Source organism: Chrysoperla carnea, chromosome 5, assembly GCF_905475395.1.
Source record: "Chrysoperla carnea chromosome 5, inChrCarn1.1, whole genome shotgun sequence".
Taxonomy (NCBI): Eukaryota; Metazoa; Arthropoda; class Insecta; order Neuroptera; family Chrysopidae; genus Chrysoperla; species Chrysoperla carnea.
Window position 1 is genome coordinate 48,408,691 of NC_058341.1, and position 144,179 is coordinate 48,552,869.

At 28.6% G+C, this 144,179-nt stretch overlaps 10 protein-coding genes across 11 annotated transcripts; 7 read left to right on the forward strand and 3 right to left on the reverse strand.

The window, feature by feature from the left end:
* Positions 1 to 6,399: 6,399 nt before the first annotated feature.
* LOC123300924 lies at positions 6,400 to 48,075 on the forward strand. 2 transcript variants are annotated; one of them, XM_044883604.1, is made up of 4 exons: positions 6,441 to 6,470; positions 6,542 to 6,621; positions 37,325 to 37,519; positions 37,897 to 38,301. In XM_044883604.1, the coding sequence occupies exons 2-4, from the start codon at positions 6,558 to 6,560 to the stop codon at positions 38,121 to 38,123; spliced, it is 486 nt and encodes a 161-aa protein (XP_044739539.1). In that variant the 5' UTR covers positions 6,441 to 6,470; positions 6,542 to 6,557; the 3' UTR covers positions 38,124 to 38,301. The 2 variants fall into 2 exon arrangements, with proteins under 2 accessions (XP_044739540.1, XP_044739539.1); XM_044883605.1 differs by lacking the exons at positions 37,325 to 37,519; positions 37,897 to 38,301 and adding exons at positions 45,179 to 45,331; positions 46,586 to 48,075 and having other exon boundaries at positions 6,400 to 6,621.
* Positions 48,076 to 50,474: 2,399 nt separating this feature from the next.
* On the forward strand, positions 50,475 to 53,715 carry LOC123300926 (protein quiver-like). Its single transcript, XM_044883607.1, has 3 exons — positions 50,475 to 50,632; positions 52,395 to 52,565; positions 53,458 to 53,715. The coding sequence occupies exons 1-3, from the start codon at positions 50,569 to 50,571 to the stop codon at positions 53,691 to 53,693; spliced, it is 471 nt and encodes a 156-aa protein (XP_044739542.1). The 5' UTR covers positions 50,475 to 50,568; the 3' UTR covers positions 53,694 to 53,715.
* A 1,332-nt stretch (positions 53,716 to 55,047) lies between these two features.
* LOC123300923 lies at positions 55,048 to 56,208 on the forward strand. Its single transcript, XM_044883603.1, has 2 exons — positions 55,048 to 55,186; positions 55,546 to 56,208. Exons 1-2 carry the CDS (start codon positions 55,087 to 55,089, stop codon positions 55,932 to 55,934), a joined length of 489 nt encoding a protein of 162 aa, XP_044739538.1. The 5' UTR covers positions 55,048 to 55,086; the 3' UTR covers positions 55,935 to 56,208.
* Positions 56,209 to 57,007: 799 nt separating this feature from the next.
* Positions 57,008 to 58,112, forward strand: LOC123300925. The gene is made up of 3 exons (XM_044883606.1): positions 57,008 to 57,184; positions 57,258 to 57,446; positions 57,508 to 58,112. The coding sequence occupies exons 1-3, from the start codon at positions 57,112 to 57,114 to the stop codon at positions 57,726 to 57,728; spliced, it is 483 nt and encodes a 160-aa protein (XP_044739541.1). The 5' UTR covers positions 57,008 to 57,111; the 3' UTR covers positions 57,729 to 58,112.
* A 3,471-nt stretch (positions 58,113 to 61,583) lies between these two features.
* On the forward strand, positions 61,584 to 66,478 carry LOC123301213 (transmembrane protease serine 9). The gene is made up of 3 exons (XM_044883947.1): positions 61,584 to 61,666; positions 61,851 to 62,660; positions 65,704 to 66,478. Exons 1-3 carry the CDS (start codon positions 61,612 to 61,614, stop codon positions 66,459 to 66,461), a joined length of 1,623 nt encoding a protein of 540 aa, XP_044739882.1. The 5' UTR covers positions 61,584 to 61,611; the 3' UTR covers positions 66,462 to 66,478.
* A 3,001-nt stretch (positions 66,479 to 69,479) lies between these two features.
* LOC123300921 (trypsin alpha-3-like) lies at positions 69,480 to 70,479 on the reverse strand. The gene is made up of 2 exons (XM_044883600.1): positions 70,371 to 70,479; positions 69,480 to 70,285 (listed from the first exon to the last, which is right to left on the reverse strand). The coding sequence occupies exons 1-2, from the start codon at positions 70,429 to 70,431 to the stop codon at positions 69,516 to 69,518; spliced, it is 831 nt and encodes a 276-aa protein (XP_044739535.1). The 5' UTR covers positions 70,432 to 70,479; the 3' UTR covers positions 69,480 to 69,515.
* Positions 70,480 to 73,245: 2,766 nt separating this feature from the next.
* On the forward strand, positions 73,246 to 78,209 carry LOC123300922 (trypsin alpha-3-like). Its single transcript, XM_044883602.1, has 5 exons — positions 73,246 to 73,320; positions 74,835 to 74,929; positions 76,443 to 76,799; positions 77,733 to 77,882; positions 77,943 to 78,209. Exons 1-5 carry the CDS (start codon positions 73,257 to 73,259, stop codon positions 78,084 to 78,086), a joined length of 810 nt encoding a protein of 269 aa, XP_044739537.1. The 5' UTR covers positions 73,246 to 73,256; the 3' UTR covers positions 78,087 to 78,209.
* Positions 78,210 to 115,810: 37,601 nt separating this feature from the next.
* Positions 115,811 to 116,741, reverse strand: LOC123300930 (larval cuticle protein LCP-17-like). Its single transcript, XM_044883610.1, has 3 exons — positions 116,659 to 116,741; positions 116,157 to 116,390; positions 115,811 to 116,094 (listed from the first exon to the last, which is right to left on the reverse strand). Exons 1-3 carry the CDS (start codon positions 116,668 to 116,670, stop codon positions 115,954 to 115,956), a joined length of 387 nt encoding a protein of 128 aa, XP_044739545.1. The 5' UTR covers positions 116,671 to 116,741; the 3' UTR covers positions 115,811 to 115,953.
* A 3,445-nt stretch (positions 116,742 to 120,186) lies between these two features.
* LOC123300931 (larval cuticle protein LCP-17-like) lies at positions 120,187 to 121,174 on the reverse strand. Its single transcript, XM_044883611.1, has 3 exons — positions 121,089 to 121,174; positions 120,576 to 120,809; positions 120,187 to 120,513 (listed from the first exon to the last, which is right to left on the reverse strand). Exons 1-3 carry the CDS (start codon positions 121,098 to 121,100, stop codon positions 120,373 to 120,375), a joined length of 387 nt encoding a protein of 128 aa, XP_044739546.1. The 5' UTR covers positions 121,101 to 121,174; the 3' UTR covers positions 120,187 to 120,372.
* Positions 121,175 to 130,313: 9,139 nt separating this feature from the next.
* On the forward strand, positions 130,314 to 131,644 carry LOC123300932 (larval cuticle protein LCP-17-like). The gene is made up of 3 exons (XM_044883613.1): positions 130,314 to 130,400; positions 130,526 to 130,753; positions 131,406 to 131,644. The coding sequence occupies exons 1-3, from the start codon at positions 130,389 to 130,391 to the stop codon at positions 131,544 to 131,546; spliced, it is 381 nt and encodes a 126-aa protein (XP_044739548.1). The 5' UTR covers positions 130,314 to 130,388; the 3' UTR covers positions 131,547 to 131,644.
* The last annotated feature ends 12,535 nt before the right edge of the window (positions 131,645 to 144,179 follow it).

Below are 144,179 nucleotides of genomic sequence, written 5' to 3' on the forward strand. Positions count from 1 at the left end.
AAGGTCATAAATACACAAACTCATTAAGATAATTTTTTTCATTATGTCAAAAAAAAAATGGACTAATTAATGTGATTAAGTAGTAATTAATTATTTTTAGCGATAAATTTATTTTTCGAAGTACATAAATATGTTTGTAATTTTGAAATGGCAACAATTTTCTTGCATAGTTGTAAAGCTTTTATAAACTTTTTTTGGATAAAAAAGGAAGAACTTTTATTGAATGTAGTATTTACTGATTGTTTATTATAAATATTTATTTTTATAGGCAACTGTTTCGGCACAAATATTATTTATTGTGTATAGAAATGTAGAACATCTGAATTTTTTTGATAACTTTGTATGAAAGATGTGAGATGTGTACAAAAGAAGTCTTATTGTTTGCAAAATATCTTCATTCGTCTTTATCTTCAAGTTTATATCTGGTATTACTTTCTCCTTTATGCTCCTTTGTATCCCTTCTTCAAGCAGGAAAACTTAGATTGCTGGGACATATAGATATATTAAATAACGATAGAGTTGTTTTAGGATAGTAATAATAGTTTTGAACTCTAGACCCAAGGTAGGTTGTTTTATATGACTTGTATAAACGATGAACCCGGAATTACTGTGTTTTTATTTATTTATTACTTTAACGGATAATCATTGAACGCAAATTGTGAATTTTAAAATTAATTTGGTAGTTGTGATTTTTATTAAATTCACGGTTGTTAAAGGCACTCATATGTCCTTGGTACCTTTTAGCATTGCCCCCATGACCCTAGAGTAAATAATTTACTGTCAAAAATAATAAAACCAGATAAGTTATTTACTTATAATTTTAAGAATTTTATATCACCTTATAAATGATTTTTTGTTATCATTTTTAGTGAGATAATTGTTTCTATGTAGTTATGCATTTTCACCATAGAGATAATACAGATAGAGAACGCCAGGGGTCTGCTAGCCTGTAAGTGGATGCGATGTTCGTAGCGAGAGAGGAGACTGCCAGTGAATTCCCCAGTGTCCTTGCAATAATCATGTGTATATATATACTTATTATACACGATAGTCATAATATTACGTATAAGTATATGTATTAGACAAGGACACAGGAGAACTCACTGGTAGTCTTCTCTCTTGCTACGCATATCGTATATTTCGGCCCCTGGCGTGCTCTAAATATTCATATCTCTATGATTTTCACAAGTACGCTGCGTTCTTTAAATTATAACATGTGAAAACTATAATCAAGCCATAATTGCATGAGATGTTAAAAAAACATACTTTTTACGTGGATACGTCTATCTTTTCGTTTGTAATAGGCATCGAATATTATACATAGGGAACGCCATGGCCCAAAATTTGCTGTCTAATGAATGAAGGAGAAAAATGCCACTTAGTTTCAATGTGCCCTTGTCTAATCTATATGTCATTGGCTAAATATTGTTTACATTACACAAAATCTCTATGCATCATATGATTATGACATATGACTATGACAAGGGCATATAGGAACTAACTGGCAGTTTTCTCTCTCATTCATCATATCGCTTCCACTTCCAGGCTAGCTAGCATATCTCTCGCGTTATCTATGTGTAGATCTGATTGTAATTCAATGGTAATAGGAGTCATTGAACATGAGCTTATGCACTAACGCCGTCTGTTGATGAGCAAGTGAACGAAATCGGCAAGTATGAGATCTACTATATCAACAATTTTTTTAAATATTTTATTTTTCTTGTTTGAACTATTATGTAAACTACGGCCTCCTATTGGTTTTTCAATTTTCCGAGTTTCCTCTATACTCAGCCGTATCCACGTAAAACTTACGGATGTAACCAAGATACAGCCAACCAGGTTTTTTTATTCCAAAAAATTTTCAAACGTAATGTAGGTAACTTAGAAAATAAAATACAGGAAACAAATTTATTTAATTTGATAATTAAAAAAAAAGTAAACATCAATGAATAAAATGTTTTAAAAAATTTACAAAATTATGAATTTAAATTAAATGTAAAAAATTTATTTCATGATGCTAACAATTAATTATGAACAGTTTTAAAAATAAAATAATAATAATTTTTATTAATTAAAATTACGTAAACCTATCCATACGACAAATAATATACCTGATACGTTTTCTGAAATGAATGTAGGACGTTAAAGTCCGTCTTCTTCATTCATAATTATTAAATACTGGATATAACGCGAACCGCGGACGATGCGATGTGTTGTGTGTATGTTTTTTTTCTATTTTAAGGTTAATTTATATAATGACCTAATGTGTCACAGATGGTACTGACCTTATAAAACGCCCTCATCTTATTATTAAATGGTAGTACGTACACACATTTAAAAAAAATTATTTTATATCGAGATACTAGCAAATTATAAAATATATTTTCTAATTTTAAAAAAGTATATAGAATGTCTCATAATCCTCGTAAAAGTTATGTTTTTCGATCCGTTGAACTAACCGCATTACCCAGAAAAATTTTTGCGCAACTAAGGTTGAAGCCACACTTTTTAGTCCCGGCGAAACCCGCTATTGAGCATGATTATTTTTCGCATGGAAAATTTTGCAGGATCCCGTTTTAAACTTGCTTCTGAACGCAAAAGTGCAGGTTGCCGGTGGTAACCCGGTATGATATTGTTTAAACAAATTTTTTTAAACTAATAAATAATTCATATAATTGGGATCAAAATTAACAAAAAATGTTCTTAGGCATCTTTCTCTACGTTGGCAACTTTGATGAGGAGGATTTGCTTATTAATATTAATAATATCTCATGTTTGGAGATAATTTTCTAGAGGTGCATGATAACCATTTTTCGGTATCCATAGTAAAAGAAAATAGTCGCTTGTTTTGACCAACTCAAGTGTAGATGCAGATGCACCCCCTGAATGTAATCCTGGTGGCGCCCATGAATTATTTCCCCGTCGTTAGATGCTTCTTATTTTTTAATTTTTGAAATGATACTTTTGTATTTTTATGCTTTTGAACAAATGAAATATTTGCATAAAAAAGTTGGAAGATATCCGCGGTGTCGACACTACCAAAAGTGATTTCTTTTAAATTTATTTAAAACTTGGATAAATTTTTAATCTCAAAGTCTATTTGGGAAGCTTGGTGTGCTTGAAAACGACTTAAATTTAAGAATATTCGGGATACAAATGGGGAGAGATGTGATTCAAACGTCGCTTCTTAAATTTGGAGGGGCTGTAGAGATGAGAAAAATTATGAAAACGCACTGAAAACTGTTTTTCCTTCATAAAAAAATTCTGTAAACATCCCGAATTTAATATCATTTGAACTAATGGGGACCGCTGGAGATGCTAAAAAACTGGGGAGTTGGAAATATTTCTTAAATTAAGCTATAATTTATGTATTTATGCATGTATCCCTTTTTTAAAGAAACATATTTTTGAAACACACAGTATTTATTCAATTCAAAAAATAATGTATAAAATTATTGATTGGCGATAATGGAAGTTAAAATAAAATAGGGTAGAATTTAGAAAATAATGCATTAACTCCTTTACTACAGTGTGAGAAAGTTTTCGAATTAGAAGCCATAAATTAATTAATAACTTTAATTCTTTACGGTCTGGTCAACCAGCCTGTTGTTAAATTCGTTTAGTTATATGAAACTTAAGATTAAAAATGAAACTAATATTTATTAATTTTAATTGAAGTAATCAAATTATTGTCTGTACAATTTTTAGATAAAAGTAAAAAGCTTAGCTTATAATAATTTTTATAAAAAATTTAAATATTATAAAATATGTTAGTAACAGACTGGTATGGTTTATCTTCGAACCACAGAATTCGAATATTTTCCAGAATCGTTCGTTAATGTTTTATTTTCAAAAATCATATGAGTTTTGGTTTATTTTTCGAATATAGGTCCGTCCATTTAAAAAGTCTTGTATACAAAGTAAAAAAATATTAATTTAAAAAAATTTAAATTCATTTTCCATCCTTTTACAGTGCCCAACAAAATTTTTCTTTGAAAAATCGACAATTTTTTTTTTTTTTTTTTTTTTTTTAAATTTCGAAATTAAAAAGTTATTTTTTTCCGCCTTGATACTACTTTTACCCTTGGAATGGTTGGGAAATTTTCCGTTCTGTGGGAATTTTTTTTATCTTATAGGCCAATTCCGACTGTAATGGCGATTTTACTTATCATAACAATTTCAAATAAAAATATTTTCTTGTGTACATACTTTTTAGAGCGTGATTTTGTGTAGTCGTCGGGGTTGAAGTTTTTGAACTTTATTTTATACATATTATAATTTCCAAGAAATCAGTAAGTCCATGAGTGGTTAATGATAGCGTTCTGATAATATTAAATGGCAGGCGTATTTAATTGAAAAATTTTTATATTTTAGCCAATAAATTACGTGGATTTAGTCGACAGTAAAATTTCGAAAAAAACAACATAATTTAAACAATAATTACTGTTACGCTTGAATAAGTACAATAATTAATATAATAATAAAAATAATATTATTCTTAAGGTTATTTAAATAAAATAAATATTTATTTTTAGATGTCTTTAAAAACCTATATAAATTTTTTTTAATTGCACATGAAAAAAAGGTGGGACATGTTAAGAATTTCACACCAGATAAAAAATATTTAGATTTTTTGGTTGCTACTTAGTACTTATTAAGAAAAATGTAAATAAAAAATTTGCACTTAATTTAGGTTTGGGTCCGTTAGGCCTGGGCCTACGGCGGCAACATTTGAGGGATTCCAAAATTTAAAAAGTTGCTTAAATGCAAACATTAAGTCAATATTTATAGTTGTTGAAATAGTTATCAAATCCCATTGATATAATTAAATTGATATAATTTCTCACCATTTCATCCCTCGGTGTACAAAGCAACAGGGCGTTATACAAATTTTCGAGCATTGGATTCCAAAACTAGAAAGTGTAAGGTTTCTAACGAGCACGATCATATTTTAGATAACGGCTTTTTTTTTATAAAACAGGTGAAAAAACGCCTAAAATATGGAAAAATTCTATTTTTTGACATGTTATAAATCGAAAATTGGGGAGAGTGGTAAACATTTTTAAGAAACAGTAATCAAGGGCTTGAAAAAAGGCAGTTTCAGTTTTCCAATGATATGAAACAAAATTTCAGTGCGATGATTATTTCTGATGATACAGGATATTCAGTCAAGAAATGCCAATTTTATTTAGAAAGTAAATCGAGTAATCTTAACATTTCTTTTTGTAAATTAATTTAAAAAAATTTAGTATGCTTCTAAATTTTATATAAAATTTAAGGATTACATTTCTTCCCCTTTCAACCTTCCGTATTTCATGATTTGCATAATCCAAAGACGTCAGTCTTTCATAATTCATTACCTAAATCATTAGCAGAAGGCTAAATTTGTACAAATATTAATTTATAATCCCTATATCCCTATATATATATATATATATATATATGTATTATAAATGAGAAAGTAAGGATGATTGTTTGTTTGTTATGCTTTCACGCCAAAACTAGCGAATAGATTTGAATGAAACTGTACAGCAATATAGCTCATATATCAGAAAAACACATGAGCTATAATTTATAAAGATAAAAAGTTATGGAAGGGGAATAAGTGAAATCAAGAGAGTTGGAGGTTATAAAACGGTGGTTTTTACTTTTAAGCCCAGTGAATCGGGCGGGTATCAAGCTAATACTAATATAAAATTTGTTGTAAAACGAATGAACGATAAGTTTTTTTTTGCAACGACTGTCTCAGAGAGAACATCGCCTGCAGAAAGGCGCATAATTCGCGTCCTAATGAGCAACCATAGTCAATGGATTAATTTTTTCATATTTTATCGTTCACAGTTTATTTACACAAAAAGCGGTTTAATAGAAAAAGAAAATTGAATACTTTTCAATCACATGCTTCGATTTGTATTAAGATTAGATAACGAAAATCACTGCATACACACATGAACCATCATCAAAGTGGTCCAATACATATTTGACCATATTTTTTCATTAATTATTGGCTTGTGGTTTACCAAATTTATTTATTTTAAAAATTAGTAACAACAATTAAGTATAACAATACTAAGTATTGATCAAACATAAAAAAAAAATCAAAGAAACCTCCACACACAAAATATTGGGGAATAAAAATTAACACCCATGATTTATCCAAACAAGAATATCCTTGAAATCCAATCAACCGAATTCTTAATTAAATAACAACAACCTGTCAAAATTCATGAAAAATTTTTATACAAATGTTTATGAAAAACAAGTTTATAATAATAAAAATGGTGTCCGACTATCGCGCGCGTCTTTAATAAACGTGGCGCGCATAAAAACAAAACGAATTATAGTCTGAGCGCGCGATGGTAGTAGTGGGAGAACTTTATATTAATTTTAAACTTTACTAACAAAAATAATAACACATGTTTGAAATCATATTTCTATCGTGTTGATCACCATTGAGTTCGCAGTGTAATTTTGCTGTAATTGTTACAAATTTAATTTTTGATTAAAACTTTTTGTTAATTTTGTTATTTTTTTATTTAAATTTTTATATAAATAAAATGGCTAATGTACATGTTTGTGTTGTTGTGGCTGTGATCACATTATTTTCATTTATTCAAATTGGTAAGTTTTGTTGATTTATTTTTGAATTACCCGCGTAACAGTTTTTTGATTGTTTGGAAACGAATAAGTTATTTTTATTTACAATTGTTTTTATTCAGACAAATGAAGTGCTATGTTTTGAACTTTAGAATTTATAATAGACCAAACGCTGCCCAAAAGATCCGTATGCAAATCGTACGTCGTTTTTTTTTGGGTCGCAGATTACGAATATTTTGGTGTTCGCTTTAGCCAAGGTTCATATTTTGATCATTTGAAGCCAAAATGGGCCGGGTTTTTTGGACAGCGTCCATATTATATTTCCTTCTTCATTTAAACTCATTAAACGTTTACCAGAACAATTAAATATAAAGAATCTTTTTTATTTAGTGATTTTTTTAACGGTTTCATTAGTGTTATTTTTTAATAAGGGGATGCTTTTTTAATATTTATCGGGAAAATTTTAATTTTCACAAACTAAATTAAATAAAACTATAGAAAAATAATTAAATAAATTTAACAATCAAACTGTAACATAAAAACAATTGAAAACACCCAATTGACTGAGTTAATTGTTGAAATAACTTGTATAGTGTTGAATGTCAGTGCTTGTATTATTTTTAAACAGTAAACGTAGAAAATTTTTAAAAACCATCACAATTATGTCGATTTTTTGATTGCCATTTGCTGTAGTATTTTCTCTCTGGTATAGTATTGTTTCGTTTTTCGAGAATCTTTCAGAAGACTTTCAGAAGTACTACTTGAAACTACTTGCTAATTTTAAGGTCCCTTTCTTTTATAATTTTGGAGAAAATGTGCACCTGTTTTGTCCTAATTTGCATTCTCACGGATTAACAATGGTATTTACGAAAAAATGTTTCAAACAAAATTTGTTTATTTTTTTATAAGGAACATTTTACATTTAACTTTTTGTTCTATCTCTAACGGTTTACAAGATGGACCTACAGACCCAAGGCCCAATAGACCTATGTTGCTCATTTACGAACTAAAATTCACTTTATGCGTCTTAAGACGTTAAGTTCTACAGACCCAAATTGTTGCTCATTTATGAACTCGACTCCGCTTTTTACGTCTTAAGCAGGTTTAAAAAAATTTGAGTTTGATATCGCTTTTCGTTTTTGAGTTAGCGTGTATACGGGCGGAGATAGGAACAAACGGAAATGCACTAATTAGGTGATTCTATGAACAAACGTATACAAAAATTTTGTTCGTATCATCAATATTTCTAAGCGTTACAAATTTGGGACTAAAATTAGTATACTTGATCGATGAACAATTTAATAATTTTTTTGACTAATGATTTAAAGTTAGTTATGATTAAAAAGTTTAAAAATTAAAATTTAATGTTTTCGAGAACATTAATCGCCTTATTAATCTATAATTATGATATTTAACCTTCATTAAAGTTATTAATTTTACATTCTTAATTAAAAGCTGTGTGAAGCTTCACTGATTTTTCTTTAAACGAAGGTTAAAATGAGATTGTTAAAGTTGATGGGTATAAAGAGTAAATTTTTTTGAATGATTTGCAACAAGTAAAAAATTTATATGGGTGTAATTCAATATTATTGAGCAAAAGCGTTATTTTGAAAACCAGCTTTTTTTTTTTTTTTTTAACAATTGCAAAAATAAGTTTATGAATTAAAAAGAAAAATTTCAACTTCCCTACTACCCAAATTTTTATTTTCGGTGAATAGAAAAAGATTGTGCTATTTTCTCATAAAGTTTGTAAACGTTCTATTCAAATTATTTTATAGATATTATCTCATCAAAAAATGGGTGGGAAAATAAAAGTTGTGGTAATTTTTGAATTATCGCCAAAACATTTAATTTCAAAATATTTTTTTACTCATTTTAATGACAATTGTTACTGCGATGATCTCATTTTTATTTGTTAATGAGAAAATTAATAACCGTGCAAAATTTTATCTATAAAACCTTAAAGAAAATTTATTACAAAAATATTGAAAATATAAACTTTTATGAACAGATAATTAAAATTAGAAGTTTTGAAAATTTTCTTTACCAAATTTTTTATTATCCTATCGTTTCTTCGTGTATCTGTTTATCGTTAAAACCATTTTTTGATGGCAGAGATCTTAAAATCGCTGGACTTTTATAATTCGGATGACAATTCAATATTATGATTAAAAAATAACAGAAATTTGGTGAAAGCATTGAAAACTTAATTAGTTTTTTTTCTTTAAATAACTTCCATCATAATTTGTTAAATTAAATATTTAAATTAAAATCTTTTTCAAAACATAACGTCCAAAGTTTAAAGTTAAAAAGCGTGGGATGCTTGATATCTATAAGGTAAACGTGGTATAAAATTAAAAGTAAATTTTACATTTTACTCTCAGATGTCGTTTTTTAAATGCAGTTAAGTATTTGTTTTGATTTTAATAATGTTTATATAACTTTGTTAAAATTTACATGCTGATAACAAACAACTTTTGTATGTATTTTTATTTTTTTATTGTTATTTTGTTGCTGCACATCAGAAAACTATTAGACCATGTAATAAAACCGGATGTGTAGATTTTAAATATAAGGTTTCGCATTTAATTCATTCACAAAAGCGTTTGTTGTTTATTTACTTTTTACGCCAGATCTAATCAAACGCTAGTATGATGATTTTTTATACTTAGTTCACGAAACTGACTTTGTGCTATTATGCGAAAATCAATTCGATCTTGTATAATTTTTGTCATATTTTGTATTAGTTAAAATGATTTCGATTTTTATTAGTGTGCGTAAATTTTTTGCTTTAATTCTATTTCAAATGGCCACAAAATTTATTCAGGGATAAATAAAGACGAACTAATCTGGGCATTGTAACGACCCTAGGTTTAATAAAAATAAAATCAAATACTTACCTCGCTGTATTATTCTTTTTTAAATTTTATCTTGCATTATATTAGATTATATTTGCAGGAAAAATAATTTATGTTAACGCTAGCATGTGAATGGATCTGTTATATATTTTTTGTGTATATTATCATGATAAAAATCGAAATTATTATATTACGCATTAAAAAAAAAGCAATGGATGGATAAATTACGTAACCGAAAAAAACAGTTAAATTTTATTACGCGTTACTGAATATATAATTAGCAAACCAGCGAGGGAAAATATTTTGGTTAAAATATCTATTGTTTTAATGTTTTATGATCGATTGTATGGAAATTTTTGGAGAATTATTTTAAAAGTGAAAAAATTATATAATAATCATTTAAATTTTATCTCTCTGCTGGAATTTTAGATCCGCTCAATGACGGATTTTGCCGGATCTAAGGAGTTTGCAAATTATGAAATAATTTGACAAGGAGCCCCTTCGATTCTTCGAAGACCCTTACATCTCATCATTGACTAAATCTCGTGATTTATACAAGGTTTCTATTCACACCTGATTTTAATCTTGATATTACAAGTAATTTATCTAATTATTAGATCAACAAAGATCATACTCTATTATTGTATACTTATTATTGTAATTATTAACATGTAACAATAATAACTAAGACTCTATGTATGCTAAATAGAATTATGTATGCATATTTTTAAATTAGCAATTTTATTTCCATGCATATTAAATGCAGTAAACAATCATAAATAAATTTTATAATAATTATTAACATTCTATAAACACAATCTTATTTATTTATAAAAATATAATATTCATATGATTATTATAACCATATTTTTTAAACAAATACAAGGTAAAGAATGAAATATTTATTATTGTAGTACATTTTAATAAGGTAGGGTTCTCTGGGGTACTATGTGGGTGGGATTATTAAAGTACTACGTAAAATACTTGCTTATAGTGTATGATCAATTATTATATAAATCGATTGATTTTTTCATTACCATGTGGGCAGAATGTAGTTTCTTAACTAAATTAAACGGCGATGTAATACTTGAGTGATGCCATGACACCGGGTTCTGTGATAGTAAGGTGTCAAAAGGAAGTTTACATCGCCAGGAGTTAGGAAGTTTGCAAACTTTTTAAATTTCGGTGCCTGTTAAATGTTTCTAAGACCTTACAAGGCTAAGCCTAAATATGCCAATGGGTTCGAGACTTACCGGCGATAAGAGCTATTGGCAAACTAAATCATATTTGATGTCTATTATACAAATATAAAGTCTATTAAGATAACTTTGGTGTCCATTTTCTCCAAAAGTTTTTAGGTAGCTTCCACTAGTGAGTCTTATGACAATTTTTTTGAATTTTTTCAAATAGCGGCTGGCGATGTAATTCTGCTTTATTGGTGTGTTGCGTGGACCCTTAATGGGAGCGCGAAACTATGTTTTGCAAGCAAAAAAAAAAAGTGTGCTACCTGTGTAATATGTGAAAATATTGCTTCCAAAACGTAGTTTCACACTCCGCTATAAGAGGTCCAAATAACATACCAAAAAAGCAGCTTTACATCGCGTTTTGCGATTTTAGTTGTTTTTTACTGGCGAATTATGGTATAATTTTTAAAAAAAGGTACAAAGTGAGTCAAATTTAAAGATATCGAAAAAATTTAAACCATTTTCTTACTTTTAACGATAAGAAAATCAATACTTTAGACAACTGGAAACCTCCTAATTTCGACTAAGTCATTGTATTACAGAATTTAAATTCTGATAAAACTTGCTAGGACCTTTCTTGGTTTTGCGTTAAAACGAATTTGTTTTTCGCAATTTTTTGGGAAAAAATCCTTAAATACAGTCTTGGCTTTTCACAATTTTGTTTAAAGCTAATTTGGATTAAGCGAAAACAATGTCTTTAAATACAAATCGAATTTCGCTTGAAATTCAGCAGCAATTCCTAGAATTTCAATTAATTTTCACCTAAAATAGCTTGAAAATGCTATATACATATGAGAACCAGCCACATCTTGCATTGTGCACAATTTAGTATTCACTCGATAATAAATTTTTTTCTTATAGGTTAATTCTTAAAAAACATTGTAATAATTCTCCACTTATAGTTGTAAAAGTAATTGTAAAATACAACTCATATCCATCCATCTCTCTCTATGTTTATAAACAAGAAATTTTATATGTAATAAAATGTAAAATGTTTTAGTGAACGATATACAATTACTAGTATAAGTGTATAATGGATAATCTATTTTCAAATGTGTTAAAATCAAATAATATCGTTTATGTTTAGTGATTGTATACACTTTCTCTTTTCGTATACTGTTACTTACGTATCCAGGTCATTACATATAGAAAGTTCATTTCCCTCTTTTAAAGGTGCGTATTTTTTTTTTTAAATGCGTGCAACAACTACGATTGAAGAATCAACAAACGGTTTTATTATTATGTCTTATGGCATTGAGTATAATATATGTATAGGAATATTGCAGCAAAAAATACAAGATGGACATCTTTTAGATTTGGTGTTCTTGTGAAGAAGGATATACACATCTTTCTATAGTGGGTCATCGTAGGATATTCAGGGCCCGTGGTTTACTAAAAACACAACGGTAGATGGGTAATCGGAAAAACTAGACCCGGAAAAAAACCTAAAATTGTATAGACCCGTAATATTGTTGTAATAACGAGTTAGTGAGGTTGAGTTTGTCGACTATAGAGGAGTTGGTTGGGTTCTGAAGTTAGTCCTTGCGTTAAAAATTGGGAAATTTGTTCAGCCTATTTTTACCTTAATCCGAACACGACCACCTTTTGCAATTCGTCACGATATTTAAATGAGATAATTGAATATAATAATGCAAACATCTATTTTTCCTGATGGCTGAAATAATGGTTTTTCCTAGCTGAAATAATGGTTTTTCTGGTCCCATTTAGCTTCATAAAGAACAACTTTTGTGGCTTGAATTTTATGTGGCTCGATAGCTTAGCAACACTCTTGCAAGTCACAAAAGCTCTCCCCTTAGTTAAACTTGACCGAGTAGACGACCATACTTGAAGTTAGAGGATTAAAAAAAATTTGCTATGCAACGACGATTAGAATCCTACATTATGGCGTATCTGTCACTGGCGTATATTAATGAAAAGCCAGAAAAAGCCAGAGTATCTGGCTCTAGCGTATATTAATCAAAGCCAGAAAATTCAATTTTCCTCTGGTCCAGGGTCGTAATATACAACTTCAAATATTCGAAACAAAGATATATCCGTTGTCCGACATCTTAAAAATGATGTGTTGGACTAAGAACGTCTTGCTGTGTTGAGGGCAAAATTATGACAAAATAATAGTCTCCGGGTACCTATGCAAATTCTTGTAGCGGAAAAGTTTTTACAGACACCTTGACAATGGGTTCTAATATAGTTCCCTGGATCTAGACCTCTATTTTTGTAAGAGTCTCGATACTGGCGATTTCATTTTTTACAAAAATAGTAAATTAAAGAAAAAAAAGGAATTTATTAAAAAAATTTTTTTTAATAAATTCTGATTATCGTTGTGGCCAAGTGTAGACAATAATAATAATAACGACTTTTTTGATTTTGTACTATCCAAAAGTTCAATGACTTTAGAAGTAAGATTAATATTTTTTCTAACACTATTTTATCACTCTTAGAAATTATCATACTTGTTTGCAAATTTTGTGAATAACAAACAAACCAATAAAAAAATACTTCTTTCATATTTGGTTGGGCTTGGTGAAACATTATTTGAATTTAAATTCAATTATTCTGCTGTTTACGTGATCGGATCGATCGTGATGGTCTAATCTGTACAATACCGGTTTTATTTTGGTTATAAGAATTTATTATGCAACATTTTTTGTTTGTTAAAGATTACAAAATATTGTAATATAAAATGCCGTTACCTATAAAGAATCAAACAATCTTTCTACTTTTGAAAAAGAGAGAAGTTTAGTTCAGCTTAGAATTTCTTTTTTGAAAAAAAAGAAATCTTTTTTTCATAGCGTATAACACAATAATTAGTAGGTATCACTTATAAGATGGATAATTTATAGACAAAAAGCTAAAACATCGCAGCATGTTTCTCCTCTTATTGTATTGTCTATAACGTACTGCCCGGGCAATTTTCAAAACTTACATTTATCGTTTTAACATAGTATATTACTACAAGAGCAGAAAGTTTGAGAGTCCTGTACTTATTGCACACAGTTCAGGGCTCTCAAACTTTCTGTCTGTGTGATGTATACTATTTTCTTTATTTTCGGCTTAAAGTACGTGCTTGCTGCTTCTGTTGTAAGACCTAAAGCTCCACATTTATGCATTGGTACCAACAAAGCAGTAATGCGTGATTTGGTACCAGCAAGTACGTATATTCGGCCGTGGATAAAGAAAAATACTTTTTTGTACACTAAGGTATTATTTTCATTCATCCACGTTTCAAAAGTTCCAAATATTCAAGAACATTTTTGATGTTTTCTTTGCTACTACTTCCTGATGTTTTTGTAAAGTTACCGAGCTAGGTAACACTGTTTCTTGGCGAGAATATAGTTCATTATCGAGATTGTGTTAATACTGTAAATAATTATTTAACTAACTAACTTATTTATATTCTTATATGGATAACAACTTATTTATTTGCTTAGATTTAGATACATGTGACGAATTGAATTGAAGTTTAAAGTTATTAATATAGCCAATACTAGGGGCGCTAAATTTAAATTTAATCTACCTTATCGACTGAAAAAATAAATGTGCGCCAAAATAAACAATTTTTTTCAAAATCCGTTGTCAATAGGAAAACCGGAGAAGTTTCGTGAGTTCGGGACCGCGGAATAGTCTCTTGGTTGCCCTAATGTAGTTTCGGTCATGGTAACGAGAAGACTTTTGTTGTGTTTCTTAAAAACGTTTTCATAAACATCTCATACTGCTTAGCGTGCTTAGAACTTTGCGACTTGAGTCTGATTTGAGATCATACTTATCAGAAGCCATATTTACAGAAATTTTGATATACTTTTTACCTATAAAACTGTGGGATCCTTAACAATCTCAAACAAAATCTTGAAAACCATGGTTTGGGCAGTGTTTTTTATTGTAATGTTCATAGAATATTATGAAAAATCGATTTTTTGTGCTTTTGCTTTATGAGATACAAATTTTAACCAATTTTAATATATCAATTGTTATTCTACTATATATTCAGAAGTAGATAAACTCACAAAGAAAGAAAGAAATTAATGATTATGTGTTCAATTGTAAATTTCTTGTCTAGTGTACTCAAAAATAGCTAGTTATACAAACGGGACTTTGTAGTCGTATAACCGTAAAATCAGGAAGGATACTATAACCACCTACATTATGTACAAACATGTGTATATTTTTATTATACTTTCCCTGTAATAAAGGAAGATATAAAATGCAAAAGGAAGTTCTGTTAAAAGGTATTTTAAATGGATGTTAATTGAGTTTAGGTAAATAAACAAACACATTTTATAAGTAACGTGTATCTATCTGTCTATCTATCTATCAACGTTATAAAATAATAAATTAAAATGTATCAAGTCGTGAACACAGTCAATTTACTTTAAATATATGTGACGCTGACGCCTAATAACTATTACATTCGTAAGAGAAAGTACTTTCTATCGTAAAGGTAAACAACAAAATAACAACAATACCTAATGGTCTAAATACAAAATATATATTTTATTTTAAAAATAAATATAAGTAAAAACATTTAAGACTGTCCTATACACATTTTTGATTGTAACGTGAAACTTTTAAAGAATTCTCTTAAATATTCATTGATGAAAAAAAAAAATTAAAAAGAAAAGTGCTTTTCCAGATGAGAATAATTATAGTTATAATTGAATTTCAAGTATTGAGATTATAACCTTTACTCTATCGATTTGAAATTTGGATATGTTATAGGTATTCACATTCTACCTGCCCTGGTTACTTTTATATTTAGAAAATCCCGTTAATTTCTCCAATTTTTATTGTTTACACTCAGGTTCTTTTTCTTACTCCACTGTTTCTGAATGTGAACAATGAAGAAAAATTTACATGCTTTTCGAAAAATAAAAGTAACCAGGGCAGGTAGAAAATGAATACCTATAACATATCCCAATTTCAAAAGGGTATAGTCGCAATACTTGAAATTCTATTGTAACTTTAACTATTCTCGTCTGGAAAACCACTTTTCTTTATAAATTTATTTCCTAACAATATAAGAGGATTCTTAAAAAAATTATGTTTCTTGGCAATCAAAGAATAATTTCACGCCAATCAAAAACGTGTATAGTACTTATTGTACTAAAAAGTAAATAATAATTTTCCTTATAAGTAAAATAACTATTTTCACTCACATACATGACTATTTGTGAAAGCTGGATGCACTCATTTATCTCAAATTATCAAGGATAATTTGGAGTGCCTCAAGCTTTTATAAATAGTCATGTGTGAGTGACTAATAAGAAACATTATTTTCTTATTTAAATTTTTAATTTTAATCTAAAAAACGTATGTCTATCAATTGTGGTGAAAGCGATGGGAAAATCGTGTTACACTTATCATAAACGTGCTTTATTACGAGAACCAAACGTAAGAGCCAAATGTGGAAAGTATGGAAGTGGTTAAAATATTGATTACAAAATTCCAGGACATTCATACATACAAGTGAAGTTAAATAAAAGTTTTTTAAAATCGAATCAAATTATATTTCAATAAAATAGTTTATTCTTGCGATGCTGTCGCGTAAGAATGTACCTACCTATGTAGCAGTACTTAGTAACAGTAGTAACCGGGCAGAAAATTGAAAATCAGTGGAACATAATTCTGGGGCAATAATTCTACTTCAGGTACATTCTAGAAGATTTGTACTTGGAAAACCTTGGAAGAAATCACTAAAATCAACTTAAATTAAATTTTCCACACAACCAATTATTTTCCAATTATTTTGTCACGCATTTTATAAATGTTTATTGAGATAAAATTACTGGTTTCAATTTATTAAAAGTTCCATGGACAACGGATATGTTACCATTTTTTTTTTGCTTGCTATTGAGGTTTTGCTATTTATATAATTAAATTATTCGCATTTTTTTTAATTATTTCTACATATTAATTTAAATCAACTCATAACAGATCTAGTTTCATAATATGTATTACTGATTGATTCGATAAAGTAATTAAAATATCTATGTTTAAATATTATGATTTTTGTTGTATAATTAATTTATGTTATATCCACCATATCCTAAGGCTTCGCCTGTGTTAAATTACAAATTTTTTATTTTGCATTTCTTTAATTTCTCGTTTTTTAAAATACAACCCATTTTATTTGCTTTTTTATATTTAGTGATCTAATTTGAGCATCAACGTTCGGGTAGATTGTAAATTAAACGGTAAACGGTGCCTGATAATATACATCTTTTTATAAAAGCAAGTTTATAAAAGATAAAAATGTTACTCATTATAAAATGTAACATATAATATTACATGTAGTTGTATACATCAAAGAAGCAATACTGATATTGTGTGTTGTATAGAAAAAAAATTTACGAGATCAGAAAGCAAAGTTTATCTATTTTACAGCTTTGTAAATTTCGAATTTTCTCGGGTACCCTGAGTATCCCGGGCATCAGTGCTAAGCAACCCTAAAAACTTCCGAGTAACGAGTTTGGAACGATTATATAAGGAATTTCCTGATAATTCCAGGGTACGACTGGGATACCGTTTACTTGGGGTACCAGGTATCTCGTTGGCAAGTTTGGAATCATTTTCATAACTATTAACTGATTTGTGAATTTAGTATATTAACGGTTTATTTAAAATGTAATTATAAAATGCATATTATTTATGCAAATTGCATATTTTTAATTTCTTATAAATCAATATAGGTCACAAAAATTCCTGGTGCTCTAACGAATTGAATGCTGAAAACTGCATTGAAGTCCGACTTACTGTTCAAATTTTTCGAACTTTGATCGTTTTTAGTGTTTCGTTTCAGCGACTAAACGAGATGGTTGCCAATCTGTATAGTCTCCATGGTAATCACATGTTATGACGTCACCACGTACTATTTTTCAGCCTTTCTATGTGTACATTTAAATTCTTCATATTTTCGTTGTTTTTGATGTTATCCCAAAATTGATTTGACCCAAGGTATTGGTTTGGTAATGAACGTCAATTGAGGCAATACCAAATTTTAGGACATAGGCCTATTGTATAGGCCTATTATATACCTATAGACAAGAGTACGGTAAATGATATAATACTGGAACAAAGTGTAGAGTGGAAATATTTCCGGTTCATCGTCTTACTTTTGCTTTAGTTTTAACACCAGTTTTGTAATACTTGGTGCTAAAAGTAAATAATTTGATAAATAAAAAGAAACTTATATTACTTTGTGTAAACTACAATATACCTAATAAAAGTTAATGATGTATTTTATCAGGTGCAGGTATCTAATTACACACAAATATTGCATGTAGGTACGAAGAACGTACGATGTCTACGTATTTAATACTAACAAAAAGTCCCCTTTGTATTTTCCTTAACACGCAACAGGAAAAGGGGGGATTGAAAACTAATACTTATACTAAGGTAGTTTATTGATTTTGTTTCATAATAGTGATTCTTTGTTTTTTAAATATTATGCAATAATGATTTAAATTAGGATTTAATTGGGGAATTTAATACGATTTAATTCTTTAGTAATTAATATTGTGGACAAACAATGTATAGGGTAAGGTGTTTTTTATCACGCGGTTTTTTTTTCGCTAAGTTTTATGTGAAAGCCCAGATATGTTTTCATTCAAGTTTTCATTGCTAGTGAAAGTATTCAAATATTGAATATGGAATCAATGTTGATTACGATTTTTCACGTCATGTATGTTACGTGAGATACCCAGCCACACATACAGTGATGTTTTCGAAAAAATGTTTCAAACAAAAGTTGTTTATTTTTTTATAAAGAACATTTCTTAAATTTAAACTTCTGTTCTATCTCTAACGGCTTACAAGATGGATCCTACGGATACAAGACTCAATTGACCTATGTTGCTCATTTACGACTTCACTTTCTGCATCCTGAGCACGCTGTAAAAATTACAACTTGATATATTTTTTTGTTTTTGAACATTCGTGTTGTCAGCGGACAGACAGACAAACAGATAGACAGACAACTGAAAATGGACTAATTAGGCGATTTTATGAAATTGAGAAATACTTTTTACATGGGATACCAGAATTTTAGAAAGAATAAACAAAATACTGCAATTAGCTAAACATCTCATTATGTAAGTTTGTACACGAGCGAGCGAAATTGCAGGTAAAATACTGTGTAATAATAAATTATAATTTAAATTAAACTAAATACTGGTTAAAAAATTGCTGATTTAAAAAAAAAGTATTTAATAATAAAAAAAAGCTTATTATTAAAATATTGAATTCCATGATTTTGCTATTAATTTCTTTAAGAAATCATTGACCTCTTATACATATAGATCTATAACTACAGTGGAAGTGAATGTTAGGAAATTGCCGCCCTTCAAATTCTGCCGCAATAGGCCCGGGCCTCACGGGCCTAGGCCTCAATCCATCACTGTGCCTAGATTAATATTTTTGTTTTATAAATGCGTATTTCGACTAAAATGTACTCATCATTAGTACGAATTAGCTATTCGTAATTATTATTGTCGACTTTTTCAAATTTGAGATGAAAAATTGATCTAAACATTTGGCGTATTCGAAATATCAGTTGTAAAAATATATGTTCAAGTAAATCTTTTCTTGGTTCGAGAAAATTTTTAAGCAGTCTATGCCAAATAATTATTTTCTATTGAATTAAATATTGAGATCATTACAAGCATTGATTTGTTATTAGAACATTAACAGTAAATGCATTTAACTCAATTCAGTAATTTATTTTTACAGTGTACCTATCTCAAAGGATGTAAAATAAAATCTGATGAACGTGCCTCTTGTTTTTTCTGCCTCAGAAGAGGCTGAAAAGTATAATGGAAATTTATTAGTTTTTCACGTTGCTAACAAATCGAAAAAATGGTTTACCATTTTTCCAAAGAGGTACGATTTTGTCAGCTCTGCTATGTTTACAGAATGAATTGATATGATAAAATCTAAAATAAGAAAATGATAGGTAAAAGTTGCAGGTGCGAAACATAGAAATTTTAGTTTTAGAATTTTTTGCCAGTCATATGTAAGGCAGTGAATGGATACCATTTAACACACTTACGTATTAGAATGACTTTAATTGGTAGTAATAAAATATATATTAGGCGCCTCTAAGGTAGAAGCAAGAAAATGAGGCACCTAAACGGGTCACTATCTTACGATCTGCCAAAAGTGAGACATCCAAATATGTCAATATCATACGGTCAAATCTTTGAATAAATTATGTAACAATAAAAATAAAATTCAATAAAATATAATTTATATGAATTAATGAATTTAATTAGTATTATAAAATGATTAATACATTTATTTATTTCTTATTATATTTATGTGAGTCATAATTAATTTATTTTTAAGAAAATAAATAAATAGTTTTCCATTAAAAGAGTCTTTTTTATAAAATATGCTTAGTTTAAGCTTCTTACCGTGTATAATGTGATTTTTGTCTAAGTCGTCAAACGAAGAGGATTGGGAGGGTCCAAATATCCGATTTATATTCCCGCTAAATGGATCTAACTTCGTAATTTTCAGGATTCTGCATCATTTTTCGCCTTCACGAATCCAACATATTTATTTTCTTATTTTTGTAAATTTTTATATTCAAATTTTTACAACAATAAATTGTAGTTCTACACCTGATAAAGACCTTGAAATCACCTGTTTGAATAAATAAGCTACTTGAGATTTTACAAGTAACCTTTAAAACAAAAGACGATACTATCATTGGGATCAAACCCAATGTGATTTGCCATTTGCCTGAAATAATCTTAAAAAAAAAATTAAAGATATCTCATAAAAAAAATTTGGACACTCTTAATGGAAAATCCTTTACATAGAGAATTAATTATAAGCACATTAAATACTTTTTAATGAATATTTTTCCTTTACAATTATTAAAACGTAATATTAAATGTAATCTCAATTATTTATATCCTTTTTGTATTGATTCAAATGTCATATTGTAAAAGTATTGTTTTGAAAATACCTTGGAAAATTTATTTTATAAACAAAGTTTCTCATGATTTCTTAACATAGAAAGTCTATAATTTTAAAATTAAACAATAATATTATAGGTACCATATTAATAATCCAGCAGTTATAAGCTAAAATAATCGCACATTTCAAACCTGCAACATTTTTTTGAATCGGTTTTCGAAGCATCAAATACAATAACCTTATTTAATTTAAGCTTTAAGCATAAAGTAGTGTCGGATAAAATAATTTTTACATCGCTTATAGAATTACCTTCTCAATAATGCCTTAGATGAATATTCATCAAATTTAATCTTGCTATGCAATGAAAAGTTTTCAACTCCCGTGAAAGAGAAATCCACAGCTATTAGAATTTTCGTAGTGGAGAAATTAGTAAATAAGGTCTTGACAACTGCATATCAAATTTTCAGCCCGTCCTACAAGTTTCACTTTATAAAAATTATTTGTGTATCATTAATTTTTATCCAAAATACTTTTTCTTACATAAATGATTTCTAGTTTTTTTGTGCATGTACAAAATTTTTCGCTAGAATAAATAATTTTAATAAATCTAAATTTCACTTTTGTTCTTGCAAAGTATAACAAAAATAAATAAATTAAAAAAAACAAAATTAATGTTTATACACAATTAAAGAATTATATTGAGTTTAATAAATAAATAAATAATATATATGTTCATTAAATTAGGTGTATACAATTTTAGTGGAGACATATCATCCAAGCACAGCCAGACACCTGTTTGTTTAATAATAGTTTATTTATATCATAAATTAATTTTATTACTTAAATAAAAAAGAATTAATTAGGAAAATTAATTTTGAAAAAAATTACGAAATCATTTATGTAAAAATGCATTCTTAAATTTTAATACAAGTTATTAAAACATACAAAAAATTGTGAAATCGTAGTTAAAATTTTGACTCTTTTTGTTTTGTGCAATAAACAGTGACGGATTTTTTAAACTATTCCAAATTAAAACTTAGTTGTATTTTGCCTTGTCTCGGAAAATCAAAGAACAATGATCATGTACTTCAAATGGCTTAATAATTTTTCTTAGACAATTACAACTACATGAAACGTCCTGATAAAAGCAGATTTAATCAAAACAATGCTCACAATGGCGTTTCAGATAAAAATTGTTGCCTTAATTCTAAAAACAATAGAATTTGTGGTGTTATATTGTGATAGAATCTAGAACTGGAAATTTTTTTTCCGAATGGGCACATCATTTTTGGCGTGGCTGTTTTTTGGAATCGATAATGTTGATTTTTCACAATTTTCTGATTCTTTAAAATAATTTTAGTTATACCCACATAAACAAATTTTTTCATCTTTAAACATTCACTTTTACACAATTAACATAAATTCGATCTGAGTGACTAACTACTTTTCTATTAATGACTAATAATGGTTGATATAATATAATTATGGTGGAAGCGATGAATATATTCTTGTTTTTTAACAACCCGATATGTTTAATTCATTTATTTGCGCTCCCACCATTTTGAAATTAGTACATTCCTTTGAAAACAACCATGCTGTAAAACAGATATGTGTTTAGGTTTTGGATCACGATTAAAGCTTGTTTGAGAATTAAAATTCAATTGTTCTTACATTGCTAGATCACTGTTTTGAAATTATTGGATTAATTCTGTCTTTGATTAAGCAGTCTCAATATTTTCTATACCAGGCCTTTCTTTACTGTTGTGAAGGTTATGTGTCCTCTCTTAGTCTGCCTAATATTCTGGAAATTATGGATAAGGAATTGGCGATCCACATTAAGTCTTGATCTTGGTATTGCTGCACACCTATACCCCGATTATTTTAGAAATATTTTAATTAATTCGATTTTATATTTTTGCTAAATATAAGCTATTTTAAAGCAGAATTGAAAGACCGAACAAGTTAAATTGAACTGTAAGCTTTAAAAACGTACTTTGTAGTCAAGGTTGGCCTCTCTGAAATAACCTGGGTATAGTCTTGGACTTGGTCTTGCTGAACATCTATTCTTGGCCTTGGTGTGTAGAGTCAATCATTTAGCATTATTTATGACGTAAAAATAAAAGAGAAAAACAAGTGAAATTTCAGCTTGAGATCCCTTTTCGTTTTTAAGTTATCGTGTTGACAGACAGACAGACAGATGGACAATCGGAAATGGACTAATTAGGTGATTTTATGAACATATACCAAAATTTTGTTCGTATCATCAATATTTTTTACCGTTACAAACTTGGGACTCAACTAAGTATACCTTGATATATTTCATTTATACATGGTATAAAAATTGTTCTTTAATGGTTAATTATACAAAAAATGATTGATTAAGAGTACAAGAAAACAATAGGTATCATTATTTTTAATACAAAATTTATTATTCTGCCTAATACATGAGAAAGTTATTTACATATGTGCAAAAAATAATCCCAGATAAATATAATGCTAATGGTAATCAATTATTTCTTTTTGAAAGAACTTTTTAAACACAACATTATAAAATCATTTCGATAAATACAAGTAATGCTATTGTTTCAATAACATATTTAAGTTATTTTATTATTCAATTTTATCATGTGATAAGAAAGAATCTGACTAAGAAAATGTATAATTAGTATTATTTTTTTATGTACAAACTTATACAATATTTGTTATTATATATGGATTACATAACCTTGAAATGTTTAGCAATTATTGAGGTTATGGATTGTGGAAATTATTCCTTACGTCATATGATTTCACGTCACTGTATCAATGATTTTTGTGGGTATATAGTTTTTCCATTTCTTAAATGATATTATTATGTTAACAAATTTCGATGTACTATAGGTAAAGTTTAGGCTAGGCACAATAGTTTTAAGATGCAAAGTGTTTATTGTAAATTAACGATAAGAATAAATTATTTTAAACTTGCACTTCACGTCCCATCACTATAAAAATGATTAGCACTATTATTGACAGAACACTATTAGATATTAACCAGTTAGTCAGTAAGATAGTGACTGATTTGATTGTTTCGCTTCTGGTTTGGAAAAATATTTTAATGTTGACAAGAATCGGGAGAAACTTCCTTGTAATATCACTTGATATTTTGCAGACCATAATGCAACATAACATATACTTTTCTTATAAAACGCAGAAAATGGCCATGTTTCTTCAAAATCAGATCTTTACTCGTATTTAAATTATTGTCATTTGCAACCCTTATTCCATCATTTTGCAATATTAGATTCTATGATAGAATTCATTAGGTAAACATTAGTTAAGCTGATGGGCTGTTCCAAAAAATGTAAAATGTTGTTTTCTAAATATTTCCTCTGTAACATTTGCCATTTCTAGTCAATTACGAATTTTAGGTGCAAATTATCCAAAATTGGTAGCATCAATATTGTTTTTATTTTAGCGTAAATTATTATTTTATGGAATCCCAACCCAACAGTTGATATAAATAGGTTCCAGATAAAAATGCTTAACGCGGATTTCTTACAAGAAAGACTCAAAAAAATTCAGTAAAATCATAACTAAAACAATTTTTCTTGTTGAATCTCAAAATATAATTTTTAAAAAGTTTCTATTATTTAAACAGAAACAAATTAAATTACGTATAAAAAAATTATATGAAATAAATTTCATTCTATTTCATATAGAGAAATAAATTTCATGATATTATTGGGGGGCATTATTTTACAAATATAAATAAAATTATGCTTACACAGATTAAAAATAATTACGTCATTTAGAAATATTTTTATAGAAATTTTAATAATACAAAATTAACAAGCAATAGGATGATTTAAATTGAATAATACTGATGAGTTCAGCTTTATCTATTCAAAAAATCAAAATCAGGCTTATTTAGGATAATTAGTTTATAATGTGAGAATTCATTTGCATTAGCACTTTTAAAAATTTTTCTTATACATATTATTTCAATGACTAGTATTTTGTTCTAAAATACGTAAAATAAATATGGCCTTTTAAGATCTGAGTCATTCTAAAAATTAGTTATTTAGTAATTGAAGTCTTCGCTTTTTTATAATATTCAAAGAAATTTTTTCTGCGATATTGAAGTTGAAGAGACGGCGGACACAACGAAATATAGAAGAATTTATAGCTTTAAATCATCTCTTATTTAACTAATACGAATGCTTATTTCGAGAAATCCGAGTACTGTAAAACTATTGAACCCCTCTGAAAAAGTGAAAATATAACGAAAAGTAAGTACTCTTCTTACGACATCATTTTAATTCGACATTCATTCAGAAAGAAGAATAATTTAATTTTCTAATCGTAACACCGGTGGTGAGTTTCGGATAGTGTTTAACTACTATTACATCAATTAATTTTCTTGGGTATTTTTCACGAAACTCTTAGTCATTAAATGACTAAGATGCTAATTAAATAACAATTTAATGTCATCTATTTGATCTTTTTGTCATTGAAAAATATTAGTAAAATTCTATCCAATGATTTTTTTAGTTCTAATTTTTGCAATAGATTTGAAAAGTGTTTATAGGCCATTTAATTATTGATATACTATACTCACAAATAATGAAAGAAAATTAAATTTTAAAAATTCTCAAAAAAAATCTGTATTCAAAGCTAAGGTGTTAATTTGTTTAATTAAATAAATTAAGCTCATTATTTAATGATTAAGTGTCAATATTGAATAATTTTTATTTAAAGATTGCCTATACTGCGATGACACAAACACAGTATGAGGAAGTTATGCCTAAAATTAGATTTGTCATATCCCATAAATAATTTTACATATAGATTAAAAATATAGGATATTAAAAATTTTAAATATAGGTTTTGTATGTTTTGATGTTTAACAGGTTCGTTTGCATGTACCACGACTTTATTTATTTAATTTTTACTGTTAACGTAGTTCCAGCATGGTATTTGCAGTTTCTATGTTAAAGCAATGGTACAATTTTTTTTTCGACAGAATTTAACGAAAAATTAAATTTAAGAATTTAATAATGCTTACTATTAATTCCCAAAGTTTCAGAAATTTTGACCGTTTAAAATGGGAAATAATTATGCCAACGTCCCAATTTCGATCAATTTACGTCAAAATTAATATCTCGAAAGTGAAAATTAATTTCTAAATTTTTTTTTTAGAATTTTATTGTATAAACATTTTTTTCTACTTTTTCTTCAATATATAATAATATCATAAAAAATAGTTGGAGAGACCGGACATTTTACATGCTTTAAATGGGACATGACTCTCAAAATCGCGAACTTTGTCTTTAAATATCTCGCGATCTAAACGGTCAAAAATTATGAAATTTAAGGAATTCATAAATAAAGCTATTATAAACCCGAGAAAAAAAATTCGGCCAAATCTGTCGAAAAGTGATTTCATGCTGGTACTACCTTAAAAAGAAAAAACATTAAATTTATTGAACAAATGAAAGAAGAATCTGTCGACCAAATGAGCAAAAACGAATGAAATCTTTTGACCGAAAGTTTCAAACAGATTTAATATAATTTTTAATAGCTATTTGATAAATAGCTATTTGCCCACTTTGTGCACCAAAACTTTTCATATTATCTTTACCATAAAATAGTAGTAAAAAGTGTGCTCAACTCGTACAGCAACTCGTCGCACTTGAGGTACAGAACTTAGAAGCAATCACTTCTTTCGTACTACTAATTGCTGGTTGCGCAATATAGTATAATGTTTAACCTGATAGAAAACAGAATCTAGTTTTAAAATGCTTCCACCATGTTTCTATTAGTATTTTTATGTCATAAAATTATATTGTCATTGGTTTGATATTTGCTGTGATTCAGTTCTCAATATTTTTACCGAAAAAACAGAAAGGTAAGAAAGCTAGTTATCGAAAACATGGTAAAATGCTGACCATAAATGCCAGTAAAAAAAATCTCAATTTATCGAGTATTTCTCAAAATTCGATATTATAATCTATAATTTTTGTACCTCCTAGAGACCCCAAGGCTTTTTTTGTTTATGATATACCGGATCAAAAAACTTTCAAGGGCTTTTTTTTCTAGTTAGAATTTAATCTGATTATCTTTATATTTTCCGAATGCGGCAATGAACTCATATAAAAAATGGATAAGATATTTTCCTTATTTCAGCAATATAGTTTTGATAAAACTTAATCGAACGTATTTCAAAGAGACATTTTTATCATGTGGCAATTGGAAACATAAAGTATGTCAAATTCCTATATTTATCTAGTAACCTAATTTTATTAGAAAAGAAAAATATTGAAAATTCACACTTTGAATAATAAAATAGACGTGCTGCAGGTGTAGGTATTAGAAGAAGATTCACGAATTTATTATAATAGTTTAGAATGACATCACTTTATTTTTAGTATTAATCATACAATAACAATCGTACTCACCTTGGATATTTAAACTTGAATAATTATTGTTGATGTTTTTAAGTAAATAAATTTCCATAATATTTCTCAAATAAGTCAAGATTGCAATAAATATTTTCGTTCATTTTATATTTACATAAAATGTTTTTAAACATAAAATGAAAGGAAAACTTAAAAATGATTGTTATCTTCCTAAAAAAGTATGTATCTTCGTAACTATTTTTTGAGTAATTAATTATTTTATATTTTTCTTTTTACAAAAAAAAAATTTTTACATTTTGTTCTATCTCCAACGGTAGACTTGTAGTACGGTATTTATTACAAGATGGGTCCTACGGACCCAAGACTAAATTTACCCATGTTGCTCATTAACGAATTCAACCTCACTAATTACGTCCTGAATACGCTGTAAAAATTTCAGCTTGACAGACACCCTGGCAGACGAACGCAAACCGAAAATGAAATTTATGAACATCTAAAACAAAATTTTGTTCGTAGCATCAATATTTTTATGCGTTACGATTTTGTTTATGATTTTGAGATTTAACGACAAGTTTTAGAGGCATCCGCTTAAGAATCCGCATGTGCATTGATCCCCTCTCGACGAACTCATTTATTGCTTGTCATGTGTCACAATAACTCTGAAACAAGATTTTATTGAATTCGGAGACAAATTTCTCTATTTTTTTGCAATTTTCTCAATATTTGTTTCAGAATTTGGTGGAAATTGATAGATTTGGCGTAATTTTCATCGAAAAAAACATAAAAATCGGGTTAATTTAACGATTAAGAGATGTATTTTTTGACACATAACTTAAGTATTTTATTAGAATAGTTTTTATTGCGGAGCCATTTTTAAGAAATGTCGAAAAATACTCAAATAAGCTTGACAGCTTTCAATTTGGATAAAAAATGAACTTTATCTCAAAAAGTCTTAATGACTAAGTCTAGAACCTACTTAAATCGAGTATCCAATGCTCTTACACCTAAAAAATTTTGATTTATATAAAAAAAATCGTGTGATTAAATAAATCATCTATTTTTTTTCTGTAACCTTCTCGCCTTGAGATAAGAGAATTATAAACACAATTTTACCTTGATTTGATTTACAAAAAAACCACATACAGATTAATAGTGCTTGTTACAATATGCCATAGACTATAAAGTACAATTAAATTAACTCATTTGTCATACTCTGCATGTATCTATCTGGGCGAGGCGCGGTTATAGTTTATACTATCATTAAAAACCGCACACGCCGTGATTACTGAAAAAAATTAATTAATAAAAAATTGTTTCGTAGTTTTTATTTTATTTTTTTAATACGTGCTATTTTCAAAATTTTTCTTTTGTAAGTAATTTGCGGTGTGACAACTTTTTTCCTAATAATATAAATTACTTTGTGATAACGAAAATTCATTTCTAGAATTTTAAAATAAAATATGACGTTAAGTTTCAATTTTTATAATAATGAAAATGAATTAAGTTTTTTCTCGGGCATTATTATTTTTTCTACTTAAAATCTTCGTGTTTCTAGTTTTAATAAGTCATGCAAGAAATTGATATAACTTTCTACAATTAAATGCCACTTAATCACTATTTAAAAAAGAACGAGAGGTGTCGTGGGACAACCGGTAGGAACTATATTCCTTTCGTACCTTGTTGTATTATAAATGCAGTACTTACTGTTTTTATTTACCTACATCTATTTTTCTGAAAATTGAAGGTATTAATTTTATAAGTCAAATACTTGTTTGATTCTTTAAAGCATTTAACTTTAAAGCTACTTTTAGTTTTTGCTATATGTAATAATTGTAATATTAGTTAAAAAAAGGCATACTTCTGATTTAGTAGTCAACCCAATATGTGCGTACATCACATTTAGTTTGATCAGGAAGTTTATTAGGACATAACATAAAAATTTCATCGTACTTACTTTGAATTATCTCTGTTAGCTTTGACTACTCAATTTTTCGCAACTCAATTTTTTTAAATGATAAAACATAAAATTTTGACAAAAAATACAAATTGACTGTTTCAAAAATATAAGTTAGTTTCCTAGGTAACCTATATGACGGTTTTTTGTTGCACTTTTTTGGTTTTACCTGCCAACCAGCAAACAAATCAGAACGATACCATGCGATAAGGAACATTGTTCCAATAGTTCCAATAATTGAATATTAAAGGACTGAGGAATATTAAATTAAAATTAATTTATTTTAGAAAGTAATTGTAAGTTTTAAATTGTGACTTATGCGCGCCATCCTATATTTAAAATTGTTAATAGCAGAAAATTTTGATTACAAATATAATAAACTTTGATATCGATTATTTAATCATTTTCCAAAAACCATTAAATTGCAAAAATTTTATACATGTTTACCATTTCAAAAATGCATTTATTACAAAAATTGCAATTATAATATTATTAAAATTAAAATAAATTCAAAAAATTTTTAATTAAGATATTTTAAAATTATCCTTCCTGACTATACATTAACAATTAAACAAGTTTTGCAAAATTTATAAAAACCAAAAATAACTCGTTTCTTAAGTGTTGTAAATTAAAGTTATTTTTATTTTGGAAACACTGGGAAATAATATTTTTTAAATTAACAAAACAGACATTCCAAAATCGTAACTCTCCAGCGCTTCTACATCTAAATTATTATTCTTCCTCCCATACAAATAGGAAAAAATTTCATTTTGGTAATCTGACCATACATACCTAAGAACTAAAGCAACCATTTTAAAAATGAGTCTATCGAAAGATTTATTTTTAGTTCCTATGTTTTCTTCTGGTCTAAACTTGTGGTACATCATGGTTTGGCGAGTTTATCTTACTATTACTAAACATATAGTGGAGGTTTTCATATGTTGTGGGCTATTCTCATTTTTGGGGTAAAATTGACCCTAAAATATATAGTTAAATCATTTTCGAAATATCTGCTGAAAAAGATTATATTTCAGAATCTATTCACCCAATCGTTAAATGAAATAAATTCATGGATATCCAGGTATCAAATTGTAAGTAGGATAATTCTTACCAGATATCAGATAATTCTTATCTAACTTTTTCTATATTAATTTTTGGTTGTATTATTTTGGTTGTGTTACCTTTATGTTATCCTTTAATTATTAATTCCTTATAAGCATATGTCATTAAAGGTCTTCTGCTATGGGCAGGCGTGAATCTAGAACTAAATTTTGGTCTGAATCAAAAATTCAAGACAGCTTTTTAGTGGAAACTGAAAAACATAGGTCTTCGTAAACCTACCTGGGACCCTTTGCCAAAAATTTGCTTTCATCCACCACCTTTTCTTTAAAATGTATACATTTTTTATATCTGTGACCGCTTTGTTATATGCCATTATTATTATACCATTATAGATTATCTATAATGTATCTATGTATCTTATAAATTATCTATAGAGTATCTATAATGACTATCCTAAAAATCATCATGTAAATGAGAATGAACGCTTTTCTGAGATAACAACAAAGCTATTTTCATTTTTAATTACCGTAATAGAGAGGCGAGTTAACTATAATTTGTTGTTTACCAATTTTTACCTTGTTCTAGAAAATTATATTTTCTTCATTAAAAAATAACATTAACAATAACGAAAAATTTAGTTTTGGGGGATTTATAGTCAAAATTAGAATATTTTTAGTATTAGGTATATCATTTTTATTAATATTATGAATATTATTTATAATATTTCTTACAAAATAGAAATATTTGCTCAAAGTAAAAATAACTTTATTACAAAATCATGTTATTTAAAACCAGTTTTTCAATTACGTAATCATCCATTATGTATTTTATTTAACAACTATAGGTACTACTTAAAATGCTTCAAATTTCCTTATAAAAAAAACTCATGTTACGTCTGTGTACAAGAAATACCTATAATAAACATTTTTTATACCATGTAAATATGAAATATATAGCAAGGTATATGTTTTGTCCCAAGTTTGTAACACAAAAAATATAGGTGCTCATAAAATCATCTAATTAGTCCATTTCCGGTTGTCTGTCCGTCTGCCTGTCCGTAATCACGATAACTCAAAAACGAAAAGTGATATCAAGCTGAAATTTTTATAGCGTGCCATAGGACCCATCTTGTAAATCGTTAGAGATAGATCAAAAGTTTAATTGTAAAAAATATTTTTATAGCAAAATAAACAACTTTTGTTTAAAACACTTTTTCGTACACATGTAATATAATTTTCTGGAACTGTTTTCTCGTGAGGGCGCAAATTATATAGTTTGTATTATATGTGAATATCAGTTATGTACGTGTGGGTATGAAAGAGAGGCTATGTTTCTTACTTACACGACGTAAAAAAACAAATTATTACGTAATCAACACTCTCTATACTTGGTATTTCATCAATTAACTCAATCAATTGTTTGTTTTCACTTGTTTTACATTATTTCCAGCAGATTTTATAGTTTTCATCCTTTTTTTAAGTATCACCCTATAAATATCCTACTTTTGTGTCTTTGTTAGAAGATGAAATTTAATCCATATTTACTTTTTAATTATTTTTATTCTTCATGATTTCGATAAATCAATATTTACCATCGCTACAATGCATAAGAAGCTTCGCTTCTGACAGTGAAATATATCATGATGAAAATTTCTCTAAGATAAAATCTACGACCATGCAAAATTTTCATTCCTCCTGATCATTTGTGATTTTGAATATATCGGGTAGAGAGAAGAATGAGAATGTGAATTGGCGTACAAATATAGAGGTATTTGTTTACAATAATCAGTAAAAATAAAAAAAAAATTTTTAAAGTAATAATTAAAATTATAACAACGAAACACATGTAATAATTGTTAAATTATTTTTTGAAAAATTACTACATACTTGTTTTTTCAATGTCATTGTGAAAATTAAGATGGGAGGCAAGAACTTACTTCCAAAACAATAGACTGGAAATGAATACCTTGAACGTAGTTTTACAATGCAAGTTCGTTATTTATTTTTTCAGTAGTTTACAGGGCGTGTTTCAAATCATTAGGATACCATAACATTGGAATTAGTAAATATATGTTCGGTCATAGAACTTGGTATTTGTCTTTTGAAGAGTATGCCTAATTTTTTAATACACACTCTATACATATTATATACATTTAATTCTGATATCATTCAAATGATGATCTCATCCGTGAAGACTTTTAATAAACTACCTCACCAATATTGTTTACAAACATAAAATTGTTACCTAATATTATTTATAAACAGTGGTTTTGTAATAGGAAAAAAATTAGGTTGTGATTTTATTTTTTTTTTTTGCATCATACATCCACACATCTTCGGTGACTTATATACCTAATTTTAATATTACAAGGAGTGCCAGATAAAATTATCTTACGATTGTTTCTGTTTGTAAAAGGTGTTCGTAGCCCTTCTAAAATTTTATTAAAAATTATTCAATACAGTTACTTCCATCTAGGAGTACTACTATGTACGTAACATGCATATAATATAATTGATAAATAAGAACATTGCATGTGTTAAATGGAGGCAAATAGCTTGGGATGTCATAAAATACAATATTAAATATGTTAAAATTTCACGAGTTTTTAACACGCTTTTATTAGCTACATACGTATGTTAGTATGTATGTATGTTAGTATGTAGCGGAAACATTAAGCATGATTTTGAACCCCTTCAAAACGTCTTATTTAACTCGTTATTTGAAATACTTATCAAGGGCCGGTGATAATACAATAATTTAATAAGTTTATTTGATTATCCTGATAATGATTTTCAGGATTCAGGATTTTCATATCTGAAAATATATACATTTACTTGCGCTCCCACCATATTTATACTGAATTTTTGATAAATAAGTAATAGTCTAAAAAACTAAAAAACACAAAATAAATAATAATTTCAAAAAACTAAAAAACACGCTTTTGTAACCAGCTGAAATAAAGGTAGAAAATAATTTCTTTCAATTAAAAAAAAATCATTTAATCGTAAAAAAGCGTGGAATGCTTTTTAAGATATTTTATAATGACTTTACTTGTACCAATAGTATTTATTTAGTTTATATTATATGTCTGATGCTTCAATGTTTTATAGTTGATTTTCCCGATAAATCACATGCAAAATGAAAACCAATTTCTGTTTTTTTGACAAGTTGTAGGTCAAAAAACAGTTTATTCATTACCTCCCTGCTTTTTTTTTATCTTGAGTTATATCAACTGGTATTTCAACTACTAAGTATAACTCTTCAATAAGCAATAAGTCTCTATAAAAATTGATTTCTGATTTTAAATTAACTATCTTACAAGCTTACATTGATAATAATTTTACAAATAATTTTCCAAAAAAAATCTCGCAGGAAACAATTAATTTTAATTGCAAACATATTATTTAAGTGAAAACATAATTTTATTATCATTTCATGTTCAATTTTTTAAATAAATAATATTTTCCATACAAATGCCACACGTATTTTATGCACTAATACTAATCAAGTTTAACCTTGAATGAATTTCCCAGCAACAAAACTAATTTTTCTCAATATCAATAAAAAATTCATAAAACATTTTGAATCTTGCATGTTATTCCAAAAATCATAGAAATTATTATAAATTGCATGAATAATTCACGCACAAACTTCTCATATTTAATGCACCACAAATTCATGTAGTGGAGAGTCGTTAGATTTTTACCTCGGAATCAAGGGATAGTCAATGAATCTTTATAAAAACTGTTGGACTGCATTGTTTAAGGCTTACTTAAAGAAGTTAAAAACAAAAATTTGTGCGATCTCGCCCAGGGGGGACACCTTTTTTTGGGGATAGAAAAGTTTATGTTAAAAATGACAACGAGAATCTAGAGAAGGATGAATTAATTCTAAGCAAAAAAAGTCATCTAAGTATATTTCGAAAGTCAATACTTTCCGAGCTATTGGCGATTGAATTTTGGAGTATTTAACGTGAAATAACTGTAAAATTTTGAAGTTTTTTTCAGAAAGTGCATAGTACACTTTTTATAGCAATAAGAAAAAAACCATGAAAATAGAAATAGTTTCAAGTCATTTGCATAAAAATTTACGGAGTTATAATGAAAATAATAAAGTTACAGAAGAAAGTTTTGAGGGTAAAAATGTAGGTTTTTTAGCAAAATTTTTAAAACTTTTTTCTTTAATTTTTTTTTTTTCGAGTCATTTAACGATAAAGGATTTTTTTTGTATTTAAATTGCAATAATTAAAAAAAATTTATATTCGAAACTGCTAGAACTTTTTGAACATGTTGCCAGTACCTAAATAAGGTAAATTTAAAAGCGGCAAGTATTAATTTTAGTTCCCGTGATCAATTCATCAGTTTTTGTGCTGAATATAATATTAAATGATAGGTACGAAAAACTTTGTTTTCATTATAACTCCGTCAATTTTCAAGCAAATGATTTGAAACTTTTTCCATTTTCATGGTTTTTTTAGTACTTTAAAAAGTGAACTATGTACTTTCTGAAAAAAACTTCAAATTTATCAGTTATTTGACGTTAAATACTCTGAATTTCAAGCATTGACTTTTCGAAATATACTTAAATGACTTTTTTTGCTTAGAATTCATCCTTCTATCGATTCCCGTTTTCATTTTTAGCAGAAACTTTTCCATCTCCAAGAAGGGGTGTCCCCCACTGGTTCAGATCGTACAAATTTTTGTTTATAACTTCTTTAAATAAACTTTAAACAATGCAATCGAACAGTTTTTATAAAGATTCATTGACTATCCCTGGATTCCGAGCTTTTAACATATTTATACCTTACGGATCTCTGTTAATGCATGACTAGCGTCAAATATTTATGAAATTTTTTTAATTTACAAACAGTTTTTTCGATGAAAATGTGTTTTCCATATTTTAGTAGCAAAATTAAACGTGTGATTTTTTAAAGTTAGGTAAGTAAATTCATTAACAATTTTTCTCTGTGAAAATAGATAGATTTTTCTTTTCATTTTTTCATATCACACATAGAAAAAAAAATACATTTTCAATTTATTATAATCATCATTTTTCTCCGCATGATATTTTCTATAGTAAAAAACTAATATAATTTTTAGTCATAAAGCCTTGAAAATCTTTTGCAATGAAAATTCAAACAATTGAATATAATAATGATATTTTTCACGGTATAGTAATTATTGAATTTGTCATATTATTCTTGTCTGTCCTCCGGAAAAAATTTTTTTCCATAGTGAAACCAAATAAATGATATTTTTAATTAAAGCATATAGTTTTTACTTAATTAACTCAATTAATTAATGTGTAATCTATATTATGTCATTAATAATTCTCTTAGATAAACATACGTTTCAAAAAATGAACTAAGTCTATGGTTTGAATTGCTAAGAATGTAATCGACAGTTATTCGAGTCAATTTGAAAATGAAATCTCGCTTGTAGTGGCAATTTTTTCCTTTACATCATTCATGAGCTTTCTGAAACTTTCCATAATTTTTCATAAAATTTCAATAATTATTTCAAGAATAGTTCTCGGCTTATTAATAAAATTTTGTACAAAATAAGCGTTCGGCAAAGATATCCATTAAGGATCAACAAATTCTTTGAAGTACGATAACAGCAAAATTGCAACTTTTTGTCTTGAAAATTCACACCCGATTCCTTATTCTTTGTTCAGAAAATTCAACCAACACATTATAATCTGGACAATATGCGCCGTTAAATGAATCCAAATGTGGTTCCATTCAATTTAAAAATAAAAATTAATGATTTTGACTTGTTCGATTTGTCATTTATTTCAATTTGCAATAAAATATTCAAGAAATTCGAATCGGAAAACCAGAATATTTTAATCTTAGTTACTTCAAATTTACACGAATTGGGTGAGAAAAGGAGGAACTACGAATTGGACGGTTTTAAATACGATCAAACTATAGGCTTTTTAAACGGTATCATTTCTTCAAAAAGTTGTTTGATCAATTTTATAGAATTATGTCTTGATAATTTTCATAAAACAGTTTTCGAATAATAATAAGACGCCATTAGGTACTTTTGCTGTTTTATTTGGTTATTCTAAGTGCTGGCATTTCTGAAATATTAAAAAAAAAATTTAATAGTGATTCCTTAGAATAAATTTGTAATTATTGTAGTTTCCTTGGAACTTCAAATTTGAAAATAAGGATTCTAAAAATTTTTCATGTCCGTTTCATGTCTATCGCTTATTCACAAGATTCCGTCTAGGTATTAGTATATATAGTAAAAAGAATATTAAATACATTTTCAATAATCCATATCAACAATTTCCAACAAGTATAAAGAATTAATTTACCAGATTCCACTTTCCATTTATAATAATAATTATAGCAGAAATTGGATAAAAATTTGTGCTTCTTTTCTTTCAATTTTTAAGTTAATTCATTTCAATAATAAAACTTTCTTATTCTGTTAAGAAATTATGAATTCGGAATATTTTAACTTGAGAAATTATTACTGCAATAGTTAAAACCATATTTCTTTTAAATTACCAAGATTTTTTATTTCTAATTTATATCATACCAGCTTGATACTCGCCCGCTTCGCTGAGTTTAAGAGTAAAGACTGGTAAAGACCACCGCATTATGGCCTTCCCCTCCCTTGCTCTCACTTATCCCCCTTCCATAACATTCGAAATAGGGGTAGGAATTGTCTTACACAAGTAAAATATATGTATAGTTAAAATAGTTTAAAGGTAAAATAGTTACAATTCATTGAGTATATCAGAACAGGTGGCCATGAATTGTATTTTTACCATTTTTATATTTTTACCGTTACCATTTCTACAGAAATCTTTATGTTTATGGCTCAAAATGATGCTCATAGATAGCGCAGTGAAATGTCAGACTATAACTCATATAGATCAGCTATAGCTCATGTGTTACTCTAAATTATGAGCAATATTATTGTAGAGTTTAAATCAAATTCTGTAGTTTTTTGTGCGAAAGCGTCACAAAAAAACAAACAACCTTACTTTCTTTCACATTTATAATATAAAGGGAAAAGATTACGATACCAATGAAACTTCACAATCACACCACATGAATCACATTCTTCGAGAACTTATTTATCCGGGAATGTAATCGCATTCTTAATAAAATTGCGGTTATTATTATCAATTAATATTTTCGCAATTTATTTTTCATTTCACATGACTGAAAATACCGCACTTTTTCACTTTTATTATACAAAATTAAAGTCAAATTATTCAAATAATTTTCAATGATTTTTTATTTATTTTCAGGGGCTGGAATTCGTTGTTATATTTGCCAGTCAAATTTGGACAGACATTGTGATGATCCTTTTAATGCAAGTTTTACAACGCGTAGTAATTGGGGTGAAACACCATACTTCCTAACCCAAGACTGTTCATCATTAACTACACCTACAACGTTCTCATCGTCCATGAAAGCTGTATGCCGTAAACAAGTCCAAATCAGTAAGTGAACCATTCTTTAAGACCAAGGACAAACTAGCGTTAAAACTATCGATCGTTCTTCTTAACAACTATATTTACGCTCGTGTCTCCTTGGCCTAACATATGTTCAAGCAAGGTTCTTAAATGTATGGGATATAGTAAGGTCGATCTTTATATGTGTTCCTTATTTCGTCAGAGTGTCTAAAGTTCCGAAAATAGAAAAATAAATAGAATCCGACGATCTTGTTTAATGAAAATTACGAATTAGTCGCAATCATATTTGAAATCGCCATATTTAGTCAAAACACAAAATATTATATCGACACGACCTTACTATATTCAATTTTTCTAAGGCCTTGAATTTGAGATTAAAAATTTAACAAAATTTTCTTTTCCAGTTTATGACAAACGTACTGTAGCAAGATCTTGCTCATGGCAACATGTTGATGAACCTGTAGGAAAATGTCCACAAGCTCCTGTAGCCAGCCACATTAAAGTTGAATTTTGTGAAACCTGTGATCATGACGGATGTAATTCTGCCCCTGGATCAATTGATATTAATGTAGCAACACAAATATTCTCACTAGTACCAGCCATTTTTGCTGTAAAATGGGCCTTATTTTGAGTTACCGAATATTTTTCGTCCCCCTTTTTTTTTTTTAAATTAACAATCGTAGATTTTTACTTTTTAAGTTTTAATTTTTATTTTTGGTGAAGGATGAAATGCCTTTTCGGCATCTTATCATTTTAGTTAAAAAAAATTGTACAAAAAAAAATGACATCACAATTACAAATTTTAATGGAGGAATTGAATCTCAGCAAAAAATAATAAATCGAAAATTTCCGATAAAAATCGAACAAATTCTGTGTATATTTTTTAAATAAAAACTTTAGTGTAAATTATAATAATTAATAATTAGTTTTAAAAATGTGAAAATGTAATTTTTAATTGAAAATCCAAGTCACATCAGGTATCCGTCCAAAAATCTGCAATAATTTTAAACACAAAAATTATTTTTTCTCAAGTAGCTCTCTCTTTCTTTTCTAATTTCTTTCTTGATACCTTAATGTGTACACAATAATTAGGGCTGCCAACCATAGATTTCCATCAAATACGAATAGTTCTACACATAAAGAAATTGCGAAATAAAATATTTAAACAAAAGATTTTAATGTAATATTTGAAGATTATATATTTTAAGTTCCACTATTAATTTTTGTTCACAGTTGGCAACCCTAGTAATAAATAGCTAATTGTTTTATTATCATGCTTTGAATGGGCATAGCCGAAATTTCAAATAAATAATTTCCATGGCATACCAAAAAAAAAACCTTGGGAAATCTTTGACTTAGGATGATAAAGCAAAAGCTGTACTTTGATAAATATACAGGTGTACCAGTATTTTTAACCGTATATATATACCCTTTCCAAAAAAAAAAAATCCAATTTTGAAATAAAAATTTGATCATATAAAATAAATATTAAACTCTTTCTAAAGATTTTTAAAGCCGTGGTTGATTTTTTCTCATTAATTTTTTCATAAGAATTACGGCTTCTATATGGTGCACCTACTATATTTTTCAAAAAAAATTTGTATTATATTTATTAAAGAATAATTGTATATCTCTCTAACTATGACTCATTTTCCGATACGTGAATCTCAAAAGCGTAATTTTTCTTCAAGTAGAAATTATATTAATAAGTGCTATTTATAAAACATGGTTTTAAAATTTATTTTTTTGTAAATATTTACGGCATAATTTTTTTTCTTTTATTTTTGAAAAATGTTATAATTTAATAAAAAAAAATTTAAATAAAAATTATTTTGTTATTAAATTTAATTGTTTTTATTTCAACCCACATCAAAACATTTTATTAAATAAATTATTTACTTTGAGTACAGAGTTAATCTAGTTCCCTTGTTATATGGGGGATAGATACTTTTATCAAATCGGGGATGCAGGTTTTTTTATAAGGATTTAAAAATATTGATATTATAATTTTAATAATTTACATAATAAAATTTACTACGCTCAATCAAATATTTAAAATAATAAATACAAATTAAATTAATGTTTAAAATTCCCCTTGCGTTCAAGAATAAAATTACTATTTGTATAGTCAAAATACTCAAATATTTTTATTTTAAAAAGCTATTCTTTTTAATTTTAAAAAGCTGTTATATTGTTGGTGTCCCAAAAGTAGGAAAATGTCGAAAACAATCATCATCAAGTTAAAGTGAACGTGATTTTTATATTTGATGGGAAATAAGATTTTGACCCCCAGAAGTGAAATTCAAAATCAATGATACTAAAGACTAAATATCTTGGAATAGGTCAATCATACGTTCTAGATCTAATTTTCGTAATTTTTGTTTTAAAATCCTGATAGTTATATTTGGCATTTAATATAAAGAGGCAAAGGTATAGACCAAAATAATGGAAAAATTAAAAATGAGAATTTTGTCATGAAAATCGAAATATGAGTATAAAAAAATGATCATCAAGTTTTTCTAATAATTCGATATCGCTAACGCTAAGCAAAATATTATGCATCGATTCTATTTGCCAATTTGTAGTAGGCTGAGTTTATAGTTCAGATTCCTGTTATCATAAATCCATTACCCTATGATAGTGCAAAATTAAAATCGATATTCCTATGAATAACGAAAATATGGGGGTGTCATCATCTTAAAAGCGGCACACTGTATATTTATTCAAATCTGCAAAAAATGAACGAAATTCTAGAAAATTTTAATAATTACGGTATATTGCATTAGAAATAAAATGTATCAGTTTTTCACCATTTTTTATGGAATGGCATATCTCAAAGGAAACAATTTTCCCGCGTTTGCGTTTCCTACAGTATAGTTCTGTCATTGTTATTCTGATATAGGCTTATGGAACAGTTTTTACAGTGAAAACTGTTTTTCTTTTTTCATACAAAATAAAGTATGACCTTTTTTCAAAAAATTAGCTTCTTGTAAATAACAAATTAGCGCTTGGAAATTTTTATATTTTAGTTGAATGTTAAAAAATATTTATAAAAAACGTTCAAAAAATTTTATAACAACACATATTTATTTTTACCCACACATTCATATAAATGTGTATCTCTAACACAAACATTTCTTTTTGCTTACATTACCTACCAAGATTCATTTCCGATAACTTCGTATAATTTCTCTCACAGATGGCGAAACTATAGTTCACACTATACCTTAAGTATGATTACCAAAAATGTTAAGGATACACATTAGAAATAAGCTAAATCCACCACTGGGTTATCTGAATTTAGGATACTTAATCGCAATGCGGCCTTGTAGAAAATGTCACTAAAATTATAGTGCCATCATATAAACAAATAAATAAAAAATTTTAAATCAAGGCTTTTGTAGAAAAAAAAAAAATTAAATTATTATTCCAAAAAAAATTAACATAAATTAGTCACTTCATTTAAAATAATAGATAATAATCGTACAGGTAAGTAATATCTACAAATAAACAAAATGAGGGCAAATTAAAACTGATTATATAATTTAATTTATTCAACTGATACTTAATAACTATAATAATTACATAAAAAATATATTAAATTTTTAAAATAAAGTAAGAATATTAATCATTTTTATTAGACGATATTTAATACATTTTATGTGACCATCTATCATTAAATGAGATGGACATTTAACCAAAATGACCTTTCAGTCATCGTGCATCATGTAACTCAGTTTTAACTATAATAGTGTAGGGTGTCACTCAGTGTTACAGATAAACTCTCAGGGGCTATAGATAGACACATTTATATGGAAGCATTTTTAAGGTGATTGTAAACCAACAGTATTGTAAAAAAAAATTTGGTTTATTGCAAGGTACATACATATAAACCAAATACATGCTTTGTAGTCAAATAATGTATTATTTGTAGCTTTACAATACCACGCAACTACAAAAATATATTATATATAAAAATACATAGTACACATAGTATACATAATGTGATATGATTTATATGCGCTCCCACCATTTAATGAAATTTCATTTTTTTGGTACGGAGCCCTCAAAAACAGTTGTACTGGACCAAATTGTAAATCTAAACCATTCTCGAATCTCCACGAACACACACAAAAAATTTCATCAAAATCGGTCCAGCCGTCTAGGAGGAGTTCAATTACATACACACGCACACAAGAAATATATATATTAAGATTGTGTGTAAGTACTGCTTATAAACTAATATAGATATCTCTCTTCAATCATCAATACTCTAACTATAGTCGTCTCTGATCATCAAATGATGGATCTTCGATGAACTCATAATTAAATTAAAATTTTGGTTTTATATTATCGATAACCTTCTTTTTTTATGGTATTATTAACTACAAGATTTTCTAAATATTTTAGATAGTTGTTTATCAAACTCTACTATTTTTTTATATAGAAATATCCAATTGAAAGGATAAGCTATATGATTCATCTTTTTTTCAGCCAACTTTGAACGATAAATGGAAATCCCTAGTATTATTCAATCCTTGCGTATCTCCTTAAGAACTGGATTTTTTCAAAATTAGTTTAATGTTTAGAAATTTAAGATTGTTGGCGTAGGTAATATATATGTAGTCTAGGTAGAAAAATTTTTCATTTTACGATTAACATTTTTTTTCTTATAACAATCCCTCGAAAGTACACAAAAAGTATCGAAAATTTCCAAAGATTCCGAAATTTTTTTTGGTTACACCTTTACTCTCTTGATGAGAGAAATTCTCACAATTCCTGAAGAATTCCTGAAACTGAAAATATAAGTTCCTCGGAAATTGTGAGAATTTTTCTCGTCACGAGCGTAAAGGTATATGCCAAAAATATTAACATTGCAAATTTTCGTTTACTTTCGTGTATCTACACGTTTACTTTCGTTAGTTCAATATTAGTCGAACTCAGTTTTAAAAAAACTTGTGATAGAAGCATAATGAAATTAGTTAACATGAATTTAATTATTTTGATTATTCCACTGCTCTAATATTTTCACTCTCAAACATCATTTAATAATCACGTAATCAAAGTTAAAGAATATTTAACGCATGAGAAAATCTCTCACCACGCGACTAAAGATAACCCAACGGTTGACACGAGTGCTGACGGGTTATAATTTTCTGTTTCGTGCACTAATTTTATACCATGTATATATGAAATATATCATAGATGATACGAAAAGTTTGTAGGTATAGGTGTTCATAGAAACTTCTAATTTGTCCATTTTCGGTTGTCTGTCCGTCCATCCGTCTGTCAATACGATAACTCAAAAACGAAAAAAGATATGAAGCTGAAACTTTTACAGCATACTCAGGACGTAAAAAGTGAGGTAGAGTTCGTAAATGAGCAACATTGGTCCATTGGGTCTTGGGTCCGTAGGACCCATCTTGTAAGCCGTTAGAGATAGAACAAAAGTTTAAATGTAAAAAATGTTCCTTATAAAAAAATAATAAATTTTGTTTGAAACATTTTTATTTGTAAACATCACTGTTTACCCGCGAGAGCGCAAATTGTATAGTATGTATTATGTGGGAATATCAGTTATGTATGTGTGACATGTAAGTATGTGTTATGTGATAAAGTAATCAACACTGTCTGTAAATGATATTTCAACAATTAACTCCGTCAATTGTTTGTTTTCACTTGTTTTTAATCGATTTATTACATGTTTCTTTAAAATGTCCTCTCTTTACTTTTGTAGAATATGTGTAATTATTCTGAATCATCTTTAAGTAAAAATAATATGAAGTACGGTTAAATTTGGTCGACATTATCAATTAAAATAATTATGAATGAAGTTTATTTTTTTTATTATATCTTTTTATTTATTTAGAAATTTAATCATCTTTGCGTATGTCATACTTAATTTAAACTCTAAACTCATTCATTCTACTGTATTGTTATTGTAAATACTTAAGTCTCGAGTAAGAAAAAACTCGTTTTGAGGAAATGAAATTATAGAGTAACTAACAACGATTCAATTTAATTCAGTTAAATTTTCTCTGTATTTACATAATTATTTGTGGTAATAATTTATGATAAATAAAATTTAATTAAAATATTTGTTTGTTAATAATTTATTATTTTATGAGTCATATACTCTTAGCAAGAGTTGGGAGTGTATGCTCAGTGCAAAGGTTCACCTTTACTCCGTATATTTCCTTGGATTTATAGTAGAACAGGCGCTGGATGGGGCTGAGTGTGCAAAATATGAGTCCCGCATTTTGTCAATTGATTCTTGTTCAGAAAAGCTTATAGATTAATATTCTGGATCTTGCCAGAAACCCTATTGGTCCAATTTTTGTATACCCCCCCCCCCACCAAAAAAACAGTTAAATGACATTTTTTTGAATCTAGTCAAAGTTACTCTTGATTCTATAGGTTATTTAACGTCAAAAAGGCTCTTTGTGATTTTTTTCGTAAACTTCTTCGTTTTCGAGCGATCAACAGTTTAATGTTTGGAAAAAAAGGCCATTTTAAAAGCTGAACTAACTGTTTCTTTGGAGGAGGGGGGTATACAAAAATTGGACCAATATGGTTTCTGGCAAGATTCACAATATTAATATATAAGCTTTTCTGATCAAGAATCAATTGACAAAATGTGGTACTCATATTTTGCACACTCAACCCCATCCAGAACCTGTTCTATATAGGTGTTTTGCTCAGTGCATGCAAAGGTTCTCCTTCACTCTTATATTTTCTTGGATTTATTTATAAGTGTTTTGCAACTATAAGAAAGATGTTTGGAAGAAGAAACAAAAGTACCTAGAATTTTTTTATCAAAATTACTAATTCTAAGCATCAGACTATGAATATCGAATAAATGTTTTCTGTTGTTATTTTTTGTTTAGATATGCTTGTTTTAAGAATATACGAGCACCAAGACAAAATTTTCAATAAAAAGCTTGATTTTTTAATATGAAGTTGGACTAGATCTAAATCAATTCTGAAAATTATTGGGGGAAAACTCTGAAACTTTCCCGATTATTTAAATAAACAAATGACTTCAAAAGTAGGCATATTTAACATTGGTTTTATAGTAAAACGGTAGATGGATGATATGTTTTCATAGATTTCTCCAAAATTAATCAGTAGAAATATAAAAAAAAAAATTATTTTGAAAACCCTAATAATTTATTGAAAACAAAAAGAAAACATTTGTGCCCGACTAATTAAGGATGTATGAGCACGGTAGTGGGGACACAAATTTAAAAAAATATATATTTTCAATTTTGATGGTGAATTATAACTTGACAATATAAGACGAAAAGTAAGATATCTGAAGTAATTTTCAAAATATCGATAATTAAAAATTTTGTTTAATTATTTAGCTTTAGAAAACCAAGGTAGATATCGAAAAATTGTATTCTTATTTTTCGTATACATTCATAAAGTTATAACAAAATTCATCAACAAATTTGAAAATAAGGTACAAATCAACCCTAAATCAAAAATTGCAGTGCTCTCGTACTACCTTAACCGATATTTAAGATAGAATTATCAAAATTCACAAATTTATTAATTTTAACACATGAAATAATTTTGTCCAGTTTATTTATGTTATTTTAATTTTATCATTCATTTTCAAATTTCATTTTTCTATGGAAACTAATTTTTGTAAACTATATTTGTGTTTGTTTTATTTTACAGGAGATGCCATTAGATGTTTCATTTGTCAATCCGATAGAGACGACAATTGTAATGATCCCTTCAACAAAGGCAACGCCATATTGTTAGATTGCACATTGAAATATCCGTCAACACCATTTCAACCAAACTCCTGCATGAAAACTATCGAATACAGTAAGTTAAAAAATGGACTAAGTCCATGTCATTTAGTACATCCTTTTAGTAAAGGGTTTTCATAGAAAAAAAGAACTTTCTTTCGTCAAAATTGTAAAAAACGGGAGGTGAGAAACATACAACCACAAAATATGTTTCGATCTAAAAGAAAATATTTTTTTGAAAATTTACAAAATTAAAAATGATTTACAATCGATTCAAACTTGGGACCCCTTGAGTAATTTTCAAAATTCAAATTTGTTCCTGATTTTCATTCCTGTCAAGAGATTTTTCCGATAGGTATTTAATAAACAGGGCTGGATTTAGCCTTAGTATCACCCCTAGGAAAAGCGAAAAAAGCCGCTCCATTACTACGCACAAATTAGATGTAATGAGTACATTTTCCAAACTTTAATTTAGCTATAACATGAAATCCTGGCATTTTCATGACTTGTGACTATGGAAACTTTTCTTTAGAATGATTGAAACTATCATTTCCCAAAATTTGAAAAATTTTGATCGAAATGCAAATTACCGGTTAGGCTTTTTTAACTTTTAAATAAACTTCTGCAGTATCAATAAGTCAGAAGGTAAATTTTATTCTATCATTTTTTCAGTGCAATACGCGTGGAAGTACACAAATTAGGTAATGAAAACTCGAGGTCTAAGAAATAAAAATTTCTTAAACGTTTAGATCGTTACGAATTTCTTTATTTTCCAAATTTCCAAATTCATTGATAGCCGAGAATATTTCCTGAATCTTTTCATATATTAAACATCTTTTTCGCAATTGAGAATGCAGATTGTCAAGAATAACATTGAAATTATTAACTCTGAAATGGTCCCGACCTGACAATCGAACATCTCCAACTCGTGATTCATCAGCGTGCAATTTTTCCGTACTTATACTGGAAATAGTCGTCTTATATTTTTGTAATTCGGAAATTTACAAATAACTTTTAATTTGAAGATGTTTTCAACACGATTACACTGTTCAAAGCATCTTCGATAACGCAGAGAAATTTTTTTTCTCATTCTTCTCATGCGTGCTCCAAAATTGGAAAAATATATATTATTAAAATAAATATTAAGTAGACGAATCAGGCTCCACGAATCGGCTCCACTTCCATTTAAATAGTTCATATGTTACTTTTTAGAAACCTAACAAAATATATGAATTCCATCTGAATTGAACGACGGATAGCGGAATATTAAAATTCGCCAATTTACAACCATAACAAAAATTTTTATAACTTTTACAACTTTCTTTTCCAGATCAAAATTCTGGTGTTCGTCATATTGTACGCTCATGTGGATATCAAAGTTCATTAGTGGCTCCTGGAAAATGCGAGCAACCGTTACATAGTAATACGATCAAAACTGAATTTTGTGAATTATGTAATACAGATGGGTGTAATTCAGCGCCATCACTTTTATCCAAAAATATTTTTGTACATTTATTAGCATTTTCATTTGCTGCAATTGTTGGCAATTATATTTTATTTTAGTGTAATTAATTAAGTATTAATTATTATTAATATAATTAGTATTTTATTGTTTTATATTTTAACGTGAAAAAAGTGCAACCAGAATGTACAATTTATTAGTCAGGTATTCATTTAATATTAATATAACAAAAATATGAAATTTTAAAATTATACGAGGTGGTACAAATATATAAATGTTGTGTAACATTTATACAGAAATATCTTCGATGCATATACCTTTTTTAAATAATTTTTGTAGTGAAATAATGAATAGACAAAATAGGTATTCTGTAATTAGTTTGCGTGACATTTGCTGTTTTTATAAGACTTGTTTTAAAAAATAAATATTATCCTCTAATCAAACCTTTAACGATTGCTGCAGCATTACCATCACAAATTTGTACAAATTTATGCCCATAAATAAAGAAAATCGTGAAAAATCTGAAAATCTACTTAAGATGTCGAGATATATTAAACTTTCTTTGTAGTATTTCAGTGATAAATTTAGGCCATATTTAATGATAACTTGACCGCATGAAGAAAATAATATTTGAAAAAGCCAAAATGCGTTGGTGCGGCTGTCATTTCGCAAACAACTTTATGTCAAGGAAGTTATGCTATGGAGACGTGAGAAAAAACATTCGGAAATAACCACCGATATCCATACCACCGCTGAATCGTTATATTAATACTTCAGAATTTCATATACAAATAATTCGAATGTTTTAGTAAAGTAATGCCATCTTTAATTTGATTTGACTCAGCCTACGCCCTTGGGTAATAAACCGTTTAAATATTCGAATTTAAGCCTTATTAACAAATGGGAATCTAAGCTTTAAATATTACGCTGGAGACATTTCCCAAGTTATAATCTTCGATGTGACAGTTAATTGCCCGCGCCTATTTTTCGATGGTCTCCTCAATACTAAACCCGTCACTAGCCCACTAAACAACAAATTAGCCATTTTATTGCTATCATGTCACCGTAATTCATTTTGATTAGTTTGAAGCAAATATGCTGCCTGAATATATTGGGTGACTCTAAACGCTGATACATTAGCACAAAAATATTTAGTTACATAACTTTTATAAATGATTGTACAACTCGTGTTATTTTTTTAATGAAATATAATAAAAATGTACTTAAAAGAAATGTTAAAACGTATTTTTGTTAAAAAGACATTATATTTTTCGTTAATTCAAAGTTGATATTCGTATTATACTTATAGAATGTTTTTATGTTTTATGTTTAAATAATCAAAAATAAATATAACAAATCCATCTTTATTTTAAAATAATAAAAAATCAAAAGCCAACATTGTTTCAAATTTTATTTATTTACAAATATTTATACAATGTTTTCAGTGTGTATGACCGGAAGAAAATATATTTAATGTTCTATTTACTGATTATTTATTTAATAAAGTTGTATTATTGAAATTTAATGTTTCTATTTTTAATATTTTATAAATTTTAAAGACATCCTCTCATTTGTAGGATTTACGCTTAAGCAAGGGAGGCAATAGCATTTAGAGACATTTAGCGACGAATTGGACAAGCAGTAAGATTTAGATGCAAAAAAATTTTACAAAATTTGGTTCGAAAAGATTTTGTTTAGAGCGGGTCAACCGTAGCCAGTTGATCGATATTTATACTAAAGCTGCCTTCGTCTATTTATCTCGTACTTTGCGTTAAGTGAAGCTAGAAGTACGGATGATGTGAGTACTATTACTTACCACTCGAATGTATAGTAGACAAGTCGCCAGAGTTTAACATTTTTCTGCGGGATTTTTTTTTCTTTCTGCACGATTTTCCGTGCAATGACAAACAGCTTATTAATACCCCTACTACGACAAGTAAATTTGGCTCAATTGGGGTGACAAGCTTAAGTGCGATAAGCTATTTGCTCTACATAAAACAATGCTAGAAGAGAGCACCTACTCATTCTGCATGAGTAAAGTATAGGTAAATTCTATTTATTTCCCTTAAGCCAAACATCTACAAATGCAGAAAATATATTCGCTGATCAGAAATTCAGGACGCAACAGGTTGAAGAATAATTGAAAATGATTGTACCGGTGGACGACAAACAACTTTGTCCTGGACAATTTGTCACATTATATTAAATTAGCTTCCAAAACAAAGACATAAAAATCCATTAAAAAAAAAAAACTTTTAACAAAAAAAAAACCGACTTCAAAAAAAAAAAAATTCCAAAACAAATTAATATGCACTAAAAAGTAAAAAAATAACGATAATATAATGTATATAAAATTATTGTTATTTTCGGAGTCGGTGTCAGTCAAGCTAAATGTAGCAAACTGTTCTGTCAGAGTTGTTTCCTTGGCATAGTTTTTCTTTTGAAGGCAGTTTTCTTTTTGATAATTTTTTTTTTTATTGTGTGATTTTTAGTGAATCTGAAATACATGAAGTAATTTGTCACTAAAAAAAGAATCATCGAAATCGGTTGGCGTGATATTGAGTTATTCATTCTCTTGTCGTGCATACTTAATACAAATTTCAGACTTTTATGGTTTTCTCATGGATGTCAGAACTGGACCAAAATGAAATGGACTACACGGGAAGCACCAGGTTTCAAATAGATAAAGAATCATCAAAATCGGTTCACCCAGTCGAAAGTTTTGAGGTAACACACATAAAAAAATACAGTCGAATTGATAGCCGCATCCTTTTTGTTTGAAGTGGGTTGAAAAGATAATTGTCTTTAATTTTGTTCAAACCTAGGGCTAAGGATTAATTAGAAATTGGCTAAATTCTGGGAATGAATGAAGAGTAAAATACAATACTTTGGTTTACATACCTCATAAATTAAAAGATGTATGCAAACTACATTACAATTAAGTGAATTAGTTGACTATATATAGGCACTTTTCGATTTTTCAATCATTGAAAAATATATTTAATTGTCAAATTTAGTCAGCAAACTTTGTAAGAATCCTTCAGGAGATGATTTCTAAACTATTTATCAATTTTTAGATAAGTAAATGTTAATTAGAAGTGTTAAATTTTTAAATTAACATTAATTAAAATAATTCTATATCATTTAAAAATAATGTAAGTCTTTTTTGGACGTAAACCATTAAGTACGTTGGGCTCTATAAGCACATTTGTTTGATTAATTTAATTACCATATTGAAGATTGAATTAAAACAATTAATCGTCATTTATAAATATTTAAAAAAATATATATATATAATAATTATTTCAAGGTCGAAAAATGTACACGCGAAATTTCATGGGAAATACGTATAGGTATATCAACATATTAACATTTCGTAAACTAAAAAAATTGACTCATAATTAGGCATAGTTTGTTTTATTAACAACAAAATTAGAAAGAGAGCTGCAATACGAACTAATTTAGCTAAAGTATATATTATAATATAGCTAAAAGTAGGTATATTATAGCTAAATAATATAGCTAAAAGTATATTTTAATACAGCTAAAAGTATATGAGTATATTTTATAAAAAAATCATGTAAATATGTTAATGCGCACTGTTATTGTTGATAACCTGCAGTGATTACAAATTTAATTTTAAATGTTAAAAAAAACTTTGGAAGTTAATTATTAAAAAAAAAAGATACCAACACTTTGCCCCACCTTCCAATCGAATGAGATGATTGGTTGAAAATAAGAGTTTAAGGTCATATGTTAAGCCACAAATAATTTTGGTTGTATTATAAGGTAACGCAATAGTTTGTTTGCCTGTGCGTAAATTAAATTGAATGATTTATTAAAGTATAAACATGGAAAATTCTATGAAAATTTTATTGGGTGTAGTGTTTTTAAGTTGTTTTGCAATTCAAAATAGTAAGTACTTTCAGAATTTTACAATTTTATAACCAATATTTTAGATAATAAAAAATATCTTTGTCTTAAATTTAAGAAAATAGTTTTAAAAAATTACAGTAATAGTTTTTACAGTTTTAGCACAACAAAATTAAATAAAAAATCATGGTAATAAAGATAAAACTCTTGCGCCTTTAAACCTAGATGATTTAATTGTGCAAATTTTTTTTCCAGACTTTTTTGCTTCAAAATTGAACGATATATGCCAATTTTAAAATTTTTGATGATTCAATCAAATGAAAAAGGACCCACCTTGTAAACCATTAGAGGTACAACAAAAGTTTAAATGTAAAAGTTATTCCTTATAAAAAAAATAAACAACTATTGTTTGACAGATTTTTTCGAAAATATCGCTGTTTAGCCGCGAGGGCGCAAATTAGCACAAAATTTTGGTGTTCATTTTCTCAAAAACTATAAAATATAAGGAGTTGAAAATTTTCAAGTTGCTTTAACTAGTGGTCTTGTTAAACATTCTAGAAGAACGGAAAAATATTCTAGAAAATACTTTCGTAAATTTCGAAAATAAAACAAAAATATGCACAATTAAATCAGCTAGAACTTTTAGTTGAACATTTTTTTTTATGTTTAGTTTTTCTGTAATTTGTAAAAAACAGATTAAACTCCCAACAACCCCCAAAATCCCTCAATAAAGGGGGTTAGACACCCTCCCTAAGTGTCCGATTTTTTGGTACGAAGTTTTTACAACCCAATTAACAACTGTAGCAAATTTCAAAGATACAACACTTTTTTTTCTTTTAGATATTTAGTTTCATTGTACTATTTAGCAATTCTACTTATTATAGTTCAACGTCTAAATATTTCTATACTGCGCAATTTGCCTACGTTAGGGAATAGAAAGAGCTCTTTTAGATAATTCTACGTTAACATATTTCTAATTCAATGTATTTCTACTTGCTTTAATATTTTTGTACTCAAAAATAATTCTGATTTATAATTTTAAACATTTTTGCTTTTAAATCATAGATAAAATAATAGTACTATTACAATAAAACTACATATTACAATATCTTTGTTTTAAATATTTCTACTACCTTCAAAAAACACTACTCTTATCAAATTCAAGTGTGCATTGTATCACAAAAACAAAACCCAACAGTTTCAAATATTTTGGACAGAAATGGGTAATAATATCTCTTTATACATTTCTCCTTAATTTTTTATTTTAGATGAGCCCCAATTCCCAAAGATTACAATTTAGAAGTCATCGTTTTTTTTTTGTTTAGTAGTATTATATAGGATTTTATAATTTAATTGAATTATAATTCTTTAAATGTAAATATAATGAAAAGAAATATTTTGTGCAGTATTAAAATAAAGAGTAAAATAAATTTTTATTGTACCATCTTATTTTGAAATTTTTGTACTTGATGTCTTAATTCTTTATTAACTAAAATGGATACAACATAGTACAGTGGAATCCCGGTAATCCGGCCTCATATGTAATTCGAAATGTCTCTTAATACTGAATCATAATGAAGTATGATTTGTACTTCATAATATAACATAAAGAATCTTATCATTGGATTTGTGATTTGTCGGATTACTCTCAGGTACCCTTTTGTAAAAAAATTCCGGACTATAGGGAAATTCGTTAGTTCGACACTGCCCTGTAAAACGTTTGCCGAATTGCCGAGGTTCCACTATATTTAAAAACCCAAATTAAAATTAATAAACATCCGAAATTTAATTTTAATTTTTTCAGGTATAGGCTATTCCATCAAATGTTGGGAATGTAATTCTGATTTTGATCCAAAATGCGGAGATCCTTTTGACAACAGTACAATTCCAATTACCGATTGTGCGCAAAGAAAACCGAACTTAGATTATGATCCAGTTGTTAATTCACATTCGTGTGAAAAAAAAATACAAACAGGTACGTTGTGGAAGTTTCTAAATATTTTAGAAGTTCTCTAATCGTTGGGTAATAAAAGATTAAAGTTTTGAGACAAAAAACTTTGAAACAGATATTTTTATTCTCGTAAGTTGCATTGTAGTGCGTATGATAATTTCCTTTTAAAAGTTTCCAAATAAGCCTTCGATTTCATTTTTAAAGACCTATCCAACAACAAACATTAAAAACAAAGAAGAGGGTGTAAATAAATTTTCCGACTAATAAGAGGGAATAGGTATTAGTTACAAGTAAACTATATAAAATTTAAAAGAACCCCGATACATTTTTCGGGTACGGAACCCTAAACTCACATTTGGAACATATCAAAGAACACTCTTCATTAAATTACTTTTTCCCTTAGAGCCTTCTCCAAACTGAACCGATTTTGAGGATCATCGCCTTTTATTTGTTGTTCCAGATACGGAACCCTAAACTCGCACTTGAAACACAGCTAAGAAGACTCTCCACTAAATTACCTTTCAAACGAATCAAGAAAAATCAAAATCGGTTTTTTCCGTTTAGGAGCTACGATGCCACAGACAGGCAGACAGACAGACAGACACACACACACACATAGCGATCAAACTTATAACCCCGTTTTTTTTTATTCTGGGGTTAATCAAAATGACCTTTTCACATAAATGTTTCATGATAAGAATCACTTTCCTCGAAAGTATTCTTGGAATATTTATGAAGCATCAGCTTACTTATTTATTTTACGTTTTTGAATCACATAGTTGAAAAGTAAGAAGAGACTTTTTGGGAGTCATGCGAGATTTAAGCGTTTTATTGTAAATTATATTTGGCAGCGAAACTTTAAAATTGAACTAAATATTAAACAACAAATTCTAATTTTCTAACTTTTTCTTTTTAGATATAATTACTGGTAAGCGTTCTGTTGTACGTTCATGCGGATATCAAAGCCCCTCAGTGGCTTTTGGAAAATGCAAAGAACCTGAGCAGAATAGTAAAATCAGAATTGAATTTTGTGAATTATGTTCCGATAAAGATGGATGTAATTCAGCGCCATCGTTATTATCCCGAAATAGTTTTACTCATTTGCTAGCATTTTCGTTTGCTGCAATTATTGGAAATTTTATTTTATTTTAGAATAATTAAAATAATTATTCATTAATATAGATATAAATAATACTTTATTGTCTTATTTTTTTAACTGCAAGAATAATTTTAATAAATTTTAAAAATTAAAAAACTCGTTTTCATGAAAAATAAACCTCTTATACTTAGTCAATCCTTAAATGATTGTGTTTCATAATCAGTGGCGTTTTTAAGTGGGTTAAAGAGCAACATCCAACCTGAGCTCCCTTTGCAGGCGATACTGAGGCTAACGCTAGCTGGAAGCCTTAACATATTATTTATTTCATCACAAAATATAAAATTTTGGCAAATTTTTAATCATTATTAAACCATCGTTTTGAATGGTGTGTTTTTGTGCTTTATTCGGTTAAGATGCCATGAATGGTGCGATTTAACAATAAAGTAAACAATATTGATCGGAAAGCTAATTATTCATTTCGCAGAATTTTAGAATACTTAAGTGAACAGCAAAACAGAGAATGTTATTCCATCCCATATACTCATTAATAAAATATCCTTAATATTCTACATCTATGCAACTTACTTTACAGTTAAGTGAATTGGTTGCCTAAGCACTTTAAACAATCCAACCACAAAACATTCTTATTAAATATTGTAATAATTACTTAAAAATATTTTACTCAGAAAAAATTAAATTAACGATGTACGTCAGTCTAAAGACGAGTCATCATTAAATATAAATCGTCATCAATCATTTTAAATTGACTTATCAGTGTGAAATTCTTTATTTAACGTTAATTAACACATTTGCAAAATACCTACCTGCGTAAATCTCGATTATTTGTAGCAAAATAAAATTTTAGCTTCTACATTTTCTAGCAGGGAGTAAATTTAACTGAGAAGTACTTTATTTCGATCATGGAAAAGTAATTGATGACATTCTATTACCGTAATTTTTGATATTAATTTCCATTTTAAATATAGCAGTAACAAATTTTTACAATTAATTAATTAATTCTCATTTAGAAATAATAATAATTATTTAAATTATTGTTATAATGAAAAATATAATAATTATTTCAAGGGCGAAATATGTGCATGTGAAAATCCATGAGAAATATTTATTATTTATCTCTATGATTAATTGAGTAATTTATTCTAAACGATTCGTAATAATTGGACTAAAAAATTAACTCCAAATTCTGCAGATCTGTTTTCCGAAATAAGCTTAAGATTGCAATATTAAGTAATATAGCCGAAAGTAAACATTTTATAGGAAATTTTCCTTCATTCGAATAATTATTAATAATTACAAATTAACTGTACAAAAACTTCAGGCATTAAATATTAGTAATATTAATAATACTTTCCCCCCACTCTAATAATATGATTGGTTGAAAATACGAGTCGTGTTAAGGCAGGGCCGTTTACTGGTTTTGGGTGTATGTTTTTTAAATTAAATAACTTTTTAAAGAAAAATATGGAAAATTATATGAAAATTTTATTAGGTGTAGTGTTTTTAAGTTGTTTTGCAATACAAAATAGTAAGTATTTTTTTAAATTTTACAATTTTAAGTGAATTTAATTTGTTAAGTAGACCAATATTTCGAATAATAAAAAATATCATTATTTAAAATTTTAAATAAATTCATTTTAATAACAGAAATTTAAACAGTTTTGAATTTAGAAAATTTAAATACAACTTTTATGAATAATTCTGTTAAAAGTTTATAATTTTTAAACTTTGTTTTGATGTTTTAACTTTTCATTAATGAGGTTATGTTTTCGTTTCGTAAACATCAACGAGTTTAAATAGCTAGAATAGTATTTGAAGTAATTTTTAAATCGATATAATTGTAAACACACAAATTAATTAATTAACTTCATTTTTTTTTAATTAAAGGTTATGCTATCAAATGCTGGGTATGCCGTTCTGATGCTGATCCAAAATGTGGAGATCCTTTCGACAACACTACCGTTCCAATCACGGATTGTCGGCAAGAAAAAGGTTTAGATCATTTACCAGGTGTTAAAGCAACAATGTGTCGAAAAATAAGGCAAAAAGTACATGGAAGTTGGAGATATTTTAGAAGTTGTGCGTATATGGGTGAACCAGGAATCGGTGGTGATGAACGATTTTGTTTAATGCGAACGGGAACTTATAACATATTTATGGAATATTGTACTTGCAATAGTAAAGATGGTTGTAATACTGGATCTTCCTTTACCGTATCCGCTATTTGTATAATTGCTTGCACCTTTTTGGCATTTATAAGGGTAGCGTTTGGTTAGAATAAGAAGGTGCCTTAATGTTTATAAATATATAGATCTGATTTTTTAAATTATTAAAAAGCACGCACTGAACAAATTTAGCAATTCATATAGAATTGAATTTTTGCTACTGTTTTAATTTTATTTCTAGACAAGTTAAGAAATGATAGTTTTAAATTCGAAACGAAAATTGTTTTGATAATTCCCATGAATGTTTTTACAAAATTTTTATATTTCACGATGTAATCTTTTGATAAAATTTAGAAGAATATTCATATAATCATACGATAATGTCCGTCCAATTTTGTAAATTTTATATGAAAATTTTTATATAAGTTTTATATTGTTATTTTGTTAACCATTTATGTAAGATATAATTTTTTTGAAATAACGTAGATTTAAATTTTTAAAGGCACGTAGACGCGATTGAAAGTATTATCTATTAAAATTTGATTTCACTCAAATGCAATTTAAACGAACTTATATTTTTGAATATATGATCGAATCTTCTTGACTGAATCGCATTTGAGTTACTATTCAAATCGTGTGTTTATATTTAAAAAATGATCTCTTTCTCGATTGCGTAAGTTGTTCATTTTTACCAGAAATGTGAATTGATTTTATTATTTCTCATGCATATCACTACGTGTTTTTAATAAGTACTGTATACATTTTTAGTGAAGTACAAAATATGACTTAAATATTAATTTTTCCGTCCAGGAACTTCTTCTGATGTAAATATATTATATTTTATATTATTTTTAATAAATTTTAATATGAAAATTTCTAGAGAAAATTGTCTATTTTTTTTTTTATTTACTTACTCCACAATTTCTGCCGAGGCCATTCTGTATTTAATAACAACATCGTTGGTGACTCATTTAATTTGATTCATTCAATGAGTCATAAATTTGTTTTGACTCAGTAAAGAAATATTAGGGAAAATATTACAGCTAAAATTGCTAAGCATAATAAAATAATTAAAAACTAAATAAATTTGAGCATTTTGAAATCAATTATTTGATTATTTTTTTGTTTTTACGAGTTTATTTGTCATTAAAATTTGAAATGAGTTCATAAGTGTTGCCAACATAAAATAAAACAAGTGACAGTCATCAACAAACATGGCCATGTTTTAGGGTGTGTTTACAAACTAATTTGTATATGAACATATTAATTTTACACTTTTAAATTAAAAATGAGCAAAATGGGAAGTAATTTATTAATTTGTTGTAGTATTTTTATAATTTTATCATCATTCATACCACAAGGTAAGTACAAATTTTAAAAATTACTCAAAAAATCAAAATACTTTTGTTTACGTATTACAAAATTTTTTTTTAGGTGATTCAATAAAATGTTATCAATGCAGCTCCCAACAAGATCCGAAAGATAAAAGTGAAGATAATTGTGGTGCATATAAAAAATTTGATAAAGCCCAACAAATTCCCATTGAATGTAATAATGAAGAATCTCATATGCCAGGAACATTTTGTATGAAAGTGACTCAACAAGGTCCCAAAGGGTTTATTTGTAAGTGAAAATCAAAAATTTTTGTTGGAATTTAAAATTAAATTGTACTTTAAATTATTAGGGGATGGCAGATGGCGTCAAGTAATTCGACGATGTGCATCCGTTGCGGATACAGGTGTAACAGGTGTTTGTAATTGGGGTGTATATGAAAATGGTGATTATTGGGAAGAATGTTATTGTTCACAAGATGGTTGTAATGGAGCATATTCTAATATGAATATTCCCATCAAACTAACCGTTATATGCTTTTTAATGGCAATTGCATCGAAATTTCTTTTTTAAGTTTTACACTTGTTATTAAATTCGAGTTAATGTTAAATTATAATAAGATACATTAATTTTTAGAAACAAAAGACAAGTTAGAATCTCTCTAAATGTGTTCGAATCCGTATTAATAAACGTTAAGTGTAAAGTGAAATATTTTATAGTTTTGTTGAATCAAGTTTTTATAGAATCTCATCTTAAAATTAACCGCTATAAGATTTTTTTATCAACGTTGTGTCTTATTAGTAATAGACGAGGTGGAAGAATTTTTCAAATTGGTTCGAATCCGTATGAATTCACGTAAAATTTTTATGGAATCTCTTAAAATTAAGTATTTTTTAAATTATATTTTTATTTTATTATTATCAAAAATGTGACTTATTGTACAAAGAATCCGTCCACGCCGAGTTTTAATAAGAAATATTTATAACTTTGTTTTTGATTATACAATTTTAAAATAAATGAAATTTTAACGATTTTATGCGTTTTATTTCGCTAGACCATTCTCACGTTGAACAGAGAGAAATTTCTAATACCTGCAAACATCAGAAGAAATAAGGTAATAGTAGTCCTCGGTAGTTTTATGTTTTAGGGTTTTTTTGTACATTTCGAATACTATCCTACATTATTAATTGCGTCCTTTCAAAGAGCGTAAAAACATCACAACTATATGCAGAATAGAGCCGCATAGCCAATGAGAAGATGTTACTATTGACTATCGAAAAAAATTGTTTCCGTATTCCGATTAAACTTAGAATATAGGGTTATTTTGAATAGCCCAAGCTTCATTCAGGAGGGATTCTGGAGATATTTCAAAAAATACTCATCTAATCGTCAAAGGAACTAGATTGTTATTTTTTTTGAGTTTTAATTACTCTAAATAATCCGTAGAAACGAAAAAATAGATTTTGCAATTGAATAACAATTTGCTGAGATATCAACTAAACAAATTGCTCATGAATATCACCCCTAGTATACGATTTTAGCCGATATCTAAGAAGCTATTCATCCAATCGTCAAAACGACCCCAGTTTTTTTACAGGTATCTATGAAAAAAATTGAGATATTCACAATACATTTTTTCTTTCGGAAAACTTGCAATATAAAATAACTTTGACCCACAAAATACAAAAATCGATTTCATTTAACGAATGGTGTATAGTTTTTGAGATAGTGCCTAAAATTTTGCTCCAAAATCCACTACATCGAAGCGATTTTGGAAATATCTCAAAAAAGCTCATACAATCGATAAATGAGTTGGATTTTTATGTTTTTTTGAAACCTGATAACTCCAAATAATCGGCTTGAAAATCTGGTTAATATATCGATGCCGAGCTATCATTTGAAGAAATTGCTCCGGAATATCATTCTTCGTATATGATTTTAGCCGATATCCGAGAAACTCTTTTAATGGTTAAATGGACTCTTAATTTTTTTATTTGTTGGGTTTCAAAATTATTATAGAAAATTATCTTTTTCCAAATCGGAGGAAAATAATTGTTCCGATTGTTTCCAAATTTCTTAAGGGAAATCTCATTGGAAAATCAAATAAAACAGAAACAATTTTTGTTTGTTTAGGAATTTGAAGAATCTCTTGTTTGTATGGTATGGAAACCCAAAAAGTATAAATATAGACTCCATTGAACGATTGAAGAAACGGGAAATTTGGGTTTAATTTTTCCTTCGATAATTTCATAAAGATTTATTATTTAATGTAATCACTCTTTAAGGAAAGACCACTTAGATCACGCAAAATTTATGAATGATAAAAGATAAAAAAGTATTATAAAATTATTTCAAACTGAATTTAATTTTCAAAACATTAGAAATTGTTCGAACACATGATAATTTTATGTGGATTAACTTCATGAATCATTTTGGTTAATCCATAAAAAATTAAATTTATTTTATGCAAATCAAAATTATGAAAATCTTAGATAAGTAAAAAACTTGAGATAAAATTATGTTTTGATATAGTTCAACGTTTTACTAATAGATGGCCATTTTGACCTATTGAAAATGAGAAAAAATGATGTAATATAAGTACATTTTATCTTGTACAAGTTTCCATATAGGTATATCCAATGAAATTTTTTTTCGACAAGGTGGAAAATTTTGGGAAATATTTATTTTATGCAAAATTTCTTGAGATTATTGGGATGTATAGTTTTGCTTCGATCAGCCATTGGCTTTATTTGTTTATTAAACAATTTATAAAAAAAAGGCTTCATTTGTTTATTAAACAATTTATAAAAAAAAACTTATTTTTTTCAGATTTTCGCTTATAGCTCCGCTTCTAGAGATCATTCAAATTAAGCTCAAATTGTTCTTTTAAGAAATAAGCTGCAACGTAGAATTCGAATTGAATTTCAATTGCTAATAACATGAACATTTAAATTTATAAAAACTGCAAAAGAAAATTTTTTTTGATTCCAAATTTCAAAGTACCGTAGAATGAAACGAACTCTTAGACTACCATGCTAAAATTTTTTGGGTGAAATGACCGACCAGAAATCATGTTGAAAAAACAACTCCTATATGTAAAAGTAAGTTGAAGCACAATGGCATCAGTTTTGCGCGGTACAGGTGAGAATATGAATGTCACACCTATTGGTGTCTCACATTTGCACCAGCAAATATGTTCATACGGCGTTGCTGGATACTTTCTCTGCTTAAAAATTCGAATCGAAATACATAAATGCCGTATAGAAATAAATCCGGTAATTTCGGTAACGGAAGTTCAAAAAATTTTGGATCTCCCGTCAATTTCCGAAGCCCTAAGTGATTTATTTCTGTACGGTATTTATGTAATTCGCCTCGAACACTTGTGCAGAGCTAGTACTATCCAGCGACGTGGTAAACATTTGGCAAAATAAATATAATTATTTTTTTTTTTAAATTAATAGAGAACACAAAGAATTTTGTAATATTGCACCTATATTCACGACAATTTCTCTACACAATTAAAGAGTTTTTTATTACTTTGCAAAAATTTATGCAATTACTAAAACAAAAGTGAAAGGCAATGAATGATTACTATATTGATTATTGATAATTAAATGCAAATATATTAATGCTAATAACTATAATCATACATAAATGCAGACACAGATTTCTAGACATTTAATTGAGTTAGTAAAATATGTCTGGGTCTCGTAATTTAGAGTAGAATTATTATCTCCGATTATTGTGTTTATTATTATAGGGAATAACGTAAATGTAGTCCTATAAGAATAATTATCGTATTGTTTATAAACAATTTAATTGTTCATTATGCTACCTATCATATTAGGCAATGCTTCTTGGAGTTTTAACTCTGAAAAGGGATAATATTACTTATTCGCTAAAAGTAACTTTGCTCAATAATTTTTCAAAAATATGAATTAGAATAAAAGTTGTAAAAAAAATTCGTGAGAAAATCGGGTTCTATTTAGACATTTTCGTTTATATTTCGGGTTCTAATCAAAGTAGAAAACTCTACGACGTCTTATTTTCAAGTTATAGGACCAAACATTTAATTTAAGCGTCATGCAATACTCAAATATGGTAAAATTTTTAAGCGTTACAAACATGGGACTAAACTTAGTATACTATGTATATTTCATATACATGGTATAATAATGTGACTATGCCATTTTATTGCACTATGATTAGGTACTTCAATGTTAAAAAAATTTGTTTTTTTATAAATTTATTATCTCCACGAAATGGATTGGAATGCTAAAAGTCCAATTAGAAAGAATTTTGGTACATAAAATACAAAAATTGATGAGGCATTCAACTGGAAAAAAATAAATAAGTTAAATTTTCAACAAATCTAATCAAATTATCATATAACTTTCTTATAAATGTGGGTAACAGTATAAAATTTGGCCCTAATGATGCAAATAGCACTTGGATCATGGAAACCAAACGATTTTTATTTATAATTGTGCTTTTAGAGATATGTTATTTAAGTAAGTATAAAAATCGCTTTTTAGAGCTTAATTACTTTTTTGGTTGAATTACAGCCCAGTAATTCTCTGTTATATACTGTTTAAAAAAGTTAAATGACCCGACAAAATTGATCCAAACTTTATAAAGCGGCGTGCGAAAAAAGAGTTCTAGAAATTACTTAAAAATTTGTTTCAATTGTTTTAGATTGTTGTATTAAATTAACGACGTCACAAATCTTTCCATTTAGTGATGATAATGACGCAGTACGATCTCGTATTATACCAAAAATTGTTGGTGGAATTCGTGCACAACGTGGACAATTTCCATTTCAAATAATGATTTATTTGTATGGACAAAAACATTGCGGTGGTGTTATATTAGATGAAAGTAATGTTTTAACTGCTGCGCATTGCGTAATGAGATTTGGTTCTAAAGTTGACCCAACGTTTTTAAAAGTAAAAGCTGGAAATATTTACATTTTATCACCGAAAATTCTAGAATTTGATGTTTTATTAGTGAAAGTTCATGCCGATTTTAATTCGTCAACTTACAAGAACGATGTTTCAATTTTAAAATTAGCACAATCATTTCCCGATTGGAATAATGATTTACAACCAGTAAACCTAGCTACAAATGTTGTGAAAGAAGGTACGGAATGTACGGTATCAGGTTGGGGATCACGATTATTGTTTGCACCAGGAATGCCAGATTATTTGTATTACACGGAAGTTAAAATTGAAAATCACAAAAAATGTCGAAAGTTATATAAGTTATATAATAAAGTAACATCAAATATGATATGTGCAACGTATGAGGATTCTCCAAGAGATTCTTGTAGTGGTGATTCAGGCGGTCCATTAATATGTAGTAAAAAATTGTCTGGTATTGTTTCATGGGGTAAAGGTTGTGCTCTACCTAAATTTCCTGGTGTGTATGTGAGTATTCCTATGTATTTAGAATGGATTGAGCAAACGTTAAAAGAGATTAAAAATGAGAATGGAACAGCAAGAAAACGTAAACGACCTATATGGATCTAAAATAATTAAAAGATAATAAAAAAGTTTTGTAAATTGTTTTAATTAAATGTTTCCTATAAAAATTCTATGTACGTGTTTAACACCTCTTCTTTGTTCTAAAGTTCTTCGACCAAAAAAAATTGTACATGTATTAAGAACGTAGTTTTCGTATAAATAAAGGACTTTAATGCAACCATAACAATTTTGTGACGTGGCGTAGGTTTATGTTTTTGGTGAAATATCAATTGTATCTGTTATTATCACGAGAGAATCTACGTTTTTATACCATTTATATGAAATATATCAAGGTATACTAAGTTTAGCTCCAAGTTTGTAACGCTTAAAAATATTGATGCTACGAATAAAATTTTGGTATACATGTTTATAAAATCCATATAAGGTTGCCCTTTCGCCTGTCCGCCCGTCTGTCTGTCTGTCTGTGGACACAATAAATCGAAAACGAAAAGGGCATAAATTACAGACCTGACAAATTAGCATAAATTAGCAATAAAGGTTAATTCGGTCTTGGGTCCGTAGGCCCCATCTTGTAAACCGTTGGAAATAAACAAAAGTTTCATTGTAAAAAATGTTTCTTATAAAAAAATAAACAACTTTTGTTTGAAACATTTTTTCTAGTAGTTTTGGATATAAATAGTATCTACAAAAATACAAAATTCGTGTGCTATAATAAATAAAAATAAAGTAGGATAACATATCGTGAATGCCTTGGATATGGCATTCACGATATGTTCACACAAAGCACACACACATCCACACAAAGCATATCTCATTTTGTTACGTGACGATTTTTGCCAGTTTGGTGACCATGACAAGCCGCGTTACAGGGAGATCAATAGACGAAAAAAAGAAAGATTTTTAACAAAATTTCCAGTCAAATTCACAATTTCTGGCACGCTTTAATTTTTGCAAATTCGTCTATATCTTCACTATAATCCAAACTTGATGCTGCTTTTGTATTGTTGTATACACTTCTGTAAATCACATTCACGCACACCAAATTTCCTTATAATTTCTTTACAAAATTGGCAAATGGATCATGTCTTTGTCAATTGAGAAAGGACAAGATACATTAAGAAATTTAAACGAAAAATTGTTCCCAATATATCGAAATATTTCATATGAAACTGATCACATATTGTGATAAAAATATTTTCATCCAAACTGAGCACATTTTTTGGAATTAAAAAGTATGTGTTAATCTTTAAGTATTGTGTAGAGTACATTGAATAAATTATTTACAAAAATTTAAAAACTCGGAGATTATTTGTGAAAATTTAATTTTTTCGAAGTCTCCAGACGAAATCTGAAGTGTTGGTAATTCTAGATTTACCTGTTGTATTATTATTATTTATTTTTAAGTGCAATTTTTTTATAAGTTTTTATTTGTTAAATGTGTGAATTTCTGACACCATAAAAAAACCTTGAAATGAAATATTTATTTATCAGACTTAAAAATTTGAAACAACCCAAACAAAATCATTTGATTCGATACAAATTTCCTTCAATATAAAATGATCGACGGGGTTCAAAGTATGAATTCTAATTTTAAAACTAATTAGTCATTTCATACTTCTGTGTACAAACCACAAACAAGTTCGAGAAGAAATAGCATACCTAATATGCGCAAGAGTCGATAGTAAAATCAAAATCAGTAATTGATACTAACGATAAGATGAGAGGGTTATTGGTGATAACTATAATTTCCGCATCTATTTAGAACAGTTGCACACTTTTGTCATTTCTGAAGAAGACTCTGATGCCTCCTTAGAAGGTGTAAAAAAACTATAAAATTGACAAATAAAGCTTTAATGCTATCAGTGAGGGTTTCCTTTGATGAGCTCTCCAGATGAATTATTCAGTTAAGTATTTCCAGATGTATTGCACTTGTCGACAGATTTGGCCTATTTTTTTCACATTATTTTTTCACAGACTCAGAATAATGCCAGCTGTGAGATCCCGAAGTTGCAGAATTTTTGCTGCAAAGAATCAGCTACAAAGTTCGTTTAAACGTTTAAAGTTTTTAAACGGTCAATATTTCAGAAACTTTGGGATTTGAAACAAAGGCCTATTTAGCTCTTAAATTTAATTTCTAGTTAAATTCTGTCGGAAATAATTTTTCCATATGATACCTGCCTCAGATATTAATAAATTGCCATTCCCAATGAATATAATATATCTTTTCTAGTCTATCAAACATTACATGGAAGTACTGTGAAGTTCTAACTAATTTTACTTTTAATTAAGAAATTTGTGTTATATTATTTATAAAAATACAATTATAAACAATAAGTTGTAAAACTATTGATTATATTGATTGATAAAACAATAATAGACACAGTCTGATCTGCAGTTCATAATATCAACAGAATTTTACCGTCAACGTAAGTACGTACGATTTGCATGTAATGTGTAATTAATAAATTAATTTTCAAGTACTTTTTTTAATTAAAAATATCATAAACTTTGAAACGTAACACTCAAGAAATAAATGTATATAAATCGAACGTTAGTACAGAAATACAATTATTTCTTTTTGAAACTGATTTGAGTGAAAATATATTTTATATTGAAAAATGAAAATTAATTTACATATTATTATTGCGTTCATTTTTGAATGCTGTTTTATAAGTAAGTAAACATTGGATTAAATTAATTTTGATTATTTTTATTATCTTACTCTCGTCGAATACTTTCGGGACATCACGCGATAAATCTCGCGATATTTGTTTTGTGGTACTTATTTTGTCCCGATTGCTCTTGTTAAATCTAAAAATTTTAACCGAGTGTCAATATATAGATTTTATTTCATCTTGATTCGCAAAAACAATCAAAGGGCTTTGCACTCAAATTAAGATATGAAAGTAATCGTATTTTAGGCAACCGATATTTGCACTTTCAAGATTTTTCGATATATCATAATCGATATATTCATAACTTATACGGATGAAATAAATATATATTCCGCGACTCTTTTAAGTAAATTTTTAATTTTTTGACTAATTAAATTTATTTAATTCTAGATTTTGTATCAATGGCAGTTATACCAACGAGCGCAAAAGATAATCATCTTCAACCACGAATTGTTGGTGGTTTACCTGCAAAACGGGGACAATTTCCATATCAAGTAATGATCTACAAAGATGGTAAAAAGCATTGCGGTGGATCAATTTTGAATGCAGATCATATTATTACAGCCGCACATTGTGTAGTGAAAAATGGTGAAATTGTGCATCCATCAAGATATATTGTGAAAGCGGGCGATGTGAATTTATTATCCTCTGAAATTGAATCATTCCCAGTATCGGAAATATTTGTGAATAAACGTTTTAAACCAAAAACATTCGATAACGACATTGCTGTGTTAAAACTTGGATTACCATTTCATATGGAACCTGGTGTCTATGAGGCTGTTGTTCTTGATAAAGAGACAGTACCAGATGGAACAATTTGTGTTGTGTCTGGATGGGGTACTCAACGATTAAATACAACTGAAATGCCGGATCAATTGTATTATGCAGATGTGGAAGTGATTAATCGAAAAATATGTGAAGTTAAATATGAAAATTTTAATACGGTTAGCAGGAATATGGTTTGTGCTGGCTACGAAAATGGTTCAAAAGATGCGTGTGAAGGCGATTCTGGTGGCCCTCTAATGTGTGGAAATAAGTTAGCTGGTGTTGTTTCCTGGGGTATCGGTTGTGGTTTAGCTGAATTTCCTGGTGTATACACAAATATTGCTAAGCAAAGGGATTGGATTTTATCAGTGATTATGCAGTAATTATTAGGGATCGTGAATTAAGTCTGCTTTTGTAATCTCATTTTATTTAAACAATTATTTATTTATTTATATATTTATTTCTTTTTTATATTTTATATTATTGTTAATAAATTTAAATTATTAAAAACAATAATTTTTTCACTTTTGTTTATTATCTTCTAACTTTCAATATCTTGTCTTTATAAAATGAAAAATTTGGATAGTAGTCTTCATAAAAGTCTTTCATTGTTGAAGTGTTGAAAATCTAAATGGACGGAAAATGTGACAAGAAAAAAAAGATTTAAAATGTTCTTCTACATATAATTTTTTAAGATTGATTGCTAAATTATGTTGGCTTGAAAGCTCTTATAGACATTTTTGTCTATCGAAGTAAATATCTTAGTAAAAAACTCTACGTAAAAATTTTGGTTTATCATTTTTGAAATTTAAACAGCATAATTTTAACTTACCTGAGCATAGAAAAGAAAATATAAACTTCTTATTTATGAAACTAAAAACTAATTAGCTATGAGGGATAATATATTTATGAATAGAACCATATTAAAATTTCAACAAGTGAAAACAAACAATTGAATGAGCTAATTGTTGAAATATCATGTATAGGCAGTGTTGATTACTCTATCACATTACATATGCATTCATGTCACACATACATAACTAATATTCCCATATAATACCTACTATACAATTTACGTCTAATTTGCACCATCACGGGTAAACAGTGATGTTTACGAAAAGATGTTTCAAACAAAAGTTGTTTATTTTTTGATAAGACATTTTTTAAATTTAAACTTTTGCCCTATCTCTAACGGTTTACTAGATGGGTCCTCAGACCCAAGACCCAATGGACCTATATTGCTCATTTACGAACTCGACCTCACTTTAAGTCCTGAGTACGCTGTAAAAATTTCAGCTTGATATCTTTTTCCGTTTTTGAGTAATCGTGTCCACAGATGGACGGACGAACGAACGGACAACCGGAAATGGACTAATTACGTGATTTTATGCACACCTATACCAAAATTTTGTTCGTAGCATCAATATTTTAAAGCGTTACAAACTTGGGACTAAACTTAGTACACCTTGCATATTACATATATGCATGGTATACAAAATTTATTGAATATCACTTACTTTTTAGCGCATATAAACTAGCCTTGATCCAAAAAGTGATTTTTGAAATCTATTCCAGTAGAAATAAAAAACTGTAATGAGCGCTAAATTAGGGTAGAGTTGTTGATTTCTAATCTAATAGTGTTAGGGTTCAAAGGTTATGCAAGCCTCTCACTTTCATTTGTTCAATATTGAATTGGAATTTGGAAGTTGTTATCTGTGGAAACAAATTACTAATGGTACTGACGGCATAGTTTCAATTCGCCTGGACGGTAATACAAATACGCTAAGAATAATCCGAATCAAATCATTTTGTAGTCAGATGAGTTGAATTGAAGAACAATTGACGAATCGTTTAAGAAATGTCTTTTCTCCTCATCATTCTATGATTTTCGGTTTTTATGGGACAGTTTGTCTCTTTTATAAATTTGGTTGATACCGCCATTGATAAGTAATTCCTATTTTATGAGAAATTTTTATTTAGACAACTTTTACGTGGATCGTTTGTTTCAAAAGAATTTCAGCAGAATTCTTTAAAATGGGGCAGATGGTAAATAGGTGACTTTAATTATTTTTCATAGTGATAATTAACGCTCTATTTCTACAATTTTCGTGATGAAATATCAGAGGAAAAACCGGATAATATCGATTTTCAATGTTGTATTATAAGTATGAAGCATATGAAATCGTACCTTCCAAAAGATTGGACCGGTTGGCATTTTCTTTTATTTGAAGTCTAGTACAAATTGGATAGTTCTTCCCAGAGCTTCCGCAATAAAGATATAATAATTTTAAACTCCTGATATAATTCTATATATTCTTGATTAATTCGATAATACTTTCACGTAAAAAAGTAACAGGAAAATTTTAATTTTAAGTTACAAGAATGAATAGTTTGCTGGTTAAAATGCTGGACAAACATACCATTGCATAAGCTGCAAATTTCAATTCGACAAGGTATATGGTTTACCAAAAAAGACTAGTCTCAATCAACTCTGCCTAACTTTCTATATGTTGGATTGCGTTAATACAGATTAGCTTAGCATGAGAAGACTTTTTTTGGTTGTTCGCATTAGAAAAAAACATTACAATCTAGTTAGCTAGATTATAACAAAGTTAAAATTACTGTGTGGCTACGACATGACATATAAACTAAAGGATTAGGTAAACTTAAGAAAGATTCTCAAAAGGTGGTAAAGTAAATCTCATTATTTTTCCTTGAAGTGAAATACCTGGGAATTCACTTAGACAGAAGGCTAATTTGGCGCAAACACATATGGTCTGAGAGAAAACAATTCTTTTTAAAATTCTCGAAACTTTACTGGCTGTTAGGCCATAAATCTAAGTTATCATTAGACAATAAAGTGCTAGAGTGTACCCAACAATTTTAAAACCTGTGTGGACTTATGGGATTCAAGTATGGGGAACTCTTAGCCACTGTAACATTGAAATTATTTATTTTTCCAACCAAATTTTCAAGAAAACTATAAAATGTTCTTTTATATACCTACTTTCAGGTGATAAATATTAATTTAGAAAAAATTGAGTGGTTATTTTAAAATTTTTACGTTGATAGTGTCGACTAATAATAAATATACCATATACATAATTAATGGAATTTTCTTTAATTACAATTTTACAATTGACTTAAAATTAATAATAATGTAATTTTCTGTATTTCTTTATGCGTTTTCAGGTAGTAAAAGAAAATTCATGGGATTTATTTAAGACTTTTGAAAGTCGCTCTTTACTTTTCCCGAATTAAGTATAAAAACCAAATTCTTAAATAATAAATAATTTTTTTAATAAAAAATGTTTGTAACAATATTAAATAAATACAAAAATTAATAAATAAATAAATTAATAAGTTAATAAATAAATAAATAAATTAATACACATCACGATTGAGAGACTAAAAATAGACAAATAAAAAAGAAATAATTATTTTGTTAATTTGTCTGATTTCTTGAGAATCGTTGCAATCCACGCCTTTTGTGTTGCAATATTTGTGTACACACCGGGAAATTCAGCTAAACCACATCCAACTCCCCATGAAACAACACCACCTAACTTATTTCCACACATTAATGGACCACCAGAATCACCTTCACAAGCATCTTTGGAACCATTGTCATATCCTGCACACACCATATTCGTACTAACTGTATTATAAAGTTCATATCGTGTTGCACAAATTTTTCGATTAATCACTTGCACATCCGCATAATACAATTGATCCGGCATTTCAGTAGTATTTTGTCGTTGTGTTCCCCAACCAGACACCACACAAATTGTTTTATCCTCAACAGTTTGATCAGCCAAAACAACACTTTCCAAAACACCTTTTTCCAAGTTCATTGAAGTTGTAAGTTTTAAAATTGCTACATCATTATCGAATGTCCTTGCTTTATAGTTACTTGGAACGTAGATTTTTTTAACGGGGAATGTTTGGATTTCATTTGATAGTAAATTTACATCCCCTCCTTTTACAACAAATATGTTTGGATCCAAAATTTTATCATTTTTCACTACGCAATGGGCGGCTGTGATAATGTGATTTGCATCCAAAATCGATCCACCACAATGTTTTTTATCATCTTTGTAGATCATTATTTGATATGGAAATTGTCCACGTTTTGCAGATGAACCACCCACAATACGAGATTCAAGATGTTCGTTTTTGATCGGTATAACAGCGGTTGATACTAAATCTGTAATTAAACAAATGTAATTAATAACAAATTAAAATTATAATTAGTAAATAATTAAAACAAGACTTTATAATTGTTAACATACTTAAAAAATAAAATCCGAGGATTATTTCCAGAATGATAAATTTCTTAATCATTTTTTCCATTATTTTTTTGCTTCAATTGTTGTGTTATCTTAACTTTGAATTTACGTTATTGAGTAGTTAAAATGATTTGATAACATTTGAAATGTATTTTCAGTTTATATAGGTAATTCTGAAAGATTTAACTTGCTTACAAATACAAAGTTCATTTTTATTTCTGGAATTTGATTTTATTCATTATGATGCATTCATACAGGTTTTGCCTTATCATTTTTATCCGAAGTACAGGTCCAAGTATAAAACTTATGATTTATCGGTTCTTTGTAATTGGCGCATTGGCGAATTAGCGGAAGATGGCCAGAGAAATTAAATAATTTTTGTTGCATTGTTGTATGTGAGTAGATAATTGCTGAACTGAGAAAATAGTGAAATAATTTATGGAAAGCGCTGCATTGAACAAGAAAATTAAATTCTAAGTTTAATCCTTAAAAAATTTTCGAAGGTTAAACAAATTTGAATTAGATTTAAATATTTCTAGCTTAATAAACTTGCAATCCTTACACCGGTTTTCCACTAAACGGACTAACAAAACACAAACTCAAATAATATTAATTGGGGTTTGTTTCAATTATATTTTTGTTTTTCAAGTTTTAGAAAAAACAAACAGAATATAAACTCAACTGTCTATTTTTTGTCCAGCCTCCGACTAGGCTGACAAAACTTATTGACCATCCTAATTCCAGTTGGAAACAAAATTTAAATACAGTCAAAATTGAGGAGTCCAACTTTTGTTGTTATAACCGATAGTCGTTATGAGCGATATGTACTCATATATTTTTTATATTAACGTGAAAGTATGTGCATATGTACACATATCGCTCGTTATTGCTGACTAAGTCGAATGATGAGTTAATAATGTCCAAAATGAGATGATCAATGGCACTACAGTCTTGGTTGAGCCATGGCCTCCTCAGCAATTGACCTCTATAGCATTCTTTTTTTCATCATAGAACACTATCCTGTGATCTTCATAATTTGGAGATCATAAGTGACGTTGGCGACGTTGCCCATCCATCTCATTTTCTGGTGTAAACTTTGGCATTTTGTACTTTTTTAGCATTTTGGCTTTGATGATGTGGACAATGTCTTGATTTTGCAATGTGTTATTTATCTCCGTGTTGTATCGGATTCTCCATTCATTGTTTTTTTTTCACTCCGCCGTATATTTTCCTGATTTCTTTCCTTTAGATATAAGTTTAAAAATATTACCTATTACGATGTATATGTTTTTATAGTGATTTGGCCGGAAACTTCCACTTTCGTCGGTATAATCGATTTGTCGATATAATCGATGCCGTTAAAATCGATTTTGGCTCTATTTGTTATAATATACTATTGAAACTATTTTGGGGAGTATACCTGGATGGTCAGTTAATATTAAGGTTAATGTTTTGTACGGTACCTATATTTAAAAAGAATAAATACAGACTTTAAGAGCGGTACTTAAATATCATCGATTATTCATTAATGAAATGTCTATTTACAAGATAGTGAATAGACAATTTTAGATTTAAAATAAATTATTTTGAGGTAAATTAATTTTTAAAATTTTTATGGTAAAATTTTAAAATACAAGATTTAAATTTCACTAAAATAGAAAATAATTTTTCCCATTCATATATGGAGTCACTTATTTATGGTTGAACCCTTTAAGCTTCTACTTTTATGTAAGTGGCTGGGAAAAAAATTATTTGTTACTATTTAGTGAAATAAAAGCTAATGTAGGCATCTAAATCTAAATATGGTGGGAAGAAATGGTAAAAGTATTTGCATTTTCACTATTTTACAGATCTCCGTATAGAAGAAATTATGACGTGTGTGTAATTTATTCAAATTGATAGCATTTGAATAGACTTTACGTCTTTTGAACTAGGTAGAATGATTTGCATTTAGACTTTGATCGTAGTAAACTTATCAAATAGTGACAATGTTTGTATTTTTATTTTGGGTTTCGATAAAACCTTTTAAATTCGTCACTGATTAGATGAATTGTATGTATATTGACTTTGTATTTAGGAATACTAGAATTCTCTTTTGATTAAAGTTTATAATGATGCAACTTTTCCTGCTGGTCTAAGATCAAAACTTATGATATAAGTTTTATGAAACCAATAATATTTTTAGCGTTGCGTGAAGTTTTCATCTTGGAAGGCTAAAATCCTAAGTTATCTTTTGCCTCCAACGAAGTATTGTGTAACGTATTCTCTCTGAGATTTTTTGTGCAAAAACAATTAAAATTAGAAATCTATACTAATTTTTAAATGCTAAAATGTGTCTGTATGTAAATAACGTTTTCACTGCAAAATCTCAGAACCGATTTTATATGAAATTTGAAATGAAACCTTGACGAAACATGCCAGGAAAATAGTTTACCTTGGGAAAACGTACGTTATTTACTTTTAATCGCACGAAATAATAGAATTTTTATCTGACAATTATAATTTTACGTTTACAAAAATTACAATAGAGAATATTGATGTTTTTACAAACCGATTTACAATTATTTGTGATAAAAACATGATTGTTGGACAGATTTGTCATTAGGCTATTTTTATAATTAATCTGTACAATTTCTTTTCCAGAATAGCGGAAATTTTTTCAGTTAGTCAAATGTGCTATAAATAAAAATAAAAACAAAAATTTCCCAAAGTAGGTGCAATTGTTTGTATTTATTTATTATCAAAAATTCAGAAACAAATGATTTATTTTTTTTAAGTGCCTTATTATTCCCGATATCTTATCTTTACCGTTAGCCAAAATTCAATATAGGTAATAACAATTATTTAATTTTTTTAAATTTTTTCAATCGCATTTAAAATTTGGTGCTTATGATGAAAATATCCATGAGAATTTTATGCAGTATTTTAGTTTATAATTTTTGGTATTTATTTTGTAAGTACATTTTTATTTATCGCTTTAAGTTATAGCTTAGTTTTAATATTAAAAATGTACTGATTTTAAGATAATTACCTTAGTTAAAACTTATTAATTGTGTCAAAAGTAAAAAAATTGCGTCTTATGCACATATCCTTGAGTCCAAAATTTTACATAGTGACTTTAACAACCGGGTCACGTTATTGGGAGGATTTTAGCCGGTCAATGTTTTAATAGAACTCAACTGTTAAAGTCGCTATGTAAACTACTGGACTTAATTTTTCTTTTCAGTTTTTATTGAACGCACTCGGTTTTGTTTTTATTCTTATTTATCATACCACACTTATCATAGTTTGTCGATTTTCATTTTCAATTTATGTATGTATGTTTGGTCTTTATTGTATAAACGCGTAGGCCAATTATAATGATTTTTACGTCAATCGATTTGTCTATTTAATATGTATTCGCCGACTTTAATTTTTTTTCTTTTTCACAATACGGCGTCTGGTGGTTACTATGTTGCATGTTCATTATTGACATATCTTCAGTAACGCTCGCAAAATTAAGATAAAATTGGCCCACGCGTTTGGTCTCTAATGAGCCACAAATACCAACACAATTAATTGATGAATTTGAAATAATTCTTTGACTGATGTTTGGTTGTAAAAAATTCAGATATTTATCATTTTCCCAATTAGCGATAGGAATTGAACCAAAAGGCTCTTTTTCATCACGAACGTGTATCTAATTTTAGTTTAATTCCCCAACTTAACTAATTCTGAAGATTAAATGAGAATTCTTGATAATAATTAATTACATTTAGTATTTATATTTTCTTTGTAAATTGAGAAATTGAAAGATAATTTATATTTTTCCTGTCAATGTACGAGAAAAAATTGCATTAGGAAATAAATTTAATTGTAAATTCGTCATAATTTTGTAATAAATTTGCTTTCATTCAGAATGATTTTTTATTCCTTCAGATTGATAATCTAATCTTTTTATCTTTAAGTTGCTCTTGAAAAGAGTATACTATAATTTGATTAGAAAAAATACTTATACTTTAATACTCGTGCATGTTGGCTGGCTTTTATCAAGTTTTTATTAGGTATGAGACAGAGTTTATGGTGTGAGACATCACGACATTAGTTACTGATCTCCAGAAAATACTAAAACTGCGTAACCTTAACAAGGTCAAGAAATACCTCAAACATTAATAAAAATTAAAAGTTGCTGTTACTCACGTGGCTTGACAAATTTACATTTCTAATATGTTTCTTATATATGAACTAGTTATTTGTATTTTTTTTACAAGGAAAATTATTTAAAAATCAAAAAAACCCGACCGCGTTAAATATAAATCTTTTCTATTTCAATTATGCGAAAATAATTAATTAATGTAGGTATCATTAAATTTGAAAATTCTGAATAATTAAGAAAACATAAAATAGGGAAAATCAAGATTGAAATATTGATGAAAGAAGTAGAGGTTTTTACATAATAATATTTATGTACCTACTTAAATGTTTTAGGTACAATAAGGGCGTCAGAAAATTCAACAGAAACTAATTTAAAAGGTCGAATTGTGAGTGGTGATGAAGCATCCCCTGGTCAATTTCCATACCAGGTTTGTTGAAAATTACTTTATTTGTCTCAGATGCAAAATATATCCAGTACTTTTTGAACTTGACAAATGAATATAATCTGTGTGTTTTAAGGACATTCATTATCAACTATGTTTTGCTATGCGCTTTCTTAGGGAAACAGTACCAATGTAAATTTTAAATAATTTTAAATTAGTACAGACTTCAGAATTTTTTTGAAATTCTGTTAAAAATTTAAGTAAATATTAACAATTAAAAGTGTAGTGATCGATTAAATTGTTGAGAAATATTGATTTATTTTTTCCATTTAGTCCCATGTATAACTTTGCTTTTTGTCACATTTTAAACTTAAAAATCAACGAGACAAAATCAGTATATTCCTTAAGTTACTTCAAAAATAATGTTCAAACAAAATTAATTGTATATGAAGAAGTACATCTTATATGATCTTGGATTTACGCGTAATTAAAGGTCATTTAATAATGAGTTCAGATTCATTGCTGGTAAAGAAATAGAAGAATACTTAAAGTTAGTTGTTTATTTTATATATTCTATTTTATATTTTAAAACTACACACAAAATAGAAGCTTTTAAATGACTTCAAAGGACGATTTCAATCTGTTGGCGACGAGTAAAAAGACTTACTCCATACGTAGACATAATGTGTAAAATAAATCGATTATGATTAATACCTAATTTTTTGTATGGCAAATCAGTTGAAACAAACAGGAAGAAAAAACGAAAATATTTTGATTTTTTATGGATTTTTGCTTTTTTGTCTGTATCTTTTTTATTGCGTAGAGATAGGTATAGGGAATGCGTAGACAAAAGAAAATAGATTAAATTTCTTTTTAAATAATATACTGAAAAATGTTTGAGTTAAAAATTGACCGAGATATAGCCATTAAAATCTTTCTTTTTTTTTGGCATTTCATACCTCGTTTGAATTTTATTGTTAAAATTATTATTTCACTCAATGATACAAAGTATTTTACGTTTAACGTAAAAGGAATATGGATGAATAGTACTAAATTTTCCCAATAATATTACCAAAACCATGTTGAAATGGCTATATCTCGGTTAATTTTTAACCAAAAATATTTTTCAGCCATTTAATAGAAAATTTCCTACTTTCTTTTGTATGCTGCATTCTCTCTACCTATCGCTGCCCAAAAAGGTACAGACAATAAAAAAGACAAATTTTGTCATTGTTTTCCTATTTGTTTCAAAAAATACTTACTCATTCGATTTAAAATTTATCTTCAAAAAATTTTATATCAAATTTCTTGAAATTTTGCTTAGTTTATGACATAATTAAAAAAAAAAACCAAAAGTGGTGCTTTTTCACTCCTATCTTCAATTTCCGCCCTTTCATTTAATAGCACTCCGCGTGTTTTTTCTTCTTTAACAACTCATTAAACGATTTTTACAATAAAAACTCGTGAACGCTTTGGTTCCTTTCTATATGACTAATAATCAATAGTCTATAAATTAATTACATTTTGTTAATGAGTAATTTCCGGAAAAATTTTTCAGATAGTACTTTTTTTAAATGGAGCACAGCATTGTGGAGGGACAATAATTGATGCTAATCATGTAGTTACCGCTGCTCATTGTTTGTTTCATCATGGTGATCCAATTAAACCGTACGAGTTATTAATTAAAGCTGGTCATATATCATTAAATAATGAAACCATTCAAGAGTATCCTGTTATTAAGGTGATCACACATAAGAAATTTAAGTCAAAAATTTTTCTAAACGATATTGGAATACTGCAAGTAGGAATTCGATTTCAACTGGAAAATGGTGTGTTAGAAGCGGTAGCTTTAGAACGAAATACAATCGCTGATGGAACAACATGTTTGGTATCGGGATGGGGAATTCAAAAGCAGGTAGTATTTAAAGAAATCCTTGTAAATAGATACACGTAGGATATCATTAGTTGGATTCAACTATCTTATGTACGAAATCCGGAACAGGTTAGGTTAGGTTAGAGTGGCTTTCCTGGGGTGGGACACACTTAGACCGTAGGATCCGTTGTGATACTGAAAAAGGGTTTGCCTATCTCCGGCCACTACTGCATGAACCGTTTGGAGCTGTTTAAGAACAGTAGGAGTTTTTTGACATTGACTGAATTTAGGCCAGAGAGGTCGTCAGAGAGAGGTTGGCTCAAGTAAGTCCAACTTCTCATGGCAATAGCTGGGCAGTGACAGAGAAGAGACATTATCTCTTCCTCCTCACTACTGTGATAGGTCATGCGGTAGTCATGATACACTGCCAGGCCCTGGCGCTCAGCATGCCTGTCGCCCAGCCAGTGCCCTGTAATAGCCACAACAATTTTGTTAATAGAGGCCTTTGGAAGTGATATAAGATCTACGGAACGCCTACGATTATACTCAGACCATGTATGTCTTGTAGAACCACAAGTACGTTCCTCCCTCCATCTTAGATTGGCCTTTTTTAAAATATGATCTTTGAGGAGCAACTTGCAAAATTCCGGAACAACAGCTCGCAATATCTTTTATCGCAAAATTATGTCATGTTTAAATTTGTCCTTTTTTTTTGTAAGAAATTTTTGGGATAAAAGGAATAGGTGTAATTTGTTACATGTGTTACGTGTATCGGATTACTATGCTACATGTATCGTATATTTTAAGTTTTTATCAATTTTTCCAACGCCGTTTAGGTTTTTTTCTTGCTAATGGCATAAAAATTGAAAGTCTCACGTTTTTCAACATTCATCGTATGGTTTTTTTGCTTAGTGAAATTTCATTGAAAACACAATTCTTTCTGAAAAAGTTGGCTCTAGTAAAATCTTTTTTTAGAATACAACGATTATGCCGGAAACATTACATTATGCCGAAGTACAAATAATTAATCGTAAAAAATGTAACACCATGTACGGAGATTACATGAAAATTTATAAGGAAATGCTGTGTGCAGCAAATGAAAAAAATTTTGCAGATGCTTGTGATGTGAGTAAAGAGATTTTTTGACAACATAGGTTTGAAAATTAATATTATCGTGATTTGCAGGGTGATTCTGGAGGACCTCTAGTTTGTGCCAATAAATTAGTAGGTATAGTCTCATGTGGTCTTGGATGCGGTTTACCTCCATATCCTGGAGTGTATACTAATGTTGCGAAGTACCATAGTTGGATTACATCCATCATAGATTAAATCGATAATATCTAAGGAAATATTGTTGGAAATCCATGTCGAGAATGTCTAGGTTTTTTAAATAGCTATTTAGGTGTAGAGCATAATTTGTCCTTTGGCTTAAATTTTACTAGTAAAGTTTTGGAAAGTAGAAATGCACTTGCATTCAACCGAGAATATTTTTCTTCTGAAATTTCTATTTTTTAACCCGGTATCAAAAAAGTGCTGTTGTAAGTTTAACCGCTATATGTGTGTGTGTCTGTCTGTCTGTCCGATTTTGATTTTTTTGTTTCGTTTGAAAGGTAATTTTATGGAGAGTGTTCTTAGATATGTTTTAAGTGGAGTTTAGGGTTTCGTACCCGAAAAATTTGTCGGGGGCTATTTAAATTTTGTAAATTTAATTTGTTGATCCAAAACTATAATTGTTACCTACTTTTAAAAATTTGTAATTTTATACATTTTCTTTATAATGTTAATAAATAAAAATTTTTTTTACTTTAAGCCAACTTTATTTGTCCGTTAAATGCTTAATGAAAACGGCGACATCGATTTTTATCATAAAAAAATGCAACATCAAGACTCAAACACAAATTTTTATGCAGCTTTATATGAAGATTTAGGAATATAAATATCGATATTTTATCTATTTTGGATAAATATATGCATACGAAATTTATTTTGGCTATCCAAAAGTTTCGATAGAAAAGATAGAGCCTTGGTATTTTCCTAATAATTTTATAAATAAAGATAAAAATACATATTACAGGGAAATGAAAGAAATTTTCAAGCTTTCACAATTTTGTTATAGTCAATTATTAAATATGTTAAATATTAAAATAATTTTTGTTACATTTTAAATTTAAATAATTTAATTTTAAAACATTCCATAAGAAAGAGTAGGTAAGTGGTTCAATTGTAGGAAAACTAAAAAGTACAGAATATTATCATTAAAACTGTACGTGTTCTGTAATTTCAATTGTTTTTGTACACCAACAATCACCTTTTTATGAGACATACAATTTTAGATGGTAAATTTTATACAATTATTATTTTCTGGATAGATAACTTGATCTGCAGTAGAATTAGTTTTTAGTGAATTGTATAGATAATAGTAAAACAACTGACAATTTTTTAACAAAAGTTAAAGTTTTAACGTTAACAAAAGTTCAAAATTTGCTGACTTTTAAACCATTTTCAGACCTGTTTTTCAAAATTATTTTTCATGTTCTTATATAACTGCCAGACAATTTTGCCATTCATAACACTAGTATGAAACATCAGGGTATATTAATTTTAGTTCCAAGTTTGTAACCCTTAAAACAATTGATGATACGAACAAAATTTAGGTACATATGTATTATAAAATCACCAAATTAGTTCATTTCCGGTTGTCCGTCTGCCCGTGAACACAATAGTTCAAAAACGAAAAGAGATATCGAGCTGAAACTTTTTAAAAATAGGGTCTGGAGTCCGTAAGATCCATCTTGTAATCCGATAGAGATAGAACAATAGTTTAAATATAAAAAACATTCCTTATAAAAAATAAACAACTTTTGTTTGAAATATTTTTTCGGACACATAACTTTTTTACTCATGAGGGCCTAAATTAGGACAAATGAAAAAACAATTTTGGATAAAACTTTACAGTCCGTTTTTGCTTAAACTGTACGGTTTGGTGAAAAATGTTTCGATCCAAAAATGTCAGTTTTTAAATCAGTAACAACTAATTTAAAGTGCTCATCTATCGATTACCAGGCATAGAGTAGAGTGAGTTCTTTCATTCATTGAGCTTGAAAACCTACGTCAAGTTTAATATGCGCGTAAGATGTGCGCCTCCCTTTAAACATTTTTCGCATGAAGCATTTTTATCGATAAAAGTTATTTTTTGAGTTTCAAGCATATATAAACTTAAAGAAGCATCCTGTATATGCATGAATTGCATAAATCTATCATACATCCAATAATCCAATTATATGTTGTTTGCAAAAAATATCAGAAGCTGTGTGGACGATTCCGGCTCAAATGTACTTTTCTTTATACCTAATATTGGTACGAAAAAAATTAAAATCCTTCAAATATTTTAATTAATATCAAAGTGTGTAGGTAAAGTAGCAGTTACCTCCGTTGCTAAAGGTATAACCTTGTAGGTGCTGTTACAAATAATGTCTAGATAGCCGTTAGTTTATGAGATATTAAAAAAATTCATTTTGATTTTGATTTCCGTCATTATTAATGAAATTAACTATAATGATAACTAATAGTGCAGTGATAAAAATAAAATAGCTTCTAACATTTCAGAGAAAATAGTTGACAATTTATTCTTGACTAGCTAAGCAATTTAAATAATTTTCGAACATAAATTGTATTCTGTGTCACATAATTTTCTATATTCTAATTGAATATGTAAAGTTAGAATAATATATTAGAAATTTTACTTACATCTAGATATATTATTCGAATATGAAAAAGGTTTGTTTTCATTTAATTCTAAATAATTATATAATTTTTTTTGAACTGTTTAAATGACTCGACTACATAAGAAATTTAAATTAAATATTTCAACACTTGGAAAAACTCAAATGCGAATTAATGGTTTACGGCAACAATATTGTTTTTTCGAGAGTAAAAATGGCGAGAAGAGTGTCGAAGAAATGACATAATAAGGTATTATTCTCCTTCGTAGATCAAGCTTAGAAAATTTATCTCAACCTCTCAACCGTTTTTTCATGAGCGTAGCTTTTTTTTTATCAATAGTTGATTTTTAGGAAACTGAGATTCAGTTTGCTCAAGAACGTCTTCCATCAATGGAAGTGTGTCATCCATCTCATTTCGAAAAGAGGCAACATAAATGTAACTTATCTTGAATTTCTAGTTTAAGCGAATTCGTTGTAAATGATTTAGCGAATGGAAATATTTGAAACTTATACTCCAATACGAAATGGTGGACCATTTTTACCTATTATGACTGTGAGCTCGTTTTGTAGTAAACCAATCAAAAATACATTGAACAATGAGAAAATATTTTTCTCATCGGATTGCACCAAGTTCTCCGCATTGCTTTAAAAGTCATTTTAGATCTTAAAAGGTAAGCGATAGAGTAACACTTTTTAAATTAGAAAATTAATCCCCATTAAGAAACTAATATTTTTTTAAAAAAAAGACTTTTTCGAAAATCGTTAGCTTTTGAAGGAAATGGCTTAAAAATATGTCATTATTGCATTTTATCAAAAGAAAACACGCTACTTACAGAAACATGCTTTGGCCAAAAGTTATCAAACGCAATAGAGGACAGTCACCTGTGCCCATAACTTTGACCTGAAATTCTAGTTTCATGCGACCTTGATCTCCAAACGATCTTGAAAATTTACTTTGGATTAAAAGTTTCTAACACAAAATAATCATCTTTTTTTGCTCTTGATAACTTTTGTCTAAAAAATTTTTCCTAAGCTAACGTATTTTCTTTCCATTAAAAGCAATAATGAGATATTTTTAAGTTGCATTTCCTCTGAAAGCTAAAGAGTTTCGAAAAAAGGTTTTTAATAAAAAAATGTTCGTTTTTTACGAGGGACAACTTTCTAATTTCAAGTGTTATTCTATTTCTTATCTTTGAGGATCTACATTGACTATTAAAGCACTTGGAGAAATAGGTCCAAACTGATGTCAGAACATGAGGTTCCCCATCGAACTTTGCAATTTTTGTTGAGTTATTTTTCGATTGGAACAGAAGAGCTATTAGTCATAGCCAGCCTATTTACTGAAGAAAATTGAAGAACTGACTGCGCAATGGAACGATTTATTATGCCATATTACCCATAAAAATGGAAAACTAGACTTGATATCGTAACAAAATTTGAAAGTAAAATAAAAATAATGAAAAAACGAAGAATGACGTCTCTAAACTTCCTGTTTGTTAAAATGTTAATTTTAAACATATTTAAAATCATATGTTGCGTACTATTACGATTAAAGATTTTTAAAAATCAACTTCACCCACCGAGTGAAAGTCCTTCACCAGAAAAGATTTAAAAAAAAAAAATTATTCAACATGCCCATTGACCAACTATGATATTAGTTTGTGACTCATTAGAAATTTATTAAATTTTTTCAGAATGTGTTAGAAGAGACTCATTCTTTAAAAACAATAAAATGATTAAAACAGACTTGGAATTTTATATGAAATGCTAAGTAAAATTATTATTCAATTTTATTATGAACATACAATCGAGACATGCTATGAAATAATGGGTGTCATTCGAACAATCATACAAATAATTAAATATATAAAATATATTCATATACCTAAATAAGAGTTCGTAGCCAACCCCTTCGAAAAATTTTGGATTTTTGTTTTCAAACCAGAACATGTTTTTTTTATTAGTATATTTGAGATGCTATACCCAGGTTTCAAATTTAGGGGTGAGTGGAGTAAACACGAAGGCCCGCAGTTACGAAAAATCTTTGAGTTAGTATCATGAATTTATTTAAAAAAATTTTTATATGATTTTGTGCCAATTCTTATAATGATTCGACTAATTATTTAATTGGTTACTACCATTATTTAAATTAATAATTACGGGTCAATAGTTTTTAATTAACAGTATTTTCCATAGCAAAATGGGGTAGTTATCTTGGAAATAGTAATTGATTTCTTCTTAAATCATTTTGCTTAAATCTTTTAGAGGTAAGCACAAACAGCGCATCTTTCATTTGAACCAAGATATTAAAACTATTTTCAAAGAAGCTTTATTATTTATTACTTCGACGATTTGGATATTTAGATATATTTCAAATAGCTAATTACAAAAAAAATGAGAAACACTGCTGAACTCAATATACACGGGTGGTGTATTTATACTGTTGAAACGAAGAATATCACAACAAAGAAGACATAATTTTGGATTTGTATAAAGTACAAATTTAAGTGGTTTGCTGTAGACAAATTGTCATTAAATATAGCTTAAATTAATAACAGTGAATTATAATACGATAATTTTTTATCGATATTTTTACTAATTTTTCCATATTATTAGTGCAGAAATATGAGATTACAAATTGAGTGACATCCTTTACAATCATATTGCACTGTCAGTTGACACTTATATGATTTTGTCTAGACTAGACATGGAGATTTCGAAATTATAATAATAATAAGTTTTGATAGACGTAGGTATATCATATGCAGAAAAGACTCAATTTTAATTGCTTGGAATAGATTTTAATATACTAACTATAATAGACAGAGATTATATTGATGTCCAAAATTCATGGGTCCATTGATAACTGGGAGTTCCAACTCACCAACTGGCGATAATAATTTGTACCAGGTGACAATACTTGTACTTCATTTTTTAAGGCCAATAATTCAGTAGTTCCAATTTAGACCACCTGATTACTTACCAATTATCAATAGGACAGTCGTAGTTTTTCCAAATATTCAAAGAGGATCCCTTGAATTAAAAGCGAAGTATATATGCGTGCCTTTGCCAAGACCATAGATTTAAATATCGCAAATCCAATGATGATTGATACACGGTAAGAAATTTTTTACCGATATCACTATGTAAGTACGCAATACTAAAGAGTTCCAATGACTTGCTATAAAATTTTAAATATATATGATTTTACTATTAAATGTATCCGAACATGTACCACAGTTAGGACGCATGAGCCGATGTCAGTATGGATATCAGGCCCATACTAACTGGTGATATTCACGATACTACTGGCGTTAGTACTATTTAACTTAGTAATGCCACTGATGTTACTTATGGCATATCATCAATATTTTTTAAAATGACAGAATAGATTAAGAATAATAAAGTGACAAGTAGTAGTGTGACAATAAACATAGCGTTTATACCTATATCTATTAAATAGGATCGTAGCTCAATAATGCTTATTGATAATTGCGCCAAAAATCTTAGCGGGAAACAAGTAGCATTGCGACAATTTTAATGTAGTATGGGATTCAAGACCATACCATCGAGTTGAACTTACCATTTACTAATGTAAGTGGCTATAAAGTTTTCATACCATACAGTATTATAAATAACGCCATTGTTATAGATCATACGGCAAAATTATATCGAGTATTATCCGATACTTTTTAGGTATTTGTCCTTATATCATACCAGCATTATAATAAACGCCAAGCATTCTTACCGTGTATGAAAATTTTAAGCAAAATATTGCTCGATAAAAGTCTTCCAATACTAAGACGAACAAGAAAAGCAAAAAGGTATCGTTAAAATGGTAGTTAATTAAAAATTGATAGAAAAGATTTGTACAGATTAGATGGGGATACTTTTCTAAACCTGTGTACGTGTCTATTTTAATATAAATTGGAATTGTTTTTGATATATTCATGTTTTTTATATTCATGAAATTCAAATTTAAACACAAAGTGGCTTTAATCATCAAGTCAAATTCAAATTTTCACAATTTTCTAAAGGAACAAAATATATTTTTTAATCTTAGATAATTTCAACGTTGTCTATTACGAAAACCTTACTTCAGAATAGATTTTAATGAAAACAAGCAGGAAAACTTTTTTTTATCAAATCCTCAAAATTGTGAAAAATGTGGAAAATATGGAAAAATAACTTTAATTTTGATTGATTTGTATTCATTCTGGTTCAAGATTTGCATTGGTCTCAATGGGATAAATGATATGAAATAATAAAATTGATAAGTTTTTTAGAAAGTTCTTTAGGTGTGTCGATACCATAACGAAAGTGTTACCAAAAAACTGAAATTTTGTTTCCAATTAATGAGCATTAAATACGCCTTTCGTATAAATTTCAAGTTGATTCTCTGTACGGTTTACGATAAATAAAGTAGATATTAAAATAGCCATTTTTCATGGTGGAATGTGAAGAAATCGTAATAAATGTTGGTTTTATGGCCAATAAGTGCTTGTAAAAATGTTTCCATTTACAATAAAAAATTTTTACCTATATTCTTGAAGTTTTAAGCTTAAAATTCATACCGAAATTAAGGATTAACTGTGCATAAAACAGAAAAACTATTTTTTGAAAAAACACAATTTCTCTCCAAACCGTTCAAAAAGGTGATTAATTGATATATAAAATTTCAAAACGTTGGTATCTTTTCCAATTTACTATATCAAAATACCTTAAAGAGTTTGTGAATATGTTAACAAATATTTATAAATTTTATTTATCTATTAATCACCTTTATATAGGTCTTTTGTGAAAAATTTATATCGATTCTCTGTACGGTTTATGAGAAATGTTCCCTTTTTTTTTTAGAAAAAAACACTGACTTTGATAGTTAATATTTCATAAATGATAAATAAAATTTTCATTTTTTCGGTATCGAAATACCTTAAATAAATTATGGAATAAAATGAATATAATAAATCAATTATATCTATATACAATGTATTGGTGGTAGTTTAGTTTTATTAATCATGTCTTGTGTTGCATGTAATTAAATGGCAAATACACAAAGCGCTGTGCTATATACTGCACAGTGCACACAATGAATTTATAGGATTGAGGGCACTAGCACTATTATTTATTATCACTATGGTCGAATACTCTTCCAAACAAACATAACATATAGTTTGTAGTCCAGAGGTACATGTTTATAATTTTCATTGAAACTTTGAAATTTTCAATGCAAAGACGTGATGCGATGTCCTATAATGATCCCTCTAAGCCAAAATATAATTTATAGCCAAACTATTCAAGATATGTACAACATCGAATACAATAAATGGGATCGTTTCATCGACCTTGTAAGAATGCTAGTACTGGAGTAAATCTAAGCAAAAAAAGGCTGTTATATGGATTAAAAGTTCGAGCAGTTAAACTTGGGGGTTTTTCTTTTCACATCAAAATAAGTATTTTTTGAAATTTTTTACTTTCCCGGAGTGGTGCAACATGTTTAAAAAACAAAATGGCGTCAAAAATGCAATTTTTTTCAGAAATTTTATCATTTTTATTTTATATTCGCAAAAGGAGACATCGGTGCATATCCAAATTTGGTAGGTTTGTAGTCCATGTTAAGAACTACTCCTCATAATTTTTTGGTGGGGTTTCGTCCCTTCCCCTCCTAGTTATATATATATGTATACATACATATAGTAAAACAGTTCATTTGACTATAACTTGAAAAATATTCGATTGATTTTAATGAAACTAATATCAATAGTAGGTTTTATTACTTACAACTTTCGGTTAAAATTTTAGCGAAATCCGTTAAATAGTTCGGCCAAAATTTCCAATTTAGGGAATTGTTTAAAATGGGTGCCATTTTATGCCATTTTGTCCTACGAGGTTAAATTTTTTTTTAAATTGTAGCATTTTTAATTATCTTTCAATTTTATAATAAGTGGCTTACCCGTAAAATGACTCCTTGATCCATATTTTTGCGAAAAACGGAAAATTTAACACTTTCTGGAAATAATTGTTTGGGGGGTGTATGGATTGGCTTTGGGGGGTGTTTTTTGCTTTGGCATGAGAAAACTATTTTTAAAAGAGGTCTATATGGTTTGAAGCAAAATTTTTAAGTTTTAACCCCCGCGCTGTAAGGGGGAAGGGGTGTATGAAATAAATGTATCTTAAAAGATTTTAAAAAGAGGTCAAAATAGTTTAAAATGCTAAAGTAACCCAAAATTTTAGATGCTTTTATTAATATAGCACTTTTTACAACATCCACCACTTCCCCTCCCGCTTTCATATTTTTTGCAAATTCAAAATTTTTATGACGTATAAAGGGGTTTTTGGGGGTCGCTGATCTCGAATTTTGCCATAGAATATCAAAAACAATTGTAATATTTTTAGGGGGTGTACTTATTTGGGCCAAAAGTTCGAGATCAGCGACCCCCAAAACCCCTTTATACGTCATAAAAATTTTGAATTTGCAAAAAATATGAAAGCGGGAGGGGAAGTGGTGGATGTTGTAAAAAGTGCTATATTAATAAAAGCATCTAAAATTTTGGGTTACTTTAGCATTTTAAACTATTTTGACCTCTTTTTAAAATCTTTTAAGATACATTTATTTCATACACCCCTTCCCCCTTACAGCGCGGGGGTTAAAACTTAAAAATTTTGCTTCAAACCATATAGACCTCTTTTAAAAATAGTTTTCTCATGCCAAAGCAAAAAACACCCCCCAAAGCCAATCCATACACCCCCCAAACAATTATTTCCAGAAAGTGTTAAATTTTCCGTTTTTCGCAAAAATATGGATCAAGGAGTCATTTTACGGGTAAGCCACTTATTATAAAATTGAAAGATAATTAAAAATGCTACAATTTAAAAAAAAATTTAACCTCGTAGGACAAAATGGCATAAAATGGCACCCATTTTAAACAATTCCCTAAATTGGAAATTTTGGCCGAACTATTTAACGGATTTCGCTAAAATTTTAACCGAAAGTTGTAAGTAATAAAACCTACTATTGATATTAGTTTCATTAAAATCAATCGAATATTTTTCAAGTTATAGTCAAATGAACTGTTTTACTATATGTATGTATACATATATATATAACTGGGAGGGGAAGGGACGAAACCCCACCAAAAAATTATGAGGAGTAGTTCTTAACATGGACTACAAACCTACCAAATTTGGATATGCACCGATGTCTCCTTTTGCGAATATAAAATAAAAATGATAAAATTTCTGAAAAAAATTGCATTTTTGACGCCATTTTGTTTTTTAAACATGTTGCACCACTCCGGGAAAGTAAAAAATTTCAAAAAATACTTATTTTGATGTGAAAAGAAAAACCCCCAAGTTTCACTGCTCGAACTTTTAATCCATACACAAGGCGTAATTTCACTCTACTATAGGTAAAATGATCCCATTGCATTTTATACCAAACAGTTCACCTAAAATATTCACTGTTCACTGGTAATATGATCTAAATCAATAAATTCAAGACTCGCCAAATGATGGGGGATCATTTTATGTATTATAAATTTACACACAAAATAGATCATTTTAAACTATATAAAGGGGATCATTTTACCCGTACTTACTAACACAAAAAGAAAATTAACCCAATAAAAATAAAAATTTACGATAAAATTTGTCTTTCCATAGACCAACGCAGTAAAGTTAATATTTTTGTTACGAAACACCAAATAGCTTTTACATCGGCATAAGTCTTTGTTCAATGATTAATATGATCACGATGAAGTAACTTAAAACATCGAGCAATGCTTCACTTAAAAGATCGAGGGATCATTTTTCTTTGAGGAATAATTATATAGCACTTTCTTCTATGCTAATGAAGTGTTTACTTTGGAGATTCGAATACCTAGAACTATTTTCTGTTATTTATTAGATGCATCGTTTACTATCTAAAATATTTTGAAAAGTAAGCTTTCTTTCCTAAAGGCTCTTGGATGATTGACAAAACTCTTGTATAGAAATTTATAGTTATTCGCAATTTCAAAGTTTTGTTTTCAGACTCTTTTCTTGGAGTGAATTCTTTGTCTTCAGTATTAAGAGTAACACAAAATATTTTTGTTGGCTTTTTTCTGATATCTGAAAAGAAATTAAGATTATTTCAAATATTTATTATTGTCAAAATGCTATTTTTGTCACGAAGTATTTAATTCGAAGGCCATTATCTGGTCATTTATGGTCGGTTACGAACCTGGAAAATCACTGATGATATTTGCGATTACGGTTTATAAAAACGAAATAAAAGACATTGTGTTAATTGGCATGGAGAAAGTCATCAGTTTCCCCAAAATTATTTCAAAACAAGTGACAACAAACACTTGTCTGTGTTCGTTGTTGAAACACCTTGTATAGATAGTGTAGGACGGAATCGTTTATTTTTACTTTATGTAAGTAAAGAGAGATAGCCACTCTTAATAGCCAGGCATGTATACATGTCATACGCACATGACTGATATTCTCATATAATACATACTATATAATTTGCACCTAATTTGCGCCCTCGTGGGCAAACAGTGATGTTTACGAAAAAATGTTTAGAACGAAAGTTGTGTATTTGTTATAAGGAACATTTTTTACATAAACTATTGTTCTATCTCTAACGGTTTACAAGATGGGTCCTACGGATCCAAGACCCAATTGATATATGTTGCTCATTTACGAACTTGACCTCACTTTTTACGTCCTGAGGACGCTGTTAAAATTTCAGCTTGATATCTTTTTTCGTTTTTGAGATAGCATATCAGACAGACAGACAAACAGACAACCGAGAAAGGACTAATTAGGTGATTTTATGAAAATCTAGACCAAAATTTTGTTCGCAGCATCAATATATTTAAGCGTTACAAACTTGGGAATAAACTCATATATGTATGTATGCATGGTATAATGAAGGCTTTAGAGGTGTAAATCGGTTTTTGAGATGGGTCTTAGGCTTCGTATTAAGGGTTTACAATCTTCAATGAGATCTACAAACAATTAAACTGTTAGTTCTTAATACTGTTACGTTGTTCAATATAAGACACTTTGTTAAGCCACAAGGTTTCGAACTATTCTCGTTTATTGTTCCAGTTCTTGTATTCAGTATGTTTGTTGTTTTAATATACATCTATATCTATAGGTACTATTTCTCCTCTATTATATTATCAATGTATGTACATTTCTATTTTACAACGTTTTAATCAATTTATGTAAGTTGAATGTAAAAGCAGAAGTAGAGAGTAGTCTAGGTTTTGTATTTAAAAACAATGACTTGACAGGATATCAGGTTAACCAATAACAGTACGACAAATGTCTATGTCCTGTATATTTTAGCTGAATAATTTATATAATAATTTATTCCTTAGGTCTTATACTTTCCGTACGGGTTATTTATTTACTTGATATAATCGAAAAAAATGATATAAACAAAAAATGTTGAGTTCATAGACCACAATTATTATGCAAATATTATTTTTCATCTGGGTTTTTAGATTCAATGAAAAGCAAACTCTACTTCATATCTGATGTGTGATAACTGGTAAACTTTAAATTAGGAAGTTTTTCCTCACTAAGGTAACCGTACAGTTTAGGTAAAGTTTTACCCAAAATTGTTTTTCGTAGGTCGTCTACGGACTTTTTTAAGAAATTTTTATCTTTATAAGAATACAAGCATTTCTTATAAAAATAAATTTTTTTTGCAATACTTTTATATTTTTAAACTCTTTCGGAATTCAAAAAAACGAAATTTTAATAAAGAATGTTAGCTTTTAATAAAAAATACTTAAATAAAAAGTACTTCCATCGCTTAACAGTTATGAAGCAGATTGAATTTTGCATTGAAGCTGAAGGCTCACTTGCTTTAATAAACACGCTTTTTATTAGCTTCATACGTATATTAGTATGTAACGGAAACTTAGAACATTATTTTGACCCCCTTCAAAACGTCGACTGAACTCGAAATTTGGCATACTTATTTAGGACCGATGACAATACAATAACTTAGTAAATTTATTTGATTATCCTGATGAGCATTTTACATTTATTTGCGCTCCCACCATATTTATACTGTATTTTTGATAAGTAAATAATAGTCTAAACACTAAAAAATACAAATTTGTAACTAGCTGAACTAAAAGGTAGAAAATACTCTGTAAATTCAAAAAAATCATTTTATCGTAAAAAAGCGTGGGGTGCTTTTTAAGATATTTTACAATGACTTTACTTTTACCAATATCTGTAAATAAAATATTCACAATAATTGAAATTTAGCACCCCAACCTTTTATATCAGCTAGTTTCAAAAGTGTGTTTTTTAGTTTTTTAAACTAATAGGTACTATTTTTTTTTTTTGAAATTCAAGCACATGTTAAGTTAAACAAAATACACCCTATAAATGCTTATTCGTATAAACCGTTTCAAATCAATTTGATTTGGTAATCTTTGGATGAAAAAGGGATTTTTATATCTTTATACCATGTATATATGAAATATACATAGTATATTAAGTTTAGTCCCAAGTTTGTAACGCTTAAAAATAATGATTCTAGGAAAAAAATTTTGTCATAGGTGTTCATAAAATCACCTACCATTTCCAGTTATCCGTCCGTCCGTCCGTCCGTCCGCCTGTGGACACGATAACTCAAAAACGAAAAGAGATATCGAGTTGAAATTTTTACAGCGTACCCAGGACGTAAAAAGTGAGGTCAAGTTCGTAAATGAGCATCATAGGTCAACTGGGTCTTGGGTCCGTAGGACCCATCTTGTAAACCGTTAGAGATAGAACAAAAGTTTAAACGTAAAAAATGTTCCTTATCAAAAATTAAACAACTTTTGTTTGAAACATTTTTTCGTAAACATCACTGTTTACCCGTGAGGGCGCCAATTAGGCGGAAATTTTATAATATGTACTATACTTGATTATCAGTTATGTATGTGTCACATGTTTGTATGTGTAATGTGATAAAGAAATCAACACTGACTATGCATGGTATTTCAACAATTAACTCAGTCAATTGTTTGTTTTCACTTGTATAATATAATTTATGTCTCGACGAAAGCTTAGAGTTCGATGCATTTTATTGACTTGCAAAGTGGCTTAATCATTATTTTATGAGGAAAAGTGGATTGGCTGAATTTGTAAATAACAAATTATAGGTATCTACTATGTTGAAAATCGATAGAAAAGAAGCATTTGTAATATTTAACGACAAAGAACAGATAATTAATATTATTAAAAAATTAACTTTAAATTTGAAAATACTTGTATATTGTTTTCGTCTTCCAATTTGCGGCTTTATTTATGGGTCTTTTCTACACATCTATCCATTCATTTTTAATTTACATAAATAAAACTGTTATTTATTTAAAGAATATATGGGAACAAAAAACTTTATTTGAGATATAAAAACAACATCGAATGAGAACTCATTCTTTATTTTTTTTTTTTGGGTAGAAATATCGAGTAGAAAAAAGAAATTATTCCGGCCACGTATTATCTCTTAATTCATTTTCTTTGTTGAACAAAATTTTATCAACAACCATAAAGACTTAATACAATCATCATTCATTTTTACCTCCATGCAGAATAGCAGTGTAAAAGAGAAACGTGTTTTGTCTTTTAATTTGTCTTATATTTAAAATTAAATTTTTAGAGCAAAACGAATGTAGGAATGTTTGGGCTGTATTGTTCATTTCCAAGCTACGCGTATATTTGCAATCATTTATCCATTTTAGTTTCGGAAAACACTTTATTATGTAATATCAACCTGTAGGAATATTAACATTCGTGATATGATTCCTCATTTTCTGGCTTCTGATTAAGATGTATTTAGGATGACTGCAGAGTATCCCTCTTTTGACTATAGCAAGAGGAAGTTTCCAAGATTTTGTTGGGGTATAAGGGTTGCAAGTGGTAGAAGGATCTATTTTTAACCCCCGAACTAAAAAAAGGGGTGTTTTAAGTTTGACCACTATGTGTGTGTGTCAGTCTGTCTGTCTGTGGCATCGTAGCGCCTAAACGGATGAACGGATTTTAATTTTTTTGGTTTCATTTGAAAGGTAATTTACGGAAAGTGTTCTTAGCTATGTGCGAGCTTAGAGTTCCGTACCTGAAAAAACTAAAAAATTAGCGATGATCTTCAAAATCGATTCAGTTTTTTTTTTCCATTGCTTGCTGCATTGCTCATTTCGAAAATAAAATGGTAAAATAATTAGGTAATTCAAAAAAATAATTCAAAAGAACAAAGTTAACTCAAATATTTCAATTTCAATTAAAATATTTCCAAAAATTTGTCCCAAAAATGATGGCTCTCTAAGTATTCTTTTCATCTCATCTGATGTCCTATTCCATCACTTGGGTATTGATTTATTAAGGAGTGCTATAAGTTTAAAGTGTTTCTCAGTGGCATCGTAGCCGCTAAACAGACGAACCGACTTGATTGAGAATATTTTATAGCTGAGTTTCCAAAAATTGGTTTACAAGGAATAAATATCATTTGTCGTAAATCTTGTAAATTTCACTTGTTGTAACAAAAGATATCGATTTTACAGTTATAGATGTCGATTTAAACAATTATACAACTAGGTGAGTTTCAAAGGTTGGTTCGATAAGCTGACACTAGGTCAGAGGTTGGAATCCCATTAAGATACCCTAAATGTGTATTAGTTTTACTAACTTTTGTGTTTTACTAACTATTCGCTAGTCCCTTTAGTTCCTCTACACCAGACTAACACCAACTAACAGATCAGTAATAAAACTATTAATTAAATTAATTTTTGTTTTGAAGGCGGGAATCGAGCCTGTTAGTCAAAACATATCGCGCATGAAATTTGTTACGCTTTAATCAACTAAGCTTTTAGGGTTCGTAGTCAACACTTAACAGGCAGTGGATCTTTTTCGATTTTGCTTAATGTCATTTTGGGTATTGCTCCTTACAAATTTTAACTTAGATCTTATATAGATGTCACATGGTTACATTCATACAACTTTTTTTTTTTCGAACTGATGTCTTATTTTTATACATTTGATTGACTTGAGTTAGTTGATGCAGCTTAAGATGAAGGCAAAATAAAATGAAAATAAAAAGTCAATAGCAAGCAGCATTTAATTAAATTATTGATTTTCTTCAGTAATGTAATAATAAAAAGAAAATATAATAAATTTTTAGTATTTACATCACATGTTTTACAATAAATCAGTTATTTGAACTACGTAATTCATTTTCTTATTAGGACTCCGTACCTTTAAGTAACGATTGCTTTATCAAAACAGCAATTGAGTTGTACTTTTCAAAGTTTATTTGTTAAAAATTGAAAGATCTAAAACAAAACTATTTTTATTACATTATTTATTCTGACAAATTTTCTTATCCAATTGTCAAAGGGACCCAAATTTTGTTTCTTTTTTTTTTGAGTCGAAATTACGCTAGAAAATAAATTTTGTACAATTCGAAGAGAATAATTTTCCCGTTTTTTTTTCAATTTTCTAAAGTGAAAACCCCCGTGAAAAAAACGAAAATATATCTTCACAGTTTGCTAAGCTTTGAGTATATAAAAATTTTAACCTCAAAAATACCAAAATAGAATTTAAAGATTGAATCCGTAGTTTTTCAAAAATTGCCTTGTATGCAAATTTTTTATTTCAGATCAATTCTGAAGATATGTCCGAAAATATTCCTTTAATTGTTAAAAGAGTTTGATTTATATGATAAGTGATTCCTAATTACCTTTAATAAGCCATATAAACGAAAATTTTGTTGGTTTTGCAGTTGACTGATAAGCTTGAAAAGTATTCACTGCGGAATTTTTCCTCGGTGTATCACTCTTCGAACAAAATTTTACTCGATATTTCAGAAAGTATCCTGATTTTTGTATTTTCTGGGTTAAAACTACTAAAGAAAATTTTTTTTATCCAAATTATAAGAACCCTTACAATAATTACAAACACAAAACACATACTCAACAGAATTTTCTTTTAAATCCATTTTCTTTCCGTGACACTTTCAGATTGTAATATTTCAATGATAAAACTATTAAATAATTGAATAACTAGTATTTCTCGTTTTCTTTGACTTCTTTACAAGTGTGTTTTCGAATAAAATATATTCAAATGAATTGAATTTTCTAAAATCTAATTTTACTTTAATGAGAAAAATGTAAAATGGAAAAATTTGCAATAAATGCAAGAAATTTTTTCTCAAAAGAAATGTTTCGAAAAAAGAAACAAAATATTATTCTAAAGGATTATGATGAATAGGCTAGCATCATTTTTTATCAGGCAAGTCTAAATATTATTTTTGTAGTGCTATAGTGGTATAGTATATTGTAGTACGGGATGTTTACCAAAAAATAGGTAACCGCGGATGTATTTGGAGCTTCATATGAGTTCAAACCTTTGTAAATATTCGGCACAAAAGTCAGTAATGTTTTCGTGAGATTATTTTAAGATGGCTGAATTTCGGATAGTTGTATCTTTATTGAACTTAGGTAAAGAATGCCTTGCTCCAGAGAACGATTGCAATAATTAACAATGGTTACGTGGTAAGCAACTTTGAATCTGTATGGAAAATTAAAATTACATTTTATAATTATATAAATAAAAAAACACACCCACAAAATAAAATCCTTCTTAAAATCAACTTTTTTGTGCCTTTTGGTTTATTTCAATAAACATTTTTTCTTAAACATCCTAAGTAGTTGGTTTTCCAATTTGGCTTACTAACATCGAATTACAAAAAAAATTCCCCTACATTTTTTGGATTTCAAAACATCAAATTTTTGGAAAGGCGATAAATAATTCTATCTTAGAAAAATTGATTTAATTTGGGATGATCTCGGAAAATGAAGAACCATTTTTCATTTGGACCCAACTGTAGATTTTCACAGAATAGAATATTTAATTTTATGAGATTTTTTATCTTGATTTAGAAAAATATTTCCCGATATGTTCCCAGAAATGCCATTTTGTTAATAACGTAATATTTTAACGGATATCTTGAAAGGCCAAGAGCTTATACAATATCATAAAGGCTAAGAGCTTACACGTAGGGGGAGGATACAACTGAATCGATCGCAGCGCTGTCATGTTATAAAATTTGCTTTAAATCATGCGTTTTATATAAACTATGACTAATCTTCAATTGCTTACATGTAAATGGTATACTAAATGTCAAATTTAAATGCTTGAAAAATTAACATGCATGACCATTGCGGAATTATGCAGTATAATATATTAACATTTAATTTTGCTTATTATGTAAATTGTACATCATATCTGTAATAAAATTGCCTATAAATAAAAACAAAGAAAATTAATGTGGATGTTTATCACTGTTTCAGTCACGGGTAACAGGTAATAAATGAATAAGGAAGATATCGTGTACATAGGAAGATGTAGGATTGAGGAATAATATATAAGATTAAACTTATTGCATAATATATAAGATTAATCTTATTGAATGAGAAATTGTGAAATTAAGAGACGAAGTTGTAGAAAATAGTAATCAATTTTCAATGTAAACCATACATACAAACCATAGACTTATATGTTCATCATTAAAATCATATTAATAAAGAATGTATCATTACTATCAAAACGCCTGAAATAACTACTGGACGGTACGAATAGTTATTCACTGCCCTACACACGATTATGGAGATAGGAAGATCTTTATCTCCCATTCATAATTAGCATATAGCAGCTTTTGTGTCTGGATGAAAATCTTTTCTTTAAGAAAATGGTGGAAACAGTGTGAAGTTGAGGAAATTTATCATGGATGATAACAACTTATTAAATGTGTACTTTTTAACCCCCGAACTAGAAAAGGGGGTGTTATAAGTTTAACCGATGTGTGTGTGTGTCTATCTATCTGTCTGCATATGTTTCGTTTGAAAAGTAGTTTAGGTAATGGGCAGTGTTCTTAGCTATGTCCAAATTGCGAGTTTAGGGTTCCGTAACCGAAAAAACTAAAAAATTAGTGATGATCTTCAAAATCGGCTCAGTTTGGAAAATACTTTAAGGAAATAGGTATTTAATGGAGAGTATCCCTAGATGTGAATTTCACTTGTTGAAGATAATGATTCAGGTCTGATCTCCTCCAAAACTAAGAAGCGAAGTATATCGGTATAAGGTGAACATGACGGAAAGTTTTGACACTTTCAAAATACTTATTGAATTTTTAAAAGCGTAACAATGAGAACGAACAGTACCAGAAAGTTCAACGTGTAACTTCAAACAATTAATTTATAAGCCATTCTGAAAAACATGAAAAAAAAATTCTAGACAGCTTTAAAACATTATGAATAGTGTATCTACACTTAATAATGTTAGAATTGTCTTAGTTCTGTCCGCATGGTGGCTTGGATGGGATTGAGAGAGTAGGCAAATACCTTCCCATGCATAGTTAGAAAGTGGTAGCTATATTTAAGTTTATTAAAAGTTACGAAGAAATTGTATTATGGAATCAAAATTGATTTTATTTGTATAAAAATAATATTTCTCAGAGGGATAAAAATTGTTTCTATATTTTCTAACATTGCACTGGCACAGGTAGTAATGTTACATATTACTTAAAAAGTTTTCATTTAGTTTGTTTTAAAATAAATAGCACAATATTTTATTTTAACAGCATAAACATCTATCGCTTGTTTTTTTTTTTTTTTAAAGCGCCCAAAGGTGAAAGAAATTACACAACTATTTTACTGACTGATAATAGAAACTAGCCAATTTTAGTTATAATAACTATCTGCGATCAAAACAAATTTAAGATAGTATGTACTGGATTATTTCTCTACCATAAAAACAAGACAGTACTTAGCTAATTTGAATAGGGTATTCCACTATTTTCGAAAAAGTACTTCAAAGTGTTGATTTTGCTAATAAAAAGCCACCAAAAATTTATTTCGGAAAAATACACACGCTTTCTTGCTAAAAACTTAAATTAAATTTTAAACCTGTCAAAAACGCGGACATACAATTTGATGACGTAATATGGGTATCACTATACGAAATAACACAAATAAGTTTGAAAGATATATTCATAGACATCTGATTATAATATATACATTTTTCCCCAGAGCCTTCTCCAAACGATTTTGATGATCATGGCCTATTTTTTAGTTTTTACGGGTACGGAACCCTAAACTTGCACTTGAAACATAGCTAAGAACACTTTCCATTAAATTTCATTTCAAACGAAAAAAAATTCAGTTCATCCGTTTAGGCGCTACGATGCACATGCGGACAGACAGGCAGACACACACACACATAGCGGTCAAAAATATCAAATAAATTCAATTTTCATGGAATTGCACTTTTATTTAAATTATTGAACGATCATTTCGATTTAATGGGACTCTGATACTTTCTTGAATATGTACCTCCTTTCTTTCAATGGAGTCATGGAATTATCCTGGTTGCAGATGGAAATCGACATCCTATCTCTTTATCTATTAAGTTCTTATTATGTGTGAATCATTGGCAATTCTCGGCACCATTTTTGTGTGTATTCAATAGTGAATATCACAGTACCTAGCCAATAGTGCCGGAAATCGAGAAACTTTTTCGTATGTATAGTTTAAGTTAAAACACCTGGATTTTCCAAGCTGAGAAATATCAAGGTGTTTTAACTTAAACTATCATACATATTTGTTATTCGCTACTCATTTATCTGTTCATATTGCAGTATCAATTTCGTATCCATCAAACTAATTAATGGGCTTTTGCTCTTGTAATTAATATACTTTTGACAGGCTACCACAAATAATCCTTAAGAACAAACGGTAGTAGGACATGAATTTTTAGTCATTGGATGGTGTTGCACAATTTTTAATAGAAAGTTGTTGCTTTTGTTTTAGCCGTAGTAGAGTTAAGCAATGAATATCTAAATAATCCTGTACCTAAAAGAAATAAAGAAATAATAATGCAAAAAAATAAATAATATATAGAACATTGCCCGTGTATGTAATGTTTTCAAAACATCGAAACAGCTAACGGCATTACATTGACCTAATACAACTAAGTAGTATTACTTCTTCTTCTTTTTATACTTCCATAACGTTTCTCCTAAACTAAAAAATAAATAATATAAATAGAGTATAAAAGGAAAAAGGATAGTAGGTCCTTTCCTGTTCACCATTGACGTTACTTTACTATAGAACTATATATGAACTTTTATTCTTCTTCGTCTTCGTCTCCTGTTCGTGACTAAAATATATAAAAATCATATATAAATAAATTTATGTTGTTAACCAAAATGTTCACTTATTGTATTTTTGTGTGATTCAAAACCGACTCGTCTTTATATGCTTTGAATTAGTGTTGGAATATTCAAAGCATAGGAATTAACAAAACATTCCTTTTGAATTGTGTATCTGAAAGGTTCATGTTAAAATAAGGGGAAACTTAAATGTCAATATTTTTTCCTAATATCCCTACTCCCTAGCCGAAAGTTTAGTTGCCTATTATTTTTGTATCGCAGTAGCAACAAAGTTATAAAATCGGTTTTTTAAAAATTTCCAATTTTCCACTTGTGGTATGTTGAGACTATTTTTTACACCTTGTTGACATGAACTGGGCTTAATTTTTTATTTTAGGAACAATATTGGCTGTAGAGAGAGTTGATTTCTGTTATAAAAATCAATAAACCTGATTGTGTTAATTAAAAACTGAAAAAATCTAACTAAAAACAAGAGAAAACAAACAATTGACTGAGTTAATTGTTGAAATACCATGTATAGACAGTGTTGATGCGCAATCGTATAGACAGTGTTGATGCGCAATCGTTTGTTTTTTTGACGTCACGTAAATAACAAAAGATATTCACTTTTAAATACACAACTGATATTCCTATATTAATACATACTATAAAATTTGCACCTATTTAACGCCCTCGTGGGTAAACAGTGATGTTTACAAAAAAATGTTTCAAACAAAAGATTTTTATTTTTTTATAAGAAACATTTTTTACATTTAAACTTTTGTTCTATCTCTAACGGTTTACAAGATGGGTCCTACGGACCCAAGACCCAATTGACCTATGATGCTCATTTACGAACTTGACCTCACTTTTTACGTCCTGAGTACGCTGTAAAAATTTCAGCTCGATATCTTTTTTCGTTTTTGAGTTATCGTGTCCACAGACGGACGGACGGACGGACAACCGGAAATGGATTAATTAGGTGATTCTATGAACACCTATACCAAAATTTTTTTCGTAGCATCAATATTTTTAAGCGTTACAAACTTGGGACGAAACTTAATATACTATGTATATTTCATATATACATGGTATAACAAGTCCATTAGTTTACATAGCGAATTTAATAGTCGGAACCCATTATTAGGAAGATTTGAGCCGATCTAGGTTTTAATAGGTGACGACTGTTGTAGTCGTTACACATATTTAAACGGTTGGAATTGTGTTTTTCTTTTCAGTTTTACTTATACAATAGTAAAATCTTACAAAAAAACAACTAAAATCGCAAAACGTGATGTAAAGCTGCTTTTTGGTATGTTATATGGACCCCTTTGAAAAAAAAAGTTGTAATACCTGCGTATTCCGTGAAAAACTACAATATTTTCGGACTTTTTTCAGTTCAATTCAAAAACTATGAGCTTTAGGCATTAGTTGATACTATCATTTTGATAGTATATTAAATTTGAAACAATTAAAGCCAACCCACAGCGCCGTATTCCTAACAGTTATTGAAATATAATGCTTGAAAAAATTACATAGTTTTCAGAAATTTTTAATTTTGCTTTTTTAAAACGTTAGAGATAGTTCGAAAGTTTAAATATAAAAAAACTTCCATATGGGAGTGCTTGCAACTTGTGATACCTGCGTAATAGGTTGAAAAATGAAAAAAGTCCAAAATTTGGAGCACAACTTTATTTTTAACTTTATTTTGCTTGCAAAACGTAGTTTCACACTCCCATAAGGGATTCAAATAACAAACAAAAAAAGTTGCTTTACATCACGATTTGCGAATTTAATATAGAATTTTACTTGCGTAATAACTTAATTTTTTTTAGTAAGGTTTTTCGATACGTAATCAATGATATATAGCTTGCCGACTTGCATTTTCAGCCGTTGTATATACCAAACATATTTTGGGAATTGTAGAGACCAAACGCGTGAGCTGATTTTAATAATTCATGTCAATATATTTGTCTATTTAATAGCTATTTATTGACACCCCACTTTAATTTTTTTCTCTTCCACAGTCACCTTCTTGAATTTTAATTACGGCTTATGTCTTCAGTGACGCTCCAAGACTACGACAAATCGATTTACGCAAAGGACCTAACAGATAGACTGATAAAGCCTCCTTTATCAGTTACATTACCTTTCCTTTGCCTCGCTTTGCGGTTGGGTAAAAATTACGATAGAAAGGCAATACAAATAATCAAAATCGAAATTGTTCAATTCAACACCATTTTGATTGTATATGTACATTTTTCAATAATGTTATTTGATAAATTTGTGTTCACTTTTCGTTTTGTATTCTTGATTTGAAAAGTGGACATTTTCTATTTCTCTGAATTTGCGAAAATGGAACAGCTATTTAATCGAGATATAAAAATATTGCATGGTAGAAAAGCTAAAAATAGGACGAACAAGAGAAAAACAACAAATGTGGTTTATTCTTTAAATACCCTGAATATTACAATTTTTGAGTTTTTCCAATAGTTTTATTGTATATAGTTTCCAAACAGTTTGAACAGTTTGTAAACAGTATACAAACTGTTTCTGGAAAGATCTTCTGAAAACAAGGAAGAAATTACAATCCACTTAGATGTTATAGAAGGCAGTTTAGTTTTTACAGAATGAAGAAGAAATTAAAATTAACGTTTCCCGGAAAATCAAAAGCAACAAATAAAAAGAATTTGTGGTGATAACTGGTACATTTTTTCGTTACCAAACAAAAAATTTTTTTCAAACAATACACACTAAAAAAGTAAAAGAAACAAACTATTGTTCAAACTTTTGTTAAATCTTCTTTAAATTCTTACTTTATTTTATAAAAGTGGACATAAACTTTTGATCTTTAGTTTTTCTCTCCAGAGGTATTAAACGAAGGTATTTATGGTATGGTTTTCACATATCAACTATTTTTATTTTCTTTTCAGAGTTTGTTTTCACAGTTAAAAAATTTCATTAGTAAATATTTTGTGTATAAGTTTCGTAGTTAAAAAAATACGAATAAGGTGATTTAATTGAAAGTAAATTAACTATTATGACCAACTATCAAATTATCCTAAGTACATAAAGTAATTTTTTCAGTTTTCAGTACACGTTCTAAATTTCGTAGGTAGCTTCGTTTTGACGAGTCTACCATCTATATATATAAAAAGAGAGTGTTTGTTTGTATGTCCCCGATTTTCCCTAAAACTAACCATTGACCTTCGGTAGGGGATTATGTCATTGGGTAGCCCTTAGGCTCCCATTGTGAATAAGGGAATTTGGTGGGGGTGGAATTAAAAATGATCTAGGAATTCATAGAAAATAGATTAAAAAAATAGTTCTAATAGTACAATAGGCCCCACTGTCAATAGTACAATTTTCACTAGATGGCGCTACTGGCGCAAATGTCTTTCGATTTTTCTCGAAAATTCTGGAATGTTCCATGGATTTCTATCGAATTTTCTAGAATTTTCTCGAACATTCTGGAATGTTCTATGGATTTCTATCGAATTTTCTAGAACTTTCTCGAATATTCTGGAATGTTCCATGGGTTTCTATCTATCTTTCCCTTACTTTTCCGTACACACAGAGAGTGTAGACATAATATTGGGATCGGCCAAAAAAATCTTACTGTTCCGTACACGCAGAGAGAATTAAAAAAAAAGTCTTTCATTTAACAATTTTGATATTTAAATGTGCAAAAACAACCCAGCGAAGCGGGTTTAACAGCTGGTACTTTATATTATGATGATTCTGAGAAATACTGATTTTTGAATTTGATGTCTATAAACATGTCAATTCAACCATGTATTGACTATTTTCGACCACATGCTCTTCACATATTGTGAGGAGAGAAAACGTTTAGTATAAATAGTTAAAATTTGTGAAAAATACTACCCAAAAAATTTTTTGCGCCCTTTATGCAGTTCGACGTTGGAAACACTTGTCGAACATTTATTATCTTAATATTACAACTATATAGTTTAACAACTATATAGTTTAAAGTTCGTCTAATGCTTGCCAGTTATGAATCAGAGTGAGGTTTTAAGTAAACTTGAAAACTTTGATTGAATTTACCACCTGTATGTATAAGATGTGTGCTTTTGAAACTAACGTTTTTGGTTTGAGCCATTTTCCTTGATTAAACTTATTTTTGGAGTTTCACGTGTATGTCAAGTCAAAAAAAACACCCTATGCATTTATAAAATTATATTATACTATCCGTGTTGTTAATAATGAGCATAAATTTTAAGCCACTGTAGGGCAGAGGTCTCTATCAAAAGCTACCATTTATAGCGGACGTTTGCGATTATTTTGCAAAGGCGGTTAAGAAACCTTTCTAGGTCATCTTCATTGTTTAATTGGGAACTCTCCTTGTCTCGTTTAATTTGAATCCATTTGATACATTTAAGTATGTCGTTAAAAAGATGAAAAAAGTTTTGCACTATTTCAACACTTTCGTTACTTGTAGGCCTTTGTGTTTTGATATTTCCATAAATAGAAAAGGATCCTTAATTGACATATTTCAAAAAATTTATTTTTTAATTTTTCCAAGAGATATTTTTTCAATTGCTTACAGTCTGACTATTTAAGTCCGATGAATTATCCTATATTTGAAGTTTTTTAATTTTTTGTTATGTGTTTTGGATTACGAAAAAATAAAAGGTTAAAAAGAAAAACCAATAAATAGTTATAATAATAAACTATTATGTAGCTTTACAGGAACAAATAGGTATTAGATAAAGTCATGATTAGGTAAATGATCGTTCGTTCACTGTTCACTGGGTTCTAATATCCTTTCTACACCTTGGATAAGTATAAGTATTAGCGAATTTCCGAACGAAAGGTAGCTATTGCTTTTGTACTGATAATGGAATTCCGAAAAGATTTCTTCAAATGTTCGTCGATCCTACTTAATAGATTTCAAAAATGACCATCGTTAAAAATTATATATTTTTATGTATGTATATGCATATGTATTTATGTTTATGTGTCTGTACCCTCTCTAGCGGTCGCAATTTAAGTCCGATTTGAATAAAATTTGGTATCAAGAAGTGTTTTGTTATTTGAAAGGTCAAGTTCGTTAATGAGAAGAATCGACCAATAAACATGGGGTGGAAGGGAGTATTGAGCAAAGCACAAAATTTTGGATTTTTTCAAATATTTTATATTTTTTATCAGTTCGAAGCAAAAAAGTACTTTTTTGTCCGGACACTTCGTTTTCGAAATAAAAATTCTTGAAAAATTAAAAATACAATATTCGATTTTAAGAAAATGTGTTATTTTTTTCAATCTCTGAGGGAATTCATTTAGGTAACGCAGCTCCTGGGCTACGAATTTTTTTATATACAGACGTAGGTATTATATTTCTCATATAAAAATCTCCTGGTATTCTATTAAATATTTATAACTTAGATTGATTTAATTTTTTTTGATCCAGTTGAATTTAATTTTTACGACGCATTTCAATCATTTTTCAGAAAATTGAGATATACACATTCAATTTTCCAATTCGCTGTCAAAGACAAAGTTTTTTCACAATTTCTCGGCATCTTAACCTTTCTCGGCATAACCGCGAAATAATTTGGAATAGGTTTTTACAGAAAATGTCTATTTCAGTAGACTTGAATCCATATGTATGTATGTTGGTATGTATGAATGGTAATTGATTAAAATTTTGGATTTCTTTTCTGTACTTTGTACCTACTTTTTTGAATTTCCTTGAACGGGGCGATTCGAAGACTTTCGATACCTTCTTTAATCATACAATGTTGAATTTTTGCCTTGGAAAATCTACGACTATGACTGTGGACTCAATCTTAAGTTTTTTTTCTTCAGATTTCAATAGAAACATTCTTTTTTACTAGTTTAGAAGTCTACAAGGTCATGTAATGCCAACTTTTTAATGCAGTATTTGTTTTTTTTTTTATGAACCATTTTATCTTTTCGGATAACTTCTTGGAGGGAATAATAATTTACTAACTTTTATAAATGTATTTTCCAATTTTCGAGTATTTTTAAATTTTTATCTTGAAATCACTAGATGGTTGTGTAGAAATGTTTGAAACAGAAGTTTTTAGGTTTTATTTTGTCTTTGTATTTTGTTAAGGTTTTAAAAGATACAATTCTTAAGAAAATCCCACAAATATTTAAAGAAATTTATAGTTTTTAAATACATTTGATTAAATAACATTAATCCCCGAACTAAAAATAGGGATATTATAAGTTTGACAGCTATGTGTGTGTTTTTGTGTGTTTGTCTGTCTGTGGCATTGCAGCTCTTAAGCGGATGAATCAATTTTAAGTTTCTTGGATGGTAATTTAACGGAGAATATTCTTAGCTATGTTTCAAGTGCGGGTTTAGAGTTCCGTACTACAAAATTGATTCAGTTTGGAAAAGGCATGACGTATAATTTTAACATATAAATAATCACTATGGAAATGAATGGTCAAATGAACCTGGCTCAATTCGTTTTGAAAAGTTAAATGGTAAAATAATAAAGTAATTCAAAACAATAATTCAAAAGAACAAACTCAAATCAAATATTTCTATTTCTATTAAAATATTTCCAAAAATTTGTCCCACAAAATGATAGCTCTCTTAGTATCCTTTTCATTTAATTTGATATCCTTGACCATCACTTTGATATTGATCAAGGAAGGAGTGTTATAAGTTTAAAGTGTTTATCGTTGCGTTTGTGTGTTCCTCAGTGGCATCGTAGCCCCAAAACAGTCGAGCCGACTTGATTGAGAACATTTTTTAGCTAAGTTTCCAAAAATCGGGTTAAAAAGAATAAATCGCATTTGTCGGGGGTTTTTTAAATTTTGTAATTTTCACTTGTACATGTTTTTGTTTTGGAGTTAAAAATTCAAAAATTCTCAGTCTAATTTCTGTATGAGAAAAATTCTTATAAATATGTTTATGTTGAAAAGGCCAAACATTATCCATTTCTTTTCTACGTTTCACTGTCTTACTGTCTTAAACGGAAGATTTTTCTAATAATGTGTAACAATTTCTAGTGCGTTAAAACTTATTAGTCTTTATTCTTTATTAAATATTGGAGCATTAATTTGTACATTTAACCATCCATTATTATTTTAAAAGTATATAAAATGACATATATATATACTTTTCTAATTAAGCATATTATGATTATTATTATTATTGTTATATACTCAGTAATTAAAACAAAAACTTCACATGTAGATTATTTAAAAACTTACTACATAATAACACAACAAACAATATCACTATATACAATCTAAATATTAAAAGCTGCTTGCTTCTTGCTGCGAGTACATTAATGACATCATAAATAAAGCTGCTTACATACACACGGTATTTAAAAAGCTTTAGAAACGGTGAAATGTATCACAAATTAAAATTGTTTCGATATCTTCCACGTGACATTTGGAGGTAAAATACTTTTCTAGTTGAAAATTTTTTTTCAAATGGCTAATTTAAAAAAAACAAAAACAAAAAAAAAACGTTTTGTTTGTTTTCCTCTTCCGGAATGATTGTACTTTGAAAACGATTTCTTTAATATCTCTGCTTCTGTTGTTCGGATTGAGACCAAAAAGAATAAGAATTGTTTGTTAATAATTTTGCATCGACCTTGCCTACTATCGAATCCTGAATATAGCAACCTATAACCTCATATATTCAACTTTCTTATGATCACAATTTTCAGACAATCGAATTTTGCTGAAAAATTTCAACACCTATTGCAGTTCAGACAAATCATCGGACAGGCAAATCATCGGATAAAGAAAACTCCTTATTTTAAAAAAAATTAGCCATTTGAAAAAAATTTTCGAAATCATTGATACTGAGATTCTATGCGCGAATGCTGAACAAAATGGTGGAAGCGACGAGAAGTCACGATATCGCTAATAAACGTATTAATAGAAAGTTGGTAAGGCCTGAGAAGTAAAAGAGAGCTATAAAACCTTTTATATGGATTATTTGGAAATTTTTGGGTCTAAAGCTCTAGCTAGAGTACTCTAGGTAGACCGTTTGAAAGGTCTTACTTTAGAGTAAATCTCTAACTCACAGAATATCTTTAATAGGCAGGAATGTGAGGTGCAATCTAATATTAAGATCGTGCTTTTTTGTGCAAAATTATGAACTCTTTCAGAAATATTTTAGAATAGATTGGCTATCTGAGAAACAAGCTTCGGATGGTGGTGAAAACATACGAGCACAACTAACTGAATGTAATAGAATTTGGATCTTTTGAGAAAATTCTTGCATTTTTGAGGGCGTTTCTATTGTGAATCAAAATGTTTTTGAATCATTTTCGATTTTTTTCTCTGATTTTGAAGACAGATGAAAATTTTTACAATACTTTGTATGTCTATGTACATATGAATACATTCATGATGTTGATGATGTTGAGGATATAATATTAAAAGCATTGAGCTTTTCATTTTCATATATTGTATATGTAAATACATACATAATAATGGAAGTTTTGAAATTATCCAAGGTGGAAACTTAAATCTAAATCAAGTCTGAAAATTTTAGGGTGGGGGGAGAGTTTCACGATTATTTCAATAAATAAGTGACTTCAAAAGTAGGTATATTTAACATTGGTCTTATGAGAAAACGGTAGATGGATGCTATGTTTTTATAGATTTTACCAAAATTAATATGTGGAAATCTAAAAATTAAATTATTTAGATTAAAGATAAGCCTTAATAAATTAATGAAAACAAAAAAAAACCGTTTTGCTCACCTAATTAAGGATGTATGAGCACGAAAGTGGGGATACGATTAAAAAATATATATTTTCAATTTTGATAGTGAATTATGTCATAACTTGACAATATAAGACGAAAAGTAAGAATAAAATTTTTTTATATCTGGATTAATTTTCAAAATATGAGAATTTTTTTTATTTATTTAACTTCGATATTTCGAAAACTTAGGTAGATTTTGGAAAATTTTATTCTTATTTTTCGTCTACATTCATGAAGTTATAATCAAAGTTGAAAACAAGGTACAAATAATTATAACCACAAGTCTAAATTTGCCTTGGTGCTCGTACTACCTTAAATATTTAGAAAAATTATTATTCCCAGTGCACATAAGTGTTGGTTTTTTTTACCACCATACTTTAAAAACTTCGTATGTGTCTTTATTATAAGCCTGCTTGAAGAATTTTTGAAGTGAAACTTCTATGGGCGCGTTAAACGATTTTTGGTAGGGTAAAATATTATGAATTCGTATCAATGCTATGTCATCATTATCATTGTCAACATGTTTGAGCTAGGTACGTCTACAGCTATAGGTACTCACAATATTTCAGCGACCTAGCGGCATAGCAGTGGATTACAACACCGCAGGACAGCGTTAGAGCCCGGCTCAAACACCTTATCATTTTTTTTTCTTTAAATTCTTAAATTATTTTATTTGTTTTATCACTTATTTACATCAAATCTACCTTGGAAAAAAATTAAATTGGTGTCATATAATATTAGAATAATGTTAATAATTTTAATCAGATTAATGTTAATAATTATGAAATTTTAATTTTTAATATAACAATAAAATACCTTTTTTTGAAAATTCAAAATATCTACAGTTTTAAGTTTTCACTTCTTCTGTTAGCAATCCCCATGCTTCCCATCGTTTTCCTGCACGGAGCTTAATCAGTTTTTAATACCACCACAAGCTTATAACTTGGAGACTCATTGGTATAGCAACCAAAATGCAATTCGAGAGCTTCCATTATTTCAAATTTTTTTACTTAATAATGAAATTTTTCAATCAAAACTAATTCTCAAACTTAAAATACGAAAATGTAATTCTACCTTCAATATTGATGATATTCTCCGTTTAATGTAATAGTTAGTTTGTTGCCTGGCTTCATTCTATGTGCTGTTAACAACAGTTAACTATAACAATGATTATATTATCATATAGAAAAGATAGATATCTAGATGAAGTATCGTTATAACTCAAGGATTAGATCAAAATTTAGATAGATCATTCACCCACTTTATTGTGGATATATATATCTGGAACAAATTCTCGATTACCATAAGTACAATAGGTACATGTTCTAATCTTTCGTGTATATACCTGATCTTTAAATATACAGGGGCGTATTACCAACAAATTTCATTCATATGTCGAACGAAAAAAAAAAATGAAAATTATGATTACAGAATATAATTTTCTGAAATTTTACCATTATATACGTATATTAATATAGAAGTAATGTTTTCCATCTAAAAATACGATGATGAGTTTTAATTTAAGGCTCTTTGTTTCCACATAATTTATTTTTTAGCCCTTACATCTGTACACCAAAAATCTCGTAAAGCGGGCGAAAATCGATCCACAGTTGATAAAATCCGTGCGAAACAACTGTATGGAGGTTGCGTAACACCTGTCAAACACATCGTCTTATGTGCCGTATTATGTCAAAGGAAAGAAAACTTGTATGTTATTATTAATGGAAGAAACTTGGTGCAATCTATTTGGTCTATCCCTATATATCGGTCCATGTTTCCGAATTCGGCTATGTTGAAAGAATACCGAAATTATTTAATTTTTTGCTTATTTCTGTCCCTTGATTGGGAGCTACGAGATCGGTTCTTGGTGAAAAACGGTAGAAAGAAAGATTATTAGATGGTTTCATTCGCAGTATCTTTGCAGACCAATACGTTTTGATGTGTATAAATAGTGACTTTTATTCCTTCAAGTAGGTAAAAACCAGTTTTCGCCGTCATGGATCTGATGGCTACTTTAAACGTTCAATTTATTCATTCAAACTTTTTCATACCCGTAATAAAAGTATATATAATAATTATTTACTGAATATCTTTTACCATATTACATAATCTTTTATGTAGGTACGTATACGTATTATATACTTTTTTCTTTCCTAATAAAGATATTAGCTTACATAATAGAATATGTAATGAAAGTTTAGAACTTTCTAGGTAATTTAAGATAATATTTATATGTAAAACTATTCAAGGATTAAACTATATCATCATTTTTATGAGATTATTAGGTATAACGGAAAGCTATTAAAATCACTATAATATACCTAATAATGTTTTAATCTACATAGTTTAAGTGTTGAGGTGTTTTACAGTTTATACGTGTGGACATACAGTTTAAGGATGTATGAGAATGACAACAATGTTTGATTTAATGGTTCAAAATTTTTTTGTAGGTAGTCTTTTACTCAAAGAATATGTGGTTAAAATTTCAGCTTAGGTATCCGTGCAAGTTTTTAAGAAAAAAGTCATTAAAAATCGATATAAAATACATTGGCTCTTATGGAGGAATCTCAAAAAACGACACATTTTGGAAGTTTTTGATAATTTTCATTTGGAATGAATGAAAACAAATTAAAAAAAACTTTTTAATAGAAAGAAAACATATTAGCAATGAATTAGAAAAGAAAAAAACTAAGTGTCACCGTCCATATAAGGGATGTAAGAGCAGGGTTAAGGGTTGAAATTATTTTTATCTTATTTTCAACTTTGATGATGAATTTTGTTATAACTTCATGAATGTAGACGAAAAATAAGAATAAAATTTTTCGATATGTGTCTTGGTTTTCGAAATATCGAAAGCTAAATAATTAAACAAAATTTTCAATTTTCGATATTTTGAAAATTAAGCCAGATATCAAAAAATTTTATGCTTACTTTTCGTCTTATATCGTCAAGTAATAATATAAATTTATCATCAAAATTGAAAATATCTATTTTTAAATTTGTGCCCCCACTACCATGCTCATACATCCTTAACGTAGTGAAATTCGACAGAAAACAATAAAAAAACAAAAAAAGTGAAAACAAACAATTGACTAACTTAATTGTGGAAATATCCTGAGTAGAAACTGTTGAATATCAATGCATTATTTTTTTATTAATTAGATGGGTTTTAAAAAAGCAACACAATTATGGATAGCATTCGGCTATTTATTTGGGTTGGAATTTTTTAACAATTGACCTACGTTGCTCATTTACGACCTCAACCTTACTTTTAAGGTCCTAAGCACGCTTTAAAAATTTCAGCTAGATAACTCTTTTCGTTTTTGAGTAATCGTGTTTATAGACGGACAAGCGGATAGCCGGAAATGAACTCTTTAGGTGATTTTATAAACACCTATACCAAATTTTGTTCGTAGCATCAATATTTCTAAGCATTACAAACTTGGAACTAAACTTGATTATATTATTACATATATGCAGGGTATAAGTAGGGTCTTAATTTTAATAAATAAATTTTTTCCTAGAAATTGCTTTAATATTGAAAATGATGTTCAAATGAATTTTAAGGAGCAATGAGTCAGCTGCCTTTGAAGCGTTCAAAATCATGATAGATTTTGCTATATTTTTAATGTATCAAAGAAAGAAAACGCATCAAAAAATTCACTTTTTTTTATGAGTCTTCTAGTCGTATACGCGTTAAGAACTTAAAAAATAGATAAAAACTGGTGACTTGAGGTTAGAAAATCCTGCTAGGCACAATAATGTAAGGTGAAATATTAAAGTAGTTGAATTTGCATGTCCATAATTGTAGGAGACGCCGTACCTGGAATCACTTTCCATCAGTGGAAAATCCTAATCGTGGTTTGTTCACCAAAAGTTAAATCAATCTTACTGGATTTTGCCTTTGACTGAACTTGTGCCTGTTTCAATTTATTTTGCGCGCTTTTAGCACGTTTTGTACCATTTGGCACATTTTTATGAAAACATTTACATATTATATTTCTTCGTGCTTTTCGGTGAAAATTCGGTGTCATTTTATGAAGCCAATGAATTGCGTTTTCTCTTCCATAATCACGCAGTGTTTGTCAATTTATTTTTAACCACCAAAACAAAAAGGGGGAGTCCTATAAATTTGACCTCTATGTGTTTGTGTCAGTCTGTGGCATCGTAGCTCCTAAATTAATCGATTTTGACTTCTTGTTTTATCTGAAAGGTAATTTAATAGAGAATGTTCTTAGCTGTTGTTTCAGAAAATCGGTTCAGTTTGGAGAGAGCTACACGGAATTTGTTGGTGACTTTCTAAAATTGTAAAATTTCACTTGTTCTGGTATTCAAATCTGTCAGGAATTTTTCCAACAGTCTACCATTTTATTGCTCATGTTTTTCTATTATTTGGTTATATTTTCCCATTATATTCTTCCCACATACCAATTTTTTTGTGTTTTCAGTTTGTGTAAATATTTTCGAAATATTTTTTTTTATCTCAGTAACGTTGAGATGGAGAAACCAGCTTCAAAGACAGGGGTTTAAGTAGGTACAATATATACAATTGAAACGTTCGATTCTTATTTTCATCTTAATTGATCACATTTTCATTTTAAAATTTCATACTTTTTTTTTGAATATATTTTTTTACAATAATTATCTTTGATCACCATTGTGTCGCTCTATAAGTCATTACAAGGGAATTATTATTAATAATCTGACATGACACACAGACACAGAGAGTGAAGAGTAATCTTTATTTAATGAGGTTTTTTTTTCATAAAAATCTGTCAAGGTATAAATAGATTCACCAAACGAGAGATATCTAGGTCGTTTATAAGCAATCAATATTTTTATATTTTTATATAGTGGACATGTTTTTAGATAAAAATTGTCGCTAGTTATACGCTATTGTAATCATGATTTTTCATATTTCTAACACGCGAATAATGTTGAGTTTGTAGACCACAAGCCGAGATTACGTCACCGTTGAAACCTTGTATATGTGTTCTTTATGCCTTGTTAGATAACTTCTTCTTTTATTTTAATGAGATTTTAATTTAAATGGTAAAAGTCTGTTTTTTTATTATACTCACAGGAAGATCATCGTATAACAAAAAGAAAAAAAATTTCACTAAAAAAGTTCGGTGTTGACCAACAATCTGAAAGACAATGCCCAGCTGCCGAGATTTTCCTCATCTAAGAAGATAACCTACAGGATATGAAAAGCATGTACATACATTTTCGAAAGTTCTAAAGCTTTCTTTCCATTCTCTGCTTACGAGCTTGTGCTTTTTTGGAAATATTTTGAAACTAATTACAAATTTTGAAAAACCAAAAATAGATTTTTAGGTTCCAAAAATACATACACACTGTTCAAACATATAACCCTCGCTGCCGTCGGGGGTTGTGATTAACATAATATTACGCTATCAAGTGACTAACCTCAACTTTTTTTCTTCGAATAATATATATTTGGTATTATTTTTCAATAAATTGGTACACCATAAATATCAGTCTTTGTACCATTTCGTTCGTCAATAATTAATCGTTAGTCACATCAATTCTTTCCACTATTCAATACATAAAATGTTGTGACATTTGATAAATGAACGTCTACATATGTCACATAAAGGTACCATCGCTTCGTAGAGTTAGCTAGCTCTAATATCGTAGAGATCTTATTGAAAGAAGAACGTACCTCATTCATATGGGTACCGATATTATTAGATATTCAGGTGGAGAATTTATGGATAGATTTTATACGTGACTTGTGTATATTTCTTTGCATCGACTTGAATAAAATAATCATAAATAACTTTTAGTTAAGGAGCTGACATGACGATAAAACTTTGCTTTTGTTTCCACCATACTTGAGTGCTTCTATCTAGCATTTTCGATGTATTCGGTTTAAGGCTCCTGGAAGAGGTTATATTAAAAAAATTATTTGACCTCCTAGCTAGATGTTATTGTGACCAAATAAACCTATAATTACGTAGTCAGACAAAAAATTGAATTTCAAACTTTTCCAGAAGTCAGCTTTTCAGCAATGTTATTTAGCCCCGAAAAGGAATTAAAGCTAAATTGAATGTTTAACACCTAGTTTAGCATCTATAGTTAGGAGGTCTGTCAAAATTTTATAATTTAATCCCTTGCAGCAGCCGAAAACTAATAAATATCTCGAAAACACCAGGTTTTAACAACTAGGTGTTGGAGAGACAAAAGTCTTATCGAAGTCCATCAACCCAACAAGACTCGGACGATAAGGATTTTTACTAAAGTATGCATTTCAGCTCCTTAACTATAAGGGAACATTTTTAAAATGAGAACTGAGAACTCCTTTTTTTTAAATTTAGTTTTCGAAAGAGAAATTATTATTCGAAAATTGGAACAAAAGAGCTAAGTAGTTTGTTCAAATACGTATTGAGAATATTAGCAAAACAAAGAAAAAAAATCAAAACGAATGTCTACAAAAGTTTGTAGTAAGGTTTTAAAGACAAACTCAATTATGATTTTGATTTTGACTACGGAACTTTCCCAAATTAAACATGTAAATGGCTTAGAAAAAAGTTAAGTAGGTAAAAAACTCTTAAGTGCATTTCAGGGCGTCAACTAACCAGTCCTAGTCTCCTCATTTTTATGTTGATAAAATTATGGCTTCCTGGATTTAAACGCTTGCACACCCCCCAAATTGGTCTCCCAAATTGATCTAATTGGTTTAAAATTTATCTGACAATAGAAAAAAACCTAAACAAACTGCCATTTGGTAGTATTGACTACCCGAATCCTGTTCCCACCGTTTTATGTATATACTACCTTGATACCCGCCCACTTCGCTGAATTTAAAAGTAAAGACCACCGCCTTATACCCTTCACCTCTGTTGCTCTCGCATATCCCTCTTCCATAACACTCGAAGTAGGAGTAGGGATTGTTTTACACAGGTAAAATATATGTACATATTTCAATTAAAATTTTTTTAAAGTGTTATGAAGTCTTGATTTATTGAGTGTATCAGAACAGGTAGCCTATGAATTGTACTTTGTTCACCATTTTTTAAGAAATCTTTACTTTATAGCTTAAAATAATGCTTATAAATGGCGTAGTGAAATGTCATGGACTAAATTTAATTAATTAATTTTTATAAAATGTATCTTTATAAATTATAACTCATGTGTTAGTTTGATGTATGAGCTATATTGTTGTGCAGTTTTATTTATGTCCATTCCCTGGTATAAGTATAGCAAACAAACAAACATCCTTAGTTTCACATTTATAATATATAGGATAAGGACTTCATATGTGACATGAAAAGTTAAAAATTCCATTTCAATAGAAAATTTTAATAATAAGAAGCATCTAATTAGAGGGAAATACGACTTTAGTTACAAATCTCTGCTAAAATTTAGTAATGAATTCTTACAATAAATACCCAAAATACAAATAAATAGATTAAAAAAATATTGGTTTATAATCAAATGAGAAACATAGAAGCGGTAAAACATTGAATTAGCATAATGTAAAAGTATTTTTTCCTCTCTTTTAAATATTTAGTCAAAAATTCAAACGACTAACCAGACTTGGGAAATAAAGAAAACGAAGTCAATTAACCAGAATGTATATGTTATATAACTTATAATGAAGTAGGTATTTGGTTAGTTAATGAAAGGTTTAAGAAGGTTTACTATAAATATAATCAGACAGATAAAATTGTTTGGAAAAAACAGGTAGAATCCTTCATTTTCTCTTTCATTTATGTATCCATTTCACGTATACTGTTTACCCTAAATCTATTCAACAAAAAATTCACTCATTTATTTATTACTGTTAACATTTGTCGATAACGAAGTAAGTATATTATATACAAAATATATATTTGGTTAGATCGTAATAGACTGGTATATTTAGCCTGGAAACTTGGGCTGGACTCTGAAATGGACATAGTATATGAAATACACATAGTATATTAAGTTTAGTCCCAAGTTTGTGACGCTTATATATTATTTGTGAGGAAGAGTCAATTATCTTTCTATTATAATAAAAAAAAGCAGATATTCGTCAATTTTCAGGAGGCGAAGCAATTAAAAATTTTCTGGTTCCATAACTAAAAATGAGCATTTCTCTTAATATTCCTTTAGTCCAAAGAAAGCCTTCTTATCTTGAGAGGATAACTTTTCATTAAAAAATCGTTCTTTTTAAAATCACTAAAACTTTGATAGATAACATTTTTTCGAAAAGTGAAAACAATTGGCAGAAATTTAAAAAAAAAATTTTTTTCAACAAAAGTTTTAAGCATAATACTGGAATTATTTGGTTTTAAACTGCTTTCTTCAAAAGTTCGGTTTAAGGAAGTTCGGTTTAAAAAAAAATCCCTTGTTTTAAAAAAAATTGAAAAATATATTTAATAACAAAAAAAAAAACTCAAATACTATTTATACATTAATTACTCCATTTTGTTTTTACAGATGGTGATGTGTAAATAAATTACTTATGCGTGTTTGTGTATGTGTGTAAGTCTTAATCAATTTCCAAAGTCAAATCAATAATCAATCAATCAAATTATTGTCGTAGTTTTGCGGCTTGTCTAGCGGTATATTCAAGACTACGGATGATGTATTCTGGTACTTCAGGTCCTACTGGTAATACTGGACTTTCTGGGTGGTATCCAAATTCATCAGCTGTGTAGCTGAGTGCTACTTCCTGTAAAATAAGTAAAATATTAATTTCAAATAAAAAATTATCAAAACAAAATGATTTCTTACTTGGCCTTCTGGACTTTTGTGGTATGTACGTCCACGGATGACAAAGGCTTCAGCTTCAGTACCTGCATTCTTTAATACACCTTCAGCTTCAGCGGAGATACCATTACCAGTTTCGTATTGGTATCTGAAATTACCATTGTTATCAATTACGTATTGTTGATGTAAAACTGGGACTGGTTCGTAGCCTGTAAGTTTATCGGCTAATGCAACTGCTAAGCAGGCGAATACAACAATCTGTGAAATTAAAATTTACATTTAACCTTTTGTGTATTATTTAAATACCATTTGTACTGTGTTAGTTGTTGCAATTCTGATTTAGAAATAATTCATGATGATGAACTAAAGCTGACAAAAATGAATCATTCTATTAATTCCTGGAGGTAATCTTTTTCCAGTATATACTTAATGACAATAAAATCGAAATGAGTTAAACTTTTTGAACAATTTCATATCATGAATCAGAGATGATTAAATTTAACACTAATAAACACTTTACACTTACGGCGAATTTCATTTTGATTTTGGAAGTTGTCAAGTTACACTTAACGATTAAAGATTGATAATAACTTACTTTTTCATTACATCCGCTATTTATAGTAAAAATTTACTTTAATAGGACTTGATCGACTATTTGAAAACTAGTTTATTTTTAAGTTTTTTCTAAATGCCAACTTTTAAAATAATTTAAAAAAAAACTTTAAATTAATTCGTGTGGGTATTTGATTCTTCAACTTTTTTATAACATTCAATCAAATGAGTCTTTGATTTAGATTTATCTATTAAGGTACTGGAACTATACAGACCCACTTAAATTCTAAGCTCCATAAATTCTCTAAATTAAATATTTTTTCCAAAAAATTTCCTGGAGTAAATAAATTACTTATTCACTGGTTATACAAACATAAACTTGCCATATTTAAGGATGTATGAGCGTGTATGATCAAGTAATTTCAGGTAAACAAATACAAAAAAATTAAAAAAACATAGTTTTTCAATTTTGGTACTGAATTATACTATTATAACTTGACGATAAGACGAAAAGTACAAATGCAATTTCTTCGATTTCTGGCGTAATTTTCAAAATATTGAGAATTTTCTTTACTATTCTTCTTTCGATATTTCGAAAATGTAGGCAGATATTTTATTATTATAATTCGTCTACGAAGAATTTTATTATTTAAGTTATAATAAAATTCATCATCGAAGTTGAAAATAAGAAAATAATTTCAACCTTAATTTTACTCTGCTCGTAAATCTCTTAATTTCCTCTCATTTGGATGGAGATCCTTAGTTTTTTTCCTATGCCATTGTTTGTATGTTTACTTTCTATTAAAAAGTTTTTTTATATTTGTTTTCATTCGTTCCAGGTGAAAATTATCAAAAACTTTCAAAATATGTTGTGTTTAGAGATATCTCCATAAGAGCAATGTATTTTATATCGATTTTTAATGGTTTTTTTATTAAAAATTTTCATAGATATCAAAGTTGAAATTTTAACCACATATTCTATGGGTAAAAGTCTACCCATAAACAAATTTGAGCCTTTTAATCAAACATTGTTGACATATTCATACATGCTTAAGTAGTTCCATACCTGAAAAAAAAACTAAATTCAAAAAAACAGGTGAAGGACTATCTTAAGAATATAGTTTTCCAAGGAAGTCCGTTACATATATTTAGAAAAAAAAGTAGGTCAATTATCATTTGATTTACATTTTTATTAACAATTTAATCATTGAAAATATAAACTTTTTGAAAATTGTAAAAAAGTAGCTGTGGCCATCTTAGGTCTATCATAAATCAAAATTCCTACAAACATAATTTTTTTCTTAAATCAAAAATATGGCACATGAAAGATCTATCAAATTAATTTATAACAAAGTATAAGGAAAAATTAGTTTAACCAGTTATTTGTTTTCAGTCATAATTTGATTGATTGGATGGTAATCAAATAGGGGAAAGAGTGGCTTGTTTTGACGGGGGTAGGTATTAACAGCCTTCTAGCCACTTAACTACAGGACAAAGTACTAATTTCAAGTTTTTAACTTTGGGCGATGCTAACGAACTGTCAGCTGCCGTATTGTGTGGTTGTGGCACATGGGTGCCAAATTACAGGTAAACGAATATTTTTACTTCGTGTTTTTCTTTTATTTGAGTTTTAATTGATATACTTATGTGATTGAGAACTCATGTATATCTAATACTTATTAAAAGGAGAATTACATCTACATGTTGTTTTGTTACATCTACCTATTTTTATAGAATGAGGATTTTCAAACGCCAAACAACTAGGATCATCACTACTAACAGATGTGTATTAGTTAGCGGTAAAAAAGGCGCTAAATTCTAATCGAAAATGGGGGGATATTGCAACAGAATTCAATATTTGCCACGTAACACTTTTTAATTGCGTCAAAAAGACAAAAACTGGCTTTAAATACAAGGTAGGGTTTAATAAACCGAAACTGATTTTCATAGAACAACAAGAACGTTCAATTGCCGAATATTTAAAAAAGAGTGCCTCTATTTACTTAGGATTGCTTCCAGAAAAATATTTATCTGTAGCTTAAAAAGCAGCGGTTGATCTTAACATTCCCATTTTGGAGCGTTGGCCATCAAACAAAAAAAATGTGCCGAACTGCCAGTTTGAACCGATGCACCTCTTTCAATCGTACCAATGTTCATTCATTTTTTGAAAAGGATATATGGATGAAACCGACATCACCACAAGCCGAAATAGATCGTATTACAGAAAGGACTTAAGCAAGTTGGTTTTTTGATATCTGGTGAAAGAGGCACTTTGATCACTCTGCGGATGCGGTAAATGCAATTGGCAACACTATTTACAATTCTGCACTTAACAATATAGCGAACCGCGCGAGCATCACAAAATGTTCCGCCTATTAAGCCAGATATCTCTTTAACGAGTGAAAGAAAGGCAAGTTTACCGCCTGGATTAATCTGTAATACCACTGAAAAATAATTACCCGATATAGAAATTTTATCTGATATAAATTTATGATATTAAAGATTAATATAGTTTTATGTTTTAGATAAATTATTGTTTAAAACAGCAAACTAAATGTTAATTATTACTTATTATTGTTGTTCACATTTAATTATGCACACAATATTTACATCATGGTCTTTCGACTAATTTTGATATATAATATGTTACATTCAATCGTAAACTAAATTGACAAATGTCTTGTCTAGCAATCTTAATTAAAGAGAATTGAAAAAAATGTGAACAACAATAATAAGTAATAATAATAAATAAGGTGGATAAACAAAGTAAAAAATTCATTGAGTTGAAAAAATTGCATTCGTGTCTAGAACTCGAATAGCCTAATTGGTAGGGCGCTTGACATGAATCCAAGAAGTCCGGGTTCGAGTCCTGGTTCGAGTGTATTTTTTTCAATTCTCTTTAATTTAAATGTTAATTCTTAATCCTTCATTTTTAACATTTTCCCCTAACTCGGGGTAAGTATTAACCGCTGACTTTTTTTTTATAAAAGTGCTTCGTTCTGAAATTTTATAGAGTCGGGCTATAGACAAACCATTTTTTTGAGTTTCGGATTCGAATTCGACGGCTTGGAAGTGATAATTATCTTTCTATTATAATGAGAAAAAGGCAGATATTAGTTAAGTTTCAGGAGGCGAGGCCATAAAAAAATTTCTTGTTCCATAATTCAAAAGGAGCATCTCTCTTTATTATTTTCTAGTCCAAAGCTAGCCTTCTTATCTATAGGGGATGACTTTTAATTAAAAATCGTTCTTTAAAAAATCACTAAAAATTTGATGGAAAGCATTTTTTCGAAAAGTGAATACATATGGCAGAAATGATTGTTCAAAATTGTATAAGACTATATTTTTAAAATATCTATGATTTTAAGTTGGAATGAATTCGTTTTTAAATTTGTTTTTCCAACAAAATGTTAAAACACAATACTGAAATTATTTGGTGTTAAACTGCTTTTTTTAGAGACGGGATGTTTGTGGAGGTTAGTTTAAAAAAAAAATTAAAACCTTGTTTTAAAAAAAATTGAAAACGATATTTAATAACAAAAAAGAAAACTCAAATACTATTTATACATTAATTACTCCATTTTGTTTTTACAGATGGTGATGTGTAAATAAATTACTTATGCGTGTTTGTGTATGTGTGTAAGTCTTAATCAATTTCCAAAGTCAAATCAATAATCAATCAATCAAATTATTGTCGTAGTTTTGCGGCTTGTCTTGCGGTATATTCAAGACTACGGATGATGTATTCTGGTACTTCAGGTCCTACTGGTAATACTGGACTTTCTGGGTGGTATCCAAATTCATCAGCTGTGTAGCTGAGTGCTACTTCCTGTAAAATAAGCAAAATATTAATTTCCATAAAAAAATTATCAAAACAATATGATTTCTTACTTGGCCTTCTGGACTTTTGTGGTATGTACGTCCACGGATGACAAAGGCTTCAGCTTCAGTACCTGCATTCTTTAATACACCTTCAGCTTCAGCGGAGATACCATTACCAGTTTCGTATTGGTATCTGAAATTACCATTGTTATCAATTACGTATTGTTGATGTAAAACTGGGACTGGTTCGTAGCCTGTAAGTTTATCGGCTAATGCAACTGCTAAGCAGGCGAATACAACAATCTGTGAAATTAAAATTTGCAATTAACCTTTTGTATATAGTAATAAAACCACTTGTATTGTGTTAGTTGTTGCAATTCTGATTTTGAAATAATTCATGATGATGAACTAAAGCTGACAAAAATGTATCATTCTATTAGTTCCTGGAGGTAATCTTTTTCCAGTATATACTTAATGACAATAAAATCGAAATGAATTAAGCTTTTTGAACAATTTCATTCCATGAATCAATTCATAATCAGAGATGATTAAATTTAACACAAATAAACACTTTACACTTACGGCGAATTTCATTTTGATTTTGGAAGTTGTCAAGTTACACTTAACGATTAAAGATTGATAATAATTCACTTTTTCATTACATCCGCTATTTATAGTAAAAATTTACTTTAATAGGACTTGATCGACTCTTTGAAAACTAGTTTATTTTAAGTTTTTTTCTAAATGCCAACTTTTAAAATTATTTAAAAAAAAACTTTAAATGAATTCGTGTGGGTATTTGATTCTTCAACTTTTTTATTACATTCAATCAAATTTGTCGTTGATTTAGATTTATCATTAAGGTACTGGAACTATGTTAGACCCACTTAAATTCCAAACGCCATAAATTCTCGAAATAAAATATTTTTTCCAAAGAATTTCCTTGTGTAAATAAATTACTGGTATTACAAATATAATATTCTAAATTACTGGTATTACAAATAGTCATATTTAAGGAGGTAAGAGCGTTTATGATTAAATTATTTCAGTAAACAAAAAAAAAGAATATTTTTGAATTATGTAAATACAATTTTTCGATATCTGGTGTAATTTTCAAAATATTGAAAATTGTAAATTTTCTTTACTATTCTTCTTTCGATATTTCGAAAACCTAGGCAGATATTGAAAAAAAATTATTATTATTTTTCGTCTACGAAGAATTTTATTATGAAGATATAATAAAATTCATCATCAAAGTTGAAAATACGATAAAAATAATTTCAATCTTAAATCTACCCTGCTTGTACAGCCTATATTTGGATGGTGACCCTTAGTTTTTTTTTAATGACATTGCTTTTAAGTTTACTTTTTATTAAAAAGTTTCTGTATGTTTTCATTCGTTCTACGTGAATTTTATCAAAAACTTTCAAAATATGTTGTTTTTTGAGATATCTCCATAAGAGCAATGTATTTTATATCGATTTTCAATGTTTTTTTTTCTTAAAAATTTGCATTGATGCCTAAGCTAAAATTTTAACCACTCATTCTTTGATTAATAATAAGAATAATAAAACAAAAGAGGGGTACTGCAAGTGGGCCCCTAGCAACTAAACCAAGAGTCCTGTGTGCCCTCCTTGAGAACGACTTGCCACTCGAAGACGAGGCATCTTCGTTTTGATTTTGGAAGACGCACGTATCGGGCCATCATACGAAACCTTATTCATTTGTAATTAATTCCTGGTAAAAAGGTAATTACCAAATAAAAAACACAAACTTTCCTTTCATTCTATGTCCAAAAGTTTTGGTAAGAATTTAGTTTTTGAATTTTTTCCCTTAATTATTCTCATTATATTAACATTAACATTAAGTTATAAAATATGCATTAACTTTGTTATTCACTGAAAACTGTGTGGTTACTTATTTGTCTGTGATAGTTTTTACGCATGCCCACGAAATATGAAATAAATTAATCATTGATTACATATTTTTATAAAATGTGGGCTATCATTGGAACCAGACCATCATTGGTTCCATTACCTTACTTAATAGCAACTGAAAGAATTGAAAAGTACATTGACTTTATGAAATTTCAAGGATACTATCGAGTTTTCCAATTGGGACATAAAAATTTGTTTTTTAATACAAACACATTCTGAACGTTTTTCATGATCTGTTAACGTCAAAATCTCAGTCAAAGTGAACATTTTAACAATGGAGAATTTCACGAAGGAGCAATGTTTTCAAATTATTAAAGATTGTAAAAAAATTACAAGCCTTTTCGATTTATGGCCGTTGATTTCTTATAGAGAGTCCATACGGTAAGTCGTTGGTTTATGTCAACAAGCCAACATCTTAACAGGAGCTTAGGGATAATCCGGATGATATATATTTGAAAAAAGGGGCGATAGAATAGATCGCTGTAAACGGTGTTCGCGGTGGTCGTATTGTCAATTATTCTGTTTTATTTAAATAAAAAATTTGTATGTCTTTGTGGAGAAAATCTTTATAACGCGCGCTCATAATGATACGAAATTTCTTTGTTTTTGAAGTGAAAACTTTTTAGGCTCGTTGAGCACTTTTTTGGGTGAACAAAGTTCCCATGACTGACTATGTTTTTTTTTCGCCTGTCATAGTTTGATACTGAATAAAATTGAAGATTTAACTGTGGTACGAGAGTCGAATCAATGGGAAGCGAGTTTATTGATTTTCGTGTTTCGATAATTTTTATATGTCGTTCATTTTAAAAGAAAGTCATTAACTATCGAAGGGAATTTGTCAAAATTAAATTTTCAATTTTTGTTTTCCTTTCTATTGATTTTCGATTTTGCTAAAAGAAAGCCCTTGAAAATTTAATTCATATAATGGCAGAAAGTTTGGAATTGTCCAAAGGGCTGAAAAATCGTTTCGAAAATAGCCAAATTCCATTCCATTTTTTAATCACTTGAACAATTGCAAACTTGTTGCAATTGGTTTCTGTGTTTTGAATCGTCAATCGTCTTTCTTTTAATGCAATCGAAAATCGAAATAGGAAAATCGAAACAAAAAATTGTGAACTTATGTATAAATTCGGCACTCGAGCCACTGTTAAAACTTCCTTTCTTTATTATCAAAGTTATCTTTATCAATTTTCTTAATAGTTCTTAATAGACAAGAAAAAGTGATATTTCGCTTTATTAATAGGGCTTTTCATTTACAAAGTGATTCTTTTTATCAGACTATTTTCAATAAAGTAACGACATCTCTATATAGTATAAATGCGAAAGTAAGCATGTTTGTTTGTTTGTTACGCTTTCACGCTAAAACTTCACTTGGCTTCGTCACTTGGCATTACCATAAATTACAGATTTCTGTAAAAATAGTCAATATAAAATATTTCACGCCCATCTTTTCTGACATACTCAATGAATAATTACGACTATTACACATTTAAAAAAACAGAAAAACATACATACAATATTTTACCTGTGTAAAACAATCCTTACCATTATTTCAAGTGTTATAGAAAGGGGATAAGCGAAAGCAATCTTTATCAGTCTTTACTTTTAAACCTAGCGAAGCGGGAGGGTACCACTCTAGTATCTTATATTTTCTATACTTGTCAAAAAGCGCTGCTTGAAAAAGATAAAATATATTTAACTTTCTTAGGTTGAATAGTTTTTTGACAACTGTCCGAAACAAAAGCAAATCGATGAAAAGGTCTATGGGCTATACAATTTCCTAGGGAATAGATTATCAATTGTACTAAATGGGAGTTATTCCTCGATTTAAATTCTTACTTTAATATTTAAATTATACCATTAATATTAGTAAAATAATAAAATATATTTAATAAACGTATAAATTCAAGTTTTTTTGGAAAAAATTATTGGATTCTAATTATGTCTTTGAATTTCATCATATCAAAATTTGCACGCGGAGATCATTCAAAAAACTAGTTTTAAATTTAAATTAAGATAAATGTTAAATTATTTGATTAAATTATAAGGTTTATAAAAAGCATAAAACAAAAAATATCTTAAAAATGAATAGGAAATATAGAATCAAATATTAAAAATAATTGAATAAAATTGATATAATTAGTAAAAATTGACAAAAAATCATTCCAACATGGACATTGATCTTATCATTCGCAATGTTAGATTTCAAGAATAATTCATATTATCGTCAACTCCATGATGTGATTTTTCTATTAATACTAGGGTGAAATAAATTTTGTCAAAATTATACAAAAAATTCGGAAAAAATTTATTAGATAAAAATTTTAGTAATTTTAATTCCAGAAACCTCAAAATTTTTTTAGCAATCAGGCGATTTAAAAGTTAGTGGTATCGTGAACAAAGGAACAATGAACTTTTAGAATCTGTTCTAGAACAAAAACATCTAAGAAAAATATTGATTAGGTTTTATTGGCTGTCCACGAAGGACACACTTAGGCTATAGAGCCCATACTAAAGGTGACATACTATATATGTGTTTTATCACCTTTCCGCTGATAATTTCATTTATTAATTCTTCAATTTCAGAGGCTGAGTGCACCTCCTCCATGCATATACCATGCACTACACCAGCCCATCACAACTATTCATTAAATTAATTGGCATCTAAAGCATCTAAAAAATTTCACTGGTGTATTTTTTTTCTGCTCCTACTGCCAAATATTATCAAGTACGAAATAAATCTTCAGTCATGCAGTCAGAAACTTTTTTCCTTTTAACGCCGACTGGCGATCCTATTTGCAGTAATAATCTTTAACCTCAAAATAGAGATTAAAATTTTATCTGATGCGTGGTTATGGGTACTTTTGGCAATCGTTTTTGCTTTGAACCCTACCAGAAACTAAAGGATCAATTTCTCGGGAATGCCGAGTTTCACAGTCAGGGAAACTTGAATAAACAAAAGTTTTGCCTTATCATGAACTATCTATTTGCAAAATATAAGACGGTTAGGGTTTTACATAAACATAACAGCTTCTGTAGGCTTACTTAAAGACGTTCCCAAAAAAATGAGTATATATTTGAGACTGACAATTTAAATTTTGAGGGTGGATTCTTCCAGAACTTGGGAAAACGAAATTAAGAGTGAAATTTTTCGATATATACAAATAATTTTCTTTAAAGGAAAATATGTGCCATACTATTAACTAATGAATATTAATATTACAAAATAATCTTAAGAGGGCCCATTTGCCGCCAATGTTGATTAAAAAATATAAGATTACAAGGAAAAATAATTTTTTTTATAATAGTTTAAGTCTTTATCTTTCGTAGGTATAATGAAATTTTGATCAAACAAAAATTGTTAACATTTGTTGACAGTCTTACGAGAAAGTAACTTTTTTTTAACTTTTAACCCTACCAACTTTTCTTGAATGATACAACCAGTTATCGATTAGATGATGTAAAAACAAACTGAAAATTACTTTTTCGAAATATTCAGGCTTCTGTTTTTGCACGTAAATATATACTTTACCGTGAAATTTATTGAGCAATAAATAATAAACTGAAACAATAGTAGGGACTAGCTGGAAAATTAGTTCTTAAAGTAGCAAGTAAATACTTTGATTAAATACAATATTTGGTATACTTTTATTTTTAAGAAGTCAAATACTTATTTTAAGAAACCTACTTAAGAAAATAAGCCTTGTTATCTTTAAAAACACTTCAATATTTATAAGTTAAAATGCTTAGTAAGTATGCTTATAAAGAGATTTAATAAGAATGCATATACACGATTTATGGTCCGAAGAAAACGTGCTTTTTGCGATCGGTCTTACGTATATTTTTCTTCAGACAAAAATTTCACTTTTAAGTAAACGAACTAATAAAAAATATAGCTACAATAAATTATTAAATTATTTCTTTTTATTTATTTTTTGTTACTTTATATTATAAAACACTAAATACTTAATACACGACCGACGCCTTGTGGTTACTATTTTGTATACGGCGCCGCATAATTATAAAAAAATATTGATATAAAAACGCATAAATGAAAAAGGAAATAATTCATATGCTCTTAATAAAACCATTTATCATAATTAATTTCTTTAAAACACACAAAAAATATTAATAATCTATAATAAATCTGTCAAATTATTTTTTAAACTTAGGAACCATCTTCAAATTCAAGGTCCTTCTACAATCACAAAAATGTTTTAAGTAAAAAAAAAGTGGTTTTTTTAACATTTAAATTAAATATTTTATTTTAAGACAATTTATGTAAATTTTGATAAATTTATGTTTGGCCTTGAAGGAAAGTGTCTTCTTTATTAAAAAAAAGTACAACTGGTTAAAATAATTATTAATTATCATCATCACTTTTAATTTTAACAAAATTTACCTTTAGGGAACTCATTCATTTTTTATGGTGGTTCAGAAACAGAGGAAATAGTCGTGACTGAGTACTCAAAAACTTGCGGTTAGATTTTTTGTTTGAGCTCGACTATTGGTTAATGGACTGCTCGATTTTTTGAAATAGAAGTAACGGGGCGGTTTCTTTTCCCAACGTGTGGGTATTCGAAATTAGTGGCTTCAGAAAAAAATCTTTGGATACACAAAAAATGGTATATATAAAAACGCAATAAGACAGAAAGTACATTTTCAGGATTACTTAAGTTATTTTAGTACCATGAGTACTATTTTTTTGTCGTAACTCCAATATTTTGTCGTAAGAATCCAATATTTTCAATTAAAAAATTTAAAAAAAAAAAAAAAAATCAATTGACCATTGAGTAACCACGGTGTCTTCGACAATAGAAAAAGCACGGGAACTTTGACAATAATTCAATTCTAAATAATAAACTATCAAAGTGTGTCGAAAACTTTTTGTCTAGACCGCATTTGTCGAAGCGATAAGGATCGCAGTTCCCAAATAATAATTTTGATGGAGAACGGTTTAACGTCGTACGAACCACAGAACTCTTCTCGAAAATTACATTCGATTAAAATAAAATCTAGCTCGTAGCTCACTGTTAGCGGTAAACAGGCACTAATTTCTTGCGATCCAAGCCGATTAGAGTAAAGAATGGGCAAGAGAGTATGAAGGCGTGAACCAACAGCTTTTCAATATTTCGTTTGCCAGATTTTGTATACTCAAATCCGATTAGCATCTGGTCTATAACAGTTAGGAGCAAAGTTTATTTAGGTGTAATTTTATAAAAAGTAGTTCTGTTAGTTAAACAGTAAAATAAATTATTGAATAATACGGTCAATTTTTTCTATGCATTATTGACGTCAATTCTCCAGCGACAATGATTTAAAATTAAATTTTATGTAATGAATGTTACCAATTTTCCAAGATTAGAGCCAAGATTTTTCGATAAAGTTGATTAATAGTAAACTGTTAAAAATTGAACAAAAAGTTAATTTCGAACATAAATTATATTTAAACAGCGGCGATCTGTGTTATTCCTACACGGGTGTTATTGAATAAGAGATCAAATATAATTCAAGGAGATGGTAGTCTATGTCAAAGCAAGGATTTAGAAATATGGAACACCCCTTGAAGGTATTTTTCAGAGAAACTTAATTGTTGTTTATAATTTTGCTGTATATTCAACAGCTCATAGACATGGAATACTTTGGCTAAGTTACGATTTTTTACGATAGCAAAATTTGACAATTGATTTTTAAAGAACCTTAAATTTGACAAGTGAAAACAAACAATTGACTCAATTAATTGTTGAAATTGTAAGTAAATACAAAATATCCACTCGTAGATAGACCCTATTCATATCTGATATTCCCATATAATACATAATATAAAAATTGGACCTAATTCTCGTAGGAAAACAGCGATGTTTATAAAAAAATGTTTCAAACAAAAGTTTGGGTCCTACGGATCCAAGGCACAATTCACCTATGTTGCTCATTTACGAACTTTGCCTCACTTTTTACGTCCTGAGCACGCTATAACAATTTCAGCGTAATATCTCATTTCGTTTATGAGTTATCGTGCCCACAGACTGACGGACAGGCGGACAGAGGGACGGACAACTGGAAATGGACTTATTAAGTGATTCTATAAACACCTATACCAAAATTTTGTTCAGAGCATCAATATTTTTAAGCGTTACAATCTTGGAACTAAATTTAATATACTATGATATATTTCATATAGACATGGTATAAAAATAAATACTCGGATGATACTTTTTTTTTTCTTCACACACAATTTTAATAATTTTTTGGCTCATTATTTGTAAAACTTAAATAAATAAAAAAATTAGAAATAATTTAAGAAAACAAGCTTTATCACAATATTCTTCATTGATTTGTAAATAAAATCAATCGATTTAAGAAACTGGTTAAGTAAAACAATTATTTTAAAAAATTTCTCATTTTCTTAGGGACATAAGCAATTATCATAGCCCGATATTAATCAATTAATCTATAAATGCTCAAAAAACATATTTTGAATAAAATTTAACCTTTACCATGAGTACCTCAGGTAATCAGTCAAATACAAGACTTTGTTTTAAATTGTATCTTTGGGTATCTTAGGTTTAGCGGACCTTAATCTAGGTACCTGCGAAACAAAAAACCCTCAATAACAAGTGATATTCACAAAATTTAAAAAACTCCCGACAAATGGTTCGGCTGCGGAACCCTAAGCTGACATTTGAAACGTATTTAAGAACACTCTCCATTAAATTACCTTTTTCCTTAGAGGCTTCTCCAAACTGAACCGATTTTGAGGATCAAAATCTATTTTTTCGTTGTTTCGGGTACGGACAGACACACACATAGCGGTCAATCTCATAACATCCTTTTTTGGTTCGGGGGTAAAAACAATTTACATTTTTGTCTCCTATTCTAAAATTTTATAGCATATTATTTCTTTTTTTTTACAATTTCGGAGGACCTTATTAAGACTTAAGAAAAAAAATGTGAAATCCCTTAGAACTCTTTAATAAGACGCAACTAAAGCCTAATAAGCTCTTAACTGCATGCTGAACATAAAAAATCCTCATGTTGGACATAAAAAGAAACATTTGGATTCCCATGATGGTCTTGGGTTGAGGTTATAAATCGTAGGCAATTTGTGATGTCAACTACAAAAAATCACTAAAAAAACAAGGGCTTTCTACCTTTGATATCAAATTGCAGTTTAATCTAGGGTACTTACCGAACATGAACGCGAAATCTAAACTTAATCGATCGTTTACAAGTATGATATTTTGAAAATGGACCCTCTCAGGACTATCTTAGGCGCAGGTACCTTATTCTTTATTGATGGACTAAAGAGAATTAATCAAGTGCTCCTTAGAACGATTGATTAAGGGCGACTTTTATCGATAGTATAAACAACGCACAAAATTCAGCTTGTGTAACAAAAAGAAATCGTGATATTATTATTTTTCGAAGTAAATGAATGCTTTTAATGTTTTTTTTTTTTTTTTTTTTTTTTTTTTTTTTTTGAGGAATTCTATCAATTGTTATGTGCGGAGTCCAGATTAGAGTCCCAACTCATTTGTGAGTTAGGGACAACTCTATATAGACTTTTCAATATTTGCGTCTAATTGAAGAAAATAATGCTCGAAATTTAGAATGTATGGAAAACTTTTGTCTCTTAACTACGTTTGAATTTTTTTTCTCTATTGGGGCTGTAAAATTTTAAACCGGAATTTAAGCCATACGAAATATTTTTCTAAAAAATTGCTAAAATATTTAGTAAAGAACGTGTATCTACAAATTTGCGATTTTTTTCAATAACTGAATGTCCTCTAAAACTAGTTTTGACAATAGATAGGTAGATGATTTTGATGCAAGTAAAAAAAATTGAATTTTAATTTTTTGTATAAATAGGAGAATTCCTAAGAAATAATTATCAAACTTAATTTTGTTATCTTGTGATTAACAACACACAAACACCCAAATCAAAATGAAATTCGTTGTAAGTGTTATCAATTGTTTATATAAAAAACGGGCGGATAATTATTATACCTTCGTTTAAAATAATTATTTATTTTCGTTTAAAATAATTAGTGCATTTCTTTAATAATCAAAATTTCCTTCTAGATTGTATCACTCGCCATCCTTTCAGTGGCTTTTGCCGCTTCAGTCAGCGAACAAGACGTACCAATTGTACGTGAAGCTTTCCAAATTGAAGGAGGAAACTTCAAATACGGATACGAAAGTGGAAACGGTATTGTACAAAAAACAAAAGGTACCTTGAAAAACGCAGGAACTGAACAAGAAGCACAAGAAATCCAAGGATCAATCTCATACACCAGCCCTGAAGGAGTAGTAAGTATTCATTTAACATTAATATTTTGATTAACTATCGTAGTATTTATAAAACGTTCTTTAAAACGATTAAGTGCGCATCTATAACTTATGGTTCCGCACCTATAACGGGAAAATGGATACTAAATACCAGCTAGAATAATAAATTATGATGGGTTGTTTAAAAAAAACAGTTGATTATCCTTTGAAAACTTTATCACAACAGTAGTATACGTTATACAATTTTGGCACAGAGTCTCATCAAATACAGCCTATTTTCTTCACCCGAAACTTCAAAATCGTAAAAATTAGCAACACAAAGCTTTGCGCCACAAATAATTTAATTTAAAAACTATCAACTAAACTGTAGCTTTAATGGGATTGTAACAATTTTTCATGGATTTATTTTGAAACTGTAACTGACTGACTATTCAAACATAAGTTGGTTTTAATTCTTACACCAGTTTTTTGAAGAAGTTTAGTAATCCTCTGATAGATAGAAGTAATTTTGCTATTTGAACAGTTTTCACAATTTTACTCAGCTCTTGATTAGTTGGAAATGTTAACCATTAGGCCTTTGTTTGCGAACTCGGTATATTGCTCAATAGTCTTTCGTATGACTTTTTCAAATAATAAACAATTTTTTCACAATTCTTTTTTATTTATTTTACAGCCAGTCAACCTAGCTTATGTTGCCAACGAAAATGGATACCAACCATCAGGTGATGTACTCCCAGTACCACCACAAATCCCAGAATTGATCCTCCGTGCTCTCGAATGGGCCCGTACTCACCCAGCACCAGAATCTAAATAAATTATTGTTGATTAATTAAAATAAGAAAATCTTGTTGTTGTTGCGTTAAATGTTTTTACACACACACATACACACATACACACACACATACACACACACACAACACAACACTTGTACAAATTACACACATATTTATTAGGATACTTAAAAAATATGGCACCTACTCTATTACACAGAAAACACAACACTTAAATACTTGAAACACTTTATACACAAATTACACTGAAACCGGATTATACACTTGTTTATGTCGAAAAGGAAAAATGTCTTATTTTTAAAATGTTTTTTCTTTATGTTTTTTTAGTTATTATTTCTTTTTATAAAACAAATAAATTTTAGCAAATTAATTTTTTGATTTTTTTTTTTTTATATTTTACATCTCCTTATCCTTACTTATCCTTTAATAAATTCAAAATAATATATTGGTAAGTACAAAGTGAACGTTATTTTAATGAATTTCAACTCGTAAACTTGAATACACCACTTATTCAACCAATATGTTGTGTTTTATTGATATTGGTCTGCAATTATAAAAAGCTGCAATTGAATTCACATCAATGGATAGAATAGCAGTAACATCGAAAAATGTAAATGTTACCTGCGGTATAAATTAAATAAAGAGTTGAGCATAGAACACTGCCATGTGGTAACAGATCAGAAAGTTCTTCTTGAATTTTGACTTGGAAGTATCTGTCGTCTCAACTTAGCTTTATTATATATATTTTAACACAGGATATATTTATATATTTATACCATGTATATATGAAATATACATAGTATATTAAGTTTCGTCCCAAGTTTGTAACGCTTAAAAATATTGATGCTACGAACAAAATTTTGGTATAGGTGTTCATAAAATCACCTAATTAATCCATTTCCGGTTGTCCGTCCGTCCGTCCGTCTGTGGACACGATAACTCAAAAACGAAAAAAGATATCGATCTGAAATTCTTACAGCGTACTCAGGACGTAAAAAGTCAGGTCAAGTTCGTAAATGAGCATCATAGGTCAATTGGGTCTTGAGTCCGTAGGACCCATCTTGTAAACCGTTAGAGATAGAACAAAAGTTTAAATGTAAAAAATGTTGCTTATAAAAAAATTAAAAACTTTTGTTTGAAACATTTTTTTGTAAACATCACTGTTTACCCACGGGGGCGTTAATTAGGTGCAAATTTTATAGTATGTATTAATATAGGAATATCAAAGTGAATATCTTTTGTTATTTACGTGACGTCAAAAAAACAAACGATTGCGCATCAACACTTGCGCATTATATGAGAATATCAGTTAAATATGTCAGATATGTATGTATGTGAAATGTGACAGAGTTATCAACACTGCCTATACATGGTATTTCAACAATTAACTCAGTCAATTGTTTGTTTTCACTTGTTTTTATATATATTTTAACACAGGATTTGTTGGCGTCAAGAAATGTTGCTAGCCAACTTTTTTTTTTGAAAACTTTTCGAAAACGTATTTTCTATACGGTACACTTGTTTTATGGTGGAATGTTTGATTCAGGTTCAATTTACGACTCTTTCAATGTAAATTTTAATTTATTAAAAAATAAATCGAAGAGCTGAAACAATTTTGGTAACAAACTGATAGATCGGTATAATTTGACATCGTTGAGCAATTCATCTAGCGTAGGAATGAATTGGTATTATTTGTGATATTTTTCAAAGACAGGGAAAGTAGCCTAGTCTAAAGATAGCACTGGAAATATACTGAATTAAGATCATCCCGTTTTTGGAGCTCGTCTATAATCCTTATTATAATAAGATCGGATCCTAGTATTTTTTTACGGTTAAATGTTTCTATTCCTGTACTTATTTTATTTAAAGGGAAAGGCTTAATTGGCGAGGAGGGGCGCTTATAAATTGTAAAATTTTTTCGTCTTGTGCATGTTGTAAATTAGAAATAACTTCTTTCAAATTCGGTGCCAAATCCTTCTTTACAACTTCTAGTCCAGTCTTTCTTTACAACTTCTTGCCCAGGATCCATCTGACTTGCTTAGAGATGGCGCACGTTGTTTTGGCTATTTGGAACGTTTTAATAGTAATAATGAATAAGTCGAAGATGATCTTGAATAAAATTTTGTCTTAAATTATCCACCAAACGTTTTAAATTTTGAGACGATCCATTAAAATTATTTGTGTCTCTTAGAAATCTAGTTTGTTGCCACATTCTTTTTGACCTAAGCTTTTCTTATATTAGGTATATGAAAGTTTTGGGCTTACAGCTTTTGGTAACAGAAGTTGATTCCCTGAAAAGTTTTTGGATACCTTCTCTGAGGTTTTGTAGAACTTAATCAATGCCTTCTTTTGGTTTTGTGAAAATTTTTAGATTAACGCTACAATCACATACAAGTTGCCATCGAAAGTAGCTTCAATCTGAGTACATCCTCTCTGACTGAATTGAGTACATATCGAAAGTATAACTGGAGAATCGTCAGACGAATGGGAATCTGGAATCTAGTTTTTTTCAATTTCGTAATGTTTCAGACTACGTTTCATAATAAAAGCTGAACCGTCTTGAGATTTTCCAATACGATGTTTAGTATTTAAAATGCAGTAATTTAAATAGGTTTTTAATATGAAAAGTGATTCTGAATTAAAACCGATATCATGATCTAAGTTTCTATTTCAAGACGTCGATTCGTAAAGCTATTGGCGTTCCATAAAACAATATTTTTATTTAAAAATTTTTTATTTAATTTGGCTAATTAGAACAGTTAATGAATTCATCAGAGCGCTGCTTTGTTTCATAAGATTGCGGAACAATTCCTTTAGTTCTGAGAATGATACTACATTTTGTTCTTCGTTATGACTAGAATTCAGCGACGAATTATCCGTAAGGAAAAGTAGGCAGGTGTCTACAGGTGCGAAGTTATATTTAATTGTGTAAGGTATACACCTACTTATACAGTGAAAATGTACAAGTTGCATATCTAAACTTTTCATGACAAGTAAAACATAAATAATTATTTATTCAGTAAAAAATAAAAAATAAAATTTTTATAAGGTAAAAAATTAACAATAATTCAGTGAAATACCTATTAGACTACATAAACAAAATTTAAACATGTTTTGTGAAGTTGAAATGATATCTCTTATTCTTATTTAGACTGCTAAATTCACGACTATTTAAAACAAGGTCCTTATATATTGATAGTTTTTTATTACAGGGATTCAATGATTTATTTTTGTTAAATCCACCTCTGTTGGTACTTTATGGTTCAATTGTTGGGTTTTTAAAAGCCTGAGCGTAGAAGAAACTTGCACGAGTTAAATTTGTTTTTTATAACATAACAACCTTGTAGTTTACTGGGTGGTCTTTGGACAAGCCTTTGTCGATTGGTTGGTTGCCTAAACGTTTAACACATCTAAATGTTCTTCCACAGCGATTTTGCATGAGGATTAATATCTGACATCGCTTGCATTGAGACATTTCCCGTTTCAATTTTGGCAGTTTGAATTATACGAATTTATTTCACATCTTAGTAATCGAGTTAATCGATTTTTTGTCGGGATTATTTTTTAGATCAATGTAAAACATGTGCAAACGGTTTTTTTTTGGCCTGTATTTTATAATAGAAATATTTTTGAAAACATATCTTGAAGTTCTTTAAGCCTCAGAACACCGTCGTCTTACGTTGTCAAACTGAACCTCCGTTAAGTTTAACAACATTTCTCAGAACTATCCGTAATTATCGTTCTTGTTTCAAACGATAAGTGTAGTAGTTAAGTAGTAGTTAACTTTTCTGATTGGAAATGACTTACCCCGGCGACTGCGTAGGTTATGTGTTTTATCGGTATGCATACATGTATGGTATGTATGTATGTATGTTCATCTGTTCCTTAAAGTATCGTTTATAGACTCTGATAATAGTGTAAATCAATTTTTTGTTATGGAATTAGAGGAGTTAGCGTCTTGTTTCTGCGAACTCGTAAACGTCAATCGTTAACTTCGAGATCACGCTTCGTTTTTCCAGAAACAGTAACTAGAGGTTGAGTTCAAGATCGTAAGTTGATTACGGTACTATCCATAGTGTTAATTGATTGAAATTGAGGGATTGTGAGACGATAAGCTTGATCTTCCTGATACATTTGCATATTCGCGAATGAAGTTTTCGGTATTGCTTTTAAAGTTTGTAGCATTATATTTAAAAGTTTAAAAATTGTAATGCTGACTGTTGCCAACTTCTGGAAGATCATCAAGTAGTGTTTTGATGTAAGCTAATAACATCATATTTACTTTTTCGATAAATTCATTAAAAAACGTCTAATGCAAAGAAAATAATAACAAATTCAAAGAAAGTAACAAAATTAGTTCAATTTTTTATTACAAATATTACAAAAAGAACAAGATATCTTGTAACACAACAAAACTTCAATGTCAATATACAGCACATTTTACTTTATTACAATTTATTTTATGTCATAATTAACTCAAGTACTTACACCGAAAAAAAAACCATTTTGATTAATTATCGCTTCGAAAGTATCAGGGACTTATCTGTTATTTTAAGTTTTACTATAACAGTTTTGTTATAGGCAAAATTCGAAGGGATAATTTATTGATTGACTCTTTAAAAACGTTACGCAAATGAAACAAAAAATATTCTTTAATAGACAGAAATTTTATTCGATTTATATATCGACTTTTACATGTTTTGCGAAATCTTTTAAAGTTTCTAAAAACTTTAAGCAAGTTTTATTTATTATTAAAACTCAACACACGTGGAAAATTTATGTCGCAACTACGTTTGACAATTTTTATTTTGAAATTAATGTTTCATGACTAATAATACACCGTGAGCACACAATGATACGAAATTTCCATAATTCTTTTTATTTCCCTTTTAAGGATTGATAAAAGTATGTTTGGTAATTTATAATTTACGGAAATACGGACGACTTTTTTCCTTACATGCCCAGCGAGATAATGGTAACCGTATATATAGGAAAAAGGGGTAGAAAGTTTGCATGAATCAAAAAGGTTGAAAAATGGATTGCAATTTTAAAAACCTAAACCATTTGTAGGCAATCAAAATTCCTGCCAATTACTTTCTTGTTACAAGGTTAACTACCTGACGAAAGGGGGTAGAAAGTTTGCATGTAGGGGAACGGAGGGCTTGTTTGAACGGGGGTAGGTATTAACAATCCTCTAGCTATTAAACTGTACACGACAAAGTGCTAAGTTCATGGTTTTAACTTTGGGCGATGCTAACGAACAAGTCGCATCACTCCGTGTTGTGTAGTTGTGGCACATGGGTGCCAAAATACAGGTAATTGAATTTTTTTGCCTCGGTTTTTTTTTTTTTTTTGATTTGAGCTTGTGAATGTGAAAAAACAAAGTCAAGTACAAATGTGAAAAAACAAACTTATTCAATCTTCCTGAAATTTTGTCGACAAATTGTCGAAAAGTAAGAAAACTTCAAATTTCTTGAATACTAAATTTACCTTTATCAATCCTCAAAAAGGCAGACAGATAATTCTTGGAAATTCCGCTTTATTATGAGCTCACGATTTATATAAATGTCCTCTAAAACTGGTTTAGAGTTTTCAGAATTAAGTTTGATAAATCATTTCTTATAAAGAATTCTTTTATTTATTTGCATAAAAATATATTTTTTATGCAAGAAAAACATAAACATTGAATTTTAATTTTCTGTATAAATATAAGATTACCTAGGAAATGATAATCAAACTTAAATCTGATATCTTGTGATTAACATACAAACAAAAACAAAAATGAAATACGTCGTAAGTAATTTTAATTGTTTTTATTATAAACAAGCGTATAAATTATTAAACGTTATTAAAAATAATTAGTGTATTTTTTTAATAATCAAAAAATTTTTATAGATTGTATTTTTATTCGCCCTCCTGTTTGTGGCTTTCGTTGCCGCTGCAGACGAGCAATGTACCTGCCCATGCCCTTGTGGAAGCGCAGTAAGTATTAATTCAATATTCCAAATATTTTCATTGTTTGTTGATCTATATTTTCTTTTATAACCAAAGTAATAAAAATTGGAAAAATATGACTTTTTTATTGTGAAGCTATTAAATCATCTTAAAACATCTATTAAAACAGCTATTAAATCATCTTAAACTTATTAGAGAAAATTAAGTTTAAAATTATAACGATGAAATGAGCATCGACAGTGTTGGATTTATACTAGTGGTAGTAGGAGCAAGTGATTCGGGCGGCTAAATTTTGAAAAAAAAAAAAAAAAAACGTTTGTTTCTCAGACCTCGAGTCTTCATTAAAAAACGAATTTGTACATTTCTATATGCGTAGTGTACCGAAAAGAGAAGTAACGAAATACGGTAGTAGATACGAGTTGGTTAGGTTGAGTTTGTTGACTATAGAGGATATGGTTGGATTCTGAGGTTTTTAGCCCTTGCGTTCAAAAATGGGACATTACTACAGAAATTTGTTTCGGTCTATTTTTTCCAAGAAATTCAGATTCCGATTTTTTAAAATTGATGTATTCAAACGACATATACTTATACTGAGTCGTCAAACGTGAAAATGGCATATCAAATATTCATGACAGTAGCTGTAACAAACTATAGCGCAACCGTTTCATTTCATATTCGAAAAGTTTTATAAAACTTACGTTCTACGATGAACGAAAATAGGCGGAATATTTTAGCCATTCTATGCATAGAATCAGATTTGCTTCAGCATTTAGATTATGGAGATCTGATAGATCAATTCGCGAATAAAAGTCAGGCTTGTTTGCCTCTAATAAAGAAGTACAGCAATTATGATTTTACATATTTGGTTATAATAAAAAATTTTAGACTACAAATGACGCATATTATATTTATTCAGAAATTATGCTCCGATCCTTGGCGCAATTTATGTAAGATATAGTTAATGGGGCGGTATTTATTCACGGTGCTTGTACTTCTCTGACTATAATGAAGTAATTTAATAACATTAGTTTATTTTATTATGTCTTTACCAGCTATGAGACCGTGAGCACATAATAAATTTGTATGATTTTTTTCCGAGATTGATAAAGATAAGTTTGACAATAAACAAAAAACGAGTTTTTAATTGTGGCTTGTATGTCGAATATATGGAAATCAAGAATTTTTTCATGATTTCCAGTCATAGACGGTATAAATATGAATGTATTAATGAAAGACCTTGGATCGATTTCAATTTTAACCAAATTCAAAATAAGAAGAGTTTCAAAAAATTTTTATCTTAATTTTACAGACAGCCAAAGGAGGAGGTTTCGGAGACTTCGTCCTCGGTGCTCTTGATTTTGCCGTTAAACACGGCGAAGAATTAGACAAGAGATTTAAATAAAAGATTCTTTTTGTTGTTTAGTACGTTTTTACACAAACACACAAACACTTAAACACAAGTACACAACAACATACACTTTTATATTTATTAAGAATTACACTGAAACCGAATTATTCACCCCTTGTTTATACCAGAAAGAAAAAAAGTCTTTCACTAAATTGTTTTTTCTTTTTAAAGTTTTTAGTTATCACAATTTTTTTTTTATAAAATAAATTTTAGCAATTATTTTTTTAAAGCTTTGTCTTTTATTTTAAGATCTGGTATATTTATTTCCTTAGTCCTTACTCTCTACCATGATGGGGGGGGGGGGTCTAATAACAGTTTATTTTATAATGTCTTATACCAGTTGTTGGACCCTGAAATTTCTGTTTACTTTTGCTGACCGTTTGGAAAATTACTAATTTGGGTAATTACAAAAAACCAGTTCCCAATTGTTAAATATGTTTTTATAATTTCAAACCATAGACGATATAAATATGAAAAAAAAATGATATAATTTAAACAAAAATTCAAATCCATTCACTTGTTTCAAAAATTTTTAATTTTAATTTTACAGTCAGCCGGAGGAGCTGCTGGGGGAGCCACTGGTAGCAAAAACCCAGTAAACGGTTTTGGCGACTTCGTACTCGGTGTTCTCGATTTTGCTGCTAAACACCCAGACATAGACATATAAATTAATGTCGATTAATTAAATTTATAAGAAATTCTTTTTGTTGTTGAGTTTATGTCTGCATACACACACACACATACACACATAAACACAAAAACACAACACATGACACTTTTACAAATACACATATATTTATTAAAAGTTACACTAAACCTGATATACACTTTTTTTTTTTATAACGAAAAGGAAAAAAGTCTTATTTTAAAATGTGTTTTCTAGTTAAAATATTTTTTAGTTATTATATTTTTTTATAAAATAAATTTTAGCAATTAATTGTGTTAAAGTCTTGTTTTTTTACATTTCCTTACTCCTTACTATCCTTGAAAATTAAAATAAATAATAAGTTTGTAAAAAAAAAATTCCAGAATTTACTTTTTTCGATTTTGAAATGAACAAGATAATCAACCGAAATAAAATTCCTATTTTTCACTTTTAATGTTTAACTTTACGAAAACGATCAGAGTAAAATTGTTGCATATTGTGCAAGTATATTACAACAATTTGATCACGATAGTACATTTTAGGGTGGATAAAATTATTATATATATTCCAAAAGGCGAACGATAGTATTTGCGTAAAATTGTAATACTTTTTTTACGATCTATATGCCACGCTGTTGAAAAGAAAGTATAATTTCTATAAAATTAATGTTTTCTTACTTTCTATAGTACTGTGGTGTTAACAATTAACCCGACAATATAAATAATCCGCCCGACGATTTATTCATTCAACGATTCACACACATACAATACTATCTTAAAAACAAATGTAATCTAAACAATTCTAAAAAGAAATAAACAATTTCGTTTAATATTACTTAAACAAAGATAGAAAACGTATACAAGTAAAATATATGCAATTGAACATACGTTACAGTTCTAGAATTTGCTCGACTGTACGGTAACAATTGATTGTAACTATATAACTTCAGGCAAGTTTTATCATCTATCAGAATAACATTAAAACAAAAGTAAAAAACTTTAACAACAAAAATTCGTATAATTATTTGATTATAGACAGTTAATTTTTTTATTACACAAATTTGATTACGTTAAGCCTGTAGCGGGTACAATAAATCAATTCATCCTAGATTTTTTTTATTCTTACGAAAAAATTGTTTGCTAGGGGTATTGACTTGCGGTTTTTTGCATTGACTTCATAAAATTATCCTAAAAAAAGTTTATATTGTTTAAATTGGGACTTTTTAGTTTTAACTCCCGCTCCATTGGGGTGAAGGGGGTTCAAATAACTTTTAAAAGACAATTTTTTCCCGAAATTTCTTAACATTCTTAGATAATTTTGGTGTTCTTGTTAATTGTATGTAGCTTTTGTATATTTTACACTCGTAGGTAATTGTGTTAATAGCTTTCAAGTCGCACTAAGTAAATTATAAAAACTTGTGTTAGAAATATGTTGAAATTACTTAAAATGAATTTAATTATTTAGATTATTCCTCTGCTCTATATTTTCACACTGAAACATCATTCATAAGCATGTGATCAAACTATTTTTAATTAGTTATTGCCATAAAAAACAAATTTATTTAAAATTACGAAAGGATATGATTTACAAAGTTAAAATATATTTAACTCGGGAAATGTTTTACGCATGTGACCAAACGGTTGGCGCGAATGCTGATGGGATAATTAGGTGCTATACATTTAGAACATACATGACTTGAAATGAGCGTTTGATTCCCTGCTATCTAAAAAGTCAGCCAATTATATGGCCGACCAATATATTGAACGACTATTTTTATACCCTGTATACATGTAATATATATCAAGGTATACTAAGTTTTTACACCCTATATACATGTAATATATATCAAGGTATATTAAGTTCAAATTTGTAACGTTTAAAAATATTTTGGTATAGGTGTTCATAAAATCGCCTGAGTAGTCCTTGAGTTTTGAATTTGTAGGATCCATCTTGTAAACCGGTAGAGACAGAACAAAAGTTTAATAGTAGAAAGTGTTCCTAATAAATAAAATTTTTGTTTGAAATATTATTTCGTAAAAGTCACTGTTTATCCGTGATGGCGCAAATTAGAATAAAATTTTGGTGTCCATTTTTTCCTTAACTATAAAAGAAATTTGCAGGTAGATTCAACTAGTAGTCTTGTGACATATTTTCTGGAAAAACGAAAACAACTTCTAGAAAATACTTTAGAAAATTTTCGAAAACCTAATAAGTTAACCCTGGCTTGTTTATTTTCTTCATTTTCAATATTTAAGTTTGCTTAAAAAAATAGAAGTTACCTCAAAGTTGCCTCAATGTTTGGTAATATAGGGGCTCTAACGATACCGCTATTCTAAAGCCAGCCTGCATTTTTTGTATTAGGATATTATGGAAGAAGTATCTAACGAACTTTCAGAATGCCTCAAAAACCTATCCAAAAATATCCACTAGCTCTCGTGCTAAAATATCATTTGACAAGTGAATAATCCAGTAATAATCCAGAATTGAAATTTTATCGTTTTTCTGGATATTTTTATGAATTAGAGAGAAAACAAAACACTATTTATAAAATAAAACACGAGATTTGTTTACAAAATAAAACACGAGCCTGCCAAAAAGGCAGGCAAATAGATGCATGGAAATTCCGCTTTATTATGAGCTCACGATGATTTATAAATGTCTTCTAAAACTAGTTTAGAATTTTCAGAATTAAGTTTCATAAATCATTTCTAAAAAGAATTATTTTGTTTACATCTTTTTTATGCTAGAAAAACATAAACATTGAGTTAAAATTTTTTGTATAAATATAAGCTCACCTAGGCATTGATAATCAAACTTAAATCTGATATCTTGTGATTAACATACAAACAAAAACAAAAATGAAATACGTCGTAAGTAATTTTAATTGTTTTTATTATAAACAAGCATATAAATTATTAAACGTTATTAAAAATAATTAGTGCATTTTTTAATAACCAAAATATTTTTCTAGATTGTATTATTATTCGCCATCCTGTTTGTGGCTTTTGCCGCTGCAGCTCCAGGCAAATTTGATATTGATGTAGATATAGTAAGTATTATTTTAATATGCTAAATATTTTCATTGTTTGTTGATCTATATTTTTTTAATAACCAAAGTAAAACTAGGAAAAATTTGATCCTATTGTGAAGCTATTAAAATATCAGTTTATTAAAATTATAAAGATCAACTGCGTATCGATGATTTATATTTCTCTGACCATGATGTAGGAACTTAATACATGGAGAAAATAATGAAAAGAAATTTCAATATGTGCCCATGAACTGAAAATGATTTTTTTTTTGTCTACCGTGCGAAGAATTGATAAAGATAAGTTTTTTTTAAAAACGAAAAACCAGTTTTCTTTGTGGATTATATATAGAATTGAAAGAACTCAATTTTGTCGGTTATCATAATTTCCAGCCATAAATGGTATTCATTTATTATATGAATGTATTTATCAGATACCCTTCAATTAATTCAAAACCCTTGATTGAACAAAATTCAAAACGAGAATTGTTTGAAAAATTATTAATTTTAATTTTACAGTCATCTCGAGGAGCTTATGGGTCAGTTACTGGTCCTCGACCTGGAGCATCAGGTCTCGAAGGCTTCATCCAGAGTGCTCGCGCTTTTGCTGCTAGAAATAAAGACTTAGACATATAAATTATTGTCGATTAAGTAATTAAGGTATTTTCAAACTAAAACAGCTGATCAGCTAATAAGAGGTCAATAATCATTTGTTTTTTAAAGAAAAGTGAAACTAAACTGATTATTTCATTATGAAAAAAAGACAAAAACTGTATGATTACATAAATTTAAAAATTAGAAAATTTTACAACTTTCTCAAAAAAAAAAAAAAAAAAAAAAAAAAAAAAAAAACGCAGAAAATTTAGAAGAATTGCAATATTTTTTATCGTATTGGATCAAGAAACTTTACATCCCGATCGACATTCTGCCAAAGCTTTAATAATAATAATAATAATTCTTTATTCAGAAATAAACCACAAAAAGTCGTGTTGAACAAGTCAAAAATAAAAATGAAATTACATGTATAGTACAATCTAATATAAAAAATAAAAATTTTAATGATGTACTAAATTTTTCACATCACTAAAAGAAGTCTTTCAGACTGTATGCATTGATTTTCAACAGAAACGTTCTCAGTTTATTTTTGAAATTTGCTGTACTTTTGGATTTAATAATGTCTTTAGGTAGATTATTAAAAATTCTTCGATATGCTCAAAGACGATACGAGGATAAATTCTCAAAAATATTCAGCTTATTTCTGAGGATCAATTTTACTAATATTGAGAATTTCGTGAAATTTTTGACTACCTAATAAATGGTTTGGAAATACCTTAAATTTATGAAATATTATTTTTTTGTTGAGTTTATGTTTTTACATAAACACAAAAACAAGTAAACACAAATAGGTACTGAACAACATTACTAGATATATTTATTAAGAATTAATTACGCAGAAGCCGAATTATTTGTTTTTTATATACTGAAAAGGAAAAAAGTATTATTTAAAAATGTCTTTTTTATGGAAATTTTTTTTAGTTATTATATTTTTTATAAAATAAATTTTAGCATTGAATTTTTTCAAGGTTTTGTCTTTTTATATCTTGTTTATTTATTTCCTT

Bases quoted from the DNA above. Each gene is read 5' to 3' on its own strand.
- LOC123300931 (XM_044883611.1), bottom strand. The intron at 120,514-120,575 runs GTAAGAAATCAT...CTTATTTTACAG, and splicing joins ACAAAAGTCCAGAAGGCCAA to GAAGTAGCACTCAGCTACAC.
- LOC123300922 (XM_044883602.1), top strand. From the start codon at position 73,257: ATGATGAAAATATCCATGAGAATTTTATGCAGTATTTTAGTTTATAAT. The intron at 76,800-77,732 runs GTAGTATTTAAA...ATCTTTTTTTAG, and splicing joins GATGGGGAATTCAAAAGCAG to AATACAACGATTATGCCGGA. The intron at 77,883-77,942 runs GTGAGTAAAGAG...CGTGATTTGCAG, and splicing joins ATTTTGCAGATGCTTGTGAT to GGTGATTCTGGAGGACCTCT.
- LOC123300923 (XM_044883603.1), top strand. From the start codon at position 55,087: ATGTTTTTTAAATTAAATAACTTTTTAAAGAAAAATATGGAAAATTAT. The intron at 55,187-55,545 runs GTAAGTATTTTT...TTTTAATTAAAG, and splicing joins TTGTTTTGCAATACAAAATA to GTTATGCTATCAAATGCTGG.
- LOC123300932 (XM_044883613.1), top strand. The intron at 130,754-131,405 runs GTAAGTATTCAT...TTTATTTTACAG, and splicing joins ACACCAGCCCTGAAGGAGTA to CCAGTCAACCTAGCTTATGT.
- LOC123300921 (XM_044883600.1), bottom strand. From the start codon at position 70,431: ATGGAAAAAATGATTAAGAAATTTATCATTCTGGAAATAATCCTCGGA. The intron at 70,286-70,370 runs GTATGTTAACAA...GTTTAATTACAG, and splicing joins CCTCGGATTTTATTTTTTAA to ATTTAGTATCAACCGCTGTT.
- LOC123300926 (XM_044883607.1), top strand. From the start codon at position 50,569: ATGGAAAATTCTATGAAAATTTTATTGGGTGTAGTGTTTTTAAGTTGT. The intron at 50,633-52,394 runs GTAAGTACTTTC...TAATTTTTTCAG, and splicing joins TTGTTTTGCAATTCAAAATA to GTATAGGCTATTCCATCAAA. The intron at 52,566-53,457 runs GTACGTTGTGGA...TTTTCTTTTTAG, and splicing joins TGAAAAAAAAATACAAACAG to ATATAATTACTGGTAAGCGT.
- LOC123301213 (XM_044883947.1), top strand. From the start codon at position 61,612: ATGGAAACCAAACGATTTTTATTTATAATTGTGCTTTTAGAGATATGT. The intron at 61,667-61,850 runs GTAAGTATAAAA...CAATTGTTTTAG, and splicing joins TTTAGAGATATGTTATTTAA to ATTGTTGTATTAAATTAACG. The intron at 62,661-65,703 runs GTAAACGACCTA...ATTTAATTCTAG, and splicing joins GAATGGAACAGCAAGAAAAC to ATTTTGTATCAATGGCAGTT.
- LOC123300930 (XM_044883610.1), bottom strand. The intron at 116,095-116,156 runs GTAAGAAATCAT...CTTATTTTACAG, and splicing joins ACAAAAGTCCAGAAGGCCAA to GAAGTAGCACTCAGCTACAC.
- LOC123300924 (XM_044883604.1), top strand. From the start codon at position 6,558: ATGGCTAATGTACATGTTTGTGTTGTTGTGGCTGTGATCACATTATTT. The intron at 6,622-37,324 runs GTAAGTTTTGTT...ATTTATTTTCAG, and splicing joins ATTTTCATTTATTCAAATTG to GGGCTGGAATTCGTTGTTAT. The intron at 37,520-37,896 runs GTAAGTGAACCA...TTTCTTTTCCAG, and splicing joins CCGTAAACAAGTCCAAATCA to TTTATGACAAACGTACTGTA.
- LOC123300925 (XM_044883606.1), top strand. From the start codon at position 57,112: ATGAGCAAAATGGGAAGTAATTTATTAATTTGTTGTAGTATTTTTATA. The intron at 57,185-57,257 runs GTAAGTACAAAT...ATTTTTTTTTAG, and splicing joins ATCATCATTCATACCACAAG to GTGATTCAATAAAATGTTAT. The intron at 57,447-57,507 runs GTAAGTGAAAAT...TTAAATTATTAG, and splicing joins AGGTCCCAAAGGGTTTATTT to GGGATGGCAGATGGCGTCAA.